Raw genomic sequence first — 144,179 nt, 5'->3', positions numbered from 1 at the left:
CTTGTTAATTAACAGAAAACAGGGTGAAAACTATCACATGAGGCCGGTAAAAACAAGGCACCCTGGGTTCAGCGTCATCGTCACTACAGTTGTGCGCACGCGAGAAATCTACATATCGAGGGGGATACAGAGTGTCGGGGATATACCCCGCGGCGTAAACCGGCCGGAAGTATAACCCGGCCGGACTTGGCGGTTTACTTGAGACCCGGCTGAGAATTGACGATCCACTGGCGACCCGTTTGGAACTGGCGGTTTACGATTCATTGGTAATCCGGCAGGCTGGTCAGAGGAGCGACAAGACCCGGTGGCCCAACGGGCGGTTCATGAAGGCCGGTTCATACTATGGTGGGCCGGTTTAAGAGGAAAGGCATGACGAATATTTACTTTACAAGGAGTTAAGACCAGGACTTGTATCCGGTTTGTATTAGAGATAGACTAGTCCTAATCCTAATAGGACTCCACATGTAACCCGCCCCTTCAACATATATAAGGAGGGGCAGGGCTCCCCAAAGAGGGAGAGGGAAGAAGAAACAATCTCTAGGGATAGACACAAAGAGCCGGTTCACCGGCGACTCTCTCGTGATCATAATGAGACCTAGCCTCAAACAGCATGTAGGGCTATTACCGGATGATGTTTCCCGGGGCCCGAAGCTGTCTAAATCCTTGTCTTGTGTGTTGATCCGCCCAGCGTCTCTCGTCCCACTCAACCCCTCTCAAGCTACCACATAGATGCATTGGCCTCGCGACTAAGTCCTGACACTAAGGACATCTGCCGTGACAAAACCACGACACAGAGAGAAAGACGTATCGAGTGTGTGTGAGCGAGGCACAGAGACACAACTAGTGTGTGTGCGTGTGTTTGTGTGTGTGTGTGTGGCGGTAGGCACAGAGGCACAACTAGCGAGTGTGTGTGTGTGTGTTTAAGAGAGAAGCCAGTAGATAGATTACTATCAAGATCGAGGTGTCACCCTACTCCTTCGGTGTCGGGTAGTGTGTGTGTGTTTGAGAGAGAAGCCGGTAGATAGATTAGTATCAAGATCGAGGTGTCACCCTACTCCTTCGGTGTCGGGAACTGTGTGTATGTGGGTGTGGGGGGCAGTGACACTTAGATATAGGGAGAAGGAGTTTGTGTGATACATATCTATATTAAGGGATAGGTAGATAGAATGTGTGCGAGGCATACTTAAAGCATCACGGAGATAAACAAGAGGTGTGCATGCAAGTGCCGGGAAAAAATGAAGAGAGAAACAATGTCTGCGTGTGTGTGTGTGTGTGTGAGAGAGAGAGAGCGAAATCTCAAAACAAAAGGTGCTCCGCTGGAATCCCATTGTGCGTATTCATATGGTTCTGGGACTTGAGTTAACCTTAGGCATATGTGTGCGAGACATAGTTATACTTTGAGACATTAGTGGTAGTGGGTGGGCAGAATTAAAGGGGTGGGCGTGCTCGACAGAGAGAGCGTGTGTGTTTCTGTGTGAGAGACATGTAGGACGGGGTACAAAGACGAATTCTAACCTTGATGGAGGGAGAGAAATACACGAAGTGCGCGTGTGTGATTCCGATGCCCGAGGAGAAATGAGATATGTATGCGTGTGAGAGAGATTGCCCAATTCATTCACATATCACTATCTAGCGATCGTGGACGTGCATCGCTTGAACGTAAATCAATATCTACTTCGTATCGTGGCCAAAGATACAATATTGATTCAACGCTATAAAGATTGGACACTCACATATCGCATTTTTTCCAAATAATCCTTTCAATTGTGCATGCCAAAGTTATAGTGATGTTTCTTCAAACAACCACTATAGCTATCATGTACATGCACCATTGTTAGTTTTGCATTCAAATTCGTTAGTCTTGGATGATTTAAGTTTCTATTATGAAGTAATATATGTAATATTCACATATAAATTCAACGGGTACGCAATTCATGAAATGGAGGCCATGTAATCATATGAGGTAACACTTTTAAGTAGCGGACTACAATATCCATTTCTTTTGTGGGACTACAATATCCATTTCTTTTTGTGCGCCTCTACAATAACACGTCAATGCATTATGTTTAAATTAAATAACCAATGGCACTAAATTATATATTTACACGAGAAATACATAGGCTGAGCGTTTGAGCCGTTTTTTTGTGAACACACCTCTACACCCGTATGATTGGCCGCGCCCGTGTGAACGTCCAAGTTATCGGTGCATCATCGCTAGTTATTGTCTTTTTGTCTCGGGTGGACTTCATACCAGTCATTAACTGCTAACGTGTGCCTCGTGTACACAGTCTCACATGACCTTCCCGCTAGCACTGTCCAAAATTAGTTGAAACTGGATACGAACGAACCCGCGGGCGGCAAAATCTCCTGCCTACTTATAAAATTCCCGCCACCTAGTCTTTAGCATGCGAAAGTCCCCTTTTGTCCTTGGTGCACGGAGAACAATAGCTACAATACGGCCCTCATTTACATAATAGGTCGGGGCTACTTTGGTAACTTTCGGTTCCCCCCACCACACAGCACCCCCATTTCCTCTCCCCCTCCCACAAAAACGACTACTCCACAGCACCAGAGCATTTACATCACGTCGTCCGTACTTCATTAGCCTTTCTACCCCTCCCCTCTCGAAACCCTAGACTACTCATCCACCGGCGTAACAGAGCCCATTCACTGACAGCAGCGTCCACCTCACTGGATCTGCTTCTGCGGCCGCATCTACCCCTCCCACCTCCCCTAGAAACAAGTAGACTGCTCATCCACCACTGTACCACAGCCCATTCAGTGCCGGCCTTGTCCACAGCGCTGGATCTGCTTCACCGGTACTCTCGTCAACCGCAGCGCATCTGCAACTGCTCCTTCGTGCTCCCCACCAGAGACGCTTCATCCACACCACCGGAGCCGCCCCACTGATGCGCCCGTCGACGGCCTTTGATCCTCTTTGCTGACACCTTCCTCAACCCTACCGGAGCCCCTTCGCTGACACCATCCTCAACCCTACCAGAGTAGCTTCGCCTATACCATCCTCAACCCTAACGCGGCCGCTTTTCCGATGCCCAAGTCCACGACCTCAGATCTGCTTCGTCGCACCCTTGTCCAACCTACCGGAGCAGCTTTTGACACCCCGTCCACGGCCGCAGATCCACATCATCGACACCATCCTAAACCCAACCACCAGAGCAGCTTCACTGACGCCCTCACCCACGGCCTCAGATCCGCTTCGCCCACACCGTAGTCCACCCTACCAGAGCCGCTCCACAAACACCCTACTCCACGATTCTAGATCTCCTTACCGGACACCAACAGCCAGCGCAGGTCATCACCCTTGATGTTTCTAACCTCATTCCCACCATCTGGCAAGATGCCAAGCACCCACCACGGCCTAGGTACTTGTCACCTTTAAACCCGTCCAGCATCACCTGCCCGATGTACTTCAAATAAACTAACAGGTCGCTGTTACATGTTATGCAGATGGCAAAAACTACAAGGACGATGTTTCTTCTGGATCTAATAGCTTGGCCAACCAAGATCCTGGACTGAGGGATTGCTATGATCTTGTAAGTGCGTCTCTCTCTCTTGTATTGTTGTGTGCCTGCCAGCGTGCTTTGCTAGGATTTTCGACCAGTAATCCCTGTGTGCAGACAATGATTTCCACTACTGGGTGCTAAATTAGAGATGTAGTGTCATACATGATATTCCCTCCGTTCCTAAATATAATTATTTCTAGAGATTCCACTATAGACTACATATAGAGCAAAATGAGTGAATCTACACTCGAAAATGCATCTATATACATCTGTATGTGGTCCATACTGGAATCTCTACAAAGACATATATTTAGGAACATAGGTAGTACATTACACAAAATCGTAGGTGGCATGTAGGAATTCCAGTGCACTACATTAGGCTCCCACAGAGTGCCTGCTAGTCCAGTACACAGAGTCATGGCTAGTTTATGCTACGCACACAATTGTTAATTGGTGCTTTAATTATGCGCAAGGGATATGCAATGTATTATCATGTAGAGATATCTGAAATTAGCTGTGTCAACTTGCAGATAGTGTTACGCAATGAAAAAGTACAAGATGTATGTGGCAATTTCATGGAACATCGCAAAAAAGGGGAGGCAGCGGTGAGCCTATACAGTGTGCTATGGTAGGTCACTCTGGCCTAGTTCTTTTGCAGGATTCTCCCAGAATCTGCCCCTCTCTAGCTTCTCCAAGAATCTTTGACCCCCATTTGTTTTACAATCCTACCTAATTAGACTCTAACTAGATAGGATTGTAAAACAAATGGGGCTTAAAGATTCTGGGAGAATCTGGGTAGGGGTCATATTCTGGGAAATCTGGCAAAAGAACTGGGCCTCCATTGCAATCATCGTGACATGTTATTTGTATGTCAGTGCTGTTTGCCAAGTTTCTTATGGACAGTTATTTCGAGTTATCCTAAGAAAATAAGCACCTTTGAATATAAGCTCCAGATAATAAGCCAACCCGTTCTTTTCATTGCCTACCTTTTCAGCTTATATGTGGTATGATCAGTGAAAAGTCTATATTGCATTATATTTTGTCATTTTGCTGCCCATATGAAAATTAATTTGACTTGCAAACATCACAAAGTGAACCCAGTGCAGTAGTTAATATGATAGGAAAACAGACCATCAATATTTTTCAAAATGCAAATACAAAGATACAATCTACTTGGCACAATCTACTTTGGTCAATGTCTTCCATAGAGATCCCATTGCCTAATTTAAATGAAGAACACATGACCTTAATTTAAATAAAGAACCATTATTTATCAAAATTCGATGGTCCAAATGGTTGGTTATTATCATATAGCAGCACCACCTGAAAGCATCATATAGCAGCAGCTCATAGCAACTCATCATACAACAATAGCAGCTAGCAATTCATCATATACCAGCAGCAGCTCATAGCAATTCATCATATAGCAGCAGTAGGAGCAGCTCATAGCAATTCATCATATAGCAGTAGCAGAAGCAGCTTATAGGAACTCATCATATAGCAGTAGCAACTCGTAGGAATTCATCATATAGCAGCAGCAGGAGCAGCTCATAGCAATACATCATATAGCAGCAGCAGTAGCTCATGGCAATTCATTATATAGTGGATCAGAATGAAAATTTGGCAAAAAATTAGAGGAGATCCTCACCTTGTTGGATGAGCTCATCCTTCAACAACACCTCAAGGCCACGTCCTGGGAGGAGGGGAGGGGGAACAAGGTGCCTTCTGCCGGAGTGGAGCATCGGCCGTAGTTGTGCGGCGACCGCCGGAGTAGTGTGTTGGACGGACCACAGCGGAGCAGCTGCTGGAGACCATGAGAATGAGGGGCGGTGCCAGTGGGAGGAGCAGCCGGGGAGATTTGGCCCTACCCGCCGGCCATGAAGCCTAGCTGGACAGAGCATCGCCGAGGACCAGGACAGATGCGACCAGTGCCGACGGCTCGCTGGAGGAACCCTAGCGCTGCAAGTAGGGGATCAAGGTAGAGGAAAAGGGGAGAGGAGATGCAAGCGGGCAAGGCAATTATTGCTTGCGTGTTTGTTTTTACTTGAGGGTCAGGTGTGATGCGGGTGTGAACAGTGGCATTTTGAGTGTAATATAGGCAGACAACAGAGTCATTTCACTACTCGAAGCACCCCCCACCAAAGCAAAATAAGTTAAGCCCAAGCCCATAACTCAAAGATGACTTCTTTACATATTTTATGGCTTATTTTGACAATAAGCTCTGAAAAGGCAGAATAGAACTGGCCCTTAACCTGCAATTCAATTGTGCATGCAATGATGAATCGCTACTGCCTACTATAGTGTACATTTAGGCATCATACATGTGTTGGGAAACGTAGCATGCAATTTCAAATAAATTCCTATGCTCGCGCAAGATCTATCTAGGAGATGCATAGAAATGAGAGGGGGGCAGTATGTCTACATACCCTCATAGATGGAAAGCGGAAGCGTTTGAAAACGCAGCTGATCTAGTCAAACTTCTTCAAGCTCCGACCGATCAAGCACCGAACATACGGCACCTCCGAGTTCTGCATAAGTTCAGCGTGATGACGTCCCTCGCCTTCTTGATCCAGCAAGGTGTCGAGGAAGTAGATGAGTCCCGTCAACACGACGGCGTGGTGACGGTGATGGTGAAGTAATCCGCGCAGGGCTTCGCCTAAGCACCGCGAGAACATGACCGTGGGTGTAAACTGTGGAGGGCGGCGCCGCACATGGCTAGGAATAGATGTTGTGTGTCCTAGGCACCCCCTCCCCACGTATATATAGGTGGGAGGGGAGGAGAGGCAGCCATGGGGCGCCCCAAGTAGGAGGAATCCTACTTGGGGTCCTCCTCAATTAGGCCTCCCCCTTTCCTTATTTCCGGAGGGGGGAAAAGGGAAGAGGAAGGAGAGAAGGAAAGGGGGGCCGAACCCCCTCTTCCCCTTCTCCAATTAGGCCTCCTTCCTTGGGGGGGAGCCACCCCTTGTGGGCTGGTGTGCTCCCCTCCTATGGCCCATATGGCCCATATCTTTCCCCAGGGGGTTCTGATAACCCCCCCCCCCACCCATACTCCAATAAATACCCGATACTATCCGGAACACTTCCGATGTCCGAATACTATCATCCTATATATCAATCTTTACCTCTCGACCATTTCGAGAGTCCTCGTCATGTCCTTGATCTCATCCGGGACTCCTAACAACATTCAGTCACCAAATCACATAACTCATATAATACTAAATCATCATCGAACGTTAAGCGTGCGCACCCTACGGGTTCGTGAATTATGTAGACATGACTGAGATACCTCTCCGGTCAATAACCAATAGCGGAACCTGGATGCTTATATTGGCTCCTACATATTCTACGAAGATCTTTATCGGTCGAACCGTTATGACAACATATATTATTCCCTTTGTCATTGGTATGCTACTTGCCCGAGATTCGATCATCGGTATCCACATACCTAGTTCAATCTCGTTACCGGCAAGTCTCTTTACTCATTCTGTAATACATCATCTTGTAACTAACTCATTAGTCACTTTGCTTCCAAGGCTTCTTATGATGTGCATTACCGAGAGGGCCCAGAGATACCTCTTCGGTACTTGGACTGACAAATCCTAATCTCGATCTATGCCAACCCAACAAACACCTTCGAAGATACCTGTAGAGCATATTTATAATCACCCAGTTATGTTGTGACGTTTGATAGCACACAAGGCATTCCTCCGGTGTCCGGGAGTTGCATAATCACATAATCGAAGGAATATGTATTTGACATGAAGAAAGCAATAGCAATAAAACTGAACGATCAATATGCTAAGCTAACGGATGGGTCTTATCCATCACATCATTCTCCTAATGATGTGATCCCGTTATCAAACGACAACTTATGTCTATGGTTAGGAAACCTTAACCATCTTTGATCAATGAGCTAGTCAAGTAGAGGCTCACTAGGGACAGTGTTTGTCTATGTATTCGCACATGTATTTGGGTTTCCGATCAATACAATTCTAGCATGAATAATAAACATTTATCATGAATAAGGAAATATAAAATAACAAATTTATTATTGCCTCTAGGGCATATTTTCTTCAGTCTCCCACTTGCACTAGAGTCAATATCTAGATTACATTGTAATGATTCTAACACCCATGGAGTCTTGGTGCTGATCATGTTTTTCTCGTGGAAGAGGCTTAGTCAACGGGTCTGCTAAATTCAGATCTGTATGTATTTTGCAAATATCTATGTCTCCCTCCTTGACTTGATCAAGGATGGAGTTGAAGTGTCTCTTGATGTGTTTTGTTCTTTTGTGAAATCAGGATTCCTTCGCTAAGGCAATTGCTCCATTATTGTTACAAAAGATTTTCATTGGACCCGTTGCACTAGGTATTACACCTAGATCGGATATGAACTCCTTCATCCAGACTCCTTCATTTGCTGCTTCTGAAGCAGCTATGTACTCCGCTTCACATGTAGCTCTGTTTGGAACTACACCAACTGACAGCTCCACCATTCAATATAAATACGTATCCGGTTTGTGAGTTAGAGTCATCCAGATCAGTATCAAAGCTAGCATCGACGTAACCATTTATGACGAGCTCTTTGTCACCTCCATAAACGAGAAACATATCCTTGGTCCCTTTTCAGGTACTTCAGGATGTTCTTGACCGCTGTCAAGTGATCCACTCCTAGATTACTTTGGTACCTCCCTGCCAGACTTATAGCAAGGCACACATCAGGTCTGGTACACAACATAGCATACATGATAGAACCTATGGCTGAGGCATAGGGAATGACTTCCATTTTCTCTCTATCTTCCACAGTGGTCAGGCATTGAGTCTGACTCAACTTCACACCTTGTAATACAGGCAAGAACCCTTTCTTTGACTGATCCATTTTGAACATCTTCAAAACTTTATCAAGGTATGTGCTTTGTGAAAGTCCTATTAAGCGTCTTGATCTATCTCTATAGATCCTGATGCCTAATATATAAGCAGCTTCACCGAGGTCTTTCATTGAAAAACTTTTATTCAAGTATCCTTTTATGCTATCCAGAAATTCTATATCATTTCCAATCAGCAATATGTCATCCACATATAATATTAGAAATGCTACAAAGCTCCCACTCACTTTCTTGTGAATACAGGCTTCTCCGAAAGTCTGTATAAAACCATATGCTTTGATCACCTCATCAAAGCATATATTCCACCTCTGAGATGCTTGCACCAGTCCATAAACGGATCACTAGAGCTTGCACACTTTTTTAGCACCTTTAGGATCGACAAAACCTTCTGGTTGCATCATATACAATTCTTCTTTAAGAAATCCATTAAGGAATGCAGTTTTGATGTCCACTTGCCAGATTTCATAATCATAAAATGCGGCAATTGCTAACATGGTTCGGATAGACTTAAGCATTGCTACAGGTGATAAAGTCCCATCGTAGTCAACTCCTTGAACTTGTCGAAAACATTTTGCGACAAGTCGAGCTTTGTAGATAGTAACATTACCATCAGCGTCAGTTTTCTTCTTGAAGATCCATTTATTATCTATGTGTAACGCCCGGGTAGTTAAGCTACAGTAACCACATACGAATGGAGCCATGTCATCGCGATTAATTTTCTAAACCTCACCTTGATCCAAACCGAACTCGAATTCAAATTCAAATGCAAGTCAAATTATTAAATTTTCAAATAATAAAATAAAAATGTAGGCTGGGTTGCAAAAATTCACTAACTAATGGTCATGAATAATCCAACATTATTTGAATTATTAAAATGCCCTTAAACTATTTTTAAACTGGTCCAAACAGCCCCAAAATAAATCCTTTCATTTTAAACCAAATTCAAATGAGTTCAAATAATCTTCAAACTTTTTGAGGCAATGCAGAATATTACATAATAATTATTTTGACAAGTTATACATTCTTCTAAATTAATTTAGTACCCAAAAGGAATGCAAAACATTTGAGAAAATACAAATCAGAAATAAGAAAAGACTCTCTTTCACTTTAGCCCAACCGCTACTATGCATTGGCCCAGCCCAATGGGGGTCATCCCTTTTCCTTGTACGAGACAGAGGTCGTGGCACAAATCCAACCACCATGGCCGCCGCTGGGCGTGCGTGTCGGCCATCCTGCGATTCCCCCGATGGATAAGACGCCATCGACACCCCTGCGAACCCTAGCTACCTCATTCCTCCCCCACGCGCCGCTCTCTTCCTCCCCCGCATTAGACCGCCGCGACCGTCACCATGGCCGTCGTCGTCTACGTGCTCACTGTCAGCCCTGCTGCCTAGGACCGCGCCTGGAGCCTCGCCGTCGTCCGCCTCGTCTTCTTCGACCACCACCTCGAGCTCGGCGGCACCTCACCGACGGGATCGACGCGTCTTCCTTGCCTACGGCTGTCGCTGCCCCGCGCCAGATCTCCCTCACCGGAGCTCCTCCGCCACGGCGACCGCGTCCTCCGCCTCCCCTCGTGAGCACCACTCCCATTCCCCTCGTTCCCCTCCGATCCGTCGCCGTTCCGCCGTAGTTAAAGGTCGCCGTGGCCGTGGGCGCCCGTGGCTGTGCTCCCGCGCGCCCTGCTAGTCGGCCGCCCCCCCCTCCACATGCTGCTCCTGCCCCGCTCCCGTGCGCCCCCTGGCCGCCCCTTTGCCGCACCGCACCCGCCCCAGGCCGCGCCCTCGCGCGTGTATGTCCGCCTAGGCCGTGCCCCTGTTCCTGTAGCTGCTGCTCCTGCTGCCTGCTGCTTGCGGCTGCGCTGCTCCCATTCCTCCTGCTGCTGCTGTTCTTAACTGCTGCTGCCGCTATGTGTTGCCACTGCTGCTCGCCGGCGCCGCTGCCTGCCGATGTTCGCCGCGCGTCGCTGCTACCGCTGGCCATGGCCGAGCGGCCCTGTGTGTGTGAGTTGCGTGTTGTGTGTGTCGTGTGTGTGTGCGGCCATGTGTGTGTGTGGCCGGCTGCGTCTCTAGATGAGACCGGGCCCTGTTTAGTTTAGTAGCTAATTAGTACAGTTAGGCTAATGAGTGGTTAGGTGTAGTCTATATGACATGTGGACCCTACTATTAAAAAGGAATTTAAAATAAATAAATAAATTATTAATTAATTAAATAATTAGTGAATTAATTATGTTAACTAAACTAATGAATCTAATTAACCTAATCTTTTAGTTAAGCTAATTAACTCTGATTAGTTAAACTCTGTCAATGACGGCGGGACCTAGCTATCAGATTGACTGGTCAACGGTGAGTATTACCGCTGACGTCATGATGACGTCATAAATGCTTTTCGATTAAATCAAGTCTGCTCATTCTAAAAATGAATTAAAACTTTGGAAATTAATATAAATCAACCGCAACTCGGATGAAAAAGTTTTATACATGAAAGTTGCTCAGAACGACGAGACAAATCCGAATAAGCGACCCGTTCATCCGCCACCCATCCCTAGCATAGCAAACACACAACTTTCCCCCTCTGGTTCATTTGTCCGAAAACGCGAAACACTGGGGATACTTTCCCGGATGTTTTCCCCCTTCGCCAGTATCACCTACTATCGCATTATGGCACACCTGGCACCGTGACTTGTCATGCCATGCATCAATATGCATCCATTTGCATTGTATTTATTGTTTCTTCCCCCTCTTCTCTCGCTAGACATCGAGACCGACGCCGCTGCTACCCAGTACGACTACTGTGTTGACGACCCATCCTTCTTGCCAGTGCATCCAGGCAAGCCCCCCCCTTGATCACCAGATATCGCCTATTCTTCTCTCTACTACTTGCATTAGAGTAGTGTAGCATGTCACTGCTTTCAGTTAATCCTATTCTACTGCATAGCCTGTCTTTGCCACTACTGTTGTTACCTTTACCTGCAATCCTAAATGCTTAGTATAGGATGCTAGTATTCCATTAGTGGCCCTACATTCTTGTCCATCTGCCATGCTATACTATCAGGCCGTGATCACTCGGGAGGTGATCACGAGTATATACATATATACATACATACTATACAGGTGGTGACTAAAGTCGGGTCGGCTCGTAGAGTACCCGCATGTGATTCCGATGTGGGGGCTGAAAGGACAAGTGACTCCATCCAGGTAGTGGTGGGCCTGAGTTCCCGACAGCCCCCGACTGTTACTTTGTGGCGGAGCGACAGGGCAGGTTGAGACCACCTAGGTGAGAGGTGGGCCTGGCCCTGGTCGGCGTCCGCGGTTACTTCATAATAACACGCTTAACGAGATCTTGGTATTTGATCTGAGTTGGGTCGTTGACCTTATACGCACTAACCGCCACGTGGGACAAGATATGGGCAACCGGCGTCGCGGTATCAGCCGAAGCCTTCGTGACATCAGCGACTGAGCGGTGCGCGCCGGGTTGGACCGCGTAACGCAACTTCCTTTGTAATGGAGGTTGCTAGGTCTGCTCACCGGCCGCGTACGCAACGTGCATGTGTGCAATGGGCGATGGGCCCAGACCCCTGCGCGCATAGGATTTAGACCGGCGTGCTGACCTCTCTGTTGTGCCTAGGTGGAGTTGCAACGTGTTGATCTCCCGAGGCCGGACATGACCTAGGAAAGTGTGCCCGACCAGAGGGATCAAGCGTGTCGTGTAATGTGGTGCACCCCTGCAGGGAAGTTGATCTATTCGAATAGCCGTGTCCATGGTTACAGGCGACCCGGAGTTGTACCTTGACCTTATGACAACTAGAACCGGATACTTAATAAAATACACCATTCCAAGTGCCAGATATAACCCGGTGATTGCTCTCACACAGGGCGACGAGGAGAGGATCGCCGGGTAGGTTTATGCTATAGGATGCTACTTGGTGAACTTACCATCTACTCTCTTCTACATGCTGCAAGATGGAGGCTGCCAGAAACGTAGTCTTCGACAGGACTAGCTACCCCCTCTTATTCTGGCATTCTGCACTTCAGTCCGCCGATATTGCCCCTTTACACAGATACCCATGCATATGTAGTGTAGATCCTTGCCTGCGAGTACTTTGGATGAGTACTCACGGTTGCTTTTCTCCCTCTTTCCCCCCTTTCCTTTTTACCTGGTTGTCGCAACCAGATGTTGGTGCCCCGGAGCAAAACGCCACCGTCGACGATGACCCCTACTACACCGAGGGTGCCTACTACTACGTGCAGGCCGCCGCCGACGACCAAGAGTAGTTTAGGAGGATCCCAGGTAGGAGGCCTGCGCCTCTTTCGATCTGTATCCTAGTTTGTGCTAGCCATCTTATGGCAACTTGATTCACTTATGTCTGTACTCAGATATTGTTGCTTCCGCTGACTCGTCTATGATCGAGCACTTGTATTCGAGTCCTCGAGGCTCCTGGCTTGTATTATGATGCTTGTATGACTTATTTATGTTTTTAGAGTTGTGTTGTGACATTTTCCCGTGAGTCCCTGATCTTGATCGTACACGTTTGCGTGCATGATTAGTGTACGATTGAATGGGGGGCGTCACAGGTTGGTATCAGAGCCGACTGCCTGTAGGAATCCCCCTTCCAAACTCCTTGCCCGAAGTTGAGTCTAGTCGATGAAAACTGTTTTACTAACATGGCTGTGCGGCCCATGGGCCCATGTCTCCATTGGGTGGTATTAGGATCTTTTATTCCTCGTCTATACTCTAGCAATCTGACCTCTCTTCTATTCAGGTTAAATGATTTTGTTAACTCTAACTCTAGGTTCTCGTAAATACTTTCTCCCGGAGAGCCCCTCACTCCAGATGATTGCTTGGTGCACCAGAAGATTCTTAAGATACTCTGATGTTTTCTCGAGACCCTTGTGCCCTTTGCCATTGCGACCCCTACCACTGATAAATCCTTGTGGGTAACATCCTACATTTCTTGTTCATATTTTTGATCCCAGTTGCTCTTGTTATTACAAGATACCCGAAAGTATTCTCTGATTTTCGAGAATCCTGTTTCCGACTGCCTTGCAGCTCTTTTCCGCCTGAATAACCCTACGAATAATTCCTCACACTTACCGGGGATTCGTTCGTCCCCAGTTGATCATATGTCTCACAAAATTCTTCGAATGCAATTCGATCTCCCAAAGATCCTCTGCAGCCTAGTGCTCCCGAAAGTCTTGTTTGCCTGCATTATGGTTAAATCCATATGTCCGGCAATATTCATTAACATCCTTTGTCATTGTCATCCTGGGCCTGTTGATTCAATATGTTGCGTAGCTCGCAATCATGAGTCGAACCCCGAAATTTGACCTTCCTACTCATACGTCATTCTAGACATGAGTTGGATCTTGGCCAATCATGTTGTAATTGATTGTCCACCTAGTTCCCTTCAACTTGAATGCCGAATTATTCAGCTGTTTCTATAATCTGATGCCTCTTTGCATTCTTCCCTTCTTCTGATTGTGTACTGATACTCACATCAGATCCATTGAGGACCGCTGAATCCTTTGTTGGATTATTATCCGGCAATGTCCTTCATATTCAAAATCTCGTGCGCTCTTCCCCTGATACATATTACCTTCGGTAAATTGTATCCTCTGCTTATTGTAAACCATGCTCTTCTATTGAGCTGATGTTATATGCTCTAGAAGTTAGTTGTATATGTGCCTAAGATACCCCTACGGGTTGAACCTATGCCTTCCCCTAATTTGTGCGAACCCGAAAACTTCTACCGGTTACACTCTACTAGTGTTTCTCCATATAATTTTTCAACACTACAACCTCTGGGAACGCGAGAGGTGAATGAAAGGTTATGCATTGCAGAAGTGGGAGTCGACCTTGGACAATGTGTTCATGCCCATGGAAACGATGTAGATCCTATCATGGAACCTCCTTGTAATAATTATAACCCCATTGATATAATATCATCTCGTGTCTGTGGATTGATCCTTTGCAATCGTGGTTTCGACCATATTTTCTCCTTGATTCCATTTCTTAGACAAGTTAAAGCACTTGTCTTCTGCAAATCAATACATCTCTGCAACGTCTATTTTGATCTTCCTTCGAGAATTACCCTCCGGTATCTCGAGAATATCAAACAAATGTGTTGCTTCCTATGAGTCTTCCTCTAGTATTGCTTCTCACCGATTTTAGATTTCCCTCGGGTTCTGAGTTATTAGTCACTCGAGTACCCCGATAACTGAATCGAGTACGCACTACGGTTCAACAACTTTTAGTAATGTTCCTTACTTACGAGTTTGTACCCGATCGCGTCATTCCTAGCCTATTTGGCTATATCATTATCATGATGATTTTAATTGTGCTACCTAGTCCTTATTCTCGGAGCACAACTTTCGACGATGAGCTAAGCTTACGTCAAATTTCCTTGTCATATCATTTCTCCTTGAACAACAAACTTGATTTCGAGTTTGTGTCCTATCTGTGGTTCCAATAACATTTCGCTTCATCATTTGTTTGACTTGATGTCATCGTCGATCGATTACATCTTCTCGAAATCTCTCGACAAATGTGTCATGATAGTCATCACTATTCCGAGCTTTTCCAGGATATCAGTTGAATTCATGATGAGAAATACCATCCTTGCCTCGATGATTTGTGTTATCATCGAACACTTTATTGTCTTCCCTCCAACACAAACTTGCTCGTGTTTTGTGTTGTATCTTATTTCCTTGCTATCTAGCTTATATTATGTTCTACCTTGAAGTATTACTGTCTATTGTGTCAAGGATGTTGTGAGGATTGCTCCGCCTCTTAAGAATTCTTGGTATAGTGATACTTCTCACCATCATCATTCCTTCTTGGTTCCCGTGTTGATTTTAACCGGGGTACCAACAAGTGAACGGTGCTGTTTGGATTCTGTACTTCTAGCAACCCTAATGCTTTGAAGTTAATGGCCGACAGTTCATTCTTAGACTATCGGTTATTGGATCACCATTCTAACAATTGATCAGGCTACCTATGCCCATATTTCGGGCGCACCTGTCAACCAATGTTTAATCGGTATGTTTTCCTCGAGCATACCTCATTATATCATTTGATCTGACAATTGTTATCTCCGTGTTCACATAATTGTGGAGATCCATCTTATGTTAATCTCGATAAATTGTTGTTGAGCCCATCAGCCACATCCTCTTCCTCTCCTTGGTTTAATGATGAACTCTTGTTTCGAAACTTGATTCCATAGATCATTTCCCGAGAATCTTACAATGGCATCTTGTCAATTTGTGTCGCACCCTTTTCTTCTCAGGCAACCTGAGTCTGAGGTATCCTGACACCAATCAGATCTGAACCTCGGTCAGATATGATGGTTGGAACATATTCCCCAAAGTTATAATAAGGTGATGTCATGCCTAGCACACCTGGTCGGAGGATCTATTGTTATAGTTCTTCCGTTTTAGCAAGGCTAACCATTCTTCCCTGAGGAAATTGTAAGACTTATTCTATAAGTTGTTCCTGATGGATCCTTTGTGTATCCATAGCCTAATCTTTACCCGATGACCATGTCAATGCTATCTCGAAGCATGTCTATGGTACTCCGAATTTCAATAAGAACATTTGAAGCACAAAGCTACATTTTCTTTATGAATTATCCAAACACCGTCGTATGGGTAATGGCATGAAATTTCTCTCCCCTTTCCTAAAGGGTTTTCTACTTTATATCATGTCACGGATATCATGCTCTACTTGTCCGTGGGAAGGATATACCCCTGAATTATGTGGTTAAACACATTTTCCTTTTCATTGTTCTGTCTAATCTGATGACCACATTTTCCTTTCCATTGTTTTGTTTAACCTTTCTTGTGATCTATATGATCTAAGCAGTAATATTCTTCTGCTTATGTAAACACCTCGGTGTACCATCCTGTCTAGTGTAACCCTGTTACTATTGTTTATGACATTCGGTAATCACCGATGGACGAGAACCTTGCCTATTGGTCCGCCTTGTTCAACGAGCAGGAAAATGGTTCTCTTCGTCCCTCGCCCTTTGTATCGATGTTGTTGCCGACATAACTGACAGGCTACCCTCTGACATGCCTTGCTATCGTGACCGTGCAAGATGTCAGCCCCCTTTCTACTTTAAACCACATGGTGGTCCCATAACCCACAGCTCCACATGATCGAAACCTGACTCTCTTGTACACCCTGTTGACAAAGTTATTCCTCGCGCCTGACTTCATATGTAATTCACAGGCCACCTGCCTAGTGACCTATTCTGGTATCAGACGCAAGAATTATCCCATTGCTCTGAATCCCTTTCACACTTCGTTTCAGGCAACGAACGATTACCTATGTGCTTGAAACTTCTATTTTGCACCTACTTACTTTGCTCTCGATATTGTCTTAAGTTTCCATTCGAGAGTTACTTTCTGCCACCATCCTCGATGTTATCAACCAGATAGTCAACCTTTCAGAGGTCCGTTCTTCCGAAGTTACCCCTTGTCCTTCATAAGTACAATGAAGACTCCGAAGAAAGGATGACGACTTCGTCATGATGACCTGAAGCCGAGGTATGAAGACATCAACGTTATGGATCGACCTCTTCAAGAAGAGCAACCAAGACCAAGAAGAATCGTTAGAATTCCGTAACCTATTCTTCCCCCTTACTCCCCTCTTAAATCTCGGGACGAGATTTCTTGTAGTGGAGGAGAATTGTAACGCCCGGGTACTTAAGCTACAGTAACCACATACGAATGGAGCCATGTCATCGCGATTAATTTTCTAAATCTCACCTTGATCCAAACCGAACTCGAATTCAAATTCAAATGCAAGTCAAATAATTAAATGTTCAAATAATAAAATAATAATGTAGGCTGGGTTGCAAAAATTCACTAACTAATGGTCATGAATAATACAACATTATTTGAATTACTAAAATGCCCTTAAACTATTTTTAAACTGGTCCAAACAGCCCCAAAATAAATCCTTTTATTTTAAACCAAATTCAAATGAGTTCAAATAATCTTCGAACTTTTTGAGGCAATGCAGAATATTGCATAATAATTATTTTGACAAGTTATACATTCTAGTAAATTCATTTAGTACCCAAAAGGAATGCAAAACATCTGAGAAAATACAAATCAGAAATAAGAAAAGACTCTCTTTCACTTTAGCCCAACCGCTACTATGCATTGGCCCAGCCCAATGGGGGTCATCCCTTTTCCCTGTAGGAGACAGAGGTCGTGGCACACATCCAACCACCATGGCCGCCGCTGGGCGTGCTGTAACATCCCAAATTTTCAATTTGGAATGTTATACATAGGTCATTCATGCATATCATATTCTATTGCATTCCGTTTTGTGATCCTCGAAATTCTAAGCAACTCAAGGACCGTCAGAGAGAGTTGGGGATTTCCTAGTTTTCATATTTGAATTTTTTTCTCAAATATCGAAACAGGGATCATTTTGGTTTTAATAATTTTTCTCTCCAAAAATATTTCATACTAAAAGTATATGAGAGGAGATAATATGACTTCTCCAAATAAAAGAAATATTGGAGGAAAAACATTAAAATCAATTAGTATATTTTATTTGGATTTTATTTCAATTTTATTCGAATTAGGAAAAATTCACATTTTTCAAAATTGCATTAGAGACCCAAATAAATGTTCACCTTGTCCGGCATATATTTAGAGGACGGGGAAAATTTATTTCGGGATTTTTGGAGTCCGTTACCGCTTTACCGGGCCGTGTCCGCCTGGGACACCGAACCGGCCCTTTAAAAGGCTGAAGGCCCGAGCCGCCAGCCCCCACCCCCGAAACCCTAGCCGCCGGAGTACGCCGCCGCCGCCGGACGCCGCCGCCCCGACCCGCCGCCGCCGGAGTACGCCGCCGCCGCCGTCCCACGAGGTAGCCACCGTTTTTTTAAACCGATCGATTTTCCATAAACCTAGATCTCGTTTTTTTAGAATCGGTTTTGTTTCGGTTTTTTTGGTTCGTCTAAACAGCGGACATTCCTCCGTATGTTCGTTTTAATGAATGGTGTTCGCCCGTTAGCCGCAGACAGCGAACGTTCGTTCATTAGCCTATTTGTTAGTTTTTCTTTTTCCAGGGTTTTTCCGCGATTATTTTCGATCGCGATTTCTGCCCTGATTTTTGTTTTAGTTTATCTTTTTGCTCATTTAACGGAATCAGGCGATTCAAGCGCCTAGATCTTCGTCTCGAAACCCTCTTTTTGTTTAACCAACTTGAACAAGATTTTGATATAGTAAAATTTGACATTAGTCCAGATTAGTAATCGTATTTTCTTTCTTTTGTGGTTTGAGTTTCGTTGCTCCGTTTGATTTGATTCTTTTTGCAAACCGGATTCTTCAGTTGAACTTTCTGGTTAGATCTTATTATTTGGGAGTTATCCGTGCATCTTTGCTTGATTGCTTATGTATGCTATTGTTTGTTTGCGATAGAATTCCCGGAGTGCGAAGCGTGCTACTACGAGTCATTAGGTTTTGCGGATCGTCAGCAAGGCAAGTAACACATTGATCATACTCTTTTCATACCCACTTTTTATGCATTAGTTCCAATCCTCAAACATTGCATGATTAGGATGTGTTTAACTTGTGGGTATTGGGAAATAGATGATGAGGTAGAACCTATTGCCCTGTTTATTATCAAACCCTTGGGAGTTACTTCTACGTATGCTTATTTGCTATGCTATGCTCGTAGACGTGGTTTGGGTTGAGAGATCCATGACAAATGTGAGATTGTTAATTAATGGTTCAACTTAAGGTGGCAACTTTAATACACATCTGGGTGGATTGCTTGTGGGCACCTGGAGAATCCAGTGTTGTCCTAGGATATCCCGGAGTACCCGTGTGATCATCCTACGGTCCGCCACCCAGGGTCAAAGGGATCATAAGATTATTCATGCTAGCAACTTCCATGTGCAGCCACAAGCTATTATGGGCTCTAGCATAGTTGAGTATGTTGCATGACCTCTTCTAGTGGTGGGCTAGCTGATCTAGAGGGAAAGTAGGTGTAACTGTCCACCCGGGGTTAGAGTTAATGTTTCTGAAAGACTGTGTCTCGGTCATCCGTTTCTCAAACACCATGTAGTGCGAGAAATCCAACGGAGGAGATCGAGTCTTGTGGGGAAAAGTGCGCAAACCTCTACAGAGTGTACAAACTAATCATGGTTAGCCGTGTCCCCGGTTATGGACATCTTGAGTATCTGGATTTTGGATTATCATATGGATCTCATCACTCTAAATTAACTTGTTGGGTTGATAATTACTTTTAATTGGGATTGAGTTGGAGGAACCTTCTCAATGATGTTTCAACTACCATGATAGTTAAACAAAATATATTCCTTTGTTGTAGGGAAAAATTGGCTTTTCGCAAAAGCATATTAACCATAGAGCATCCACCAGCCATATATGCATATAGTGATAGCATTTATCTGTTCATTACTCTACTGTGTTACATTGCCAGCATATTCCATGTGCTCACCCGTTTTCGGGCTGCAACGTATCATGTTGCAGACTTTTCAGACGACAAGTAAGGTTCGCTAGGTCGTTGTCGTGCACTTAGCTATGCCGTTGGAGTTGATGGACTCACTTTATCTTCCAAGCCTTCCGCTGTTATCTTATTTAGATGGCCTTAAGCCATATTTATTGTAATAAGTTCTCTTTTGGAGACATTCGATGTAATAAGTGTGTGATTGCTCCTCGGTTATAAATCCTTCGAGTACTGTGTGTGTCAGCATTACCGATCCAGGGATGACACTGAAGCACAGTGTAGGATCGAAAGTATGTCTAGAGGGGGGTGATTAGACTACTTGACCAAATAAAAATCTAGCCTTTTCCCAATTTTAGTTCTTGGCAGATTTTAGCAACTTATCACAAGCCAAGCAATCAACCTACACATGCAATTCTAAGAGTATAGCAGCGGAATGTAAAACAATTGCACATGAAGGTAAAGGGATGAGATTGAGGGAGCAAATGCAATGTTGACATGGAGATTTTTTATCCGTGGTTCCGATAGGTGGTGCTATCGTACATCCACATTGATGGAGACTTCAACCCACGAAGGGTAACGGTTGCGCGAGTCCACAGAGGGCTCCACCCACGAAGAAGCAACCTTGTCTATCCCACCATGGTCGTCGCCCATGAAGGACTTGCCTCACTAGGGTAGATCTTCACGAAGTAGGCGATCTCCTTGCCCTCACAAACTCCTTGGTTCAACTCCACAATCTTGTCGGAGGCTCCCAAGTGACACCTAGCCAATCTAGGAGACACCACTCTCCAAGAAGTAACAAATGGTGTGTTGATGATGAACTCCTTGCTCTTGTGCTTCAAATGATAGTCTCCCCAACACTCAACTCTCTCTCATAGGATTGGATTTGGTGGAAAGAAGATTTGAGTGGAAAGCAACTTGGGGAAGGCTAGAGATCAAGATTTATGTGGTTGGAATAGAATATCTTGACCTCAACACAAGTGTAGGTGGTTCTCTCTCAGAAAATATGTATTGGAAGTGTAGGCATGTTCTGATGGCTCTCTCCACGAATGAAGAGTGGGTGGAGGGGTATATATAGCCTCCACACAAAATCTAACCGTTACACGCAAATCACCAAACTCGGTGGGACCGATTCAGAGAACTCGGTCGGACCGATTTAGTTCAAAATGTGAACGTTAGGATTCTCGGTTGGACCAACATGTCAACTCGGTGGGACCGATGTCATTAGGGTTATAACGTAATCTCGGTGAGACCTATTACACAAACTCGGTGAGACCGATTTTGGTAATAGCCAAACACAGTGTTGGTCAGGCAAACTCGGTGGGACCGATTCGCTCATCTCGGTTGGACCGAAATGTTACGAAGGGGAAACAGAGAGTTTGCATTGCAATCTTGGTGGGACCGATCGCCCATCTCGGTTTGACCGAAACATTACGAAGGGAAACAGAGAGTTTGCAATCCCATCTCGGTGAGACCGAGATCCCTATCGGTGAGACCGAATTGATTAGGGTTTCTGGCAGTGGCTATGTCAACTGAACTCGGTGGCTCCGGATGGACAGAATTGGTGGGGCCGAGTTGGACTTCTTGGTTTAGGACATATGTGGATATGAGAAAGTAGTGGAGGGTTTTGGAGCATATCACTCAGCATTTTGAGCAAGATCCTCATTAAGCAACACCTCATCCCTTCTTAATAGTATTGGCTTTTCCTATAGACTCAATGTGATCTTGGATCACTAAAATAGAAAATGTAGAGTCTTGTGCTTTGAGCTTGAGCCAATCTTTTGTCCTTAGCATTTTGAGGGGTCCACTTTCTAATCCATGCCATGCCAAACATTGAGCTTTCCTGAAATATTTATCTTGGAGTAGCATTAGCTCAATGAGCTATATGTTGTTAGGAATTACCAAAACCACCCAGGGATAGTTGCACTTTCAATCTCCCCCTTTTTGGTAATTGATGACAACATATAGATCAAAGCTTTGACAAATGATAAATAAGATTAAAAAAACATTGTCGCTTTGAGAAGTATGTGATAAGCAAGAGCTCCCCCTAAATTTGTGCATTATTTAAGATTTGCTTTTGAATGCAAATGCACAATCGATTAGGATCATGGGTTACTCTTCCATGTCACATACATCTTGGTGGAGCCCTCAAAATGATAGAGATTAAAAGCATGCACTCATCACCAAGCAAAGTGAATGATCATAATATGATATGAAGGATAGCATTAACCAACAAGCATTAAGGGTAGCATATGATCAAACACTTGACCAAATAAGTATCTCACAAGGACATAAAGTAGTATCACACAAGCACGCAAAAAAGTTTCAAACCAACCAAAAAGAGTGCAAAGAGAGATAAAACCAACACTCTCTCTCTCGAAGCCTATGATCTATACATTTTTCTCCCCCTTTGGCAACAAGTTACCAAAAAGTTTGAAAATGCATAGTGCTAAACGACTCTCAGGCTTGTTCTTCGGGAGGTGGTGTTGAGAGAACGCCAAGGACGAAAGCTTCTGATGAAGTGGCTGGAGCTGGTGGAGTAGCTGCTGGAGTTGGGACTGGAGCTGTAGCTGCTGGTGCTGATGCTGTAGCTCTAGTGTCTGTCATTGGCACTGCAGCAGATCTCTGTCCTCTGGGCACTCTAGAAAATGCATCTGTGGTAGACTTGCCCTTCTTCTCCTCTGCTTCCTCCTGAAGTTGCTCAACTGCAGTTTGGATCTCTGTGATCTTGACATCAAGGTCATAGAATTTTGTCTCAACAATCCTTTCCAAGCTCTCCTGGTTCTTGGTCAGGGTGGCCAAGCCCTGCTCAATCCTCAGAGTGGATTGGATCAGATATCCAAGCTGGTCTTGCTTGCTCTTCAAGAAGACCTGAGATGCCTCTTCCATAGTTGGAATCTTTGCAGCCTTCTCAACTTTAGCTTTAGCTTTCTTCTCTTGTGCTTGCACAGATGATGGTTCATTCTCAGTCATGACTATGGTGTTGTCCTCAAATTTAGGATAGATGGGAAGATGCTCTTTGTCCAAGATGTACTTTCCCTTGCCCATCTTTGACTTAATGAGCTCCTGGATGTGTGGGGCATATCCACAACTTCTCTTCTGACAGCTGCAGTCCTCTTGATTGTTTCCACAATCAGGCTCATAACCTTGAACTTCTGTGGGACATCAAATATGTGCAGCAAGTTGATAGCATGTCCTCTGATCATCTTGTGATCACCTGACTTGGGAAGAAGTGTGTGCCTCAGAATCCAATTGATTGTAGGCAGACCAGACAACAATTAGTGTACAGATCCAAACTTATGTGTGTCCAAAGCATCATCAGGGATCTCTTTGTACATATTTGCCATAGAGTTGTGGTCTTTCTTCTTCTTGGCATAGACATCCAAGTCATCCTCATGTTCCTCAGGAGCATTTATGAGTTTTGCCCATTCTTCAACAGTAGACTGGTACCTAGTACCCTCAGACATTTACACAATCCTTCCATCTGGATAGAAGTGTGCAGTGGAGTAGAATTGCATAATGAGCTCATCATTCCACTTGGTGAACTTATGAGCCACAAACTCATCAACTCCACGTGCCTTGAAGCTGTCATATACACCAGGGAAGTGATCCTCATTCTCCTTGATGAATTTCCAATCAACCCATCTCATGTCACACACTATGGGCTTCTTGTCAAGTAAAACAGTCTCATAGAAGTCCTGTTGTTCCTTAGTGTGGAATCTGTATTCCACAGCAGTCCTTCTCCTGGTGGCATATGGATTAGACTCTCTCCATAGCCTCAATCCTGAATCCTTCCTGATTTTCATGTTCTCTGCAACTGGGTGTGCATCATTGTGATCAGGGATCTTTGGCTTCAGCTTCCTCAAAATAACAGAATCATCTTCTTCTTCTTCAGCAGCCTGAGGCACTGGGGCCTTGTTCTTCTCCTCAGCAGGGATGTTCCTGGTGCTCCTCTTGGGTTTTGGCTTTGGAGCTGGAGCAGCAGTCTTAGGACCAGTTTTGGGCTTAGATGGAGCAGCCCCAGATCTGATTGCATCTCCCATGAGCTTTTGAGCTTTGGGTGCTGGTGCTGCATCCTCTTCTTCTTCCTCTTCTTCAGAATCTTTCCTCATTGAGGGCTTGCCAAGAACTCTGGCAGTAGTGGTTCTGGCCCTCTTCTTCTTCTTCTTATCTTCTCCAACTGCCTCTTCTTCAGACTCAATGGTGAACTTCATAGTTTCACCTGTGGCAACTTTCCTTGGCTTAGACATGGGCTGTCTTCTTGCTGGCATTTTAGTTTTCAGACCAGGCTTTGTTGCAGCAGTTGTGCCATATTCTTTCTTCAGCACTTTCTTCTTGGAAGTGGCTTCATCTTCAACAGCCACATAGTCTTCATCCTCTGAATCAGAATTTCTCTTCTTCCTTGTTCTGGTAGCAGCCTTTGGCAAGTTGATTGGAGTGCTCCTGCTGCCATCATCATAGCTGCTAGAGGGACTAGTGCCCTCACTTAACTGAACCTGTTCCTCTGACTTGTTCTGGTTGTCACTTTGGTCAGACATCTTGCAAGCAAACTGTCAGCAGACCCCTGTGAATAGGTTATAGATGAGGTAGAGTAGATGAGCATCACAAAGTACAGGAGTTTTTGCAAAACAAATGACTTAAAAACTTAGTTTTAATTCTTCACAGAAAGCATTTCGGATCTACCGATTTGTAAACTCGGTGATACCGAAGCAGCTTTTGGAACCTGAACTAGTGAACTTGGTAAGACTGAGTCACAGTTCGGTGGTACCGAGACTGCTAGGGTTTCACAGAGAATCGAACTCGGTCACACCGATTTGCAATTTTCGGTAGGACCAAAAATGCGTGTGCTCTGGCCTAAGCCAAAATCGGTGAGACCGATTTCTACAACTCGGTCGGTCCGATATGAATTTGGCGGAGACCTAACCCTAAATTTTCAAATCAAAACTAATCTACGGGACTTTTTCGCTGGACAGGATGATTTCAATTATGGCAAGAAACATGGCAGAGCAATGTGCTAGGAATCAGAGTTAAAGATTAGCACAATGATCAAGTCCGTACCCTAGTGCAAGGACGAACTTGCTATGGCGGCAACGGCGGAGAAGATTTCCATTGACGGCGGCGGAGACCAGCGGCGGGAGGTCGCTGGCGACGAGAGGACGATCCGAAGACCAGAGGAGGCAGAGTAGGTTACGCGCGGGCGAAGGGGTTTGGAGAAATTTCCAAATTTTGACCCTGCGGTATATATAACCTTACCCTGTCGGTGTGACCGAGTGGAACGACTCGGTGGCACCGAGATGCAAAATTGCAAGCAGTTACTGCAACTCGGTGTGACCGAAAAGTTCTAATCGGTTGCGCCGAGATTGAAAACCCTAGATCAACTTAGTGACTCAGTAGGACCGAAAAGGATGAATCGGTCAGACCGAGATGCACAAAGAGGTTTTGGAGGTTTAAGTCTATGACGAATCGGGATCTCCGAGTGCTCCTCGCACAGAGTGGTTCGAATCTGACTTGATCAAACTTTGTGATGTAGCATGAATAGAGTTTGAGACGAGAAAAGCATAGATAGCTAGAGGGTGTTCTTAGGCATTCTTGTCCATGCATTTGGCAAAAGAGAAAGAGCCAAACAATCATAGCAACAAATGGATGTCCTCGAATGAGTAAAATATGCATCCAACATGCTCACACAATAAAATGGCAAATGAAATATGTGTCAAAGCATACACAAACATTCTAGCATCTATCAAGAAATTGGCGATGACTAGGTCATCTATATATGAGTATATTGACTTAGGAGTCAAATGAGAACATTTGATCATAGGTCATACTCATTGTTTAAGCACAAGTGGGGTTACCACTTTTACATAAAGCATTGTTGTGTTCACACCATTAGAGTTGCTTTAGCTCATTGATTTGAGTAAAGCTCCCCCTAGATGTGATATTCCCCCTAAAGGGAATGAACTAACCTTGTGTTTTGTTGATGATGACTTCATGTAGGTGTTGAAGATGTAGATGCTCAATGTTAATGTAGATCATTTGGAGCAATCCTTTGGAGTGAGTTGCACTTTCAATACCTTGTCCCTTGTCTTACCAACAAGAGGGTTTGTGACTCCTTGAACTAGTGCAAGATATGGAAGTTGTTTTCACTTGTCCTTGCCAAAATGATAGGAGTGAAGTAAGTTGGCGGAGTCAGCCTCAAGAACTCTCTAGTTCTTCTTCTTCTGGATCCACACCATCTTGATGGGAATCCTTGGAGTCGTAGTTGTACTTGATGAAGTGGAACTTGATGTAGTCTTGGGAACCCACTTGACCAAGGCCCTAGGCGCTTCTTCAAATGCATCAATTTCCTCTTGAAGCTTATCCTTGCCTTTTTGCTTGTGGTCTTGTGGTGGAAGATCATCTTGAGCTTGTGTCCCTTTGAAAGAAGTAGGATCATACTTCCCTTGTTGAGGAACAAACTTTGTCTTGGGGTATTGATCTTCGTCCCACTCAATTCCATTGGCATTGAACTTTCGTTCAAAACCAACAACTTGATTCTTCTGGTGTCTTCCTTGCTTGCGCACAATTTCCTCAAACTGCTTACTTCCGGCAAGATTCTTGTAAACACCTTTCTCTATGATTCCCTTCAATAAGCTATTTTCTTGCTCAAGTGTAACTTGGCTAAGAGAATCATTAGTGGAATCAAGAGAACTACTAGAAGCATCAACATTGGATTTAGCATGATTGTTGTTACCACTAGATGAAGAGTCTTTCTTGTTCTTGTTGCTAGATTTAACTTGTGGCATGTAAGTAGACAAGAGTAAACGCTTGGCAATGTAAGAAGAACTTTTCTTGCGAAGATCATCATTGATTGCCTTTAAAAACTCATGCTCTTGCTCAAGGTTGAGCTTTTCAAAGCGTAGCTTATCATGAGTCTTTAAAAGTTTTCGATGATTTTCCAAGGTAGTTTCATGAGCTAACTTAAGAGTGTTTAGTTCTTTGGTTAGACGCTCAATCTCCTTCTTATCATCATCATTTGTTTTATCTTGATTAGCATGATTAATTGACGTTTCATCATAGTTTTCATCACTAGAGTTGTCAACAAGTAAATCATCATTACCTAGCAAATCATCTTCATCACTATTGAAATCAACATACTCGGGATGTGTTACCTTTGGACCTTTGACCATGAAGCATCTTCCACTTCCTTCATTTGGTGAGTCAAATATGTCATAGGAGTTGGTTGACACAAGTGCTAGACCGGCAACACCTTCATCTTGAGTATATTCGGAGTCGGAGTGATAACTTCTTTCGGAGTGATTGTCGGAGTCGGAGCCGGATACCCACTCAGCACATGAGCTTGATGTCTTCTCTTTGTGTAGCTCCTTGATGACTTTTCCTTTCTTTCCGAATCCTTGCTTCTCCGAGAGGGTCTTTGTTCATAACGATCATCTCTACTCCTCCTTTCTCTTGGTGGTGATTCTTCTCTTCTACTTCTTCTTTTGGGGAATCTTCTTGTCTTTTGTAGGGGGTCGTACACTCATTCGAGTAGTGTCCGGGTCTTCCACAATTGTAGCAATTTCGCTCACGACTAGAAGATATTTTGTCATTGTAGGACCTTGACTTGGAACTTCTTTCTTTGCTTCTACTCTTGTAAAACTTGTTGAAGTTCTTTACCATTAGGCTCAATTCTTCATTGAAGTTTTGTTTCCCACTTGAAGATGTGGGAATATCACATGAGGCTTTGTAAGCACTACTTGACTTGTTGTGAAGCTCTTCCTTATCCTTGAGAGACATCTCATGAGCAACAATTCTTCCAATGACTTCCGTTGGCTTGAGATCTTTGTAATTGGGCATCATTTGGATCAATGTGCACACGGTATCATATTTTCCATCCAAGGCTCTTAGGATCTTCTTGATGATGAATTTTTCGGTCATCTCTTCACTTCCTAAGCCGGCAATCTCATTTGTGATGAGAGCAAGCCTAGAGTACATTTCAGCGATACCTTCACTGTCCTTCATTTTGAACTTGTCAAGTTGACTTTGAAGCACATCCAATTTGGATTCCTTGACGGAGTCGGTACCTTCATGCATATCACTCAAAGTATCCCAAATTTCCTTTGCATTCTCAAGACGGCTGATTTTGTTGAATTCTTCGGGGCATAATCCGTTGAAGAGAATATCACAAGCTTGAGCATTGTATTGTAGCATCTTCAACTCTTCCGCGGTAGCTTCACGGTTCGGTTCTCTCCCATCAAAGAATTCACCTTGCAAGCCAATACACACAATATCCCAAACGGCGGGGTTATGTCCAAGAATATGCATTTTCATCTTATGCTTCCAACTAGCAAAATTAGTGCCATCAAAGTAAGGACCTCTATGGTGGTAATTTCCCTCGCTAGACGCCATACTCTCCTAGGTTGTGAAACCAAGGCTATGACCACCAAAAGCTATGGAAATCAAAGCAAATGGAGACCAAAGCTCTGATACCACTTCTAGGATCGAAAGTATGTCTAGAGGGGGGGGTGATTAGACTACTTGACCAAATAAAAATCTAGCCTTTTCCCAATTTTAGTTCTTGGCAGATTTTAGCAACTTATCACAAGTCAAGCAATAAACCTACACATGCAATTCTAAGAGTATAGAAGCGGAATGTAAAACAATTGCACATGAAGGTAAAGGGATGAGATTGAGGGAGCAAACGCAATGTTGACACGGAGATTTTTTATCCGTGGTTCCGATAGGTGGTGCTATCGTACATCCACGTTGATGGAGACTTCAACCCACGAAGGGTAACGGTTGCACGAGTCCACGGAGGGCTCCACCCACGAAGGGTCCACGAAGAAGCAACCTTGTCTATCCCACCATGGCCGTCGCCCACGAAGGACTTGCCTCACTAGGGTAGATCTTCACGAAGTAGGCGATCTCCTTGCCCTTACAAACTCCTTGGTTCAACTCCACAATCTTGTCGGAGGCTCCCAAGTGACACCTAGCCAATCTAGGAGACACCACTCTCCAAGAAGTAACGAATGGTGTGTTGATGATGAACTCCTTGCTCTTGTGCTTCAAATGATAGTCTCCCCAACACTCAACTCTCTCTCATAGGATTGGATTTGGTGGAAAGAAGATTTGAGTGGAAAGCAACTTGGGGAAGGCTAGAGATCAAGATTTATGTGGTTGGAATGGAATATCTTGACCTCAGCACAAGTGTAGGTGGTTCTCTCTCAGAAAATATGTATTGGAAGTGTAGGCATGTTCTGATGGCTCTCTCCACGAATGAAGAGTGGGTGGAGGGGTATATATAGCCTCCACGCAAAATCTAACCGTTACACACAAATCACCAAACTCGGTGGGACCGATTCAGAGAACTCGGTCAGACCGATTTAGTTCAAAATGTGAACATTAGGATTCTCGGTGGGACCGACATGTCAACTCGGTGGGACCGATGTCATTAGGGTTAGGGCATAACGTAATCTCGGTGAGACCGATTACACAAACTCGGTGAGACCGATTCGCTCATCTCGGTTGGACCAAAACGTTACGAAGGGGAAACAGAGAGTTTGCATTGCAATCTCGGTGGGACCGATCGCTCATCTCGGTTTGACCGAAACGTTACGAAGGGAAACAGAGAGTTTGCAATCCCATCTCGGTGAGACCGAGATCCCTATCGGTGATACCGAATTGATTAGGGTTTCTGGCAGTGGCTATGTCAACTGAACTCGGTGGCTCCGGATGGACAGAATCGGTGGGGCCGAGTTGGACTTTTTGGTTTAGGACATATGTGGATATGAGAAAGTAGTGAAGGGTTTTGGAGCATATCACTCATCATTTTGAGCAAGATCCTCATTAAGCAACACCTCATCCCTTCTTAATAGTATTGGCTTTTCCTATAGACTCAATGTGATCTTGGATCACTAAAATAGAAAATGTAGAGTCTTGTGCTTTGAGCTTGAGCCAATCCTTTGTCCTTAGCATTTTGAGGGGTCCACTTTCTAATCCATGCCATGCCAAACATTGAGCTTTCCTGAATAATTATCTTGGAGTAGCATTAGCTCAATGAGCTATTTGTTGTTAGGAATTACCAAAACCACCGAGGGATAGTTGCACTTTCACACAGAGACTTGACCATCTGAGGTCGGGTCGCTACAAGTTGGTATCAGAGCACACGCTGAATGTAGGACACGACCACTAAGAAAAACCATAGGTCACTCTTCTCTACTCATTTCTGACTCCTCTCCATTCTCTAATATTTAGGATGGCGGACTCGAGGAACAAGTTTGCACAACCAGATGAAGACACACCTTTTGGACAACACTTGAAGGAAGTCACTAGGTACCTGAACATCGGAATACCAAGCTTCACCGGGACCTACACCGCCACTTTACCAGAAGAGGAGCGCTGGATGATTCGAGTTCAAGTTCTAGGAAGGACGTTTACGCCAGTCACTGAGCCCATAGAGTTTTCCTTTGATGCACCAACCTGGAGTCTAGGCAAAAGTATGGCAGCCCACATTGCTATGGGATGTATTGGAGAAGTCTACAAACAGGAGCAGAAGGACACTATCTACCAGATATGTGGGTGCCGAAATGAGCAATGGGAGATGATCAGCACCAGGAAGGACAGGTCCATTGCAGCATTCATTCAGGAGTTAAATCAGCACATTTGATGCCAGGAGAACCAGATGTGCGCTGGTATGACAGATTTGAAGAAGGCAATGACCAGGAACATGGAGCTAGAAGAGGAACTCAAGTCTACGCGCGACGGATACGAGGAGGAAATCGCAATACTATTGGAGAAGAATGACGACCTGATAAAGAAGATCGGAGTATTCATGGGAGATCCCGCGCCAGGAGGAGATGACGATCAATCCAAAGACATTCATTCTGAAGACTACATCATTATCGACAACACTGACTCCGACCCCGACAGTAGTGATGATGACTATGAAGACGAAGCTAGAGCAGATATCATGGAGTCTTCCACCGATCAAAATTTCTAGTAGACCACCATATGATCAAGTAGAATTTTCCCCCATGTACATAGTTAGATCGATTGTATGCCCTTGCTTGATTGATTGAGTGATATGATATGATTGTGTTTGTCTCATGTGCATATGGGTAGTGTTTTCGCATTAGACCCCATTCTATTCTAATCTCTTCCCTCTAAACCCATCAGATGCCTCCGAGACATGATACCGGATTTGTCTTTGCACCGGAGCTCACTCAGTTGATCCAGCAGCAGAATGCCTTGATGCAGTTGTTAGTTCAGAACCAAGGCAACAACAACAACAACAACAACCCACCGCCACCACCTCCAGTTGACAACTTAGCCCGTTTTCTGAGGTTGCAGCCGCCGGTGTTTTCCAGTAGCACCGAGCCAATAGTTGCTGATGACTGGCTGCGCAGGATTGGAAGGGAGTTGACCACCGCAGGTTGCACAGATGCTGAGAAGGTGCGTTTTGCCGCACACCAATTGGATGGACCAGCAGCCTCATGGTGGGAGAATTACACAACCACTTTCCCTATAGCCAGTGTCACTTGGGAGCAGTTTCGGCAAGCATTCCGCACCGCCCACGTCTCAACTGGAGCTATGAGCATGAAGAAGCGTGAGTTTCGCAACTTACGCCAGGGGAACCGTACTGTGGGGCAGTACGTGGATGAGTTTAGCAAGTTATCCCGCTATGCCCCAGATGATGTGGCCACAGATGCCGCGAAGTAGGAGAAGTTTATGGAAGGACTGAATGATGAGATAAGTATGCAGTTAATGGTGGCAACATTTAACAACTACCAGGAGTTGGTAGATAAAGCTCTCATGATGGAAGGGAAGCAGCAGCAGATAGAGAGCCGCAAGAGGAAGTATGGACAAGGGAAGTATAATTCAGGAGCTCAGCAGAAGCCTCGTTTTACCCCGAACTCGGGAGGACTTACCCATAACCATGGAGGCCACACTCACAATGGAGGAAGTTCTCATAATCATAATGGCCCAAAGAATGGGAATGGAGCAAGTAGCAATCAGAACCGCTCCAATCCAGCCACACCCGCCAAGAGGGACCTAAGTCACATTACTTGTTTCAAGTGCGGGAAGACTGGACACTATGCCACCGAGTGCCCTGAAGCGAAGAACGGAAATGGTAATGGGAGCTCTGGGAAGAAGCCCAATCCATTTAACAAAGGACAAGTGAACCACGTGAACGTGAAGGAGGTTGAAGAGCAGCCAGATGCAGTTATCGCTAAGTTTTTGGTTAAGTCACTTACTGCAATCGTTCTTTTTGATACTGGTGCATCTCATTCATACATATCAAGGGGATTTGTGGATAAGTATAAGTTGCCCACTAAAGTTCTTAGGACACCTATGTTAGTAACCTCACCCGGAGCTGAGTATATGGCAAGCAGTGGATGTTTTCAGATGCCATTAATCATAGGTAGTCATGTTTTCCCATCCGACTTGATAATTCTGGAGTCACAAGGATTGGATGTGATACTAGGCATGGATTGGCTATCGATGTAAGGGGGAAACATCGATTGCGCCAGTAAGTCGATTTTGCTTACCACCCCAGAGGGAAAAAGGATCAAGTATGTATCCAGGCATGCGCCAAGGAGAACCCAAGTAAATTCCCTCTCAGGAGTTGTTCAGGAGGAAGTGCCTGTTGTAAAGGATTACCCAGATGTATTTCCAGAGGAGTTATCAGGCATGCCGCCAGATCGAGACATCGAGTTTTTAATAGAGTTGTTGCCAGCCACCGGGCCTATATCGAAGAGACCATACCGGATGCCTGCGAATAATCTGGAGGAGATCAAGAAACAGATTAAGGAGTGATTGGAGAAAGGTTACATTCGACGAAGTTCATCACCATGGGGAGCCCCAGTACTCTTGGTTGAGAAGAAGGATGGATCATTGAGAATGGTTGTAGATTATCGTGCGCTGAATGAAGTGACGATCAAGAACAAGTACCCGCTGCCAATGATCAATGATCTGTTTGACCAGCTGCAAGGAGCTAAAGTGTTTTTGAAGATTGATCTGTGATCAGGATACCACCAGTTGAAGATTCGAGAGAAAGATATACCTAAAACAGCTTTTACCACGAGGTATGGGTTATATGAGTATACGGTTATGTCATTCGGATTGACTAATGCCCCTGCCTATTTCATGAGTATGATGAACAAGGTGTTCATGGAGTTCTTGGATAAATTTGTTGTGGTGTTCATTGATGATATCTTGGTATACTCAAAGAATGAAGAGGAACACAAGGAGCATTTGTGTTTAGTTCTCGAGAAGCTCAGGGAGCATTAGTTGTATGCCAAGTTCAGCAAATGTGAGTTTTGGTTGAAGGAAGTTGGATTCCTTGGACATGTTATATCAGGAAAAGGTATAGCAGTAGACCCCACCAAAGTTAAGTCTTGGTTATCACCCACCTCAGTTGGAGAGATCCGCGGTTTTCTTGGACTAGCAGGATATTACCGGAGATTTATTGAGAATTTCTCTAAAATCACAAAGCCCATGACGGAGTTGCTGAAGAAGGACACCGGGTTCAAATGGATAGAAGAATGTGAGGCCAGTTTTCAGGAGTTGAAGAAACGTCTGACTACAGCCGCAGTGCTAATTTTGCCGGATATACGCAAGGATTTCCAAGTGTATTGCGACGCATCTCGCTTAGGACTTGGAGGAGTACTTATGCAAGATGGAAGAGTTGTTTCATATGCGTCACGACAGCTTCGACCGCATGAGTTGAATTATGCCACGCATGACTTGGAGTTAGCAGCAGTAGTGCATGCGCTCAAAACCTGTAGACACTTTCTTATTGGAAACCGTTGTGATGTGTACACGGATCATAAGAGTTTGAAGTACATATTCACCCAGAAGGAGATGAACCTCTGGCAAAGGAGATGGTTGGAGCTTCTAAAGGATTATGACATGAAGCTGCATTATCATCCAGGAAAGGCCAATGTCGTATCAGACGCTTTGAGCCAGAAAATTTATTTCAATACTCTCTTAATGGGAGGGATGCCAAAGGAGTTAGCCGAGGATCACAGGGAACTTCGTTTGGAGATTGTTCCTAGAGGTTTTGTTGCATCGAAGGAAGTTCAGTCTACATTATTGGGAAAGATTCGGGAGGCTCAGAAGGATGACAAGGAAATTGCCGAGATAAAGGAGGGAATGAGCAAAGGAAAGGCCAAAGGTTTTCGTGAGGATGAGCACGACACCTTGTGGTTTGAGGACCGCATTTATGTGCTCAATAATGCAGAGATCAGGAAGTTGAAACTACAGGAAGCTCATGACTCACCATACTCGATACACCCCGGAAACACTAAGATGTATTTGGATTTGAAGGAGCGTTTCTGGTGGACCGGTATGAAGAAGGATATTGCCGAGTATGTAGCCATATGTGATGTGTATGTCAGAGAGTGAAGGCAGAACAACAGAAGCCAGCAGGACTACTGCAGCCTATGTCGATACCCGAATGGGAGTGGGATAAGCTTGGCATGGGTTTTATCACCGGATTACCAAGGACCCGATTGGGATATGATTCTATCTGGGTAGTAGTGGATCGGTTGACCAAGGTGGCTCACTTTATCCCAGTGAAAACCACCTATACAAGTGCGAAGTTGGCCAAGATATACATGACCAGGATCGTATGTCTGCACGGAGTTCCGAGGACCATCATATCAGATAGAGGAACATAGTTTACTTCAAAGTTTTGGCATCAGTTGCACCAGACTTTGGGTACCAGGCTAGAGTTCAGTATAGCTTTTCATCCATAGACAAATGGACTGACCGAGAGAGTCAATCAGATTCTGAGGACATATTGAGAGCTTGTGCGCTAGATTATGGATCTAACTGGGATGACAACGTGCCCTACGCAGAGTTCTCATACAACAACAGCTATCATGACAGTTTGAAGATGGGACCGTTCGAAGCCCTGTATGGAAGAAGGTGCAGAACACCGTTGATGTGGGATGAAGTTGGAGACCATTAGTTGTTTGGACCGGATTTGATTAAAGAGTCAGAAGAGAAGGTTAAGCTGATTCGACATAGACTGAAGGTAGCTCAGTCCAGGCAGAAGAGTTATGCAGATTGAAAATGCAAGGAGGTAGTCTATGAAATCGGAGACAGAGCATATCTGCGAGTGTCGCCTCTGCGAGGAGTTAAGCATTTTGGAGTTAAGGGAAAGTTAGCCCCGAGATTTGTAGGACCATACCGAGTTTTGGAATGCATGGGAGAGGTTGCCTACAAGTTGGAGTTACTCGAAGGACTGTCAGGAGTTCATGATGTGTTTCATGTTTCCCAGTTGAAGAAGTGTCAGGCAGAGATGGCCGATATTCGCCTGAGAGATACAGTGCCCCTAGAAGCAATTCAGTTGGACAATGATTTGACATATGAGGAGAAACCTGTCAATATTCTCGAGTTTGCCAGCCGAGTTACTCGCAGCAAGGTTATCAAGTTTTTCAATGTTCAGTGGAGCCACCATACCGAGGATGAAGCCACCTGGGAACGAGAGGATGATCTACGGAAAGACCACCCACACCTGTTTTCTAGCCAACCCGAATCTCAAGGGCGAGATTCATCTTAAGGGGGGTAGGTTTGTAACATCCCAAATTTTCAATTTGGAATGTTATACATAGGTCATTCATGCATATCATATTCTATTGCATTTCGTTTTGCGATCCTCGAAATTCTAAGCAACTCAAGGACCCTCGGAGAGAGTTGGGGATTTCCTAGTTTTCATATTTGAATTTTTCTCAAATATCGAAACAGGGATCATTTTGGTTTTAATAATTTTTCTCTCCGGAAATATTTCATACTAAAAGTATATGAGAGGAGATAATAAGACTTCTCCAAATAAATGAAATATTGGAGGAAAAACATTAAAATCAATTAATAAATTTTATTTGGATTTTATTTAAATTTTATTCGAATTAGGAAAAATTCGCGTTACCCAAATAAATGTTCACCTTGTCCGGCATATTTTTAGGGGACGGGGAAATTTTATTTCAGGATTTTTGGAGTCCGTTTAGTATTACTCTTCTTCGTTTTTCTCCGCGTCAGAATATATTCAAAAAAAGAACCGCCTTACCAGGCTGTGTCCGCCTGGGACACCGACCCGGCCCTTTAAAAGGCCGAAGGCCCGAGCCGCCAGCCCCCACCCCCGAAACCCTAGCCGCCGGAGTACGCCGCCGCCGTCCCGTTCCACGAGGTAGCCGCCAGTTTTTTTTAAAACCGATCGGTTTTTCGTAAACCTAGATCTCGTTTTTTTAGAATCGGTTTTATTTCGGTTTTCTCGGTTCGGTTAAATAGCGGACGTTCGTCCGTACGTTCGTTTTAATGAACGTTGTCCGCCCGTTAGCCACAGACAGCGAACGTTCGTTCGTTAGCCTACTCGTCAGTTTTTCTATTTCCAGGGTTTTTCCGTGATTATTTTCGATCGCGATTTCTGCCCTGATTTTCGTTTTAGTTTATCTTTTCGCTCCTTTATCGGAATCAGGCGATTCAAGCGCCTAGATCTTCGTGTCGAAACCGTCTTTCTGTTTAACCAACTTGAACAAGATTTTGATATAGTAAAATTTGACATTAGTCCAGATTAGTAATCGGATTTTCTTTCTTTCGTGGTTTGAGTTTCGTTGCTCCGTTTGATTTGATTCTTTTTGCAAACCGGAGTTCTTCAGTTGAACTTTCTGGTTAGATCTTCTTATTTGGGAGTTATCCATGCATATTTGCTTGATTGCTTATGTATGCTATTGTTTGTTTGCAATAGAATTCCCGGAGTGCGAAGCGTGCTACTACGAGTCATTAGGTTTTGCGGATCGTCAGCAAGGCAAGTAACACATTGATCATACTCTTTTCGTACCCAGTTTTTATGCATTAGTTCCAATCCTCAAACATTGCATGATTAGGATGTGTTTAACTTGTGGGTATTGGGAAGTAGATGATGAGGTAGAACCTATTTTGCATCCAATGCATAAGTCTTGCATAGTGCTCACCAAGTTTTGCATCCAAAATAGGTGTAGTCATGTGCGTTGTATAATTTTGCTCAAATGCATAGTGCTCGCCAAGTTTTGCATCCAAAATAGGTGTAGTCGTCTGCGTTGTATAATTTTGCGTGGAAAATAAAACCATGCTCGGTCTTCAAGTAAACTTTCTTTACCTCCATAGTACGACTGAAACCTATCTTATCCAAGAAAAAAAACTCTTACATGGCAGGGGATACGCTAGTAGAATAGTAAAAAAATTATAAGTTGAAGCAAATGAAGCAGATGTCATGCTTAATTAAGAAAAAATACTTGTCGTTGTGACTTACTGTATCCACTTCGAAGTTCACGTCTAGCTTGATGCTGAAGCGCCTATCATTATCTAGGAAGATTCCGTCGCACAGGCCGCGCTCGTCTTCGCAGTATTTGCAAATACCGAAATCCTTTTCGTTGTCAGACATTTCCTATGTTCATAGTTGAAACATTAATTCCTACAGGCAGTCGGCTCTGATACCAACTTGTGACGCCCCCGATTTGACCGTACACTAATCATGCACGCAAATGTGTACGATCAAGATCAGGGACTCACGGGAAGATATCACAACACAACTCTAAAACATAAATAAGTCATACAAGCATCATAATACAAGCCAGGGGCCTCGAGGGCTCGAATACAAGTGCTCGATCATAGACGAGTCAGCGGAAGCAACAATATCTGAGTACAGACATAAGTTAAACAAGTTTGCCTCAAGAAGGCTAGCACAAACTGGGATACAGATCGAACAAGGCGCAGGCCTCCTGCCTGGGATCCTCCTAACTACTCCTGGTCGTCGTCAGCGGGCTGCACGTAGTAGTAGGCACCTCCAGTGCCGTAGGTGCCGTCATCGACGGTGGCGTCTGGCTCCTGGACTCCAACATCTGGTTGCGACAACCAGGTAGAAAGAAAAGGGGGAAAAGAGGGAGAGAAGCAACCGTGAGTACTCATCCAAAGTACTCGCAAGCAAGGAGCTACACTACATATGCATGGGTATATGTGTAAAGGGGCATATCAGTGGGCTGAACTCCAGAATGCCAGAATAAGAGGGGGATAGCTAATCCTGTCGAAGACTACGCTTCTGGCCATCTCCATCTTGCAGCATGTAGAAGAGAGTAGATTGAAGTCCTCCAAGTAGCATCGCATAGCATAACCCTACCCGGCGATCCCCTCCTCGTCGCCCTGTTAGAGAGCGATCACCGGGTTGTATCTGGCACTTGGAAGGGTGTGTTTTATTAAGTATCCAGTTCAAGTTGTCATAAGGTCAAGGTATAACTCCGGGTCGTCCTTTTACCGAGGGACACGGCTATTCGAATAGATAAACTTCCCTGCAGGGGTGCACCACATAACCCAACACGTTTGATCCCATTTGGCCGGACACACTTTTCTGGGTCATGCCCGGCCTCGGAAGATCAACACGTCGTAGCCCCACCTAGGCTCAACCGAGAGGTTAGCACGCCGGTCTAAATCCTATGCGCGCACGGGTCTGGGCCCATCGCCCATTGCACACCTGCATGTTGCGAGGGCGGCCGGATGCAGACCTAGCCTAGCAGGCGTTCCAGTCCAATCTAGCGCGCGCCGCTCAGTCGCTGACGTCACGAAGGCTTCGGCTGATACCACGACGTCGAGTGCCCATAACCGTTCCCGCGTAGTTGGTTAGTGCGTATAGACCAAATGGCCAGACTCGGATCAAATACCAAGATCTCGTTAAGTGTGTTAAGTATCCGCGAACACCGACCAGGGCCAGGCCCACCTCTCTCCTAGGTGGTCTCAACCTGCCCTGTCGCTCTGCCATAAAGTAACAGTCGGGGGCCGTCAGGAACCTAGGCCCACCTCTACCGGGATGGAGCCACCTGTCCTTTCAGCGCCCTCATCAGAACCACTTGCGGGTACTCAACGAGCTGACCCAACTTTAGTCACCACATGTGTCATGTATATAAAGTATATAGTATATACCCGTGATCACCTCCCGAAGTGATCACGGCCCAGTAGTATAGCATGGCAGACGGACAAGAGTGTAGGGCCACTGATGGAACACTAGCATCCTATACTAAGCAGTAGGATAGCAGGTAAGGGTAACAACTGTAGGAACAATGACAGGTTATGCAACAGAATAGGATTAACCGAAATCAGTAACATGCTACACTACTCTAATGCACGCAGTATAGAGAAGAATAGGCGATATCTGGTGATCAAGGGGGGCTTGCCTGATTGCTCTGGCAAGAAGGAGGGATCGTCAACAGCGTAGTCGGTCGGGGCACCAGCGGCGGCGTCGGTTTGGTAGTCTAGCGAGAGAAGAGGGGGAAGAAACAATAAATATAATGCAAACATATGCATGACGATGCATGACATGACAACCAGCGTTGCTAGGGGTGCCCAATCGCGGTAGTAGGTGATACCGGCGAAGGGGGAAAACATCCGGGAAAGTATTCCTGGTGTTTCGCGTTTTCGGAGAGAGGAACCGGAGGGGGAAAGTTGCGTGTTCGATATGTTAGGGGTGTGTGGCGGACGAACGGGCTGCGTATCCGGATTCGTCTCATCGTTCTGAGCAACTTTCATGTACAAAGTTTTTCCATCCGAGTTACGGTTTATTTTATAATATTTTATAAAGATTTAATCATTTACTAGGATTAAATTAATTAATTCGAAAAGGAATTACTGCATCATCATGATGACAGCATGATGACAGCAGTCAAAGTTGACCGTTGACCAGTCAACTGACAGGTGGGGTCCATTTGTCATTAACAGCTAACTAATTAACAGTAGTTAGTTTTATTAACATGTTAATTAGGTTTAATTAGATAACTAACAGAATTAATTAATTAATTAATTAATTAACTACTTAATATATTTTTATTTATTAATATTATTTTTATTATTTAAAAAAACATTTTGGGCGGGCCGCCTTTGTCATAGGCCCTGGGGGAGGTTAATGGGCACTAGGCATCGGGCACCCGGGCGCGGTTAGGGCGCCGGGCGTGCAGGCCCGAGGCCACCAGGGGGGCGCCGGCCTCGACGGCGGCCTTAGCAGTACGGTGAAACGGCGGCGAGGACGGACGGTGGGGGCGACGCGCACAGCGCAATGTAGCGGGGGAGGCAGAGCTCGCGCAGGTTCGGGCGCGGGTGTGGCGGGCTGACGCATGGCCGAACCCGGTCGGGGGGGCCACGGTGAGCAGGCTTGGCCGATGCAAGGGAGAGGGGAGGACGCGGGGCACGGCGCAGGGCTCGGGCGGCTCCAAGCGGCGTGGCAACTGGCAAGGGAGTACGACGGGCGGGGCTTGCGGCCCAGGCGCGGGGCAGGGAAGGGTGTCGCGGCCCCGGGGCGCGCGAGCGCTACGGCGCGGGCATGCGCGTCCAGGAGCAGGGGCACGGCGACATGAGCGCGCGAGACGAGGCGGGCGCGTGCTGGGGCGCGCGGAGTTGCCGGAGCACGACGACGACGTTCTTGTGCGCGGGCAAAGTGGTAGCCGGGCGCGGGGACCGCGGGGACAGAGGGGAATAGGGGGCAGCTCACGGTGTGGTGTAGGGGTTCGGGCAGCGGGGGTTGAGGAGGAAGTTGGAGACGACCGGGCGACGGGGAGGCGAGCGGCCATCCGGCGGGGTGGCTCCGGCGAGGTGGCCATCCGGGCGGCGGCGACGGGGTCGAGCGACGTCGGGGAGGTTGTTCCCCCGATCCAGAATGGGGAGGGGGAGAGGGGAGTGGGGCAAGTGGGGGGTGTCGGTTAGGGTTTGGGTGTCCAGGGGGTTAAGGGAGTGGGGTGCAGGGTGGGCCGGCCGGGTGGGCCTTTGCCCAGTTGAGCTGGCCAGCTGGGCCACAGATGGCCCAGTGGGGGGGTTCCTTTTTTTTGTATTTGTTTGTTTTCTGTTTTTATTTCTTTTCTTTTACTATTTTAATTCAACTTAGGGCATATAAGTATTTTATAAATTTGTGTTTTCTTTACGATAATTACCTATGTAATATTTGGCACTAAGCGAACATTTTTGTTTTGATGTTTGAAAACTTTTGATGTTTGACAATATTTAAATTTTGAATTTGAAAGTTTCGAACCGATGCGAGATTAGCAACAGTAATCGAGGTGACGTGGCATCATTAGCAGAGGTTCATTGTAGCTTAAATATCCGGGCGTCACAATTCTCCTCCACTACAAGAAATCTCGTCCCGAGATTTAAGAGGGGGTCTAAGGGGGAAAGGTTTGGTTACGAAATTCTAACGAATCTTCTCGGTCTTGATTGCTCTTCCTGAAGTAGTCGATCCTTTTCGTTGATGTCTTTAGTTCTCTGTTTCAAGTTCTCATGATGAAGTTGGCATCCTTTCTTTGGGAACTCCATCGTACTTACGAAAGAATAAAGGGGCTGGGAGAACAGACCTCTGCAAGGTTGACTAACTTGTTGATAACATCGGGGAAGGTGGGGGAAGTAATTCTCAAATTAAAAACCTTTAGAAAATATCGAGAGTAAGGCAAGAAGGTGTCATGAGAAGTTTCAAGCGGCAGGCAATCGTTTGATGCCTGAAACAGAGTGTGAAAGGGGTTCAAAGCAATCGGAATAAGTATTATGTCTGATGCCAGTATAGATCAGTAGGACGGTGGTCCGTGAATTACATACGAGGCCACGCACGGTGAATGAATTTGGGAACAGGGGGTGCACAGGAGAGTCATGTTTTGATCCTGTGGAATTGTGGGTTATGGGCCCACCATGTGGTTAAACTAGGAAGGGCGGTGACATCTTGCACGATCATGATAGCAAGGCATGTCAGAGGGTAGCCTGTCAGTTATATGTTAGCAACATCGTCGGTACCAAGGGCGAGGGACGAAGAGAACCATTTTCCTGCTCGTTGAAACGAGGCGGACCAATAGGCAAAGTTCTCGTCCATCGGTGGTTACCGGAATGTCACCAACAATAGTAACAGGGTCTTGCTGACAGAGTTATACACCGAGGTGTTTGCACAAGCAGGGAATCAATATTGCTTAGATCATAATGATCACCAGAAACGTTAAACCAACCAATGGAAAGGAAAATATGATTATCAGATTAAACAGAACAATGGAAAGGAAAATGTGTTTAAACACATATTTCAGGGGTATATCCTTCCCAAGGACAATGGTTAGAAGAGAACCATTTAGGTTAGGGAAGAGGAAGTTCATGACATTACCCAAACAACGGTGTTTGAATAATTGATAATGAAAATTTAGCATTGTGCTTCAAATGTTTTTATTGAAGATCGGAGTACCACAGACATGCTTCGAGATAGCATTGACATGGTCATTAGGTAAGATCAGGCTATGGATACACAAAGGATCCATCAGGAACAACTTATAGAGTAAGTCTTACAATTTACTCATGGAAGAATAGCTAACCTTGCTAAAAAGGAAAACTTATAACAATAGGTCCTCCGGCCAGGTGTGTTAGGCATGACATCACATTACCGGGTCATAAATAGACCAATGTTATAACTCTTGGAAATATGTTCCAACCATCATATCTGACCGAGATTCAGATCTGATTGGTGTCAGGATAACTCAGACTCAGGATGCCTGAGAAGAAAGGTGCAACACAAATTGTCTAAACGACATCGATGATTCTCGGGAGATGAACTATGGAAGCGAGTTCCGAACAAGGGTTCATCATTAAATTAAGGAGAGGTGAGGAGGTGACTGATTGACTCAGCGACAATCCATTGAGATTTCCAAAAGATGGATTTCCACAACTATGTGAACAAGGAGATAACATTAGCTAGATCGAATGACTTAATGATGTATGCTCGAGGAAAACATACACAGTTAAACATTGGTTGAAATGTGCACTCGAAATATGGGCTAGGTAGCATGATCAATGTTCGAATGATGATTCATTAAGCCATAGACGTAGAATGAAACTATAGACCAATAACTTCAAAGCAATAGGGTTGCTAGAAGTTTAGAATTTACACATCACAGACCATTTGTCGGTATTTCGTTTAGAAACAACACGGGGACCACGAAAGAATGGTGATGGCGAGAAGTATCACTGTACCAAGAATTCTTAAGAGGTGGAGTAATGCTCACGACATTCTTGACATAAAAGATGGTAATTCTCCAAGGTAGAACATATCATAAGCTAGATAGCAGGGAAATCAAGATACAACACAAAATATGAACAAGTTTGTGTTGGGGGGAGGCAAGAATGTTGTCGATGATAACACAATTTATCGAGGGGCAAGGATGGTATTTCTCATCCTGAATTTCGACACACAACTTGGAAGAAGTCAAATTGTTGACAATGATCACGACAAATTTGTCGAGAGGTTTTCAAGAAGATGTAATTGATCGACGATGACATCAAGTCTAAGGAATGATGAAAGCGAAAGGTTATTGGAACCACGGGTAGGACACAAACTCGAAATCAAGTTTGCTGTTCAAGGAGAAGTGATATGACGAGGAAGATCGACGCAAGGTTAGCTCACTGTCGAAATTTGTGCACTGGGAAGGTCCAGGTAGCACAGTTAAAATTGGCACGATAATGACATTGCCGAGCAGGCTAGGAATGACTTGAAGGCTTATTAAACTCGTAAGCAACAAAAATTACTTAGAGTTATTGAATCGAAGTGCGGAATTGATTCACTTATCGGTGTCCTTGAGGGGTTCTAACAACTCAGAACCCGTTGGAAAAATGGAATCGGCAAGAATATTAGTTGATGAAGAACTCATAAGAAGTTAAGTAGTTCCTTGGCATTCTTGAGATACCACGGGGGTAATACTCAACGACAGACCAAAGTAGATGTTGGACGGGGGTATTGCTCTGCAGAGGACAAGTGCTTAACTTGCACGAGAAATGGTATTTAAAGGAGAACATGGTCAGAACCACGATTGAAAAAGGCCAGATCCCAGATGTAAGATGAACTTATACCCAGGGAATAATTAATTTAAGAGAAGCTTTAATGATAAGATCTACATCATGTCCATGGGCATGAACACAAAGTTCAAGGTCGACTCCCACTTCTCCAATGCATAACCTTTCATTCACTTCTCGCATTCGATGAAGTTGTATGGTAGAAAATCATCTGGTAAAATACCAGAAGGGTATGGCTTGTGAAAACCTTCAGGTTCATACGGTTTTTAGGGAAGGTATAGGTTCAATCCATCGGGGCATCTTAGAAACATATACCTCAAACTTCAAGAGTAAAATCACCAGCTCAAAAGTAGAGTATGGTTATCAAGTAGAGGATACAAATTACCAAAGGCATTATATATCCATGGAAATGATCACAAGGTTATTGAATATGAAGGACACTGTCGGATAATAACCCAACAAGGGGTCTTGTGGTCTACAACGGAGCTGATGCGAGTATCGGTACTCTATTAGAGGAAGAAGGAACGAAAGGGCATCAGACTATAAAAACAACTGAGTAATTCAAAGCTCAAATGCAAAGGAATTATCATTTCCAAATCAAGGGATCAGAAGCCAATGGTCTGATTAAGAATGGATAGGTTGAATAGACTTAGGGGTACAATCGATGGCAATTTGATTGGTCGATAACCAGTTCACGTTTCAAATGACGTCTGAGCCGGAAGGATGGATTCTAGGCTCTGATTGAGGATTGCGAGCATTCGCAACAAATTGAATCAACGGACTCAAAATGATAATGACAAGAGATGCCAATAAGATTACGAGACTTAAGATTAATCATAATGCAAGTAAGCAAGAATTTCAAGAGCAAAAGGCTTCTGAGGATTTTCGGAAGATTGAATGGTATTTTGACTTGAATCAACTGGGGATGAGCGGATACTCGGTAAGTGTGAGGAATTATTCATACATGTATTCATGAGGAAAAGAAGCTGCAAGGCAGCAGACCCAAAGGATTCTCGGAATATCCGAAGTATTTCAGGGTATCTTGTAATAACAAGAACAATTGGGGATGAATGTAAGAATGAAAACTGCATGTAGTTATCCATAAGGGTTGACGGTGGAAGGGGAATTGCAAGCGCGATGAACACAAGTTCTCGGGTTAACAGCGGAGAGTGTCTTCAGGGTCCTCACGTGCAGCAGACGATCATCAGTAATAAGGGGCTCTCCGGGTGAAAGTGATAACGAGATCCTAATGTTAGAATTAGCAAAATTCATTTAACCCGAATAGGAGAGAGATCAGAGTCCCAGAGTAAGGGTCCAGAAGTAAAAGATCCTAGTACCACCCAATGGCGACGTGGGCTCGTAAGCCACACAGCCATGTTAGTAAAAGTTTTGCAATGACTAGACTCAACTTCGGCCAAGGAGTGTGCAAGGGGCATTCCTACAGGCAGTCGGCTCTGATACCAACTTGTGACGCCCCCGATTTGACCGTACACTAATCATGCACGCAAATGTGTATGATCAAGATCAGGGACTCACGGGAAGATATCACAACACAACTCTAAAACATAAATAAGTCATACAAGCATCATAATACAAGCCAGGGGCCTCGAGGGCTCGAATACAAGTGCTCGATCATAGACGAGTCAGCGGAAGCAACAATATCTGAGTACAGACATAAGTTAAACAAGTTTGCCTTAAGAAGGCTAGCACAAACTAGGATACAGATCGAACGAGGCGCAGGCCTCCTGCCTGGGATCCTCCTAACTACTCCTGGTCGTCGTCAGCGGGCTGCACGTAGTAGTGGGCACCTCCAGTGCCGTAGGTGTCGTCGTCGACGGTGGCGTCTGGCTCCTGGACTCCAACATCTGGTTGCGACAACCAGGTAGAAAGAAAAGGGGGAAAAGAGGGAGAGAAGTAACCGTGAGTACTCATCCAAAGTACTCGCAAGCAAGGAGCTACACTACATATGCATGGGTATATGTGTAAAGGGGCATATCAGTGGGCTAAACTCCAGAATGCCAGAATAAGAGGGGGATAGCTAATCCTGTCGAAGACTACGCTTCTGGCCATCTCCATCTTGCAGCATGTAGAAGAGAGTAGATTGAAGTCCTCCAAGTAGCATCGCATAGCATAACCCTACCCGGCGATCCCCTCCTCGTCGCCCTGTTAGAGAGCGATCACCGGGTTGTATCTGGCACTTGGAAGGGTGTGTTTTATTAAGTATCCGGTTCTAGTTGTCATAAGGTCAAGGTACAACTCCGGGTCGTCCTTTTACCGAGGGACACGGCTATTCGAATAGATAAACTTCCCCGCAGGGGTGCACCACATAACCCAACACGCTTGATCCCATTTGGCCGGACACACTTTTCTGGGTCATGCATGGCCTCGGAAGATCAACACGTCGCAGCCCCACCTAGGCTCAACCGAGAGGTCAGCACGCCGGTCTAAATCCTATGCGCGCAGGGGTCTGGGCCCATCGCCCATTGCACACCTGCACGTTGCGAGGGCGGCCGGAAGGAGACCTAGCCTAGCAGGCGTTCTGGTCCAATCCGGCGCGCGCCGCTCAGTCGCTGACGTCACGAAGGCTTCGGCTGATACCACGACGTCGAGTGCCCATAACTGTTCCCGCGTAGTTGGTTAGTGCGTATAGACCAAATGGCCAGACTCGGATCAAATACCAAGATCTCGTTAAGCGTGTTAAGTATCCGCGAACACCGACCAGGGCCAGGCTCACCTCTCTCCTAGGTGGTCTCAACCTGCCCTGTCGCTCCGCCACAAAGTAACAGTCGGGGGCCGTCAGGAACCCAGGCCCACCTCTACCGGGATGGAGCCACCTGTCCTTTCAGCCCCCTCATCAGAACCACTTGCGGGTACTCAACGAGCTGACCCGACTTTAGTCACCACATGTGTCATGTATATAAAGTATATAGTATATACCCGTGATCACCTCCCGATGTGATCACGACCCAGTAGTATAGCATGGCAGACGGACAAGAGTGTAGGGCCACTGATGGAACACTAGCATCCTATACTAAGCAGTAGGATAGCAGGTAAGGGTAACAACTGTAGCAACAATGACAGGTTATGCAACAGAATAGGATTAACCGAAATCAGTAACATGCTACACTACTCTAATGCACGCAGTATAGAGAAGAATAAGCGATATCTGGTGATCAAGGGGGGGCTTGCCTGATTGCTCTGGCAAGAAGGAGGGATCGTCAACAGCGTAGTCGGTCGGGGCACCAGCGGCGGCGTCGGTCTCGTAGTCTAGCGAGAGAAGAGGGGGAAGAAACAATAAATATAATGCAAAACATATGCATGACGATGCATGACATGACAATGAGCGTTGCTAGGGGTGCCCAATCGCGGTAGTAGGTGATACCGGCGAAGGGGGAAAACATCCGGGAAAGTATTCCCGGTGTTTCGCGTTTTCGGAGAGAGGAACCGGAGGGGGAAAGTTGCATGTTCGATATGTTAGGGGTGTGTGGCGGACGAACGAGCTGCGTATCCGGATTCGTCTCATCATTCTGAGCAACTTTCATGTACAAAGTTTTTCCATCTGAGTTACGGTTTATTTTATAATATTTTATAAAGATTTAATCATTTACTGGGATTAAATTAATTAATTCGAAAAGGAATTACTGCATCATCATGACGACAGCATGACGTCAGCGGTCAAAGTTGACCGTTGACCAGTCAACTGACAGGTGGGGTCCATTTGTCATTGACAGCTAACTAATTAACAGTAGTTAGTTTTATTAACAGGTTAATTAGGTTTAATTAGATAACTAACAGAATTAATTAAGTTAATTAATTTATTAATTAACTATTTAATATTTTTATTTATTAATATTATTTTTATTATTAAAAAAAACCTTCTGGGCGGGCCCCCTTTGTCATAGGCCCTGGGGGAGGTTAACGGGCACTGGGCATCGGGCACCCGGGCGCGGTTAGGGCGCCGGGCGTGCAGGCCCGAGGGCACCAGGGGGGCGCCGGCCTCAGCGGCGGCCGGAGCAGTACGGTGAAATGGTGGCGATGACGGACGGTGGGGGCGACGCGCACAGCGCGATGTAGCGGGGGAGGCAGAGCTCGCGCAGCTTCGGGCGCGGTTGTGGCGGGCTGAGGCGTGGCCGAACCCGGTCGGGGGGGGCGACGGTGAGCAAGCTTGGCCGATGCGAGGGAGAGGGGAGGACGCGGGGCATGGCGCAGGGCTCGGGCGGCTCCGAGCGGCGTGGCAACTGGCAAGGGAGTAGGACGGGCGGGGCTTGCGGCCCAGGCGCGGGGCGGGGAAGGGTGTCGCGGCCCCGGGGCGCGCGAGCGCTACGGCGCGGGCATGCGCGTCCAGGAGCAGGGGCGCGGCGATGTGAGCGCGCGAGACGAGGTGGGCGTGTGCTGGGGCGCGCGGAGGTGCCGGAGCACGGCGACGACGTTCTTGGGCGCGGGCGAAGTGGTAGCCGGGCGCGGGGACCGCGGGGACAGAGGGGAATAGGGGGCAGCTCATGGTGTGGTGTAGGGGTTCGGGCAGCGGGGGGTTGAGGAGGAAGTTGGAGACGACCGGGCGACGGGGAGGCGAGCGGCCATCCAGCGGGGTGGCTCCGGCGAGGTGGACATCTGGGCGGCGGCGACGGGGTCGAGCGACGTCGGGGAGGTTGTTCCCCCGATCCAGAATGGGGAGGGGAGAGGGGAGTGGGGCAAGTGGGGGGGTGTCGGTTAGGGTTTGGGTGTCCAGGGGGTTAAGGGAGTGGGGTGCAGGCTGGGCCGGCCGGCTGGGCCTTTGCCCAATTGGGCTGGCCAGCTAGGCCACAGATGGCCCAGTGGGGGGGGTTCCTTTTTTTGTATTTGTTTGTTTTCTGTTTTTATTTCTTTTCTTTTACTGTTTTAATTCAACTTAGGGCATATAAGTATTTTATTAATTTGTGTTTTCTTTACGATAATTACCTATGTAATATTTGGTACTAACCGAACATTTTTGTTTTGATGTTTGAAAACTTTTGATGTTTGACGATATTTAAATTTTGAATTTGAAAGTTTCGAACCGACGCGAGATTAGCAACAGTAATCGAGGTGACGTGGCATCATTAGCAGAGGTTCACTGTAGCTTAAATATCCGGGCGTCACACCGGAGCTCCTCCGCCATGCCGGCCGCGTCCTGCGCCTCCCCTCGTGAGCACCACTCCCATTCCCCTCGTTCCCCCTCCGGTCTGTCGCCGTTCTGCCGTAGTTAAAGGTCGCCGTGGCCACAGGCGCCCGTGGCTGTGCTCCCGCGCGCCCTCCTAGTCGGCCGCGTCCCCCTCCTCCGCATGTTGCTCCTGCCCCGCTCCCGTGCGCCCCCTGGCCGCCCCTTTGCCGCACCGGGACCGCCTCAGGCCGCGCCCTCGCGCGCGTATGTCCGCCTAGGCTGTCCCCTGCTCCCGTAGCTGCTGCTCCTGCTGCCTGCTGCATGCGGCTGCGCTGCTGCCATTCCTCCTCCTCAGCTGCTGTTCTTAACTACTAATGCCGCTATGTGTTGCCACTTCTGCTCACCGGCGCCGCTGCCTGCCGTGCGTCGCTGCTACCGCTGGCCATGGCCAAGCGGCCGTGTGTGTGTGTGAGTTGCGTGTGTCATGTGTGTGTGCGGCCATGTGTGTGTGTGTGTGGCCGGCTGCGTCTCTGGATGAGACCGGGCCCTGTTTAGGTTAGTAGCTAATTAGTACAGTTAGGCTAATGAGTGGTTAGGTGTAGTGTATATGACATGTGGACCCTACTGTTAAAAAATGAATTTAAAATAAATTATTAAATAAATAAATAATTAGTGAATTAATTAAGTTAATTAATTCTGGTATCTAAACTAATTGAATCTAATTAACCTAATCTTTTAGTTAAGCTAATTAACTCCGATTAGTTAAACTCTGTCAATGACGGTGGGACCTAGCTGTCAGTTTGACTGGTCAACGGTCAGAATTGACCGCTGACATCATGATGACGTCATAAGTGCTTTTCGATTAAATCAAGTCTGCTCATTCTAAAAATGAATTAAAACTTTGGAAATTAATATAAAATCAACCGTAACTCGGATGAAAAAGTTTTATACATGAAAGTTGCTCAGAACGACGAGACGAATCCGAATAAGTTGCCCGTTCGTTCGCCACACACCCCGATCATAGCAAACACACAACTTTCCCCCTCCGGTTCATCTGTCCGAAAACGCGAAACACCGGGGATACTTTCCCGGATGTTTCCCCCCTTCACCGGTATCACCTACTGTCGCGTTAGGGCACACCTGGCACCATGACTTGTCATGCCATGCATCGATATGCATCTGTTTGCATTGTATTTATTGTTTCTTCCCCCTCTTCTCTTGCTAGACATCGAGACCGACGCCGCTGCTACCCAGTACGACTACTGTGTTGACGACCCCTCCTTCTTGCCAGTGCAACCAGGCAAGCCCCCCCTTGATCACCAGATATCGCATATTCTTCTCTCTACTGCTTGCATTAGAATAGTGTAGCATGTTACTGCTTTCGGTTAATCCTATACTGCTGCATAGCTTGTCTTTGCCACTAATGTTGTTACCTTTACCTGCAATCCTAAATGCTTAGTATAGGATGCTAGTATTCCATTAGTGGCCCTACATTCTTGTTCGTCTGCCATGCTATACTATCGGGCCGTGATCACTCGGGAGGTGATCACGGGTATATACATACATACATACATACATACATACTATACAGGTGGTGACTAAAGTCGGGTCGGCTCGTAGAGTACCCGCATGTGATTCCGATGTGGGGGCTGAAAGGACAGGTGGCTCCATCCAGGTAGTGGTGGGCCTGAGTTCCCGATGGCCCCCGACTGTTACTTTGTGGCGGAGCAACAGGGCAGGTTGAGACCACCTAGGTGAGAGGTGGGCCTGGCCCTGGTCGGCGTCCGCGGTTACTTCATAATAGCACGCTTAACGAGATCTTGATATTTGATGTGAGTTGGGTCGTTGACCTTATACGCACTAACCGCCACGTGGGACAAGATATGGGCAACCAGCGTCGTGGTATCAGCCGAAGCCTTCGTGACGTCAGCGACTGAGCGGCGCGCGCCGGGTTGGACCGCGTAATGCAACTTCCTTTGTAATGGAGGTTGCTAGGTCTGCTCACCGGCTGCGTACGCAACGTATAGGTGTGCAATGGGCGATGGGCCTAGACCCCTGTGCGCATAGGATTTAGACTGGCGTGCTCACCTCTCTGTTGTGCCTAGGTGGGGCTGCGACGTGTTGATCTCCCGAGGCCGGACAGGACCTAGGAAAGTGTGCCCGGCCAGAGGGATCAAGCATGTCGGGTAATGTGGTGCACCCGTGCAGGGAAGTTGATCTATTCGAATAGCCGTGTCCACGGTAACAGGCGACCAGGAGTTGCACCTTGACCTTACGACAACTAGAACCGGACACTTAATAAAATACACCATTCCAAGTGCCAGATATAACCCAGTGATTGCTCTCACACAGGGCGACGAGGAGAGGATCGCCGGGTAGGTTTATGCTGTATGATGCTACTTGGTGAACTTACCATCTACTCTCTTCTACATGCTGCAAGATGGAGGCTGCCAGAAGCGTAGTCTTCGACAGGACTAGCTACCCCGCTCTTATTCTGGCATTCTGCAGTTCAGTCCACCGATATTGCCCCTTTATACAGATACCCATGCATATGTAGTGTTGATCCTTGCTTGCGAGTACTTTGGATGAGTACTCACGGTTGCTTTTCTCCCACTTTTCCCCCTTTCCTTTTTACCTGGTTGTCGCAACCAGATGTTGGAGCCCCGGAGCAAGACGCCACCGTCGACGACGACCCCTACTACACCGAGGGTGCCTACTACTACGTGCAGGCCGCCGCCGACGACCAGGAGTTGTTTAGGAGGATCCTAAGCAGGAGGCCTGCGCCTCTTTCGATTTGTATCCAGTTTGTGCTAGCCATCTTATGGCAACTTGTTTAACATATGTCTGTACTGAAATATTGTTGCTTTCGTTGACTCGTCTATGATCGAGCACTTGTATTCGAGCCTCGAGGCACCTGGCTTGTATTATGATGCTTGTATGACTTATTTATGTTTTTAGAGTTGTGTTGTGATATCTTCCCGTGAGTCCCTGATCTTGATCGTACATGTTTGCGTGCATGATTAGTGTACGATTGAATCGGGGGCGTCACACTATGGCTCGCCGATCATCAGGAAAGTCAACCAAAGTCCACACTTTGTTCTCATACATGGATCCTATCTCAGATTTCATGGCCTCAAGCCATTTATCGGAATCTGGGCTCATCATAGCTTCTTCATACTTCGTATGTTCGTCATGGTCTAGTAACATGACTTCCAGAATAGGGTTACCATACCACTCTGGTGCAGAACGTACTCTGGTTGACCTACGAGGTTCGGTAGTAACTTGATCTGAAGTTTAATGATCATCATCATTAGCTTCCTCTCTAGTTGGTGTAGGTATCAAGGGAACGGTTTTCTGTGATGGGCTACTTTCCATTTTGAGAGAAGGTACAATTACCTCATCAAGTTCTACTTTCCTCCCACTCACTTCTTTCGAGAGAAACTCCTTCTCTAGAAAGTTTCCATTCTTGGCAACAAAGATCTTGCCTTCGGATTTGTGGTAGAAGGAATGCCCAATTGTTTCCTTAGGGTATCCTATGAAGACGCACTTCTCCGATTTTGGTTCGAGCTTATTAGGCTGAAGCCTTTTGACATAAGTGTCGCAACCCGAAACTTTAAGAAACGACAGCTTAGGTTCCTTGCCAAACCACAGTTCATACGGTGTCATCTCAACGGATTTAGACGGTGCCCTATTTAATGTGAATGCAGTTGTCTCTAATGCATAACCCCAAAACAATAGTGGTAAATCGGTAAGAGACATCATAGATCGCACCATATTTAATAAAGTACGATTACAATATTCGGACACACCATTACGCTGTGGTGTTCCAGGTGGCGTGAGTTGTGAAACTATTCCACATTGTTTTAAATGAAGGCCAAACTCGTAACTCAAATATTCGCCTCCTTGATCAGATCGTAGAAAATTTATTTTCTTGTTATGATGATTCTCTACTTCACTATGAAATTCTTTGAACTTTTCAAATGTTTCAGACTTGTGTTTCATCAAGTATATATACCCATATCTGCTCAAATCATCTGTGATGGTAAAAAAATAATGATACCCGCCGCGAGCTTCAACACTCATTGGACCGCATACATCAGTATGTATTATTTCCAATAATTCATTATCTTGCTCCATTGTTCCGGAGAACGAAGTTTTAGTCATCTTGCGCATGAGGCATGGTTCGCAAGTATCAAATGATTCATAATCATGTGATTTCAAAAGCCCATCTGCATGGAGTTTCTTCATGCACTTTACACCAATATGACCTAAACGGCAGTGCCACAAAAATGTTGCACTATGATTATCAACTTTGCATCTTTTGGCATCAATATTATGAATTTTTGTATCACCACAATCGAGATTCAATAAAAATAGATCACTCTTCAAGGGTGCATGACCATAAAAGATGTTACTCATATAAATAGAACAACCATTATTCTCCGATTTAAATGAATAAACGTCTTGCACTAAACAAGATCCATATATATTGTTCATGCTCAATGCTGGCACCAAATAACAATTATTCAGGTCTAAAACTAATCCCGAAGGTAGATGTAGAGGTAGCGTGCCGACGGCGATCACATCGATCTTGGAACCATTCCCGACGCGCCTCGTCACCTCGTCCTTAGCAAATTGTTGTTTAATCCGTAGCCTCTGTTTCGAGTTACAAATATGAGCAACCGAACCAGTATCAATACCCAGGTGCTAATACGAGCATTAGTAAGGTACACATCAATAACATGTATATCAAATATAACTTTGCTCACTTTGCCATACTTATCCGCCAAATACTTGGGGCAGTTCCGCTTCAAGTGACCAGTCCCTTTGCAATAGAAGCACTCAGTTTCAGGCTTGGGTCCAGCTTTGGGCTTCTTCTCGGGAGTGGCAACTTGCTTGCCATTCTTCTTGAAGTTCCCCTTCTTTCCCTTGCCCTTTTTCTTGAAACTAGTGGTCTTGTTAACCAACAACACTTGATGCTCCTTCTTCATTTCTACCTCCGCAGCTTTGAGCATTGCGGAGAGCTCAGGAATTTTCTTCTCCATCCCTTGCATATTATAGTTCATCACGAAGCCTTTGTAGTTGGTGGCAGTGATTAGAGAACTCTGTCAATAACACTATCATCTAGAAGATTAACTCCCAGCTGATTCAAGTGATTATGATACCCATACATTTTGAGTATGTGTTCACTAACAGAACTGTTCTCCTCCATCTTCCAGCTATAGAACTTGTTGGAGACTCCATATCTCTCAACTCGGGCATTTGCTTGAAATATTAACTTCAACTCCTCGAACATCTCATATGGTCCATGATGTTCAAAACGGCTTTGAATTCCCGATTCTAAGCTGTAAAGCATGGCACACTGAACTATCGAGTAGTCATTAGATCGAGCTTGCCAGATGTTCATAACAACAGCATCTGCTCCTGCAACAGGCATTTCACCTTGTGGTGCATCAGGGACATAATTCGTCTGTGCAGCAATGAGGATAATCCTCAAGTTATGGACCCAGTCCGTGTAGTTGCTACCATCATCTTTCAACTTAGCTTTCTCTAGGAACGCATTAAAATTCAAGGGAACGGTAGCATGGGCCATTGATCTACAACATAGATATGCAAAAACTATCAGGACTAAGTTCATGATAAATTAAGTCCAATTAATCAAATTACTTAAGAACTCCCACTTAGATAGACATCCCTCAAGTCATCGAAATGATGCATGATCCAAATCAAGTAAACCATGTTTCATCATCACGTGAGATGGAGTAGTCATCAATGGTGAACATCTCTATGTTGATCATATCAACTATATGATTCATGTTCGACCTTTCGGTCTCCAGTGTTCCGAGGCCATGTCTGTACATGCCAGGCTCGTGAAGTTTAAAATGAGTATTCCACATGTGCAAAACTGTCTTGCACCCGTTGTATGTGAACGTAGAGTCTATCACACATGATCATCACGTGGTGTCTCAACACGACGAACTATCGCAACGGTGCATACTGAGGGAGAACACTTATACCTTGAAATTTAGTGAAGGGATCATCTTATAATGCTACCGCTGTACTAAGCAAAATAAGATGCATAAAAGATAAACATCACATGCAATCAAAATATGTGACATGATATGGCCATCATGATCTTGTGCTTTTGATCTGCATCTCCAAAGCATCGTCGTGACGTCCATTGTCACCGGCTCGACACCTTGATCTCCATCATTGCGTCATGGTCGTCTCGCCAACTATTTCTTCTACCACTATCGCTAACTCATAGTGATAAAGTAAAGCAATTACATGGTGTTTGCATTTCATACAATAATGAGACAACCATAAGGCTCCTGCCGGTTGCCGATAACTTTTACAAAACATGATCATCTCATACAACAACGTATATCACATCATGTCTTGACCATATCACATCACAACATGCCCTGCAAAAACAAGTTAGACGTCCTCTACTTTGTTGTTGCAAGTTTTATGTGGCTGCTACTGGCTTCTAGTAAGAACCATTCTTACCTACGCATCAAAACCACAACGGTGATTTATCAAGTTTGCTGTTTTGACCTTCAACAAGGACCAGCCGCAGTCAAATTCGATTCAACTAAAGTAGGAGAAACAGACATCCGACAGCCACCTTTATGCAAAACTAGTTGCATGTCTGTCGGTGGAACCGGTCTCATGAACGTGGTCATGTAAGGCTGGTCCGGGCTGCTTCATCCAACAATACCGCCGAATTAGAATAAGACATTGGTGGTAAGTAGTATGACGATCACCACCCACAACTCTTTGTGTTCTACTCATGCATATCATCTACGCATAGACCTGGCTCGGATGCCACTGTTGGGAAACGTAGCATGCAATTTAAAAAAATTCCTACGCTCACGCAAGATCTATCTAGGAGATGCATAGCAATGAGAGGTGGTGAGTATGTCTACATACCCTCGTAGACCGAAAGCAGAAGCGTTCGACAATGCAGTTGATGTAGTCGAACTTCTTATAGCTCCGACCGATCAAGCACCAAACGTACGGCACCTCCGATTTCTGCACACCTTCAGCGCGATGACGTCCCTCGCTTTCTTGATCCAGCAAGGTGTCGAGGAAGTAGATGAGTTTCGTCAACACGATGGCGTGGTGACGGTGATGGTGAAGTGATCCATGCAGGGCTTCGCCTAAGCACCGCGAGAATATGACCGGGGGTGTAAATTGTGGAGGGTGGCGCTGCACACGGCTAGGAATAGATGTTGTGTGTTCTAGGAGCCCCATCCGCACGTATATATAGGTGGGATGGGAGGAGAGGCACCCATGGGGCGCCCCAAGTACGAGGAATCCTACCTCGGGTCCTCCCCAATTCGGCCTCCCCCTTTCCTTATTTCCGGAGGGGGGGAGGGAAGAGGAAGGAGAGAGGAAAAAGGGGGCGAACCCCCACTTTCGCTTCTCCAATTCGGCATCCTTCCTTCGGGGGGGGCCACCCCTTGTGGGCTGGTGTGCTCCCCTCCTATGGCCCATATGGCCCATATCTTTCCCCCGGGGGTTCCGGTAACCCCCGGTACTCCGATAAATACCCGATACTATCCGGAACACTTTCTGTGTCCGAATACTATCATCCTATATATCAGTCTTTATCTATCGACCATTTCGAGACTCCTCGTCATGTCCGTGATCTCATCCGGGACTCCGAACAACATTCGGTCACCAAATCACATAACTCATATAATACTAAATCGTCATCGAAATTTAAGCGTGCGGACCCTACGGGTTCGTGAACTATGTAGACATGACAGAGACACCTCTCCGGTCAATAACCAATAGCGGAACCTGGATGCTCATATTGGCTCCTACATATTCTACGAAGATCTTTATCGGTCGAACCATATGACAACATACGTTATTCCCTTTGTCATCGGTATGTTACTTGCCCGAGATTCGATCGTCGGTATCCACATAACTAGTTCAATCTCGTTACCGACAAGTCTCTTTACTCGTTCCGCAATACATCATCTTGTAACTAACTCATTAGTCACTTTTCTTGCAAGGCTTCTTATGATGTGCATTACCGAGAGGGCCCAGAGATACCTCTCCGATACTCGGAGTGACAAATCCTAATCTCAATCTATGCCAACCCAACAAACACCTTCGGAGATACCTGGAGAGCATCTTTATAATCACCCAGTTACGTTGTGACATTTGATAGTACACAAGGCATTCCTCCAGTATCAGGGAGTTGCATAATCTCATAGTCAAAGGAATATGTATTTGTCGGTGCTCTGGGAACGGGGGTCCCCAGACTTGCCTGCCTGCGGCCCACGGCGTGACTCCACTCACGGCCCAGTATGGCCCGTCTTCACCAACAAACGCTCAAGACCCTCGTGAGGGGCCAAGCCTCGTGAGGCGGACGGCACAAGACCTCCTCGGGAGCGGCCTCACCAGGCTGGCTCGCGAAGGGCGGAGAGATCAAGGCAAGGCGAACCTCGCGAGGTTCCTACGACGTCAGCCATGACGACCAAGACCAGGCGGGCGCCAGCGCACACAGTGTCCTCGTTTCCTCTTTGTTGCTAAGGAGGCAAGCGCAGGCGAGGAGTACCGAGGCATCAGGCAAAGGTTTCCATATCGGTGCAACGAGACCAAGACCAGCAGGACGGTAGGACGGAGGTCACCGTGGAGCCTAAGACGGCGTCACCACCAGAGCCTTTGGCAGGCGAAGACCACCTTTAGTCAAGATAGCTTGTACTAGCTATCCCCCTTCAAATTGGGCGTTGTTGGCTCCCTTCCCGCTCAATAGTTGGGGAGAGGACCAGGGTCTCTATAAATAGGACTAGCCACCACAATAGGAGGCAACTCAGCTGGGCGAGATTCAGATCATCCTCACACTAACCAAGCACAAGAACACCTCATGTTAGGAGGCTATTCTCCCCTTTGTACTGTTCATCCTCAGCCCGAGAGGCAATCCACCACACCACACTGGAGTAGGGTATTACACCACAACGGTGGCCCGAACCAGTATAAATCTTGTGTCTCTTGTGTTGGAGTTCGTCAAGCTAGGCTTTGAGATTGCGGCAAGGTTGAGGGCGTGATTAGGTAGGGGGAAATCTTCATGCGCACCCCAGTGATCGAACCTCAAGGGTTTTGACGGAACCCGAAATCCGACAGTATTTGACATGAAGAAAGCAATAGCAATAAAACTGAACGACCAATATGCTAAGCTAACAGATGGGTCTCGTCCATCACATCATTCTCCTAATGATGTGATCATGTTATCAAATGACAACTTATGTCTATGGTTAGGAAACCTTAACCATCTTTGATCAACGAGCTAGTCAAGTAGAGGCTCACTAGGGACACAGTGTTTGTCTATGTATTCACACATGTATTTGGGTTTCCGACCAATAGAATTCTAGCATGAATAATAAACATTTATCATGAATAAGGAAATATAAAATAACAACTTTATTATTGCCTCTAGGGCATATTTCCTTCAACATGGCATAACCTAATACATTTGCATTTCATTATAGAATCTAAAATATGCAATGTTTATCTTAGTTCATACGTTGCACATGATGCTTAAATGCCCCTTAAATCTAGTCAGTCAAGTGATGGTCTTTAAGCCTCCTTATATGCTTCCTTTCTTGATATGTAATTCAGTGTTGTGCAAGATTTGCTCACACATCTGTTCAATTGCTTGTTTGTATCAGCCAGCCATACGAGGACTGTTTGCTTTGATTACTTGTTGCTCTTGACCTAACAAATCTTGTCAATGATTTAAACACTAAGGGCTGCTGTAGTGGGGGCTTGTATAACTCATAGGTGACATAAAGGTTTGGTTGTACACTAAAGTAGGCTCTCCAAGAGTACCTGGAGATCCAGTTCAAAGGTATGCCTAGTTTTTACACAGTGCACACATAGTAAATGTTCATTTCGTTGTGTGCAAGAGATGTGGCATGTTTCATTATGTAGTGTTGTTTTGTTATAAACTCATCCTTTTGTGTGGTTCACAGACTAGAAAGTATGCATATTTATCTTCAAAGGAGACCAGTAACTAGTTTGTGTCACCCTGAAGAGGGGGTGCAATGAAGATAAGATTGAGGATTTGCAAGTACAAGATGTTAGGAAGGAGCCTTGCAAGAGAAGGTGGAGCAGCACTGAGCCTGTTCAACCAGTTATGGTAAGTCACTATATTACAATTACCAGGACATCCTATTTGTTTGACATTGTGCTTGCGTAGGGTTCTTCACCTGTAACCCAGTCATTGGGCCATTGATTAAAAACCCCTGCGCTCGCTTTAATGTGTCTGTTCACTCATTATGGATGTAGTCTACTTTTAAATATCTAAAACATCTTATAGTGGTGAATAGTGTGAAACTGCTTCCTGTTCACTCATTGCGGGCGATTAAAAAAAGTGTTGGCCCTGTCGTGCACCAAGGGCACCTCCTCACGGTTCACATTGAAAATTCAGAGTTATTCCCTCTGTAAAAAGTTTGAAGTAGTAAAAAATCCAGTGCATGTTCCCGTGCAGACCAAAAAAAATCTACGTGCAGTTCGTTTGCGGGTGCGTGTGCAGCCCAGAAAATTCACCGACGATGATGGCGTGTGTGCTTATCTTCTTTCCCAATAGCAGCTCGCTTTCCCCATAGCCGCGGTTCACGAGTGACGGGCTTCCAATTTCAAGTATGGCTACATTTGTGCAAGTGCAGTTTCGGTGCTAGGTTTGTGGTGTAGTGCAGCTCGGCTAGTCCTCAATTGCGGTTTGGCTAGCGATAGTGTTTGTTTTTGTATGTATGTGTGTGTGTGGCTGTGTAAAAACAATGAATTTAATAAGTATAATTTGAAGCTCACTTGGTTCTCTCGAAAAGTTCGCTATAAAAACTACTCTGTGATTCACTTGGTAAATAAAAACCGAAACGTCTCAAAGAAGTTTGCTTCTTATTAGATGTAGTTCACTTCCTCAGTCCCTATGGTTCAGTCGCCTGTTCTACAAGCGTAAAAAAGTAAGTATGAAAAACGACAACCTCATGCGGTTCACTTACTCCCAATGTTAAGTGCATAAAAATATTATGGGAATGACAAATAGAAAGTAATGCGGTTCACTTCTCGATAGTGTTGCGGTTCACTTCTCGATAGTGTTGCGGTTCCCTTATGCCCGATGTGAAGTGCAAAACAAAAGTTAGGGAACGGTAAAAAACACATGAGGTTCACTTTTGGGTAGTGCCGCGGTTCACTTTTGGAAGTGTTGCGGTTCACTTACGCCAGACCTGAAGCGCGGTCCACTTCCTCGCTTGAGAAAAATTAGAGAAAGCGTTCTACATGAAAAAGTTGTGTCTCGATGATATATTTCCAATGGTGTATCGTTTGGATCATTTCTATCAGCGATTTGTAATAATTTGATGAAAAAACCGCCACTGTGACTCGTCGTTCGCCGCATGATTTCTAAAATTAACTTAAAACCGTAAGGAATCTCAAAAGTATTTGTACATATAAAAGTTGTGCCTCGTCCGTAGCTTTCCAACGGCGTATCACACACCCTGTTTCGACAAACGGTTTCTGGAGTGAAAACAGTGCCGAAATTTAAAAAAAAAAGTTGAAAAACACAATTCCGCGATTTAGTAAATTTGAAACCGCTCTTTAACCGTAACAAATTACAGAAAATAATAGATAAGAAAAAGATGCGCCTCGATGATATATTTCAAACAGTGTATCATTTTCTTCATTCCGACAAACGGTTTAGAAAAAAACACGAAAAAACACTCGCTGCCACTTGTCGTGCGCTGCACAATTTTCGAAATTGCTCTTAAACCGTGAGGAATCTCAAAAAACTTTCTACATGGAGAAGGTGCACCTAATCCATAGCTTCTCAATGATATATTACACGCCTCGTTCCAACAAACTATTTAAAAACTAGAGTTAAACAGTACCGAAAAAACACTGCGTGCAGTTTTTTCGACACGAAGTTCGCTAGTCTCTGTATTGCAGTACCCTTGGTACAGAAACTGTAGTGCCCTTGTGTTCAGCGTGTAGTTCGTAAGTGTTAGCAGAATAACTATTCTGCTAATATTAGCAGAATAGACCGGATGTATATAATGTTCAGTAGTTGCGTGTGGTCTAAATTTGTAACCTATCCGTGTTTTGGATTTGGCCCCAACATCAAGCTCCTCTGGTGAGCTAAGAGAGATTTCTGTATGCGGGCTGCACAGAACACCATTTTTATAATTTTTAAAATATCACCTGTTTATGCTTCATGACGTGTAACATTATTGTTAGTCCTGTTTTGCCATGTGCAAAATAGTCTCCCTTGCTCGCTTCACTGTTGTAACTATAATTTTGCCCTAGTCATGTGTACTTACAGAAACATTTCAGGATGAAGTGACATCAACACAAAAATCTGCGAGTAGTGCGGCATGGCCATTACCAAATGATTATGGATTGGAATTGGAATGTGCTGATGTTCTCGAGCATCAACTAGAGGTGGCAAGACAACGTGTACATGATTCTCAACATGCAATCACAAGTTGAGACTGGAGTTGCAGGTATTAGATGCAGGAGTCAAAAAAATGAAACAAGACACTGAGGTAACCACGAAGGAACTGGAGATTTTGTAGACTAAAATTTGTGCTATCTGAATCTGGCCAATCCTATTTTCTGAAGAGATTATAGTTCAAATGGTAAGTTATGTTGATGCGTGTCCATGATGTATGAGCTTTATTTGCCAAGTGTATGTAATTTGTTGTTTGTGTACGCTTTATTATCACTGGTGCCGAACTATAATGCTCAGTGCTGTAATTTCTTTATTGTATAGTGTAGGATTATTCTTTGTTTCTATACCTTAGTCTCTTTATTGTATAGTGTAGGTTTTTTTGAGGCAATATTATAGACTAGGATAATTCTTTGTATATGCTATATCGTTGAAACAGGGGCCAACACGCCCAAACATTACACGGACGCCATCCAAACGGGGGTCAAAGCGGGCCTTAATTGGGCTGGTCAAATTAATATTTAGTGGATCCCAAACAATGTGGGCCACCGTAACAACGGCTCTTAGCAGGCCGTTAACAGGCCGAAAGCTCGATAGGGTCATATAAATGGAAATGGCCCATGGGCCTCTAGCAGGCCAAAATAAATGTCAATTTTGTCTCGGCCCTTTTACTTTACGGGCTAGTAAGAGGACGAAAGTGTTTTGGGCCAGAAGAGGCCCAATTTGCAAACTAGGCTTTTAACAGGCCGAAAGTCGCGTCAGGCTGAAATTGTGCCCTGCGGAACATGGGCCGCTAATGGACCCAAAATTAGGTTGCACTGTCAAAGGCCCAACTGTTGTGCGGGCCGTTAAAAGGCCGAAAGACAAAATGGGCTAGGAATTGGCCCATTTACCGAATGGGCCGAGGAAAGGCCTAAAGTCACAATGGGCTAGAAGTTGGCCCAACTGCAGAATGGGCCGAGAAAAGGCCGAAAGACGTACCGGGCCATTAATGGGCTGGAACTGACGATGGGACGCTAACAGGCCGAAAGAAGGTCGGGTCGTAATTGGGCCCAAAGACGTAGCGGGCCGTTAACGGGTTGGAACTTACGATGCGCTAGAAATTGTCAAATCTAGAATGGGCCTCTGATGGGCCAATTCTGTATGGGCGGTGCTTGCAAATGGGCCTGACTCAAGTAGGCCGCTAATGGGTCGGCCCACTTATTTAGACAGGCCCGGCCTTTTAACCTAAACGGACCATTGTTGGGCTGAGCCACGTGTCGACGTACCATAGGCTCGTCCTGTCCACTCGCTTGATGACACCTCTCCCAACGCGGAGCTGACACATGATACTAAGGCGAATCAGAATTTTACACGTGGAAAATCCCCATAGGTCCGGGCGGTTAACGGGTTATCGGATCCAAAACAGAACCCGATAGCTTAACGGTGACCCGTTACGGTGGATGCCACATGTCGGTTACCCTTGATGAAAGAACTTCCATGACGCGCCATCTATTGTCATGGAAGTGGACACTTCCGTGATGATAATATTGGTATTGTCATGGAACACTTCTACGACAGCACAGGTATGACTATCTTGATTCTGTCATAAAATCATCATGGATGTACATGCATGACAGAAAACGTGACCTACTGTGACAAACACGTATCATCATGGAAGTGTAATTTTTTGTAGTGCATCATCTCCCAAGACTGTGCAACATGTTCATTATCAAGTTGCTTAAAACTCATAATATCGTTCCTAAGGGAGATGATCTTAGCCGGAGGAAAATACTTGGAAATAAAAGCATCTTTACACTTATTCCATGAATCAATACTATCTTTAGGCAAAGATGAAAACCAAGTTTTAGCGCGATCTCGTAGTGACAACGGAAATAGCTTCAATTTAACAATATCATTATCCACATCTTTCTTCTTTTGCATATCACACAACTCAACAAAACTATTCAGATGGGACGCGACATCTTCACTAGCAAGGTCAGAAAATTGATCTTGGTGAGCGTAGGAAAAAGTTTGTTTCCCATGCAACGTTCCCCAACGGTGGCATCATGAGCTACCTATGCATAGATGACATGATGAGTAGAACACAAAGGAGTTTGTGGGCGTTGATGGTCAGATTGCTTCCTTCCTTGGTCTTATCTTGATTCAGCGGTATTATGGGACGAAGCGGCCTAGACCAACTTTACATATCCACGTACATGAGACCGGTTCCATCGGCTGACATGCAACTTGTTGCATAAAGATGGCTGGCGGGTGTCTGTCTCTCCCACCTTAGTTGAATCGGATTCAACAAAGGCGATCCTTGTTGAAGGTTAAATAGCAACTTGAATATCATCGTTGTGGCTTTGCGTAGGTTAGAACGGTTCTTACTAGTCACCCACAGCAGCCACCTAAAACATGCAACAACAAAGTAGAGGACGTCTAACTTGTTTTTGCAAGGTATGTTGTATTATGATATGGCCAAAGACATGATGAGATATATTTTATGTATGAGATGATCATATTTTGTATAGATTATCATGACTTGCATGTCGATGAATACGGAAACCGGCTGGAGCCATAGGGTTGTATTTAATTATTATATGACCTGTGTGTCAACCATTAAGCGCTATGTAATGCTTTACTTTATCGCTAAGCGGTAGCAATAGTTGTAGAAGCATGATCGGCATGACAACCCCAATGGCGACACGATGATGGAAATCATTGTGTCATGCCAGTGATGATGGAGATCATGTCGGTGCTTTGAAGATGGAGATCAAAAGCACAAGATGATGGCCATATCATGTCACCTATGGTTTGCATCTTATTTTGCTTAGTATGATGGTAGCATTATAAGGTGATCCCTCGCTAAAATTTCAAGATAAAATGTGTTCTTCCCAAGTGTGCACTGTTGTGAAAGTTCGTCGTTTCGAAGCACCACGTGATGATTGGGTGTGATTTACAATACGTTCGCAGACAACGGGAGCAAGCCAGTTTTGCACATGCGGAACACTTGGGTTAAACTTGACGAGCCTAGCATGTTGCTACTTCTTGAGCTTGCGTTTGTTTTTCCCTTAAAGAGGAAAGGGTGATGCAGCAAAATAGAGATAAGTATTTCCCGCAGTTGAGAACTAAGGTATGAATCCAGTAGGAGAAACAAGCAAGTCCCCACTCTATGCACCTACATAAGCAATCAAACACTTGCACCCAACGCGATAAAGGGGTTGTCAATCCCTCCACGGTCACTTGCAAAGGTGAGATCTGATAGAGATAGATATAAAAGATTACTAAAATGTAAAACAAAATAAGAGTAAATAAATTGCAGCAAGGTATTTTGGGATTTTTTGGTTTATAGATCTAAACATATATGATGGAAAATAGATCCGAGGGCCATAGGTTTCACTAGAGGCCTCTCTCTTGAAGGAAAATAATACGATGGGTGAACAAATTACTGTCGAGCAATTGATAGAAAAGCGCAAAGTTATGATGATATCCAAGGCAATGATTATGAATATAGGCATCACGTCCGTGTCAAGTGGACCGACTCCTACCTGCATCTACTACTATTACTCCACACATTGACCGCTATCCAGCATGCATCTAGAGTATTAAGTTCATAAGAACGGAGTAACGCCTTAAGCAAGATGACATGATGTTGACTGATAAACTAAAGCAATATGATGAAAACCCCATCTTTTTACCCTTGATGGCAACAATGCAAATACGTGCCTCGCTACCCCTACTTTGTCACTGGTTGAGGACACCGCAAGATTGAACCCAAAACTAAGCACCTCTCCCATTGCAAGAAAAACCAATCTAGTTGTCCAAACCAAACCGATAATTTGAAGAGAATTACAAAGATATCAAATCATGCATATAAGAATTCGGAGGAGACTCAAATAATATTCATAGATAATCTGATCATAAATCCACAATTCATCGATCTCGACAAACACACCGCAAAAAGAATATTACATCGGATAGATCTCCAAGAACATCGAGGAGAACATTGTATTGAAGATGAAAGAGAGAGAAGTCGCCATCTAGCTACTAGCTATGGACACGTAGGTCTGTGGTAAACTACTCATGCTTCATCGGAAGGGAAATAGAGTTGATGTAGATGCCCTCCGTGATTGAATCCCCCTCCGGCGGGATGCTGAAAAAGGCTCCAAGATGGGATCTCGCGGGAACAGAAGGTTACAGCGGCGGAAAAGTATTTTGGTGGACGCCTCTGTTTATAATTTAATATTTGTGAATTTATCGAGCTGAGAAGGAGGTCGGTGGACTCGGGGGGGGGGGGCAAGCCAGGGGCTCCCCCCTAGGGCGCGCCCTGAGGGCTTGTGGTGCCCTCGGGACTCTTCTGACTTCATCTCCATGTTTCGTGGGTGTCTTCTGGTCTAAGAAAAATCATCGCGAAAGTTTTATTCCGTTTGGACTCCGTTTGGTATTCCTTTCCGTAAAACTCAAAAACAAGGAAACAAACTGAAACTGGCACTAGGCTCTAGGTTAATAAGTTAGTCCCAAAAATAATATAAAATAGCATATTAATGCATAGAAAACATCCAAAACATATAATATAATAGCATGGAGCAATCAAAAATTATAGATACGTTGGAGATGTATCACATGTAAAAACATGGCCTGGAACACAAGAGACTGAAAGTTCGAACATATGTCATATAGTAGATATGATCAACACGGAGATGTTCACCATTGAAACCACATCATCTCACGTGATGATCGGACTTGGGTTGGTGAATTTAGATCATGTTCCACTCGGACAACTGGAGGGATGTTGATTTGAGTGGGAGTTCTTAGATAATATGATTAATTGAACTCATTATCTAGAACAATAGTCTAAGTTATCATTGCAAATTATGTTGTAGATCAATGGCTTGCGCAGTAGCTCCCCTGAATTTCAATGTGTTCCTAGAGAAAGCTAAGCTGAAAGATGATGGAAGCAACTTTGTGGACTCGGCCCGTAATCTAAGGATTATCCACACGGCTGCCCAAAAGTCTTATGTCTTTGATGCACCGCTTGGTGCGCCAAACCCTCCAGCAACTATGGACGTTGTGAACGCCTAGCAGTCACGTGTTGATGACTAGTCAATAGTTCGGTGCCCCATATTGTATGGCTTAGAAGCGGCACTTCAAAGGCATTTTGAACGTCATGGAGCATATGAGATGTTCCAGGAGTTGAAGTTTATTCTTGAGGAAAATGCCCGGATTGAGAGGTATGAGACCTCTGATAAGTTCTATGCCGCAAAATGGAGGAGAACGGCTGTGTCAGTGAGCACATACTCAGAATGTCTGGGTATTACAACCGTCTGGTAGATTTGGGAGTTCAGCTCCGGCCTGAGGCGGTCACCGACAAAGTTCGTCAATCCCTAAAACTTTGCCACAAGAGCTTTGTGTTGAACTACAACATGCAAGGGATGAACAATTCAGTCTCCGAGCTGTTCGTGATGCTGAAAGTCACGGAGTCAGACATCCAGAAGGAGCATCAAGTGTTGATGGTCAATAAAACCAGTAGTTTCAAGAAGAGCAAGGGAAAGAAGGGAAACTTCAAGAAGAGTGGCAAAGCAGTTGCTCCTCCCGTGAAGAAACCCAAGGCTGGACCCAAGCCTGAAATTGAGAGCTTCTATTGCAAGGGAACTGGCCACTGGAAGCGGAATTGCCACAAGTATCTGGCCGATAAGAAGGGGGCCAACGTCAACAACTGTATATTTGATATCCATGTTATTGATGTGTACCTAACCAACTCTCGTTGTAGTGCTTGGGTATTTGATACCGGTGCGGTTGCTCACATTTGCAACTCTAAACAGGAATTACAGAATAGACGAAGGCTGGCGAAGGATGAAGTGACGATGCACGTGGGAAATGGTTCCAAGATTGATGTGATCGCCGTCGGCACGCTCGCTCTTCGATTACCATTGGGATTAGTGATAAACCTAAATAATTGTTATGTAGTGCCTGCGTTGATGTAGCGACCCGACCCGAATGGATCAAGTCTCTGTGCTTAAGTGTCATCCCTGGATCGGTATGCTGACACACACAGTACTCGAGGATTTATAACAGAGGTAAATCACATGCATAAAATAACGTAAATACTATTACCTCAATCCAAATAGCGGAAGTAACAAGGTTGTGGATTCCCATCAACACCAACGGCAAAGTTGAGTGTAGAAATCATAACCCTAACGTATCACTTACTCGTCGTAAGATATCCTGCAACATGAAACATTGCAGCCCGAAAACGGGTCAGCACATGGAATATGCTCGCAAATTCACACCATAGAGAAATGATGAACAAAGGCTATCACTACATGCATATATGGCTGGTGGAAAAGCTCTATGGTTATAATGTTTTTGCGAAAAGCCAATTTTTCCCTACTTCAAAGGAATAAATTTTATTTAACTATCATGGTGGTTGTGAAACATTGAGATGGTTGACAGCATCTCAATCCCAATTAAGTATCATCATTAACCCAACAATATTAATTAAAGTAACATGATGAGATCAACGGGATAATCCAAGAACTAGATACTCAAGATGTCCATAACCGGGGACACGGCTAATCATGATTAGTTTGTACACTCTGCAGAGGTTTGCGCACTTTTCCCCACAAGACTCGATCGCCTCCGCTTGATTCTCGCACTACATGATGTTTGAGAAACGGATGACCGAGACACAGTCTTTCAGGAACAATCACTCTTTACTCTGGATGGACCGGTACACCTACTTTCCCCTACATCTGCTAGCCCACCTCTTCAAGAGATCCTGTAACCTACTCAACTATGCTAGAGCCCATAATAGCTTGTGGCTGCACACGGAAGTTTCTAGCATGAATAATCTTATGATCCCTTTGAGCCTGGGTGGCGGTCCTTATACAAACAGACAACACTGGGTTCTCCAGGTGCCTCAATCCACCCAGATGTGATTTTAGTTGCCACCTTAAGTAAACCATTAATTAACAATCTCACATCTGTCATGAATATCTCTCAAACCCAATCCACGTCTACGAGCATAGCACGGCAATATAATAGCAACGTAGAAGTAACTCCCAAGGGTTTGATTGTAAACAGGGCAATAGGTACTACCTCATCAACTACTTCCCAATACCCACATGTTAATCAGATCCTAATCATGCAATTGTTCGAGGGTTGAATCTAATGCATAAAAAAAACTGGGTATGAAAGGGGTATGATCAAAGTGTGAACTTGCCTGCAATGTTGATGAAGATGATTCGCACTCAAAACTCTTGATAGATCTACTCGTCACACTCCGGTCAATCTATCGTAAGCAAGCAATAGTAACCACACATAAGCAATCACTCAAAATATCGAGAAGAACGAAGAAGATGATTCGGGAAACATCAAAACCAAGCAAATAACTCTTGCAACATAAAACAATTTCTAATAGTGCCAAAATTATATGAATTTGGCCTTATCAGAAAGTTTAGGTCAAGAGCTTCGATTTGCAAAAAGAATCAACTAAATCGGAGCTACGAAACATAAGTTATGAACAAAAGAAGTTCAAATACAAATCTGTTTGAAATCAAATTTTAAAACTTTCAAAAACATGTTTAAGTTGTTTAACTGGATAGAGGGGATCGTAACGAAAAAGTGGGCGTTGGTTTCATCGAAAACGGAGGTACGGATAAAAAGATATGATCAAAAGAAATTTGACCATGAAACAAATTTCGAAATTTGAAAATTAAAAAAAAATTGATGTGACAGGTTCACCGGATAGGTGAAAACAAGACGAAACTATAGACGCTGGTTTCATCTAATTTGGATGAACGAGTAAAAAGTTATGGCTATTTGAAAAATCAGGGCCAAGCTGTTTTATAAAAGAAGAAAAAATAGTTACGGATAAAAGAATTCTAGATCTAACGTATAAATACAGAGAACGAATAAATATACCTTTATAAGGTATAGAAAAGACGACTTCGGAGTATGGAGACAACTTCCAAAAGTCCCGCCGGAGAGGAGAAATATATTTTTAGCTAGTCAAACCAAAATACTGATTTAACCCGTGATGGATAATTTTTGGAGGCTCTATGGGTCTATATTTATAGTTGAAAAAGAGGTTTAGGGGTTAAAGGCTAGGCAATGTGGGACTAAACGTAGACGAACAAATAAAATAAACGGGGAACGCATGGGCTAAAAGCATCACGGGCCGGCTGCGCGCGCACGCGTACACTGCAGTTTTTGTTTTTTAACAAAAATCGCCCTAAGTAAAAAAATAAAAAGGACGGCTGGGCCTGGCCCATTTAGGAGAGGGAAAAACAAATGAGGCGCCCGCTGCCACTATGCTACACGTGTGGGCGGTAAATAACTATGGGCCGCATGTACAATTTTTTTTTAAAAGTGAAACAGAAGGAAAACCGGATAAAGAAAATAAATTAAAATTATATATTGGCATATTATATATCAAAATTTTCAGAAAAAGATTTTCTACAACATGAACATTTTTGTAAAGTCAAATAAAGACCACAAAAATTCATATAAATCAAACAGTGCTACTGCCTTAATAAAATCCAATAAAAATCATTTTAAAAATACCAAAATGATTTCAAATTTATTTCTCTCCAATTTTCTGTTGTAGGGAATCATGTTACCCTAATTTCTTTATATTTTATTTTTGGAGAAAAATAATTTGAATAAAACCCAAATAACTCCAAATTAAAATAATTTCCAAAAGGACTTTAAATTAGATCCTTTTAAACTTCCAACTCATATTTCATATGTTTTGAAGAAGTCATTTTATCTTCTCTCATGAAAATCATTGAGTTGCTTGAAGTTTCTGAATTGGAAATATTTTCAAATGATATTCAAATATTTTCAACACCCCTTTTCATTTAAATAAATGGAAGAAGTCATGTCATCTTCTCTCGAGGGTTTTGTGATGAAAAGAATTTGAATTCATGGAGATCATAAAAGCAAAATGAAAGTTTGGGAAAGTCCTTTTATTCCCTCTCATTTAACTTTCAAAAGATTTCGAATTTCACTCACTTTCAGTCAATCAATCACACAACAATCCAACAAACAATCAAATCTATCTATTTATTATAACATTCCAAAATTTAGAATTTTGGGATGTTACAAACCTACCACCCTTAAAATGAATCTCGTCCTCGAGATTCGGAGAGGCTAGAAAGAAATAGGTTAGGGTTTGGGGTCTTCTCAAAATCCATTGATCATCACAGGGGGTCTGGGGTGCTACCACCCTTAGAAGCATGGTTACGGTTCCATCCAAACTCATATACTCCATCCATTATTCTTGACAGTGTCGGTCTTCTCAGATCTTCACTATAATTCCTTCTCTAGGCTCTTCCGGTGGTGGCATAACCTTTTCCTCAATTCTTTTGTCCTTTCATCTTGGTAAGGTTCTTCCATGACTCAGTCTTCGTAGCTGACGGGTCTGGCGCCAAAACTAAACAACTATCGACATCTCCTGGTGGTCAACAATTTATGGTTTCTCCTGCAGGAAATGGGTCTGGTTGATCCTCACCGTATAACCTACGATTGGCAAGAGCTGCCTTGTACAAGGGGAAAAAATACTTACACCATTCTAAAGTTTAAACAAGGTTTAAATTGTCGTCACTCTACTATAGGCAAGTCACTCAGATTTACCATCCCGTATAGCAAGGCGAACAATAAGAGTAAGTCGGTATGGTAATCAATCCATCCCGCAGCCAAATCATTACCTTGTACATGGTTTAGCGAAACTCGCATTCTAACACTCGGTCATCCTCGCAAGCATTGCAGAATTTCTCTTGTCGACGAACCAAGTTCGGATAAATCCATGGATTCTGCAAGCCAAACAAACATCTATCGTTCCTTCACAACTCTCAGGTTTTGCGTAACTCCTATAAGATCATCTATCGATAAAATCGTAACTTCTTCCAGGGTTTTTCCTTCAGCAAGAATGTGCTTGTTTCTTGGCAGGTCCTGGGGCCTGTGGGTTATGGCCCATCTCATCACTGGTAAACCTTGAACTCATCATTGGGGAAAACTGATCCTTAATCCAACATCCAACTTCCTAGTATTCTTAAATCCATCCAATTGTACTGTCTTCCTTCCTTCTATTGGCACCAAACTTGGACATGATTACTCAGACTCATCATGGAATTCCATTGATCCATATTTCCAACATCATACCTCCTTTATATCCAATAGTAATTCATCTCCTCATCCTCGGGGGATATCCCACATACCGAGATAAAAAAAACTTATACTTATGAAGTCCATACTCCACTTCGTGGAACATCATTATCCTTTCCAGGGTGAAGCGTCCTTACAGGGGAATATTGGCCATCTTTGCATGGCACTTCTTCAACTGGGAAAACGTGAAACACATCATGAACTCCTGACAGTCCTTCGGGTGACTCCAACTTGTGGGCCACTTCTCCCATATGCTTCAAAACTCGGTATGGTCCTACAAATCTCGGGGCTAACTTTCCCTTAACTCCAAATAGTTTAACTCCTCGCAGAGGGAACACACGAAGACATGCTCCATCTCCAATTTCATAGACTACTTCCTTTACATCCAATAATACTCCATACCCTCATATTCTTGGGGTATCCAACATATCGAGATAAAACTCATACTTATTTTTTTCGAAATCCACTTCGTGGAATATCATTACCTTTTTCCAAGGGTCAAGTTTCCTCACAGGGTACTACCACCTTTAAAATGCACAATCTTCCATAGACCATATTTCTCATATCCTCGAAAATGGTCAAAATCTTTCTTCATAGAGTAACAACTCATAGAATCCAAATCAATACCAATGATGCTAACTTTATTGATTCTCAAATTATTACAATCTCCTGCATTCCATTACATGCCTCAATCCGACACCTCACTAATAAAAGAAATGTCCACACTACTACTACTATATTTCTCGTTGCACTCAACTATTTGTCACAAGTCTCCGTCTCCTTGGGGCATTCTCTGGCAAAGTGCCCTGCTTCATCACAACGGAAACATATTACTTCTGACATATCTCGGGGTTTCCTTGTGATTATATAGCCTCCTGGGGTCCTCATCTTCCCTTTTGGGCAATCATTGTGGTAGTGTCCTGAATTTTTGCACCTGAAACATGTGATATGACTCAGGTCTCTCTTTGTAGAAATTGGGTTGTTCCTGGGATCCAATCTACTTCTCTTCCTGGACTTTTCCGTTCCAATCAGGGCTTCTATTTCCTGTGGGTCATACTCTACTTCCTCTGTCGGGAATTCCACTAAATCCCCATTCAGACAATTTTGGGAGATGTGTCCTTCTTCTCCACATGAATAGCATGACTTGGTGCAGGGTTTAATCGGTTCTTCTTTGGGTGTGTCCTCCACCTCTTCCTTCATCACAGATTCCTCTAAAATTTCCATCTGGGCTCTTTTCATTGCTTCTTTCTTCCGCTGGATGGTCCTTTGTACCATGGGGTAGATGTGACACTGAGCAGGGTAGTGGGTAGTCCCTTCACACAAGAAACAAGTGATCTGCCTAGTTGGGCATTCTTCAGCTGGGTGACTTCCTTCACAATTAGGGCATTCATCCTTGTGTTCCTTATGGTTGTGTCCTATTTCTCCAAAGGCTTGTATGCACAAGGTTTCTTCATATCCTTTCCATAAGGCTTCAATTTCTGGGACACAAGACGAGATCTTTGTAGAGTCCACTTAAATTCTTTCCAAGTGGTTACTCCTTGCCATCCATTGATGGTTTGGTACATCCTCCACCAAGTAGCAGCACCTCTTTCAAAACATTGAAGAGCATGCCGGGTCATATCCTTTCCGACTATAGGGTTATTCTTCATGTGATCCTCCATGTTCTGAATCCATCGGTCCGTCTCCAATTGACTCATCGGTCCAGAAAATACAAGCTCATCTCCATTCATCCTCTATTGGGTCCATGGGTTTGGGGTGAGATAAGAGAGATCGAGAGGGATACACACAATACAAACAAATGTTTGAAAAGAAGATTTTTATCGTGGCTGTCGGAAAAACAACAAACAAATGACAGCTCACAAACGTCGCATCTAACGTAGGCATATAACAGGGGTTGGGTCTTCTAGAAGTCAAAAATCTTCAAAGTCGACAAACTCTTGAAATCTTGGTCATGTCTCCGACGGCTTCTTCCAAACATGCTTGTCCTTCTCAAGTTCTTTTGCCAAATCATCTCTGTTGATGCGAAGTCTCTCGTGATGTCCTTTATATTTCTGGAGTTGCGTTCCAAACTTCTGGGTTTCAACATCCTTGACATGAACCATGATCCTACTGTCCTTCAGTTCCTGACGAGTCTCCGTTATCTCGAGGTTTTGCTTTCCCAGCTTGGCTACTTTCAACTTCTGGGTCCTGAGTCCTTCACGAAATGCTTACTTGTCGAATACTGCTTCCTGAAGGTTCATCTTTAAACTTCCTGATGTAATACTCCAGATCCTGGTGATACACCGGTCTAAAGTTAAAACTTCATCTTGCTGATAGGTGATCCATCAGCTTTCTACCATCCATTCCTTCCATGCATCTGCATGCTTAACTCCGCACGGTGACAATAGCATAAGCGGGCGATAACATCATGGATATCCGTGTTTCTGCTCTTGTCATTACCATGAGCTATCATTCCATAGTTGATATCCCCTGCCTTAGGGTTTCCTTGACAAAACTTTGAGTTTCTAACTCTCCATGTTTCGGTCTTTCTCCGATACACCTTGCTCTCGAGTATTGACAGCTTCCATAGTCTGCCAAGTTCCATAAGGGTAACCTTCCTAGGTCATACACATCTGGAAATTCTTCAGAGCCTTCAAATTCTCCCAGTCTTCGGAATCTTCAACCGTTGTAGTTTCCATTATCATAATGCACGGTAAAATCTCTTCATTTCGAATGGTCTTAGTTGTCCGATATCTTGTACTTCTTAAAGTGGTCTCATCCGTCGAATCTTCGAGTGGTCCAAAAGGAAAAAGGGTATGGTCTCACTAAAAGGGAATATTTGAATAAGACTCGGAAAAGAAGAGAGGTAAAAGATCTTTTTGAAAAGGAAAGTTTTTGAGAAAATCCTTCCTATGGGCTTGCCAGTTTCTAGGGTCACGTCCTACAGTCAACATGTGCTCTGATACCATCTTGTAGCGACCCAACCCGAATGGATCAAGTCTCTGTGCTTAAGTGTCATCCCTGGATCGGTATGCTGACACACACAGTACTCGAGGATTTATAACAGAGGTAAATCACATGCATAAAGTAACGTAAATACTATTACCTCAATCCAAATAGCGGAAGTAACAAGGTTGTGGATTCCCATCAACACCAACGGCAAAGTTGAGTGTAGAAATCGTAACCCTAACGTATCACTTACTCGTCGTAAGAATCCTGCAACATGAAACGTTGCAGCCCGAAAACGGGTCAGCACATGGAATATGCTGGCAAATTCACACCATAGAGAAATGATGAACAAAGGCTATCACTACATGCATATATGGCTGGTGGAAAAGCTCTATGGTTATAATGTTTTTGCGAAAAGCCAATTTTTCCCTACTTCAAAGGAATAAATTTTATTTAACTATCATGGTGGTTGTGAAACATTGAGATGGTTGACAGCATCTCAATCCCAATTAAGTATCATCATTAACCCAACAATATTAATTAAAGTAACATGATGAGATCAACGGGATAATCCAAGAACTAGATACTCAAGATGTCCATAACCGGGGACACGGCTAATCATGATTAGTTTGTACACTCTGCAGAGGTTTGCGCACTTTTCCCCACAAGACTCGATCGCCTCCGCTTGATTCTCGCACTGCATGATGTTTGAGAAACGGATGACCGAGACACAGTCTTTCAGGAACAATCACTCTTTACTCTGGATGGACCGGTACACCTACTTTCCCCTACATCTGCTAGCCCACCTCTTCAAGAGATCCTGTAACCTACTCAACTATGCTAGAGCCCATAATAGCTTGCGGCTGCACACGAAAGTTTCTAGCATGAATAATCTTATGATCCCTTTGAGCCTGGGTGGTGGTCCTTATACAAACAGACAACACTGGGTTCTCCAGGTGCCTCAATCCACCCAGATGTGAGTTTTAGTTGCCACCTTAAGTAAACCATTAATTAACAATCTCACATCTGTCATGAATATCTCTCAAACCCAATCCACGTCTACGAGCATAGCATGGCAATATAATAGCAACGTAGAAGTAACTCCCAAGGGTTTGATTGTAAACAGGGCAATAGGTACTACCTCATCAACTACTTCCCAATACCCACATGTTAATCAGATCCTAATCATGCAATTGTTCGAGGGTTGAATCTAATGCATAAAAAACTGGGTATGAAAGGGGTATGATCAAAGTGTGAACTTGCCTGCAATGTTGATGAAGATGATTCGCACTCAAAACTCTTGATAGATCTACTCGTCACACTCCGGTCAATCTATCGTAAGCAAGCAATAGTAACCACACATAAGCAATCACTCAAAAGATCGAGAAGAACGAAGAAGACGATTCGGGAAACATCAAAACCAAGCAAATAACTCTTGCAACATAAAACAATTTCTAACAGTACCAAAATTATATGAATTTGGCCTTATCAGAAAGTTTAGGTCAAGAGCTTCGATTTGCAAAAAGAATCAACTAAATCGGAGCTACGAAACTTAAGTTATGAACAAAAGAAGTTCAAATACAAATCTGTTTGAAATCAAATTTTAAAACTTTCAAAAACATGTTTAAGTTGTTTAACTGGATAGAGGGGATCGTAACGAAAAAGTGGGCGTTGGTTTCATCGAAAACGGAGGTACGGATAAAAAGATATGATCAAAAGAAATTTGACTATGAAACAAATTTCGAAATTTGAAAATTAAAAAAATTGATGTGACAGGTTCACCGGATAGGTGAAAACAAGACGAAACTATAGACGCTGGTTTCATCTAATTTGGATGAACGAGTAAAAAGTTATGGCTATTTGAAAAATCAGGGCCAAGCTGTTTTACAGAAGAAAAAAAATAGCTACGGATAAAAGAATTCTAGATCTAACGTATAAATACAGAGAACGAATAAATATACCTTTATAAGGTATAGAAAAGACGACTTCGGAGTGTGGAGACAACTTCCAAAAGTCCCGCCGGAGAGGAGAAATATATTTTTAGCTAGTCAAACCAAAATATTGATTTAACCCGCAATGGATAATTTTTGGAGGCTCTATGGGTCTATATTTATAGGTGGAAAAGAGGTTTAGGGGTTAAAGGCTAGGCAATGTGGGACTAAACGTAGACGAACAAATAAAATAAACATGGGCTAAAAGCACCACGGGCCGGCTGCGCGCGCACGCGTACACTGCAGTTTTTTTTTTTAACAAAAATCGGCCTAAGTAAAAAAATAAAAAGGATGGCTGGGCCTGGCCCATTTAGGAGAGGGAAAAACAAATGAGGCGCCCGCTGCCACTATGCTACGCGTGTGGGCGGTAAATAACTATGGGCCGCATGTACAGTTTTTTTTAAATTGAAACAGAAGGAAAACCGGATAAAGAAAATAAATTAAAATTTTATATAGGCATATTATATATCAAAATTTTCAGAAAAAGATTTTCTACAACATGAACATTTTTGTAAAGTCAAATAAAATCCACAAAATTTAATAAATCAAACAGTGCTACTGCCTTAATAAAATCCAATAAAAATCATTTTAAAAATACCAAAATGATTTCAAATTTATTTCTCTCCAATTTTCTGATGTAGGGAATCATGTTACCCTATTTCTGTATATTTTATTTTGGAGAAAAATAATTTGAATAAAACCCAAATAACTCCAAATTAAAATAATTTCCAAAAGGACTTTGAATTTGATCCTTTGAAACTCCCAACTCATATTTCATATGTTTTGAAGAAGTCATTTTATCTTCTCTCGTGAAAATCATTGAGTTGCATAAAGTTTCAGAATTGGAAATATTTTCAAATGAAATTCAAATATTTTCAACACCCCTTGTCATTTAAATAAATGGAAGAAGTCATGTCATCTTCTCTCGAGGGTTTTGTGATGAAAAGAATTTGAATTCATGGAGATCATAAAAGCAAAATGAAAGTTTGGGAAAGTCCTTTTATTCCCTCTCATTTAACTTTCAAAAGATTTCGAATTCCACTCACTTTCAGTCAATCAATCAAAACAATCAAAAAATCCAATCTATCTGTTTATTATAACATTCCAAAATTTAGAATTTTGGGATGTTACAGTTGAGCATCAACATTATTTCTAGATCTTGTTTAATGCGAGACGGTTGCTCATTTAAATAAGAAAAAATGGTTGTTCTATTTATATGGATAATATATTTTATGATCATGCACCCATTGTGAGGGGTTTATTCTTATTGAATCTCGATAGTGATGATACACATGTTTATAACATTGATGCCAAACGATGTAGAGTTGATAATGATAGTACCACTTTCTTGTGGCACTACTGCTTAGGTCATATTAATGTAAAGCGCATGAAGAAACTCCATGCTGATGGACTTTTGAAGTCACTTGATTTTGAATCACTGGACACATGCGAACCATGCCTCATGGGCAAGATGACCAAAACCCCGTTTTCCGGAACAATGGAACGGGAAAGTGACTTGTTGGAAATGATACACACTGATGTGTGCGGTCTGATGAGTGTTGACGCGTGCGGTGGATATCGTTACTTTCTCACCTTCACCAATGATTTGAGTAGATTGGGTATATTTACTTAATGAATCATAGGTCTAAAACATTTCAAAAGTTCAAGGAATTTCAAAGTGAAGTTGGGACTCATCGTAACAAGATTAAATTCCTATGATCCGATCGAGGGAGAGAATATCTGAGTTATGAGTTTGGCAATCACTTAAGGCAATGTGGGATTGTTTCACAACTGATGCCACCTGGAACACCTCAGCGTAATGGTGTGTCTGAACATCGTAATCGTACCTTATTGGATATGATGTGTTCTATGATGTCTCTTACCGATCTGCCACTCTCGTTTTGGGGTTATGCATTAGAGACAGCTGCATTCACTTTAAATAGGGCACCATCTAAGTCCGTAGAGATGACACCGTATGAATATGGTTTGGCAAGAAACCTAAGCTGTCGTTTCTTAAGGTTTGGGCTGCGATGCTTATGTCAAAAGGCTTCAGCCAGAAAAAGCTCGAATCCAAAGTGGATAAATGCGTCTTCATAGGATACCCAAAGGAGGCGATTGGCTATACCTTCTATCTCAGATCCGAGGGCAAAGTGTTTGTCGCTAAGAACGGGTCCTTTCTCGAGAAAGAGTTTCTCTTGAAAGAATTGAGTGGGAGGAAGATAGAACTTGATGAGGTTGTTGAACCTTCACTTCAACTAGAGAGTAGCGCAGCATAGAAAGATATTTCTGTGGCACCTACGTCAGTTGAAGAGGAAGCTAATGATAGTGATCACGAAGTTTCAGATCAAGTTACTATTGAACCTCATAGGTTGAAAAGGATACGTACTACTCCTGAGTGGTACGGTAACCCTGTCTTAGAGGTCATGTTGTTCGACAACGATGAACCTACAACCTATGGAGAAGCGATGGTGGGCCCGGATTCCGACAAATGGTTAGAGGACATGAAATCCGAGATGGGATCCATGTATGAAAACAAAGTATGGACTTTGGAAGTATTACCTGAAGGGCGAAAGGCCATTCAGAATAAATGGATCTTCAAGAAGAAGACACATGCGGATGGTAATGTCACCGTCAATAAAGCTCGACTTGTGGCAAAGGGGTTACTTTCTCACCCGTAGCGATGCCTAAGTCCGTCAGAATCATGTTGGCAATAGCTGCATTTTTCGATTATGAACTCTGGCAGATGGATGCCAAAACAGTGTTCCTTAATGGTTTCCTTAAGGAAGAGTTGTATATGATGCAACCGGAAGGTTTTGTCGATCCAGAGAATGTTGACAAAGTGTGCAAGCTCCAGTGATCCATTTATGGACTGGTGCAAGCATCTCGAAGTTTGAATCTTTGCTTTGATGAGGTGATCAAAGCGTTTATACAAGTTTATGGAGAAGCTTGTATTTACAACAAAGTGAGTGGGAGCTCTATAGCGTTTCTAATATTATATGTGGATGACATATTGCTAATTGGAAACAATATAGAACTTTTGGAAAACGTGAAGGCATATTTAAACCAGAGTTTTTCAATGAAGCACCTATGAGAAGCTGTTTCATATTAGGCATCAAGGTCTATAGAGATTGATCGAGACGATTGATGGGACTTTCACAAAGCACATACCTTGACAAGGTTTTGAAGAAGTTCAAAATGGATCAGTCCAAGAAGGAGTTCTTGCATGTTTTGCAAGGTGTGAATTTGAGTAAGACTGAATGCCCAGCGACTACGGAGGATAGAGAAAAGGTGAGTGTCATCCCCTATGCTTCTCCCATAGGAGCTATCATCTATGTGATGTTGTGCACAAGACCAGATGTCAGCCTTGCCATAAGTATGGCCGGAAGGTTTCAAAGTGATCCAGGAGTGAAACACTAGAAGATGGTCAAGAATATCATTAAGTACCTGAAAAGGACTAAGGAGATGTTTCTCATTTATGGAGGTGATCAAGAGCTCGTTGTAAAGGGTTACGTCGATGCAGGCTTTGACATTGATCCGGATGACTCTAAGTCTCAAACCAGATATGTATATATTCTAAAGGGATAATTGGTTTTATACCCCTAGTTGTGTCCCACTTGATACGATTGCCCCTAATTTTCAAAAGCCAGCGGTTCTGTCCAACCCACCTTGGTCGTCTTGTGCTTTTGCCCTTTGACCATTTGACCGACACTTTGAAAACTTCATAACTAATTCATACTAAATTAGAAAAATGCAAATAAGATACCAAAATGTTTGGGAAAACATCACCTAAATGTCAATGCAATTTGCATTCATGACAAAAGTGTTGGAAAATGCCCATCTGAGTTTTAGATCTTATCATACCACCATGAACAGTAAAATCTAAAAAAATCAAAAATAAATTTGGTGGCAAAGAATGACAAATGTTTTAAGTGCTCGCCAAGTTTTATGAGGGAATGACATTCGTGGAAGTTGTGGAAAAAAAACAATCAACACTCCAAAATAGATTATTATTTTTGCCACGACTTCCACGAATATCATTCCCTGATAAAACTTCGCAAGCACTTAGAACATTTTTCATTCTTTGCCACCAAACTTATTTTTGAATTTTTTTTATAGATTTTACTGTTCATGGTGGTATGATAAGAGCTAAAACTCGGATGGGCACTTCCCAACACTTTTGTCATGAGTGCAAATGACCTTGACATGTAGGTGATGTTTTCCCAAACATTTTGGTATCTTATTTGCATTTTTCTGATTTAGTATGAATTAGTTATGAAGTTTTCAAAGTGACGGTCAAACGGTCAAAGGGCAAAAGCACAAGACGACCAAAGTGGGTTGGACAGAACCGCTGGCTTTTGAAAATTAGGGGCAATCCTGTCGAGTGGGACACAACTAGGGGCATAAAACCAATTATCCCTATTCTAAATGGGGGAGCGGTAAGCTGGTGCAGTTCCAAGCAGAGTGTGGTAGCTGATTCTACATGTGAAGCGGACTACATAGTTGCCTTGGATGCAGCAAAGGAAGGTGTCTGGATGAAGCAGTTCACGACAGATCTTGGAGTTGTGCCCAGTGCACTAGACCCAATGACTGTTCTGTGACAACACTGGTGCCATTGCTCTGGCCAAGGAAAAGGTTTCACAAGAGGACCAGACACATAAAGCGATGCTTCAATTCCATCCGCGATGCGATCAAGGAAGAGGACATAAACATTTGCAAAGTACATATGGATCTGAATCTTGCAGAACCGTTGACTAAACCTCTTCCACGAGCAAAACATGATCAACACCAGGACTCTATGGGTGTTAGATACATTACCAAGTAATTCTAGATTATTGACTCCAGTGCAAGTGGGACACTATTGCAAATATGCCCTAGAGGCAATAATAAAGTGTTTATTATTATATTTCCTTGTTAACGATAATCGTTTATTATCCATGTTATAATTGTATTGATTGGAAACTCAAATACATGTGTGGATGCATAGACAACAACATGTCCCTAGTGAGCCTCTACCAGGCTAGCTCATTGCTCAAAGTTGGTATGGTTTCCTAGTCATATACATGAGTTGTCATTTGATAACGGGATCACATCATTAGGAGAACGATGTGATGGACAAGACCCAAACTATAAACGTAGCATATCATCGTATCACGTTTATTGCTATCATTTTCTACATGTCAAGTATATGTTCCTATAACCATGAGATCATGCAACTCACTAACACCGGAGGAGTACCTTGTGTGTATCAAACATTGCAACATAACTGGGTAACTATAAAGATGCTCTACAGGTATCTCCGAGGGTGTCTGTTGAGTTGGCATGGATCAAGATTGGTATTTGTCACTCCGTATGGCGGAGAGGTATATCGGGGTCCTCTCGGTAATACAACATCACAAGAAGCTTGCAAGCAAGTTACTAATGAGTTTGGTCACGAGATCTTGTATTACGGAACAAGTAAAGAGACTTGCTGGTAACTAGATTAAACTAGGTATGGAGATACCATCGATCGAATCTCGGGCAAGTAACATATTGCCGGACAAAGGGAATTGTATATGTGATTAAATGAATCCTTGACATCATGGTTCAACTGATAAATATCTTCGTGGAATATGTAGGAATCAGTATGGGCATCCAGGCCTCACTATTGGTTATTAACCGAAGAGGAGTCTCGATCATGTATACATGATTCTCAAACCGGTAGGGTCGCACTGGGGTAGTATTGAGATATTGATACTGGAAAGTCCGAAGGTTGTTTCGAGTCCTGTATGGGATCCAGGACATCACAAGGAGCTCCGGAATAGTCCAGAGGTAAAGATTCACATATGGAAAGTTGTTGTCGGGGTTCCGGAAAAAGTTCAAGTTTTTTTGGTATTGTACCGGGAAGGTTCTAGAAGGTTCCGAAGTGGGGCCCACCTGCATGGGGGACCAACATGAATGTGGGTGGTGGGTAAAGTCCCCACAACCCTGTTCTAGGTGCACCAAGATCCTCCCTTAAAAGGAATAGTATCATATCCAAAGGGGATAAGATCAGGATCCCTGAAAAGGGGGGACAGCGATCGTTGGGGAAGGAAAGGTGGGATTGCCTTCCTCCCCCTTTGGCCAACGACCCTAGGGCCTTGGAGGGCAAGCCACCTGCCCCCTCCATGCCTATATATAGGCGGGGAGGCATTGGGGGCAGCCACCCTTGGACCCTTGCCTGTTACCTCTCCCAACTCCTCCCACGTTTCACCGGTACACGCTTGGCAATGCCCCTGCCGGAATTCCACTGCCACCACCACCACCATACCGTCATGTTGGTACCGATCTCATCTACCCCCTCTCTCTTGCTTGCTGGACCAAGAAGGAGAGGACTCCATCGAGCCTCACGTGTGCTAAACTCGAGGTGTCATCCGTTCGACACTTGATCGGGAGTTCGTGGACGGATCATGATTGGATCGCGAAGACGTTCGACTACGTCAACCGCATTTCCTAATGCTTCTGCTTAGCGATCTACAAGGGTATGTATATCCAATCTCTCCTCTCATAGATGTGCATCTCCTAGATTTATCTTGGTGAGCATAGGAAATTTTTATTTCCCATGCAATGCTCCCCAACAGCCCTGGCGAGAGCAAACGTCGTCTCGTCAGATGTTGCCGTGGCAAACCTGGAGGTCGCGGTACCCCTGGTGAGCGCTACGCCTGATGCAGTACCGGCGATTCCTGATGTCGAGTCTGCTCCAGTCTCGATCGATCAAGGTGTGTAGGTCATCGACTTGGCGGCCTCCACTCCCACTGAGCCCATGATCGACACGCTCATGGATGATGACTGTTGTGCGTGCTGGGTCAGCGTCAGGTGCACAGTGTAGCTCTTTTGTGCGCGTGCGGTTCATTATATTCTTGTAATTAGCAATATATATATAGTCAATTGATTTCTTCATGCATGTCAAATATGTCAATTGTATGGGCTGGCCTGTCTGTATATTATCTGAATTTGCAATATGGACAATTAATATGCAAATGCCTTCTGGACATCGATGTTGATCGCCACGTCGAAAACATGGACATCCTCTACTCTACCAGGCACACGCTTAAACTGAATGAACTCTATATGATACTCATACTTTCCATGAAAATTTAAGAACTTGGCTAACATCATTTGAGTAACATATATATAATGGTGACATTATTCGACAAAACGAGGATCTTCGTAACACGTTTTGACAACCATATGGTCCATATCTACATACTTAACATAGCAATAACTAGCACATTTTAAGAGGCTGAGGGCCAACAACCATATAGTCCATATCTACATACTTAACATAGTAACAACTAGCGCATTTTAAGAGGCTGAGGGCCAACAATCACAACTATCCGCTGGAAGCAGCTTGATCACGGCGACTCGACATCTCATTAATGAAAAGGAAGAACCCTCATGTGCGTTAATAGAGCATGAGTAGAACAGTGCCTCCAATTTTCCAATGTGGATACATTGCCACGACAAGTGAGAACTTGTTAATTTGAATGGTTCCATTTCTGCGGGAAATGCAGTACCTTGCAATCACTTTGGACTTATTATTAGGCACAAGTATAATTCGATCACGCCGGGAAATCAATTCAGGAATAGCTGCAGCGAGCAATTTCTGTTGAAATGTAGAATAAAAACCAGTTGTAACGTATCGTTGAAGATATATATAGTTTATGAACATCAACATAAAAATAAGACTTTTTACCAGTGTTTTGTGCACACAATTGGTCTTGTTCAATGTGTGCACCATAGGTATAATTAATCCCATCCAAAATTGAGTATAATTAATCCCATCCAAAATCCAGTGTTCATACGATGTGGAATCTTTGTCAGATTATCAACAAATTTTATGACATGCTTCCAGTCTTTCAATGAAATTTGGTACGCTGAGTAACATACAGATCATTAACTATGCATCCAATGTATCCAGCTTAAAAGGTGGAAAGGTATTATTTATTCAAAACATGGCACAAGAATATATAGTGCGCTTAATTAGTAAATAGAATTTGTTACTGCCTAGGAACGGATGTCGGTGTCAAAACCGGCGGATCTCGGGTAGGAGGTCCCAAACTGTGCGTCTAAGGTCGATGGTAACAGGAGACAGGGGACACGATGTTTACCCAGGTTCGGGCCCTCTCTATGGAGGTAATACCCTACTTCCTGCTTGATTGGTCTTGATGAATATGAGTATTACAAGAGTTGATCTACCATGAGATCGTAATGGCTAAACCCTAGAAGTCTAACCTGTATGACTATGGTATTGAATATCCCTCCTCCGGACTAAGTCCTCCGGTTTATATAGACACCGGGAGGATCTAGGGTTACACAGGGTCGGTTACAAAGAAGGAAATCTACGTGTTTAATCGCCAAGCTTGCCTTCCACGCCAAGGTGAGTCCTATCCGGACACGGGTGCAATCTTCGGTCTTCGTATCTTCACAGCCCATCAGTCCGGCCCATGGCTAACAGGCCGGATGCCCGAGGACCCCTTAGTCCAGGACTCCCTAAGTAGCCCCCGAACCAGTCTTCAATGACGAGGTGTTCGGTGTATGGATTGTCTTCGGCATTGCAAGGCGGGTTCCTCCACCGATGAATTCGGAGTAGTATGTTCGGCCTTCCATAATGTTGTACCCCTCGGCTTCTGTGTATCAACAACTTCAGCTTCCATGCGTCGAGCGGATGCGAGAGGTCAGGGCATTTTTGCACATAACACCCCGGCCACGCGAGGGACAATGTCTATTTAACAAGATGGGATCCCAGATCCATTCAATCATCTTGCGGAGAAAATCCTCAAAGGTTGCTAGGAAAGAACACTCCAACATGTCTAGCATTCCCAGCCCCTCCTCCCGTCCCTGTGGCCCAGAGAGAGGCGAGTTGGATAAGTGCTCCGTATCCCACGGTCAGCTAGTGAAGCTGCAAACGCAGGGGTTTCTCCCCCCTGCGGATCTGGTCCCTGTTCGAGCAGGGTTGGCCTCCTTTGATGGTAAGACCCAGGCAGAGGATTTCCCCAATCCATCCGGGGGGAACGAGTGTGTTTTGTCCCCTATCTGCTAAGGGGCGTGGGATTCCCAATTCATCCATTCCTCCGAGGGCTTCTAGAATATTATGGCCTCCAGTTGCACAACTTTACTCCAGCCTCCATTCTGCACATTGCGGGTTATGTTGCTTTATGCGAACTATTCCTGGGTTGTGAGGCCCATTTTGAACTGTGGAGAAAGTTATTCTGCCTTGTCCCGCGTAACCACGAAGGATCAATATTTGAAGTGGGCGGAACCGAAATATGGCGCATTGCCGAGACCGGATACCTATCTGGCACGCCGAAGAAGGCGTCTGAAGGGTGAAGGGTGGACCTCCGAGTGGTTCTACATCGAGGACGTCGTACTTCCAGACCCAGCCCGGAGGGGTCTTCCCGAGTTCACGAGTGTTCCTTTGAAGAAGCGCCACAGCTGGCGCCCTTGGAGCCTCGAGGAGGAAGATTGTGCGGAGTTTTGGCAACTCTTGAGCAAGATAAAGATGCTCGCCCAGTCTGGGTATACGATAGTCAAAGTAATGGCGACCTCCATAGTGCGGGGGGTCCAGCCACTCCAAAACAGAGGACTCCCCATGTGGCATTATAATGGGGAAGATGACGCCTCCCGCTGCGGTAGGAAGGGTCCAGACACCCATGCCGCCCTGGCCAAAATATTGGCCGAGTTGTTCAAAGGGGAGGAAGAGGAGTTCCTGCGCATCAAGCATAGGGAAGGATATTCCATGTATAGTCCTCCTAGCTGGGTAAGCCCCCAACTCTTCTGCTCTACTCATTCCACTCCCTGTTTAATGAATACTAACCCACCCATTGATAACAGCACTAGCGAAAGATTTCCGAAGGGCTTTACAGCCCCACCCCGCAGCCCGACGGCCACAATCAGGACCGTGACCATGGATTCGAAGAGGATCCGGATATATTCATGGTGCTCGAGAATGGCGTGTTTTACCAGGCGAGCTACGACGGCACCGAAGTGGCCATCATCGCCGATTACCCTGGTCTTCTCCCTGCTTCACACGTAAGTAATCAGGAGGCATCTCCCCCGAAAGGGTTCGCCCGTTCCGCCTCACCCACCGCTCTGTCTCGTGCTTCAAAGGGGAGGCGTTCGACGTACCGTGCTACTCCAGGAGCGACTCCGAAGAGAGCGACACCCGCATCGGGCAAGCCTTCGAAGAGGAAGGCAAACGAAGACACGGTCGGGCCCTCGTCAAAGAGGTATGGGTTTGCAAATATGTTTTTAAAAGTCGCATCCAACCGTGACTTTCATGTTCGTCCTGTATCAGGAAAAGAGTCCACCGGACTCTGTTCGGGGGTCCGGTCAGTAATACTCCCAACAGCCGGGATCCAGCCCCAGCCGAGGGGACGGGGGGCCAATATGGGAGTGACGTCGGACTGTCCTTCGGCCGAGGGCTCGGAAAATATGTCCGTCACCAACTCGGAAGTGGAGAGCGCCATGAATCATCGGCGCTAGAGGGCCATTTTACGAGACCCCCGCTTTTCGGAAGAGGCGTTTAATGCCTTCAGCTCGGCTGATGCATACATCCGAGCTGCTCGAGATGGGCTTAGCAGAGCCACAAAGCAGCATTTAAAAGATGTGCAGGTAAGTTTACTGTGTCTCAGTATGATAACTGTATGCCAGTAGCCCCCGAGACTTAAAGTAGTTGGAACAACTGATTTGAGGATCGCTGCATAATCAGGTTCTTTCGGAGAAGAACGACTTGCTAGCCCAAGAGCTAGAAAAGTGCCGGACGTAGTTAAACGCAGTGACCGCCAAACTAGAAAAAGCCAAGGAGGCGTCTTCCGGTAATATTTACCTCCATCAAGAAACAGTTATTCTATAGCAAATGTGCAAACACTGCGGCTTTATCTCATAACAGGATCGTCAGATCAACTGGAGGAAAAAGAGTCGAAAAGACTGCATGCCACAGGCGAGCGGGTGTTGTCCTGAGTCAGACAGGAGAAAAACAAACTCCAAGATGCAAACACCCGGCTGGGCGAAGAGCTGAAAGATGTGCGGGCCCAGTTGGCCCACTCCGTAAAGGAGAACAAAAGGCTGCGAGGCGGCATATTCAGTATGTGGCCGAACTTACCTTGTGATAGTTCGGAGATTAAAGGTACTGATAGAGTTATGTTTGTAGGTATGCTGACGGGCCGTCCCGAAGAGGAGATGTCCAGGTTCGCTGGCGATCTGCTACAAGAACTGCCGCGCATGCATGAACAAGCTCGGCAGGCGATGTGAAGCGCTGCCAAGGCCTTATGGCCATCGGCCTCCCCTCCAGGAAAGATGGAGGAGCTCCTAGAGCTATTCAAGGGAGCGCGGCGGCGCGTTCGATTGTGGAAAATATCGGCCTGCCGGGAAGGTGCGCGAGAGGCCTGGGCCATGGTGAAAACGTGGTACACCAAGCTTGATCCGAATCATATGGCTCGGGTCGGATCTCTAGGGTCAGATGGGAAAGAAGTTCCCGTTAGTTTGGTATATGACCAAGTAAAAGTAGCCGCCAAGTATTCCCAGCAGGATTGTAAGTTAGATAGCCTGTTGGACGGTATAGAGGAGGAAGTTTTTGAGTCCTAAGTGACTATGTACTTTCCTTTGCATATGTAATTCTAGCTGAATTGTAAAACGATTGTCATGGCAGACCTTTTCGCTTCGACCTCTGGACCCGAAGGTGCGGAGTGTTTCTGAATACCAGAGCGACCGAGTAGACCGGGTATGCGTGGAAACCAGGCGTAGGGGTCATAGTTGCTTGAATAGACAAGTATCCGGCTAGTTATGTTATATTACATTAAGATTGTAAGAAACATCTTCCAGAGAGAATAGTTCCATTAAGGGTTCCTTTCCCTGGGTGTGCATGCGGTAATGCGCATGTCCGGACTGTGATTGAAAAATCGCAGTATGTTTTAACTTCTGGGGGTTCACAATGTAGTAAATGCAAAAATCGTATTTAATCCACCGACCGAATATTCTCTTAAGAATGCTAGCTTTTGGCTTCACCCAGTCCGAGGTACACATCCGGATGACCCGGCAGTAACAATCGCAGAGGTGCTCCTTTTATGCCCTAGCCGAACTAACGGGAACGTAGGGCATAAGCACAGGAGCCAGGCAACCCAGCTTGGCCAAAACTGAAGTCATATCGATGCATATAATGGTGAAGAAAAGGTACATATGGAAAGAGCGCATATGTAATGAGCTTGATGCTCGGGGAATAATAATAATAAGCTTCTGATCAAGAAGCCCCAAGGTATAATGGACGTACATTTTTGAAGATGTGTGCGTCAGCCGTGCACGGTCTAACCGTACAGCTACAAGGCGGAAGAGAAAAAACGAAAAGTGAGAGAAAGAGTAAAAAAAGGGTATTATGGAAACAGCAGGGAGAAGGAGACGAACAAAGAGTTCGGCCCTTCGGCATAGAATCTTCGGAGTCTGGCTGCGTTCCAGGGGTTCGGCTCGAGGCGATTATCTGACGCATCACGCAGGCGGTACGCTCCTCCAGTGAGAACTTCGTCAATCATGAAGGGACCCTCCCATTTGGGCTTGAGTTTGTCCTTTTTCTTCTCCGGCAAGCGTAGAACGAGTTCGCCAATGTTATAAGTCTTGGCCCGTACTTCTCTACTTTGATATCTGCGAGCCTGTTGTTGATAAAATGCGGAACGGGCTTTTGCAACATCACGCTCCTCCTCTAGGCCATCTAGGCTGTCCTGCCGATCGAGCTCGGCCTCTCTCTCTTCGTACATGCGCACCCGAGGTGAGTCATGTATAATGTCGCAGGATAACACAGTCTCTGCACCGTACACCATGAAAAAGGGTGTGTATCCGGTAGTACGATTGGGAGTGGTCCACAGCCCCCAGAGTACGGAGTCGAGCTCCTCAACCCAGTGTTTGTCTGATTCCTTCAAAGACCGCACCAGCCTGGGTTTGATGCCGCTCATAATGAGACCGTTGGCCCGTTTGACTTGACCGTTTGTCTGCGGATGATAGACAGAGGCATAATCGAGCTTGATGCCTAGATTAGTGCACCAGGCCTTCACTTCATCGGCTGTGAAGTTGGAGCCGTTATCAGTGATGATGTTGTGGGGAACACCGTAACGGTGTACGACGCCAGATATAAATTCTATCACCGGCCCGGACTCGGCCGTTTTAACTGGTTTGGCCTCTATCCACTTAGTGAATTTATCCACCATGACCAGCAGATATTTTTTCTTATGGCTTCCCCCTTTAAGGGGTCCAACGATATCCAGTCCCTAGACCGCAAAAGGCCAAGTGATGGGGATTGTTTGTAGGGCAGTGGGGGGCATGTGGCTTTGGTTGGCGAAGAGTTGGCATCCGACGCAACGTTGGACAAGGTCCTGTGCATCTTCTCGGGCCGTCGGCCAATAAAACCCTGTACGGAAGGCCTTGCTAACAAGGGCCCAAGCTGCGGCGTGGTGCCCGCCGAGACCGGCATGAATTTCAGCCAGGAGCTGCCGCCCCTCCTCCTCGGAGATACATCTTTGAAGGACTCCGGTAGCGCTTTTCTTATAGAGCTCTCCGTCGTGAACCTTGTAGGCCTTCGAACGCCGGACAATGCGGCGGGCCTCGTTCTGATCCTCCGGAAGTTCCTTCCTAGTAAGGTAGGCCAAGAAAGGTTCGGTCCATGGGGCGATGACGGCCATAATGAGATGGGCCGACGGCATTATTTCGGTGGCTGAGCCTCCGATGATATCGGTGTGCTCAGAATCTGGGGTTATGTTCGGATCCCGACTAGTGTTGCCGCTTTCCCCCTGCCACACCACGGATGGTTTAAAAAGCCTTTCCAGAAAGATGTTAGGTGGGACGGGGTCGCGCTTGGCGCCGATACGAGCAAGAACGTCTGCCGCTTGATTGCTTTCTCGGGCCACGTGATGGAACTCGAGTCCCTCGAACCGAGCCGACATTTTTAGAACAGCATTACGATAGGCGGCCATCTTCGGATCTTTGGCATCAAAGTCTCCATTTATTTGAGATATTGCAAGGTTTGAGTCCCCGCGCACTTCCAGGCACTGTATGCCCATGGAGACGGCCATCCGGAGACCATGCAGTAAGGCCTCCTATTCGGCTGCGTTATTGGAGTCTGTGTACAGTATTTGGAGTACGTACTGAACGACATCTCCAGTGGGGGACGTTAAAACGACGCCCGCTCCAAGTCCTGCCAGCATTTTGGAGCCATCAAAGTACATAACCCAATTGGAATATGTGTCGTACTCTTTAGGGAGTTCGGCCTCTGTCCATTCAGCGACGAAGTCAGCCAGTACTTGGGATTTAATAGCTCGACGTGGTTTGTATGTGATATCAAATGGAAGGAGCTCAATGGCCCATTTGGCAATCCGGCCCATGGCATCGCGGTTTTCTATTATGTCATTGAGTGGTACTTCGGAAGCCACCGTGATCGAACACTCTTGGAAAATAGTGTCGTAGCTTTCGGGATGCCATGAAGACCGCGTACGCTATCTTTTGATAATGGGGGTACCGGGATTTGCATGGTGTAAGGACAGTGGATACGTAGTATACTAGCCTTTGAAGCGGGAATTTGTGTTCGTCATGTTCTCGTTCAACAACGAGCACGGTGCTCACCACTTAATGTGTTGCTGATATGTATAGTAACATGGGTTCGCCGACATTCGGCGCGGCCAGGATTGGGTTGCTCGCTAGAAGGGTTTTTATTTCTTCTAGTCCGGCTGTTGCCGCGTCCGTCCACTCAAAGTGGTCGGTTCGCCGTAGAAGGCGATAAAGTGGCAGTGCCTTTTCTCCCAATCTGGAGATAAAGCGGCTTAAAGCTGCCATGCAACCCGCGAGTTTTTGGACTTGTTTAAGGTCTGTTGGCGTAGCCCATTGTGACAGAGCTTGGATTTTGGCTGGATTTGCTTCAATTCCTCTACTGGAAATGATGAAGCCCAGCAGCTTTCCTGCGGGGACGCCAAAAACACACTTCTCCGGATTGAGCTTCATGTCATATGTGCAGAGGTTGTTAAATGTGAAACGTAGGTCATCTATTAGTGTTTCGACATGCCTTGTCTTAATTACGACGTCGTCCACATAGGCTTCAACTGTCTTTCCGATAGGTTTCTCCAGGCATGTTTGGATAATGCGTTGGTAGGTGGCGCCGGTGTTCTTGAGCCCGAAGGGCATGGTGTTGAAGCAGAATGGCCCATATGGGGTGATGAATGTTGTTGCAGCTTGATCGGACTCCTTCATTTTAATCTGATGGTATCCGGAATACGCGTCGAGGAAACACAGTGAGTCGTGTCCTGCAGTGGCATCGATGATTTGATCAATGCTGGGGGGGAAGGATCCTTGGGGCAAGCCTTATTGAGGTCTTTAAAATTGACGCACAGGCGCCAGGATTTATCCTTCTTTGGTACCATCACCAGGTTTGCCAGCCCGGATGTTTTATTTCTCTAATGAATCCAGCTTCAATTAGCTTGGCTAGCTCCTCTCCCATAGCATGGCGTTTGGGTTCGGAAAAGCGCCGCAGTGTTTGTTTGACCGGTTTATATCCCTTTAATATGTTGAGGTTGTGTTCGGCCAGCTTGCGCGGGATCCCTCGCATGTCAGAAGGGTGCCAAGCGAATATATCCCAGTTTTCGCGAAGGAAGTCCCGTAGCGCCGCCTCGACCGTTGGGTCTAATTGTGCCCTAATAGATGATGTCTTCTTGGGGTCCATTGGATGGACCTGGAATTTGACTATTTGCTCCGCTGGCTTGAAGGAGGTGGATTTGGGGCATTTGTCTAAGATCAGATCGTCCTTGTCCATCGTGGAGCGTAGTGCGGTTAATTCTTCGGCCGCGAGGACTTCAGATAATGCCTCGAGGGCCAGGGATGTGGTTTTATTTTCGGCGCGGAGTGCTATGTCCGGATCACTGGCGAGAGTGATTATGCTGTTGGGCCTGGGCATCTTAAGCTTCATGTACCCGTAATGAGGTACAGCTTGGAAGCATGTAAATGCCTCTTGCCCCAAGAGGGCATGGTATCCGCTGTTGAAAGGGGCCACTTGGAAGGTTATTTCCTCGGACCGATAATTCTCCGCGTGCCGAATACCACGTCGAGTGTTATTTTTCCCGCACACCGCGCCTCCCGACTGTGAATGATTCTTCGGAAGGTAGTGCTGCTTTGCTCGATGTGGCTCCTGTCTATTTCCATTTTGTGGAGTGTATCTTCATAGACGAGGTTTAGTCCGCTTCCGCCGTCTATGAGAACCTTGGTGAGCCGAAAGCCATCCAAGATTGGACTGAGGACCAAGGCGGCTGGTGCTCGGACTGTCCTATATTTTGGTTCGTCACCGGCATTAAAAGTTATAGCCGTGTCGTTCCAAGGGTTTATTGCTGCTATTTGACAGACTTTGGCGAGTCCGCGGAGTGCCCTTTTGCGCCTATTATTTGAGGCGAATGTCTCGAAGACCGTAAATACTTTGGGGTCATCATCTTCTGGGGGGTGTTGTTCTGGGGTATTCTTGGTGAGGATGTCCTCGCCGCTTTTGGCCACTTGCCGGAGTATCCAACATGCTCTAAGGCTATGTGTTGGTATGTTATCCGGTGTTGTGTGTATTTTGCATGGCTCATCAAGTCATCCCTCCAGAATGGTTCCGCGTCCCGTGCCAGACTTATGTTTCTTTACTATTGAACCGGGCGTGTTATAAGGGTGCGCCCTTTTCACCTGAATGAGGGGTTGAGTGGGGACCGATGGTTCCCAACGGGCTGCCTGGGTTTTCCAGGCACTTCCCATTGCGCTGTACTTCTGTACGATAGTTGCCAAGTCAGCAAAGTGTAGTATGCGATGGTGGTTGATGGCGTTGAGGATTCCTTCGTTCATGCAATTGCTGCGGAATGCTGAGATCGCTTCTTTGTCGCGGCAATCTTTAATCTTGTCTTTGACAAGAAGGAATCTGGCCCAGAAGTGGTGGACCGTTTCCTGAGACTGCCGTTGTATGCTCATGAGAGCACTTATATTTGGGTGGGTGGGTGGATTTAAATCTGAACCCTGACCCAATTTTGGATCCGGAGTCTGAAGGTCTTCTGAACTTAACAGATCGGGCTCCGGGATGTCCACTGATTTCTTAGGCATGTCGTCCGATTCTATGTTCGGAGGGCCGGATGCATCTCCTTGCAGGTGGGTATCCGGCTCTTCAAAACCGGAGATCCGGACATAGTCCATCCTTAGTATGGAGGAAGAGTTTTCGTCTCGCTCCTCTACTACCACTATCTGGTGAGTGATCGGTGGAGATTTAATTTCTCTTTGATCGGGTTTAAGACCAATTCGATCATAGTCTGTAGCGACCCCCAGGGCGGCGATGCAATCTAGGAGCTCGTTTAAAGATGAAAGCTCCATTGGATCCATCTTCTTGGAGTGTTCGGAGTCGATACGAAGGGGGTTTGGAGGTCATCGTCGGCTCCACGACCGAACGGGCGGTCATGGAAAAGCCGCCCAGCCGGAGAGTTTGGCTTGGGGCCAGTGCTCCTCCGGCGGTGATATTGTCCTTGAGAACAAGGCGAGCCATTGATCCTGTCATCGACGTCATAGTGGAACTCTCAATGAAAGCACCAATGTCGGTGTCAAAACCGGTGGATCTCGGGTAGGGGGTCCCGAACTGTGCGTCTAAGGTTGATGGTAACAGGAGACAGGGGACACGATGTTTACCCAGGTTCAGGCCCTCTCTATGGAGGTAATACCCTACTTCCTGCTTGATTGATCTTGATGAATATGAGTATTACAAGAGTTGATCTACCACGAGATCATAATGGATAAACCCTAGAAGCCTAGCCTGTATGACCATGGTATTGAATATCCCTCCTCCGGACTAAGTCCTCCGGTTTATATAGACACCGGGAGGATCTAGGGTTACACATGGTCGGTTACAAAGAAGGTGATAGAGGCAAAGGTGTCCCGTCTTTCGATGAGATTGTGGCTATCGTTTTGGAGGAAGTCGACTTTGACGATCCGACAATGAATGTCCGAGGACGTCGCACCTTAGCAATCGCTAAACCAACTTCGAGAGGTTATTGACCACGCCGGCGCATGATCAACCTGACCACGAAGGTTTGTTTCCTACAGGCAAACGAAGAACAAGCAAGAAACTAAGATTGCAATCTGGATATTGCGAATATAAGAGGAAAGCTTTATTGATCAAGGTGGGGTTCTGTGATGCCTTTGTCTGGTCGTTGAACACAAACGAAGTACGCGAAGTTGCAGCTATGGCGAACTTTAATCTAAACAAAACCCAAGGAAAAAAGCTACTAGATGAATCTACTTATATAGGAGCAAGAGGTGGCGGCCAAGGAGGTGGGAGGACGTCCCAAGGCAGCTTAAAACCAACCCTAGGTCGTACAAGGCTCATGGGCCCAAGTGGAGGTGATGCAACACCTTTGGACTTATTGTTTGACTCGGATTCTAATGCAGCATCCGATTGTTTCATCCATATCTCAATGCTCCGGACGAATTTAAAGGTGAATCTAATTGGGTTGGAAAGAGGACGAAATCTACTTTCCAACAAAAAAAGAATCACCCAATTCCGAGTCCGTATGAAAAAGTTGTTGGCGTTTTGAGTCAGGTATGTCTGTGCAATCCGAATCTGAATCCAGAACGTGAGAGACATGGACTCTATCTTCTTTTGGCCCAAAAGTGACGTGAGAGGACTTTTTGAACAGAACCTAAACTTCTCCTTTTGCCTTATCTTCATATGTGGATTGTACAAATGTTCCATACACCTGCAATTAGACAAAACACAAAAGTGTGTGAAGTATTTTTTGTTTTGAATAACGTAAATAGATTATTGAATAGTTTGCACTAGAAATCACCTAACAAATATGCATGTATGCAATATTTTTGGTCATATCCAAGGTAGTCATGTCCTCATCATCCTCCCCTTCTTGAAAACAAAGCCGTCCTCGGCGTTGCTTAATCTGAAATCTGGCTAACAAAAGAGACAAGGTGTACACGTTGTATTTGTATATGTCATCCGTTTTTACTGATCTCATTTGGTGCACATGTGACACAGTTATACAAGAGCACCCTTCAAAAGTCATGAAATGTATAGCCAATATATTATCACAAGAAGTCAAAGGCATGAAAATATTGCAACTCAATTTGCACATATAAGTGAAGCTCTTATTCATATCAAAAGATTGACAATGCTTATCATTAAACCATCCCAACATTGATGAACCATCACCAAGATTAGAGGTCATATCAAAATTATTAAACATTGGCACAATTATTTTCAAACATATTTGATCCAAATCTGATTTATTCCCTAATTCACTTGATTCTTTTGCATCGATAGTTAATTCAATGGGTTCACTCAAAATTGTTTGATCACATGGCAAAGTCAAATCATCAACGTAGTCCTCTAAAGTAGCTGGTGTGATCAAAGTAGTGGGTAGCTCACTGCACGGTGCACTTAAATTGACAAGACATTCATCATACTCATGTGGAGATGGAAGATTAGTACCTTTGTCATTACCTCTTATGATCAACTCAGATGATGTAGGCACTCTCGATGATGATGTGTCACATGGTGGAGGTGATGTAGTCCTCACAACAATGGATGTGGTTGTCATAGTATGCCTAGTAGTTGAAGGGACAACCGTATCAACTCTTGAAATGTGCATCTCGCGCTTGTTCTCCTTGTGGGCAACACGTCGTTTTATTTCCTGTTCAGCTTTGCAAGTAAGATGAAACAAATGGTCCATAGGATAACACTCTTCATGAATTAGTATCTCCTGAATGTCACGATTTAATCCTCCCCAAAATCTATCCATAAAATATTCTTCACTTTCTTCTAAAGAGGAATGCAGCAAGGTAGTTTGTAAAGTATCATAATATTTCGTTACGGTGTCACTACCTTGTTTTAAATGTTGCAACTTTGTAATCATGTCACGAGTATAATAAGCGGGAACGAATGTACGTCGCATGGCAAGTTTCAAATCATCCCAAGTAGTAGGTATATCGTTAGGGTGTAACCGACAATATTCACTCCACCAAACTACAGCATAACCAGTGAAAGAACCAACCGCAACCTTAAATTTTTTACGTACATCAAAATTATTGGAAGCAAATATATTATTTATGTCAAACTCCCATTCAATATATAAAGCAGGTCTAAAACGGCCATTAAATGGTGGTATAGAAACATTAACCTGATCATGTGCATTTGGATGTTTGTGCACCTCTCGTGACGGTTGTGGTATTTGCATATGTGATGGCACGTCTCCCACGATCGACAAACCCCATGAATTGAATCTAGATCCTGTCATGATTAGTAGAAACTAGAAACAAATTCAAGAATAATGTTCCTATGAACTACTAGGATGTGGTGGTAAAGCGCTCACAGTAAAGCAAATATCAATATGTTACAAGTTCTTACCAAGCAGCAGGTGGTGACAGGCAACCAGCGGTGTCAAATAACTCTGAAGATTGTGTAAAGCGATTGCCAGGGGAACATACGTATACACGGTGCAGAAATATGTGGAGCTGGGTTGGCTATATATGGTAGCAAAATATTAGCAATAATCAATTCAGAGATGCAATGGTGAATAAATGCTCAACGACGGTACTGTGCTGGTCCTAGGCTAGACCGAACTAGAGACGCGAGCCTTGAACACTAATGAGGTCACGGCGTAGCACAACTAGCATCAATGAAGGATACTAAATAGCTCTGGACAGCAAGATATAAGTGAAGATCACAACGGCAGTAAAGATAATAATGAAAAACAACTGCCAAGCAGGATATACAACAATTCTCTCTCCAACTTTCCTCTCAAAAAGTTTGAGCCAATTTTCTGATAACCTTTTTCAAATAATGCTACTAACTCAAGCTTTCCAATGCAAAAAGAATCACTCAATTCCGAATTGATATGAGGAGTCAAAGAATTCTAAAACTGGCCTGAAAAACTGGAATAAGCTGTGCCCGCGAACTTCGGAGGGCAAAAAGACCTATTTAGAAGCCTATTTTGAGGTGTCAAATAGTGAACTTACCTATGCAACTATTTAGATGCGGCTCGTCGCTAGCTTTCATTTGAGTACTCGTGGAGCCAAAACGGACTTCGTATGAGGAAGTTATGCCTGTTTTACTGAACAGTGCACAAAACAGATTCCAATCCGAATTCAACTATGAGATTGAGTCTAGATAGATCCGAATTTTGTTTTTTCTCTCTCTTTTTTTTCCTCACACTTTTTTTCTCTCTTTTTTTTCTCTGACTTCTTTTTCTTTTTTTTCTCTTTTTTTTCTCTGCCTTTTTTCTCTCCCTCTTTCCAAGACAAACTAGATAAGATGTAGATTGGATCAAGCGAAGATGTGAACGACCTCAACTATGATTGTGACAATGAACTATGGGTAGCACGTGGTGGAAATTGATGGATGGTGTGGTGGACAGCGGAAGGGATAACGATGCAGCGGCGACGTGACTAATGTGAACAGAACTCGAAACTCTAAACGAACTAGACACTAAGACCAGCAACTCGACACGACCATGCAACCGATAATTCAATAATGCAAACAATGAAAAGAAAAATTGCAAAGGCTCATACCGGCTTGGACAAAAGGATGAATAGATCTAACTTTTTGTGGCTTTTTCTTGGACAATAGGTAAAAAAATAAATCTAATCTAGGCTACGAAAAACTGGAAAATCTCACCGAGCAACCAGAAAATTGATACTCTGATACCACTTGATAAAGGCAAAGGTGTCCCGTCTTTCGATGAGATTGTGGCTATCGTTTTGGAGGAAGTCGACTTTGACGATCCGACTACGAACGTGCGAGGACGTCGCGCCTTAGCGATCGCTAAACCAACTCCGAGAGGTTATTGACCACGCCGGAACACGATCAACCTGACCACGAAGGTCTGTTTCCTGCAGGCAAACGAAGAACAAGCAAGAAACTAAGATTGCAATCTGGATATTGTGAATATAAGAGGAAAACTTTATTCATCAAGGTGGGGTTCTGTGAGGCGTTTGTCTGGTCGTTGAACACAAACGAAGTACGCAAAGTTGCAGCTCTGGCGAACTTTAATCTAAACAAAACCCAAAGAAAAAGCTACTAGATGGATGTACTTATATAGGAGCAAGGGGTGGCGGCCAAGAAGGTGGGAGGACGTCCCAAGGCAGCCTAAAACCAACCCTAGGTCGTACAAGGCTCATGGGCCCAAGTGGAGGTGATGCAACACCTTTGGACTTGTTATTTGACTCGGATTCTGCTGCTGCGTCCGATTGTTTCGTCCATATCTCAACGCTCCAGACGAATTTAAAGGTGAATCCAATTGGGTTGGAAAGAGGACGAAATCTACTTTCCAAAAAAAAGAATCACCCAATTCGGAGTCCGTATGAAAAAGTTGTTGGCATTTTGAGTCAGGTATGTCTGTGCAGTCCGAATCTGAATCCGGAACATGAGAGACTTGGACTCTATCTTCTCTTGGCCCAAAAGTGACGTGAGAGGACTTTTTGAACAGAACCTAAACTTCTCCTTTTGCCTTATCTTCATATGTTTGTTGTGCAAATGTCCCATACACCTGCAATTAGACAAAACACAAAAGTGTGTGAAGTATTTTTGTTTTTTGATAACATAAATAGATTATTGAAAAGTTTGCACTAGAAATCACCTGACAAATATGCATGTATGCAATATTTTTGGTCATATCCAAGGTAGTTATGTCCTCATCAGAAGGAAATCTACATGTTTAATCTCCAAGCTTGCCTTCCATTCCAAGGTGAGTCCTATCCGGACACGGGTGCAGTCTTTGGTCTTCGTATCTTCACAGCCCATCAGTCCGGCCCATGGCTAACAGGCCGGATGCCCGAGGACCCCTTAGTCCAGGACTCCCTCAACGGATCAGAAAATGAAATCACAATTGGTTACTTAAATAGTGATCATTTAGTCAGAACAAATACCCCGGTTTTGCTAAGTAATATGCCAACATGGAGAAAGTTGAAAGAACACTAACCTCGATAAGTGTAACATCCGAAATTTTCAATTTGGAATGTTATACATAGGTCATTCATGCATATCATATTCTATTGCATTTTGTTTTGCGATCCTCGAAATTCTAAGCAACTCAAGGACCCTCGGAGAGAGTTGGGGATTTCCTAGTTTTTCATATTTGAATTTTTCTCAAATAATGTTCACCTTGTCCGGCATATTTTTAGAGGACGGGCAAAATTTATTTCAGGATTTTTGGAGTCCGTTTAGTATTTCTTTTCTTCGTTTTTCTCTGCGTCAGAATATATTTAAAAAAACCGAACCGCCTTACCGGGCCGTGTCCGCCTGGGACACCGACCCGGCCGGCCCTTTAAAAGGCCGAAGGCCCGAGCCGCCAGCTGCCACCCCCGAAACCCTAGCCGCCAGCCCCGCCGCCCGATCCGCCGCCGCAGCCACGACTCGCGCCGCCGCCGCCAGACGCCGCCACCCCGACCCGCCGCCACCGGATCCGCCGCCGTCCGCCGGAGTACACTGCCGCCGTCATCCCGTTCCACGAGGTAGCCGCCGGTTTTTTTAAACCGATCAGTTTTTCGTAAACCTAGATCTCGTTTTTTTCTGAATCGGGTTTGTTTCAGTTTTCTCGGTTCGGTTAAATAGCAGACGTTCGTCCGTACGTTCGTTTTAATGAACGTTGTTCACCCGTTAGCCGCAGACAGCGAACGTTCGTTCGTTAGCCTGTTCGCCAGTTTTTCTTTTTCCAGGGTTTTTCCATGATTATTTTCGATTGCGATTTCTGCCCTGATTTTCGTTTTAGTTTATCTTTTCGCTCGTTCATCGGAATCAGGCGATTCAAGCGCCTAGATCTTCGTCTTGACACCCTCTTTATGTTTAACCAACTTGAACAAGATTTTGATGCAGTAAAATTTGACTTTAGTCCAGATTAGTAATCGGATCTTGTTTCTTTCATAGTTTAAGTTTCGTTGCTCCGTTTGATTTGATTCTTTTTGCAAACCGGAGTTCTTCAGTTGAACTTTCTGGGTAGATCTTCTTATTTGGGAGTTATCCTTGCATCTTTGCTTGATTGCTTATGTATGCTATTGTTTGTTTGCGATAGAATTCCCGGAGTGCGAAGCGTGCTACTATGAGTCATTAGGTTTTGCGGATCGTCAGCAAGGCAAGTAACACATTGATCATACTCTTTTCACACCCAGATTTTATGCATTAGTTCCAATCCTCAAACATTGCATGATTAGGATGTGTTTAACTTGTGGGTATTGGGAAGTAGATGATGAGGTAGAACCTATTGCCCTGTTTATTATCAAACCCTTGGGAGTTACTTCTACGTATGCTTATTTGCTATGCTATGCTCGTAGACGTGGTTTGGGTTGAGAGATCCATGATAGATGTGAGATTGTTAATTAATGGTTCAACTTAAGGTGGCAACTTTAATACATATCTGGGTGGATTGCTTGTGGGCACCTGGAGAATCGAGTGTTGTCCTAGGATATCCCGGAGTACCCGTGTGATCATCCTACGGTCCGCCACCCAGGCTCAAAGGGATCATAAGATTATTCATGCTAGAAACTTCCGTGTGCAGCCACAAGCTATTATGGGCTCTAGCATAGTTGAGTATGTTGCATGACTTCTTCCAGTGGTGGGCTAGCAGATGTAGAGGGAAAGTAAGTGTAACTGTCCACCCGGGGTTAGAGTTAATGTTTATGAAAGACTGTGTCTCGGTCATCCGTTTCTCAAACACCATGTAGTGCGAGAAATCCAATGGAGGAGATCGAGTCTTGTGGGGAAAAGTGCGCAAACCTCTGTAGAGTGTACAAACTAATCATGGTTAGTCGTGTTCCCGGTTATGGACATCTTGAGTATCTGGATTTTGGATTATCATATGGATCTCATCACTCTAAATTAACTTGTTGGGTTGATAATTACTTTTAATTGGGATTGAGTTGGAGGAACCTTCTCAATGATGTTTCAACTACCATGATAGTTAAATAAAATATATTCCTTTGTTGTAGGGAAAAATTGGCTTTTCGCAAAAGCATATTAACCATAGAGCCTCCACCAGCCATATATGCATATAGTGATAGCATTTATCTGTTCATTACTCTACTGTGTTACATTGCCAGCATATTCCATGTGCTGACCCATTTTCGGGCTGCAACATATCATGTTGCAGACTTTTCAGGCGAGGAGTAAGGTTCGCTAGGCCGTTGTCGTGCACTCAGCTATGTCGTTGGAGTTGATGGACTCACTTTATCTTCCAAGCCTTCCCCTGTTATCATATTTAAATGGCCTTAAGCCATATTTATCGTAATAAGTTCTCTTTTGGAGACATTCGATGTAATAAGTGTGTGATTGCTACTCTGTTATAAATCCTTCGAGTACTGTGTGCGTCAGCATTACCGATCCAGGGATGACACTGAAGCACAGAGACTTGACCGTCTGAGGTCGGGTCGCTACAATCAGACATTGATCGGCTGATGAGGTTGGGAAAGTAAACATCCATGTTAATTAGACCAGGTTGTGGTGCACGCACTAGAATTTTATTACCAGCTTTTAGTTCATAAAACTTAGAAATTTTTCTCCAAAGGTCCGCATCAAAATAGGAGTGATCATATTTATGAAGTTTTACGCTAACTGTCATTGTAAATCCATGTTGCGTTGTCAATATGACATCCATGGAGTCATCAACAAAGTAAAGCCCAAGATTTCCTTCTGCCTGTGTTCTTACAAAGCAAGGGATGTACTGCTTGAAATGAAAATTAAGATTATAAATTAGATAGATTGAAATATCAGAGTAAGATGCAAATATGGGAGTAACCGATAGAATAGAACAATATATAGCTGAAAGCAAAGTACAAAAATATATAATTAAAAATAGATAATGTAACAAAGATTTGATGCAAATATGAGAGTATCTGAATGAACAATACATCATTAATTTTCCTAATATAGGGAAAAATAGGCTTCGACGTCTAGGATACATGTGGCACCGCAAAGCAATAGACGGTATATGTTCACAAATTTAGGCCATGCCGACCGTGGTAGGGTGAGATTGAACATACCAAGCACTCCCTGAAGTCATCCGAATGGTGAGATAGAACTTTGTTTCCGACTTGGCCGCGACCACACTTGCCCGATTTGTGCTTGCACTGTGGGCACATGAATGAAAACCCTCGATTCAGCTAGAAGAAAAATGAATCGATGGTGACTTCTGCCGGTTGATTAACAATGACGGATGGACTGCGATAAGAGATGAGTGAATATTGCACTAAATTGATTACCTTCTCCATGAGAAAAATCCCTCGCCCAATCCCGCAGAAAACCCCAATCGACCAGAGTCTAGAATGTCAGTGCAAGTCAGTGCAGATAGGCAACGACAAGTGGTAGGGGAGAAATCCCATGCCGTTTGGAGCTTGACCTCCGCCTGCCGATGACAGCCATCGCGCTTAGGGTGGCCCGCGCGATAGAAGTTGATGAGGTGTAGAGTTGCCGAGGAGTCCGCGGTGAGTGGGTGGGGACGAAGTGGGCAGGGGGGGCGAGGGTTTTCTTTTTCCTTTTGCATGTGTGGGTGAACACACATAGTTTGCAGAGGCGACGGAGATGAATCGTGTGTGATAGTAAATCACCCAGATTGAAGGGGGGTCCAAACTTCCTTCCTAGTTTGTCATTCAGTTTTTTCTATGATCGACATACCCCTCCAATGCAACATGTTCAAATTTGGCCTTTTTGGGCTCATTTACCATATTTAGGTGATCATGTGTCTTTTTCTAGGCATTGATGCACATAATTCAAATTCAAACAATCGGTGCATGAAAAGGTGAACGAGAATGGTCTGGAAAACCATGCCCGTGCTATTTAGTAAATTATCATGCCTTTTACAAGGAATGGGTAGAGATTTCAAGGAAATGTGTGGCAATAGTCAACCACAAACGCGCCATTTATTGGTTTTTCCACTATAGAAAAATGAAATACATGCTTGCAAAACATGACGGCTGGCATGGTGCCATGGTATGGCCTCATGTCATCATGCACGCCCTTCATAAATCGAACCATCGCCAAGGAAGTTTCATGGTTTCGAGGGGGAAATCACCAAGATTGAAGGGGCCCGGAATCCAAATTTCCTTCCTAGTTTTTCATTCAGTTTTTTTCTATGATCAACATACCCCCTCCAATGCAACGTGTTCAAATTTGGCATTTTTCGGGCTCATTTACCATATTTAGGGGATTATGTGCATTTTCTATGCATTAATGCACATAATTTAAAATCGAACAATCGGTGCATGCATGAAAAGGTGCGCAAGAACGGTCTGGAAAACCATGCTCATGTTATTTAGTAAACTCTCATGCCTTTTACAATGAATGGGTAGAGATTTCAAGGGAATGTGTGGCAATAGTCAACCACAAACGCGTCATTTATTAGTTTTTCAATTGTAGAAAAATGAAATACATGCTTGAAAAACATGACGCCTAGCATGGTGCCATGGTATGGCCTCACCGTGCCCTGGTAAAAATTTGAGAAGGTTTGGCTTATGTCGTCATGCACACCCTTCATAAATTGAACCATCATCGAGGAAGTTTCATGGTTTCAAGGGGGAAATCACCAAGATTGAAGGGGAATCCAAATTTCCATCCTAGTTTGTCAATCAGTTTTTTTCTACGATCAACATACCCCCTCCAATGCAACATGCTCAAATTTGGCATTTTTCCGCGCTCATTTACCATATTTAGGGGATCATGTCCATTTTCTAGGCATTAATGCACATAATTTAAATTCGAACAATCGGTGCATGAAAATGTGCACAAGAACAGTTTGGAAAACCATGCTCATGCTATTTAGTAAATTCACATGACTTTTACAAGGAATGGGCAGAGATTTTGATGAAATGTGTGGCAATAGTCAACCATAAATGTTCGTTTATTTTTTTCAAGTATAGAAAAATGAAATACATGCTTGAAAAACATGATGCCTGGCATGGTGCCATGGTATGGCCTCACCATGCCCTAGTAAAAAATTGAGAAGGTTTGGCTTATGTCGTCATGCACGCCCTTCATAAATAGAACCATCACCGGTGAATTTCCATGGTTTCGAGAGGGAAATCACCAAGATTGAAGGGCAATCCAAATTTCCTTCGTTCTTTGTCCATGAGTTTTTTTTCTATGATGAACATACACCCTGCAAATCATTGTGTTTAAATTTGGCGCTTTTTCGGGCTCATTTACCATATTTAGGGGGTTATGTGCAATTTCTAGGCATTTAGCGCATATAAATCCAATCCAACTATAGCTGCACGGGTGTGATGAGAGGGACTAGGATTGATGTTTGATCGCGGCGCATCCTACGGTGCACACGCGCGATCCGTGTGGCTGGGGTTCCGGCCAATCATAACGCAACACACAATAGGCTCAGTACACATTGTTTCCGGAGGCGACGGAGATGAACCGTGTGCGATAATGAATGAGCAAGATTTTAAGGGAAGCCAAAGTTCCTTCGACGTTTGTCGTTGAGCTCTTAAAAAACACCGCACTGTACAGCTGTCCAGCCACTCCGTCCCAAAGCTCTCTCCAAGTGTCATTCATGGCACCACGGTGTACAGTAACAGGTAAGGAAGCGATGGCATCCCGCCACGCCGAGTTCCTCGCTGCCCCGACCGCACACATGGTAAGGAAGCGATGGCATCCCGTCGTGTCGAGTTCCTCGCCGCCCGCTCCCGCACAAGTATGTGGGCGGACTCTGATGCTGCCATGGCCGAATGGGCGGTGGATCTAGAGGCGGCCAAAGCCGCACAGAAGGAGCGAAAAAGACAGAAACAATCAAGAAAAGAGAGTCCCGCCACCGCAAGAAAGAAGAGGCCACACGCCGTGTTGAGGAGAGCTCGGCAGAGATCGAAGCACAGTGGGATGCCGCCGACAAGGACAGGAAGGAGAACGACGATGTCTGGCTAGCATGCCCCGATGCCAGCATGTGAGAAATAGATAGTGCGTGTGTCACCCGTAAGTTTGTATAGTTAATTATGAGCATCTACCAACACTACATATGTACTAGTTTTAGAGCAAATTACCAGTAGTACTTTAAGTTGGCACTATCTATTATTAACGTACAATGTCGGTAAGCGCATCCTTTAAGGGCTTTGAGCGTTGATTAGCATGTGTTCACTGAAGTTTTGTAGCCGCACCCCAGCCCTAAATACTCCCGAAACATCCGCCCGCAGCCACCGGAGACTAGAGCTGGCCGCACCTGGTTTTTAGTCCCACATCACCACACGAGTTGGCCGCACACCGGCCTAAATAGTCATGCCGGCGAATGGCAGCAAGCTTCTCTGTTCTTGCATAGGATCAATTCTGGCTATGCGAGCGAGGCAGGTTGACACATGACTGCATTTCATAGACCGATGATTGTTCATCGGGTGTCACCTTTGCCTCGTTCAAGTACATTGGATAATCCTGCTACAATGAAAAAGATTTTTAAATTAGGTGTGACTGGAGATGCTGATAGATATAAGAATTATTAGAAGATCACGAAACACACGGTTTCTATGGCGTACCCACGTGTGTTTTTTGCGTTAATGATCCATAAGCCAGTTACCTGTGCGATGTTTCCTAATAAAGCAAGCGTACCATTGACCGAAAAAATCAACGACGCGGGATCTGCCAATTTTCTCTTTTCTTGCACACGATTATTTTACGCGCTTCGTCTACATTGTATGTTTCCCCCACCCAAGTTTCAAGTTTCGCAGCAAAATTTTCATTAGGCGCGCGATTTCAGAATTTATTCCTCCCACCACACCCCCACCCATCAAATTTCTGCAGTATCTCCCCCCACGCCCCCCTCCCGGCAACTCAAACCGCCGCCACCACAACCACAGCTTCAACCACATCTACATTCTGCTCGAGCATCATCGATCCAGTCAGGTAAGCCACCATATCTATCACGGCCCCGGCCTGATTCCTTAAATGGCGCTTGCTAAACATCCTCATGCCTCCAAATCCCCACGGCCCCTACCTCCAGAGTATCATCGCGCAAGCCCAACCACATACCCCATGGAGGTCGAGGAGATGATGGCAGTCGATGGCGCAATGGCCGCTGTGCGTGTTGACCCGAAGGAACACCTTGCCTCCATCGCCACCGACTTGGTGCAGGCTCTGGCCCAGATGAAGTTCCCCAGCGACTACCCCCTGGACTTACCAAGTATGACCTGACCAGCTCAATCTTACCAATACCACTTGCAATGGCTATGTTTTGTACGGTTGATGTATTAAGCATATTCAAGCCTTGTTTATTTCAGTACTGCACACTATGTGATGTTCAAGTATTAACTTTTCAGCTCAATTTCACCAATACCATCAACAAACTTACAATACATGACTCAGGATGCTATTAAGCCTTTTGTAATTAACAATGGTATCCATTTTTAATCTGTCCCTTTGCTACCATGCTACTCTTCACGATGAAGATATCACTAGAGATGCTGCCCATTTGCTATTTTTGGTGGATGCTAACCCTGTTGTAGTTAACATGCTTTTCCATGTACTTATGTAGGGCCATAACAAGCGATGCTGTTGTTTGCCGTCGAGGTTAGCTGCATCCCGTGTCTTACAGTATTTTACATCATTTGTGCAATTGCAGTTTAACTTCTAACATTTAATGGTTGCTTGTAGGTACACATGTCGGCGGCACTGATCCATGCTTCGGCATGAAGGAACACCTCGCCTCCGCCGCCACTAACTTTGGGCGGGCTCTGGCCAAGATGAAGTGCCCTAGCAACTACCTCTCAGGACTTACCAAGTATGAACTCACCAGTTCAATCTTACCAATACCAGTTGCAATGGCTATGTTTTGTATGGTTGATGTATTAAGCATGTTGTAGTAAACATGCCTAACACTTCTTAGCTATTTTCCCTACCTTTTTATAGACAATTGGCTCATTCTCTACTCTAGCAGCACCTGCCTTGCGATGTTTAACTCTGCCAATTGCATTTTTATCAGTACCAGTTTCAATGGCTATACTAGGTTGGCTGTAGTTAAACGTGCCTTGTTATTTTCAGTACTGCACACTGTGTGATGTTCAAGTATGAACTGTCCAACTCAATTTCACCAATATCAGCTACAAACTTACAAAACATGACTTAGGATGCTGTTAAGCCTGTTGCAATTAACAGTTGTATCCATTTTTTAATCTACCCCTTTGCTACCGTGCTACTCTCTGCAATGAAGATATACTAGAGATGCTGCCCATTTGCTAAGCTTAGTGGATGCTATCCCTGTTGTAGTTAACACACCTTTCCATGTACTTACACAGGGCCATAATAGGTGACGATGTTGTTTGCCGTCGAGGTTCGCTGCATCCCATGTCTTACAGTGTTTTACATCATTTGTGCAATTGCAGTTTGTCTTCTAACATTTACTTGCTTCTTGTAGGTACACATGTCAGCGGCACTGATCCACGCTTCGACCCGGAGGAACACCTCGCCTCCGCTGCGGCCGACTTGGGGCGGGCTCTTGTCCATATGAAGTGCCCCGGCAACTACCCCTCAGGACTTACCAAGTATGAACTGACCAGTTGAATCTTACCAATACCAGTTGTAATGGCCATGTTTTGTACGGTTCATGTATTAAGAATGTTGTAGTAAACACGCCTAGCCCGTCTTATCTATATTCCCTACCTTTTTATAGACAACAGGGCCATCCTCTGCTCTAGCAGCACCTGCCTTGCGATGTTTAACTCTGTCAATTTCATTTCTATCAGTAGCAGTTTCAATGGCTATACTAGGTTGTCTGTTGTAGTAAACAATTCTATCCATTTTTTAATTCGTCCCTTTGCTACCGTGCTACTCTTTCGCAATGAAGACATCACTATAGATGTTGCCGTTTTATTACCATTTGCTATTTTTGGTGGATGTTAACCCTATTATAGTTAACATTGCCTTTCCATGTACTTACTGTAGGATCGAAAGTATGTCTAGAGGGGGGTGATTAGACTACTTGACCAAATAAAAATCTAGCCTTTTCCCAATTTTAAGTCTTGGCAGATTTTAGCAACTTAGCACCAGTCAAGCAATCAACCTACACATGCAAGTCTAAGAGTATAGCAGCGGAATGTAAAACATTGCACATGAAGGTAAAGGGAGGAGTTTGGAGGGAGCAAACGCAATGTAGACACGGAGATTTTTGGCATGGTTCCGATACGTGGTGCTATCGTACATCCACGTTGATGGAGACTTCAACCCATGAAGGGTAACGGTTGCGCGAGTCCACGGAGGGCTCCACCCACGAAGGGTCCACGAAGAAGCAACCTTGTCTATCCCACCATGGCCATCGCCCACGAAGGACTTGCCTCACTAGGGTAGATCTTCACGAAGTAGGTGATCACCTTGCCCATACAAACTCCTTGGTTCAACTCCACAATCTTGACGGAGGCTCCCAAGTGACACCTAACCAATCTAGGAGACACCACTCTCCAAAAGGTAATAGATGGTGTGTTGATGATGAACTCCTTGCTCTTGTGCTTCAAATGATAGTCTCCCCAACACTCAACTCTCTCTCATAGGATTGGATTTGGTGGAAAGATGATTTGAGTGGAAAGAAACTTGGGGAAGGCTAGAGATCAAGATTTATGTGGTTGGAATGGAATATCTTGACCTCAACACAAGTGTAGATGGTTCTCTCTCAGAAAATGTATGTCGGAAGTGTAGGCATGTTCTGATGGCTCTCTCCATGAATGAAGAGTGGATGGAGGGGTATATATAGCCTCCACACACAAAATCTAACCGTTACACACAAATCAGCAAACTCAGTGGGACCAAATAATGAAACTCGGTCAGACCGATTCAGTTCATAATGTGACCGTTAGGCATTTCGGTGGGACCGACATGTCAACTCAGTGGGACCGATTTCATTAGGTTAGGGCATAACGTAATCTCAGTGAGACCAATTACACAAACTCGTTGGGAATGATTTTGGTAATAAGCTAACTAGAGAGTAGGTCAGGCAAACTCGGTGGGACCGATTCGCTCATCTCGGTGAGACCGAAATGTTACGAAGGGGAAACAGAGAGTTTGCATTGTGAACTCGGTGGGACCGATCGCTCATCTCGGTTGGACCGAAATGTTACAAAGGGAAACAGAGAGTTTGCAATCCCATCTCGGTGAGACCAAGATCCCTATCGGTGAAACCGAAGTGACTAGGGTTTGTGGCAGTGGCTATGTCAACTAAACTCGGTGGCGCCGGATAGAAGGTTTTGGTGGGGCCGAGTTTGACTTTTGGTTTGGGACATGTGTGGATGTGAGAAAGTGGATGAGGGTTTTTGGGGCATATCACTAAGCAGTTTTAGCAAGAAACCCATTAAGCAGCACCTCATCCCCTTTTAATAGTATTGGCTTTTCCTATGGACTGAATGTGATCTTGGATCACTAAAATTAAAATGTAGAGTCTTGAGCTTTAGAGCTTGAGCCAATCTTTTGTCCTTAGCATTTTGAGGGGTCCATATTCCTAATCCATGCCATGCCAATCATTGAACTTTCCTGAAATATTTATCTTGAAATGGCATTAGTTCAATGAGCTATATGTTGTTAGTAATTACCAAAACCATCCAGGGATAGTTGCACTTTCACTTACACAGGACTACAATGGGCGATGATGTTGTTTGCCGTCGAGGTTAGCTGCATCCCATGTCTTATACACCATCTATTCCTAAATATAAATATTTTTAGAGATTCCAATATAGACTACATACAGAGCAAAATGAGTGAATCTAGATTCTAATCTAAACTATGTCTATATACATCCGTATGTAGTTCATATTGAAATCTCTAAAAATACTTGTACTTAGGAACGTAGGTAGTTGTATTTTACATCATTTGTGCAATCCTAGTTTAGCTTCTAACATTTACTGGTTGCTTGTAGGTACATATATGAGCGGTACTGATCCACGGTTCGATCCCTTTTGTGTATGGGGCAATGATATATTCATGAACAAGTATCAAGTGAGGAAAGTAAGAAATATTGTTAGGCAAAAGAAACAGGTGATGGGAATTAAGCTCTTTATTTACACTTTGTCCAAGACAATAGTGAACTTTAGGATGGTAAGTGATGTGTTGCCTTTCCCCCCTGCCCAGAACAAGTTACTCTATTACAACTGAGTATCTGAAAGTTTTCTCTTTTCAGTGGTTTTCGAAGCAATTTACTGATGATTACCTTGCAAACTACATAACAGTAGTGGAGGCAACTAAGGTTAAAGTATATAATTCATGCTACCATGATAATGCTCTAGAAGTCTTCCTGAAGGCGGTGAAGGATGGGCGGGCGATCGTCACAACGGGTTGGACAAAAGTTGTTCGTGCCTACTACTAGGGAAAATCCTAGCAGTAGCACGGGTATTTGGTGTATCAGTAGCGCGGGTGCCCGCGCTACTGATACGGCGCTACAGCTACTGTTTAACAGTAGCGCGTTTTGACACGCGCTACTGCTATACCTACTTAGCCGTAGCGCTTTCCATACCAGCGCTACTGCTAAGTGCTTTAGCAGTAGTGTTTTCCTGTCCAGCGCTACTACTATATTTTCTCATATGTTTTTTGTCGTTGCATATTTGCGATGTTTTTGTACAGGTTTTATACAGTATTCTAATCATATCATAAACATGCAATATGCTCATCATATCATACACATAATAGTCTCATCATATCATCCAACACAAATCATGTCGTCACGATATAGCTATACAAGTTACATGACATGTCTCATCATACATAATGTAGTACTTCTTGAGGCGTCGGTTCATATCCCTCTCTCGCACTAGCGTGAACCTAAGCTAACTACTGGCAGTCGCTCGGAAACCGGAAACCGGTACACCTGGGCCTGTCACATCATAATCCTTGCTTTCACCATTACTTTCCAGGCGGCCAACACATCGCTAAACTTGCTCATGGCGCGTTTCTTTATCTTCTTCATTGTCGGGTCTTTATCTGGATCAGTATATTTCTTTTCATCCCGGCCCGGGAACAAGAATACCTGTACAGCTTCGTTAGGAGGGAGTGCATCATATTTTCTATCTTCTTTTGTTTCTCATCGTTGATGGTGGCGGTTATCCGTACGATGCAGCCTATTTGATTGTTGTAGCACGCTCGCGCTTCCTTAGGATATTTTGGCTCAAAATTGCCGTCGTCCACCTTCGTGACCACTAGTCTAGTAGTGATGAGCTGGTTTGGGTGTCGATGTCTCCTCTTCGGTTTCGGTTCTATACCCGCTTCGCCAGTCTCGGTGCCGGTCTGGGTCTCAACACCAGTCTCGGCGCCGGTCTTGATGTCGATCTCGGATGTGGCAGATGGGCCCTGCAACAACAACCGTTGCTCGTCGAGAAGGTTCAAATAATTGTCTGCCGCCAGGTAGACGTCGCAATCACCAGAACCCTGTCCTTCATCGTTGCTAGCCACGTTTTCTACGATTAAATCTAGTCAATTAATTCTAGACCTTATAAAATGAATAATGACATAAAAAGGCCTATGTTTTGTAGGAACGGTGGTTCCTTCCCGGTGCGGCAAATCCCGGGCACTCGATATGTCCTAGTTTGTAGCACAAGTCATGCCGAAATTTATGCAAAATTTCGGCATGACCTTTGCTAAAAAGTGGACAAATCGAGCACCTGAAATTTGCCGGAACGGAAATGAATCAACATTCCGGCAAAACATAGGCCACTCGGCTTCATTCCCTGGAAACAACAAAAGGCCACTTGGGCACAATCGAACCACTTTATTGTTGCATATAACATGAGCAAACACTATTGAGGAATTTGCATATAACATGACAACTTCAGTGAAAAGATATAATCAACAATAATGGAATATGCAAATGAACATCAATCACATATATCATATAACATCAATATTGTTTTTTGTTTACATAGCAACAATTACTTTAACCAAGTTTTTGAAAAGAAAAACAATTCTATTTTCTGTTTATAGCTAAATGCCATAGCTACTATTTTTATTTATAGCTAAATACTTTTGTTTTTTGTCTAAAGCTAAAAGTCTAGGAAGGGATCATCTTTAAAATTAAACTTGCCTAAATTATTTTCCTTAAAAAAATAGTGGTCTTTTCAAAAACCCAAAACCTTTGCAAAATGACCTCCTCACTAAACACTTCTCTGCCTAGGACAAAACCCAAATTCTGTTCTAACTATTCCTCTCACACACACACACACACTATTTTCTTTTCATCCAAATTGTTTTAGAGCAAATATTCCAACAATACATGACCTTATTAGAAATTGCAAAGGAACTCCATTTTCTCTAACCCTTCTGACCTCACCAAAAATTCCACAGCAAGACCTTAGTACCTACACCCAATTTCTTCAAAAAAAATCAGGTCCATAGTCCAAATAATTCAAATTTCATATGAATGAAATTTGGACCAGGTTCAGGTCCATAGTCCAAATAATTTTTTCTATAGCTAAATGCTACTATTTTTTGTTTATAGCCTCTATTAATTTAAAGCTAAATGCTACTATAATTTATATACCCTCTGTTAATTTAAAGCTAAATGGAATTACTGTTTAGGCATTTTCATCAAAATTTGCCCTAGCTAATTTCCTAAAACATTGCTAATCTTTTTTCCTAAATGCTAAAAAAATTCCTACTGCCCTACACAAATCTAGGGTTCATATGAACATCATCACACTAGCGCTCTATGAAATTTGCCCTAGCTAGCAGAGAGAGAGAGAGAGAGAGAGAGAGGAGGCCAGGGGAGAGGAGAGGGAGAGGCTTACGGTCCGCGGTGAGGGCGGGCTCGGGCGGCGACGGTGCAGGGAGGGCTCGGGCGGCGGCGGCGAAGTCGAGTGCGGCGGCGGTGAGGTCGAGGGAGGCGGCGGTGAGGTTGAGGGCGGCCTCGGGTGGCGGCGGTGAGGCCGAGGGCGGGCTCGGGCTACGGCCGGCGTCTCGGGCATGCTCGGGTGCAGGACGATCGACGGCGGCGATAGATCGAGTGGGGGAGAAGGGGAGAGAGGGGAAATGATATAGCAAAATTTTGAGCCTGCGCGTGGTTAAGTCAAACTAGCAGTAGCGCTGGTAGGAAAAACGCGCAATAGCTAAGTTAGCTATAGCGCTTTCCACCAAAACGCGCTACTGCTATGGGAAGTAGCCATTTATTTTCCTTTTTCTTTTCCTTTTATCTAAGGAACTTAGCTATAGCGCGGGACCCAAAAAGCTATACTGCTAACGTAGCTATAGCGCTTTCTGAAAACAAGCGCTACTGCTATGCCTTTCTCCTCTATTTTTCTTTTTCTTTTGTTTTTCTTTTTTTCATTTCTCCTTTTTCTATTTCTTTCTTTTTCATTTATTTTTCTACTTATTTTCTTTTTCTTAGCAGTAGCGCTCTACAGCAGAAACACGCTGCTACAAGGCACTTAGCAATAGCGTGTTTTCCATAGGCTCGCTACTACTATTCCTAGCCTACCAGCAACTGTGTGGGAATTATAGTAGTAGCGCTTTTTTGTGTAGACGCGCTACTGCTACAACTATAGTTGTACCGAGCTTTTCTGACACGCACTACTACTAAGTAGCAGTAGTGCTTAGTTCTGACCAGCGCTACTGCTATACCTCTGTGTATAAGGTTTTCCCTAGTAGTGATGGCATGCAGGAGGGCACATTATGGGCATTCCGCCTTCAACACCATCGACAGCCAAAATGATTTACACTTGTCTCTTCACCTTTACCGTCTGTAAATATTGTGGTTCATCATAGTTAATTGTTGCGTAATCCTGTAATTACTGAACATATTGTACTGAGAATTTAATTTATGGATTGATTGTTGAACCATTGTGCTGAGAATTTGAATTCCACGTTTCATATTTCAAAATTTCGAATTCGAATAATAAATTACAGGGAAAAAATAAAATTAAATAGGAGCGAATAAAATAATGTACACACGGTTAGAAAGAAAACAGCGTGTGCGATGAAAAATAGAGAACAGATGGTTCTTTGACATGAAATGTTTGCGATGCCCGATGGACGCACACACTGTCGTGGACTTAACACGGCAGATGTCCTTGCGAGAGGACTTAGTCGTGGAGCCATCGCAACTAGGTTAGCTTAAAGGGGTTACTCGGGACAAAGGACACAGAGAGTTTATACTGGTTCAGCCCCTCGCGGTGGAGGTAAAGGCCTACTCCAGTTTGGGATTGTATTGCTTGGGTTTCGATTACCAGCGAGCGAATACGCTTGACCTAGTTCTCAATCTCTTGTTTCTTGAGTTAACCCGCTGCCGGGTCACCCCTTTATATACACAGGTTGATGGCCAGCGGCTTACAGAGTCCCGGCCAGCTCATACACAACGTGTCCGGCTCGGTGACTAACTAGCTTGCCTTACAATACAAGTTACACATGTGGCGGTTCATCCCCTTGGGCCTAAAGTCGCCTCTGGATCTTGGGCCGTCAATAGGCTTTCTATGAGCCGCCATCTTCATTGATAAGTCGCCAGTGGTATGACCCGGACCCTCCTTGGCGGGTCATAGCCAATAATTATATCCCCAACATCAGGCCCCAGGTTGATTTCAACCTGTTCACATCAATCTTCAATACCTGACTTATCAAAAATTGGCATCGCCCGTTTGATAAACTTTGTTGTAACTCGCCATGACATCAGCTCGCAGAATCTTCTTAACCCGCCATGACGTCATTTCGCATTAATTTCGCACAAGGCCCAGAACATCTTAACTGATCCTTATCTTAATGAACATCCCAAAAATTGAGGCGTCCATATAGCCACATGATGATTTCAGCCTCCTCGATTCCCACGCATGCCTTGTATCCATCCTCTTATAAATAGGGAAGGGGGTCCTGGTCTTCATTTTTTCCCCTGACCTCATCGTCTTCGTCTTCCTCCTTGCAACTCCGCCACCGACCCAAGCTCTGCCGCCGTCGTCCTCCGTCCGCTGCGTCAACTCAGGCCGCTGCATCAACCTGATTAGACCAGAGAACGCCGGCGCGCCACTGCTGTTCCACCGCATCCGTAAGTACTCCTTTGCTCATACCTCAGATCCGTACTAGGATTTGAGTACCTCATCGGTGTTCTTGTTGTTTATCACTGTTTCTCCATAACACATTTATTTCAATTTGAAAATAGAGTTAGAGGCGCGCAGAAGCTGTTTGACACCCCCTCTCAAGCATAGGAAATGTTCCTTTTATACAGAGAATCTTTGAACAAATGAACTCTTCCACTGTCACAACCTTTAGGTTTAATATTTACTTTTCTTTTCCCAGCTGTGGTAGATCCAAAATAATAAATCCATCTGCAGAATCTTGTTTATCCAGCACTTAGCCAAATGTTTACTGATAGATCAGAAGTATCATAGCTGTGATGGCGGCTTATATGATCTTGCTTAAACCGCCATCATATGCTTCATAACCTGAATAACCCGGCAATATCCTCCGGCTTAACCATGCTTGTTTATTCATCCTCATAATTCAGTTCTCTAGTTTGACAACTACATACTCTGAACTGTATATCCATAGCCATTAGCCCTTCATAGTGGTTTAAAAGATAATTTGTAACCTGCCAAGAATCTGCCGTTTAATAACATCTTGAATCGTCTTGTATAGGCCGTGCTCCCAATCATGATCAAGACAGTTACATCATGCGACTGGGTCCCATCCTCGTCACCAAAGAAATGCTCTAGGAGTATGTCAAAATTGGCTTCTTACCGGCAAAGACGTCATTCACTAGCGTGCTCCAAAACCAAATGAAGTCAGACCTCAGCCGCAGGATGATGAGGTTATTGTTTTCACTGATCACATGAACCGGGGCTTCTCACCGCCCGGGTCAAAATTCTTTCGTGATGTTCTGCATTTTTTGCAACTTCATCCTCAAGACATTAGACCCAATTCCGTCTCAAATATCGGTAATTTTCAAGTCTTCTATGAAGTATACCTTCAAGAAGAACCCAGTGTTGAAGGGAGTATTTTTATTTGAACCGCCAAAATGAATTCACTGACGGACCCAGCCAGGAGCTTGGAGGGATCTCAATTCAGCGATGAAGAGATGCCATTTTTCCTTATGCTCAGCTTCCAAGTCATCCCAAGGATTGGAATCAAACCTGGTTCTATTGCAGAGATACTTCTCCTGCTGATGAAAACCCCTTGCCAGGCTTCAGTGACCAGCGGCTCAACCCGAAGCACCCTCTCCCCGAACGACTTACCACTGGTGAATGAGCCAAACTTATGCCTACCTTTTCAAAGCTTAGAGCATTATTGGCCAATGGATTAACTGGGGTTGACCTGGTTCGATGCTGGGTAGCTTGGAGGATTATACCTTTAAGCCGCCGATCCGGTTTAATGTGTACATATACTGGCGATGCCAAAGATCCACTGCACTATAGCTCAACACGTTTGACTGATAAAGCAATTAATGATATGACAAAAACCCTTCTCAATGAAAGCTTGGATAGCTGTAGCAAAGTGGGGTTGAATCCCTTCTGCACACTCAACACGGCATCGGATGTAAGTCTGTCCGGTTTATATATTTCACTTCATTGTTCATATAACTTGCAAATCCCCAAACTTTATTGTAATTTTTATTTCAGGCTGGAGCCACATTTTGGAAAAGGAAATATGATGAAAAGGCCGCCAAGAAATCCAGGGCTAAGACTAAAGCCTTGAAGAAGAATAAAAAGAAATCCACTGCCTCTAATATGTTGAACCTGGATGAAGATGATGAGTCGGAGGTAGACCTTGATTCCCTTGGCTCTTTTTTCAACTATCTTATTGACACGGATTGCTATTAGGATGACGTGGAAACCAGGCAGGCGGGTGATGATGAGGTAACTATTATTTACTCCGACTCAGAGCCTTTGCCAAGACAAAAAAAAATTGACAAGTGATCCAGAAAGTAAGGTTTTCTCACCCTTTAGCTCACTTGGATCCCAACTTTATTTTGAAGCAACAACAGCATGAGAACTGGCGCAGAACTTAGACCAGTGGAGGCGGAGAACTTTCCTCCGGTTTACCTAATACACCAGCCCCACGCAAACGCCGGAATGAGGTGCTTCAAAATTCCAACTGTATTTATCCCAAGGCAGGTCTTATTCGTTAACCACTTAATCCTTTCGACTCAAATTATCAGGGGGCCTCTCACTCTTCGTTCGGCGATTCATCTCAGACTCAGCTTCCAGCTTTCAAGACTGCCCCTGGGTACAAACTTTATCTTTGTTTTCTCACATCTTTGTACTTATACTAACCTTTACAATCCTCTTGAAGTGGAATAGCAAAGCCTAGCAAAAAGGCTAAAATAAACAAGCCAACAGAAGACCCCAAGACTCATGAACCGGAGAAGCAAGCACCAATATCTGAAGCCTCCGTGCAACACCCGGAGGAGCTCGCTGATGACCCGCCACCAGAAAATCCTGGGGCCTCTGCTGAACATATAATTGTCGATCCTTTTGGTGCTGAACCGCCAAGCCCACTCAAGCCTTCAGAACCAAACACTGAAGAAGTTCTGATCACCGGCACTGGTTTTCAAAAACCGGGGAATCCTGTTGCTCTAACTAAACATTCTGCCAAGGAGGAATTGATCGAGAAGCGCAAGGTCAAATTTGACATGGCCAATTATTCTCATCTGAACATTAGGGAAATCCTCTCCGGCTATCTCATCCAAGTGCACAACTGCCGCGATCTGGAGATTGACATGGTCAAACACATGCACCAGAAATATGAGGTATCAACTTCTATCTTTCCTGTAAGATACATTCCTTCAGCCCCCAATTCTACTGAATATGATAGAATTGAAAATATTGTAGACTTTTAGATAGTCATAAATATGTGAAGATCAAACTAGTAGCCCCCAAGGGCCGGCTTAAACTATCAAGTTAAGCCGGGACTTCAATTAATAGTGATCAACTTTGCAACTGTAGTCCCCAAGGGTCGGTTTAATCAATATGAATAAACCAGGACTTATCACTGAAATTCTCATCTGGTTACCCTTACAAACCGGGTTAGCTTGAAAAAAATGAATCGGATTTGTCTTCCACTACTTCATAAAAGAAATTTTCTGCACCCATTAGCCCCAAGTGCCATGTGCTATTGCTTGCAAAGGGCTTGGTAATTTTGTTTATATAGACTAACATAACTGTGCATACTTGTTTCAATCTTCTTCTTGTAGGAGGCGTCCAGTCAATTTCGATCTCAGTTGACTGATTTGAAAACCCAGCTTGAAGCACAAGAAACTGAGACCCGGAAGGCCGACTCCAAGTTCAAGTTTAGCTTGCATGAAAAAGAGAAGCTTAAAACTGAGTTTAATGCTGAGAAAACCACCTGGGCTGAAGAGAAGGCTGCCCTGATACAGAGGGCTGAAAAAGTTGAAGCCTCTTTGGAGGAAGTCACCACAGAACTTACTGGCTTGAACCGTCATATCACATAGATGACATATGCTGTTTTTGGTAAGACCTTAACATTGTAATGACTTTCCACACTCCATTTTGTAAGCCGCCTGGTGACTTACTCATAATATGTTATGCAGGCCCCAGAAGTAGCAATATTGGTAAAGAAGTTCTGATAAAGCTCAAGGCGGTTTACACGCTAGTAGAGCAGCTATACACTGGTGCCCAGCGCACAATAGCCACCATCTCCCCAACCAATCAAGCACCAGCTCTTCTCAGTGATGTACTAAGCAAACTTTCTGTCCTACCAGCCAGAATTGAAGAAATCAAGCGATCAGGCGCCAGAGCCAGTGCCATTACGGCTTTAAGCCGGGCGAAGGCACGGCCGGCAGAATTAGAACCGGCCGAGCTAGCCACTGGCTGCCCCAGTTTCAAAGAGGACGGGTCTCCCTTTGACAAGAAAGATTTTGCTACTTGTGTGAAGGAGATTCGTCCATTGGCGAGCCTTATTGCTGAAGAAACAGATATATCCAAGTATCAGGCGGCTTATACAACAGAAAACCAGAAAATGCCCACGTCGGCTTAGAAAATTGTGGACCATATCCCTCCAACCCGTAAGCATACTTTCGCCCCTAAAATCGATCCGTCTGAGCTTATCGATGACGAAGTTTAATTTCAAGCCTTGACTGGCATCAATTGGTCATCGCTTAACTTCCAGATGATGGAGGTAGAAGAAGAACCGGCGCGGGATGACCCGGAAGCCTCAATCCGCCAAGACCAGGAGAATTGATCCACTGGACGGCTCATAATTTGCATCATCATTCATTGCCTGAAAACACTTAATCATTGGGGCTCACGGAGCCATGTAATAGGCTAGTTAAAACACTGATTTGTCGTGCCATCGTGCACATTTTTGTTTGCATAATACTGCCGATCCGTCATTTGAAGATCTGCCACTTATGCTTATAATATCATCAATTATGCAGACCATGCTTATCATCTTTCCTTGCACACAAGCAGATAACAAGTGCCCTGGCGGTTTACCCCAGGGCGGGTCATAATACCCTATATAAAAACCACTGATGACTAAATAGTCCATAACCAGGGCCGGTTTATCAAAACCTTATATAATTATAAGAAAAATCATACTTGTTGTTAAGGCATGTCTCTCTCTAAGTAGTTTTGGTGATTGATGACAACGCCTTTGCGGACTAATCATGTGCGTTGAGCATTTCAGAGATTCATCCTTTGGCACGAGATGATTCCCTCCCCTCGGAGTTTTAAGCGAAGGCGGTGTAGCACTTTCGATTCAGTTTTGGTGGACTTGTGTCGTAGGAGTCACCGTACTATAAGAGGGTGTCCGCATTGGATAGGCTAGGGTGGCATCAAGACGTACACATCCCCTTTGCACCCTCTGAGCCTTCCCGCTTCGATGGAGGCTCCCTCGTTGCCTTCTCTATGAAATCTGGTCCCAACGGTAGTACCACGGACCCCAGCGGTAGTACCGCTCAAGAGCTACAAGCGGCAGTACCGCTCCTCAGCAGTAGTGCCGCCTGGAGCTCTCAACCGTAGTACCGCTGCTGTTTTATGCTCCTACCGCCTCAAATCGAGGGTGTCACCTCTCGTCTCGGGTTTTGCGGCACTGGCAGCGGCAGTAGAGGCGGTAGTACCGCTCGTAAGCGGTAGTACCGCCCTTACCACCGCTGTTAGTACCGCGCTGGGTCCAGATCCTGCTCCGCCACTCGCTTTCCTCTGTCTGTGCGGCAGTACCGCGAGGGGGAGCGGTAGTACCGCTGACCACAGCAGTAGTACCGCTGCCCCCAGCGCTAGTACCGCTCTGTGCGGGGCTGAGCGGGGGTAACGGTTGGATTGTTTCCCCCTTTATAAAAGGAGGTCTTCTTCACCAAGTTGACCTACCTCTTTTCCCGAAGCTCCATTGTTGCTCCAAAGCTCATTGTCGCCCGATCTCTCTCCCTAGCCAATCAAACTTGTTGATTCTTTGGGGATTGGTTGAGAAGGCCCAGATCTACACTTTCACCAAAAGAAATTTGATCCCCCCACTAATCCCTTGCGGATCTTGTTACTCTTGGGTGTTTGAGCACCCTAGACGGTTGAGGTCACCTCGGAGCCATATTCCATTGTGGTGAAGCTCTGTGGTTTCGTTGGGAACTTCCAATTTAGTTGTGGAGAGAGCCCCAACCTTGTTTCTAAAGGTCCGGTCGCCGCCTCCAAGGGCACCAATTGTGGAATCACGACATCTCGCATTGTGTGAGGGCGTGAGGAGAATACGTGGCCCTAGTGGCATCTTGGGGAGCATTGTGCCTCTACACCGCTCCAACGGAGACGTACTTCGCCTCAAAAGGAAGGAACTTCGGTAACACATCCTCGTCTTCACCGGCTCCACTCTTGGTTATCTCGTACCTTTACCTGTGCAAGCTTATTTTGTGTTGCATCTCTTGCTTGCTTGTGTGCTTGTTGTTGTTGCATCATATAGGTTGCTCACCTAGTTGCATATCTAGACAACCTACTTTAATGCAAAGTTTAAATTCATAAAGAAAAGCTAAAAATTGTTAGTTGCCTATTCACCCCCCCCCCTCTAGTCAACTATATCGATCCTTTCACCTGTGATATTTTTTCACACTGCCGGTTTATCATACATCATGCGGTAAGGGTAACAGCCCAAAGACAGAGCACAACGCTTTGGAGTGGATAGTAATGGTCTCAGTAGTGGTATCGGCTTGTTTTGGTCAAGGGATATCACGGTCAGCTTGAAAAACTACAGCCAGAACCATATTGATGTCACCATTCATCAGAAAGATCTCTCTGAACTGGAGTGGCGATTTACAGGTTTTTATGGAGCTTCGCGGGTGGAGGATCGGCACCACAGCTGGCGATTCCTAAGAACACTGCACAATATTAGTCACCATGCATGGATTTGTATGGGGGACTTTAATGAAACGTTGTATGCAACAGAGCATTTTAGCCGCAGGCCTAGGCCTGAAGGGCAGATGAGAGCTTTTCGACAAGTCACGGAGGAATCTGGCTTGCAGGATTTGGGCTGGTCTGGTGTCCCTTTCACTTGGGATAACCGGCAGGAAGGAAACAACAATGTTAAGGCGAAGATTGACCGTGTGTTCGCTAATGCAGAATTTTTGACTCGCTTTGAACAAACTAGAGTTTGGCATGTCAGTGCTATTGAGTCAGACCACTATTTTGTTATTAGATAAGAGACAGATTTATGGTGGCTGATAGCAGGGGGCCAAAGAGGTTTAAGTCTGAAAATATGTGGCAAACACATGTGAAGCATGGTCTCGACACCGTGGTGAACAGGGCCTTGAAGGTCTAGCGCACACATTGGCGAAATTACAAGAGGACCTGAGCGCTTGGGGTGATCGCGAGTTTGGAAATCTGCGCAAGAAGATTCGGAAACTCAAGCAGCGTATTGAGAATCTGCGCACTCGTTCCATTGGTCAAGGCCCATCTGAGGAAGAGAAAGGGCTAGTGAAGAAATTGAGGGAGGTATTGTACCAAGAAGAGTTGTGGATGAAGCAACGTTCACGGGTATTGTGGCTCCGCTCCGGCGATCGCAACACGGGATACTTCCAAGCCCAAGCGGCGCAGCGGAAGCGCACCAATCGCATTGCTAATTTATCTCGTGTTGATGGCTCAGTTTGTAATAGTTTTGATGAAATAAAACAGGAGATTAATTCTTTTTATCATAATCTTTACATTCCCAGGGAGGACATGATCTTCATGAGCTGCTTCAATTTGTGCCAACTAGTGTTACAGAGGCGATGAATGAAGTACTCTCAAAACCGTTCGAACCGTCCGAGGTCAAGGCAGCATTGTTTCAAATGGCGCCATCGAAAGCTCCCGGTGTCGACAGATTTACAGCTGGTTTCTTTCAACAGCATTGGGGCTTGATAGAAGGAGACCTTGTGCCAGCGATACTGGACTTTTTAAATGGTGGGAATTACCAGCCGGCTTTAATGACACTTCTATTACATTGATTCCAAAGGTACATAATCCCCAAGATGTCACTCAGTTCCGACCCATCTATCTCTGCCCGGTGCCCTATAAAATTGCAGCAAAAACAATAGCAAACCGGGTGAGATTGTGTCTGGATGATATATTCAGTGGAGAGCAGAGTGCTTTCGTTCCTGGCCGTCTGATTACAGACAACATCATCGTTGCTTATGAAAGCGTACATGCGATGAGGAGGAGGAAGAAGGTAAAGAATTTTGCATGTGCAGTAAAGCTCGATATGATGAAAGCGTATGATCAAGTCGAGTGGCATTACTTGGAAGCGATCATGCTCAAGATGGGCTTCTGTGCGTCCTTTGTGCATCTGATTCTGAAGTGTGTTTCTTCGGTCAGGTTCGCCGTGAAAGTGAACGGGGAACTACTACCTTTCTTTACTCCCTCTCGGGGTTTTAGACAAGGAGACCCCATTTCACCGTATCTATTCCTTATATGTGCTGAAGGATTTTCGTCGTTGGTTAAGCACTATGGAGGAAACTATATTGATAGAGGAATCAGAGTTAGCTTTAGAGCTCCATGGGTCAATCATCTACTTTTTGCGGATGATAGCCTCATTTTCATTGACGCCAAAATTCAGAGTTGTACAAGGCTGAATGAAATCCTCAGAATTTACTCGGAGTGTTCGGGCCAGAGTGTTCATAAAGGCGAAAGTGCTATTTATTTCAGTCCAAACACACCAGAGCATAGAAGGATTCATGTGAAACAAATGTCGGGCATCACCAATGAGGCATTCAGTGAGCGCTATCTAGGGCTCCCGACGGCGGTGGGCCGGCTCACAAGCGACACGTTTGATCACATTGAAGAGCGGTGTCGGGCAAAGATGGGTGGATGGTCTGAGAGAAATATGGCGTGTGCAGCAAGGGAGACCCTACTCAAGTCCATCATCCAAGCTATCCCGGTGCATAGTATGAGCTGCTTCTTGCACACCAAGAAGACATGCTCGAAACTTACATCTTTGATGGCGAGGTACTGGTGGGGGAGTTCCATTGATAAACGGTTGATGCATTGGCTTTCCTGGGACAAACTCACGGTTCCCAAATGTAAAGGCGGGATGGGTTTCCGCAATTTTAGAAATTTCAATTTGGCAATGCTTGGGAAGCATGGGTGGAGACTGCTAATTGCGCATGCTTCCTTGTGTGCCAGAGTTCTTAAAGGAAGGTACTTTCCAGATTGTGGATTCATGCAGGCTACTACTCCTGCGAGTTCCTCATCTACTTGGCGTTCTATCATCGCTGGGAGAGATGCACTGAATTTGGGTCTGATACATAGAGTCGGTGATGGCCCTAGCATTTCAGTTTGGGAGGACAAGTGGATTCCGGGTACATTGACTATGAAACTTTGCTAAAGCTAGCTATCACATAGGTTAACAGAGTCAATGACCTGATTGATACGGAGAACTGGTCTTGCAAAATAGTCCTGATACGTGATACCTTCATTGCTCCCGACGCTGCAGCAATTTTGAACATACCTTTGCGGACTGGTGGAGGAGAGGATTTCTTGGCCTGGGCTTATGAAAAAACAGGTTTCTACACTGTCAAATCATCGTACCGTGCTCTAATGATTCATAATGAGCGATCTGCTCTAGAAGAAGGGGCGGCTACAAGCACTTCCATCTCGAATGAACAGCTGTGGAAATCTCTGTGGAAACTAAATGTAGTGCCAAAGATCCGTGTTTTCTGGTGGAGAGTCATTCGTGGGATCTTACCAGATGAGAAAACCCTACATCGACGGCACATTCGTGTTACTAGTCGAAGCAAACTCTGTTTGGCAGACGAGGAGGACTTGATGCATGCACTCATACACTGTTCTCATGCCAGGAGCTTTTGGGACGAAGCTGAGAAGTGGTTTGACTTCAAACTACCTCGCCTTCATCCAACCACTTGGGCGCGAGACATTATGAGCGACCCAATCATTCTGAATGGAGACCGGGCGAAGATTGTGTCAGTTATGTGGTCTATTTGGCACTCAAGGAACCGGTGGACACATGATGAAGAACACTTGGATCTGGCAAACTCGCTACAGATTATTCGAGAGACATTGGCGATCCTGGAATTACCTAAGGATCTCGCCCTAGCTCTTCCTGGCTTTGGTTGGCTTCCCCCGGATGATGACAGTGTTAAGATTAATACGGATGCGGGTATTGACAGTATCCGGGAGCAAGGGGGCGGGTGGGGTTGCCCGTTCAGCCACTGGCTTTTTAGGAGCATGGTGTAAGCCTCACGATGGAGTCAAAGATCCTCTGATTGTTGAAGCGCTTTCTTTGCGTGATGGAGTTCTCTATGCAAAGCTTCGAGGTCTGAACAAGGTCGTGATGGAGATGGACTGCAAGGAGGTTGTGGACCTCTGGAACACTCGCCACCACTCCCGCTCGGTTGTGGCACCGATTCTTTTGGAAATTGGGGATTTATCTGCTAGTTTTAGTTCTTTTATTATCAACATACTTCTAGACTGTCTAATTTGCCTGCTCATCTCTATGCTAAGCGAGCATGTTCGCTGCAAGTGACCGAGGCATGGACCAATGATGTACCTCCCTTCCTGGTTAGTAGCCTCATGGTGGACTGTGCCAGGTGTGCTTTTGTTGAATAAAGAACCCCATATTCCAACGCAAAAAGGTTGCTCACCTAGTTGCATATCTAGACAACCTACTTTGATGCAAAGTTTAAATTGGTAAAGAAAAGCTAAAAATTGTTAGTTGCCTATTCACCCCCCACCCCTCTAGTCAACTATATCGATCCTTTCAATTGGTATCAGAGCCTTGTCTCTTTATTAAGGACTTCGCCGTCCGAAGAGTATGGTTGACACCATAGACTATGAGCAGGAGCACCCTGGTGTGATTCCGTCCTCGTCTACGGTCGATGGGGGAACCTCGGTCTCACATGAGGAGTTCAATGTGGCGTTGGACACATTGAAAACCTCCATGACGGCCGAGGTCAAAGGCATGCTTAAGAACTTTCTTGATGGTCTTAAATTATCCACCGCACCGTTGGAAGTGGTCGATCCCACAAACAAGGTGACGGATGCTAACTCCGACAAGGGGGAAGCTACTAGTGGTAAAGTTCCTTTATCTAGTGGTAGAAATGGTAGTGGCATCTTTGCCCATGTGGAACCTCCAATTACTTATGGAGGACCGATTCCCTCTACTCATTTAAATCATGCCGGTTCTCCTCCTAACATTGTGAAAAATGAGGATTTTGATGCTTGGGTCTATCGCTTTAAGCGTCATTTAAATCATGTCAATACTAATCTTTGGAGAATCATTGAAGAAGGTTTCTATCCGGATGACCGAAGCAACTTCACCCCTAGAGAAGCCGCAGATAATCAATTCAACGAGAATGCTCTCTTTATCATCCAAGATGCAATTCCACCCGAAGATATTGCACATCTCCGACCCTTCACCGTGGCCAAGGAAGCATGGCACCATGTGGTCTCCCTTTACAAGGGAAGCGCAAGCATTCAACGCTCCAACTGTGAAGTGGTGCAAGATGAAGCCGATGAGTTTGCAATGAATGAAGATGAAGAACCTCATGAGCTTTACCGGAGATTAACCACTCTCGCGGTCTCACTCCGAGATCATGGGAGCAAGGATACGGATGACAATTGGATCAAGCACAAGTTTCTCAAGGCAATGATGCCTTACCACAAGGCCATGTCCTCCGTCATCCGTCAAAGGCCGGACTTCCACACCTTGTCCTCAAGTGAAGTGTTGGATGAGTTTGTGGCAATGAGGATCTTGGACAAGACCGCCGACAATGCGGTGTTGCATTGTCAAAGAGCAAAGAAGCCCAACCTTGCCTTGAAGGCCAAGGTTAGTGTGGAAGAAGAGGATGAAGAGGAAGAAGAGAGAGCAATCCCGAAGATACAAAATATGCTTATCATGAGCACATGGCTCTCGCTTCAAGGCAATTTTGGAGCAAGAAGAACACGAGGCCCAACTTCAACAAGAACAACAGAAGTGGCGCCAAGGGCAAGCAATGAGTGAGGACTTGCTATAATTGTGGCAATGTGAGCCACTTTGTTGCGGAGTGCCCTTATGAGAAGAGGGGAGACAATGGTGGCAAGCTCATCCGAAAAGACAAGGCCAAGTCCTTCCCCAACAAGAGCAACTTATCCTAGAAGACTCCTCCCAAGGGATTGGTGGCACAAGAAGAGTACAATGAGGATGATGATGATGATGAAGACGGTGAGTCGGTTGCCATGGCCTCCGTTGCCATTGCGACAACACCACGGGTGTCTCTCTTCGACTCACCCAACGAGAACATCATCGCCAAGTGCCTCATGGCTAAAGCCACCAACAAGGTAACCCCCAACATCAAAACCACCATCATTACTAGTCCTTATTTGACGAATTGCATTGATGAAAATGAGGGGTCTAATGAGGAGGAAAATGAATTTGAGTCATTTATGAGTAAGCTTAAGGGTAAATCCAAGAAGCACTTTGTTTCTCTCTTGGAACAACTTGGTGAAGCCAATGACATGATCGAGGCTCACGAAGAAACCATCTCTAAGATGGAGGGGCATAGTAGTGATTGTGCCGATGAGATATTGGATCTCTCTAATGCACTTGAGGAAGAGCGTCGTCATCGTTTGGCTCTTGAGGAGTCACACAACATTGACCATGCTAAATTGAAGAAAGATCTTGATCATGCTCTTGTTGTATCTCAGGTGCTAAACTCCGAGAAGGCCAAACTTGGGGTTGATCTTGCTAGACTCAAGGAGGAGTTTGATATGCTTGATAAGGCTCACAAGGCCTTGAAGAGTACTCATGCTAGTCTTAAAGGGTCTCATGATCAACTCCAAGTGAAGCTAACCAAGGAGAAAGCCACTTTTCCTCGTATGGTTTTAATTGATAATGAAAATGCTACTAACCCTTGTTGTGAGCATATGCATCTTGTTGAGGAGAATGCAATGCTGAAGGAGCAACTTGATAAAGGCCTTGTGTCTTGCATACAAGGTGAGAAGAACCTCAACGACCTTTTGAGCAATCAAAAGGAAGTTGTGGCCAAGGAGGGAATTGGGTTCGCACCCAAGACCAAGAACAAGAAGAAGAATGACAAGGCCAAACGACCTCCTCCTCTCAAGCAAACTTTTGTGAAGGAGGGAGAGGGTGCTTCTAAGGAGAAGAAGAACAATGTGAAGGGTGGCAGTGTCAAGAAGGGCAATGCCACCCCTTCCAACAAAGTTGGCGACTTTAACCCTTCGTATGTGTTATGCCATGCTAGTGATGGACATGTTTATGCTAAATTTGTTGGTTCTCCTTATGAGTACATTGAGTGGTCTATTTGGGTTCCTAAGACCCTTGTTACTAACATCAAAGGACCCATTACAAAATGGGTATCTAAAACCAAGCATTGATCTCTTGTAGGTGTTTTCTTCCGGTGGGGGATCATGGTTGCTCGATAGTGGAGCCACAAATCATATGACTGGAAGCAAGGACTTGGTGGTGGACGTGCACAAGATTCCATCTATGCCCACCAATGTCGAGTGGGGTGATGCCTCGTCCTCTAAGGTATTGGGACTTGGCAAGGTTGTCATTTCTCATGATCTCACAATCGAGAAAGTCATGCTTGTTGAGTCCCTTGCATAAAATTTACTTTCCGTTCGTCAACTTGCACTCATGGGCTTTGCCACTTTCTTTGATATTGATACTGTGGCCCTCTTGTGGAGCAAGACTCTTAAAGTAGCCTTTGTTGGGCATGTCGAGAACGGTCTCTATGTGATTAACTTTTTGAAGCGACCCACTAAGACCGCGACATGCCTAATGGCTAAAGATGATGTGGGAGGGCTTTGGCATCGCCGTTTAGCCCATGTCAATATGAGATCTTTGCAAAGTCTTCTCAAGGGGGACCATGTTCGTGGACTAACAAATGTTAGTTTTGCTAAAGATCGTGCTTGCGGTGCTTGTATCAAAGGAAGGCTACATGAGAAGGCTCACCCTCCCACGACTATCATTTACTCGAAGAGGCCTTTGGAGCTCCTTCACTTGGATCTCTTTGGGCCTCCATCCTTTGATAGTCTTGGAGGTAGAAAGTATTGCTTGGTGATTGTGGATGATTATTTGAGATACACTTGGGTGTACTTCTTCAAGAGGAAGAGTGAGACCCAACAAACCTTCATTGATTTTGCAAATGAAGCTCAACACCAACACAATGCAAAGATCTTGACGATAAGAAGTGACAATGGCACCGAGTTCAAGAACTACACCTTGGATGAGTTTCTTAGTGATGAGGGGATCAAGCATCAATATTCCGCACCTTACACCCCTCAACAAAATGGTGTAGCGGAGAGGAAGAACCGACATTGATGGATGCGGCAAGAACCATGAAGGCGGAGTTCAAGTCTCCATACAAATTTCGGGCCGAAGCCATCAACACCGTGTTTCATGCATCCAATAGGCTCTATCTCCGCATAGGCTTGAACAAGACTCCATATGAGATTCTCTTCGGTAACAAGCCCAACCTCAAGTACTTCCGGGTGTTCGGGTGTAAGTGTTTCATTCTCAAGAAAGGCGTTCGTTTGTCTAAATTCGAGGCTAGAGCTTATGAGGGCATATTTGTTGGTTATGCTACAAACTCTCATGCTTACCGTGTCCTCAATAAGTCCACGGGACTTACTGAGGAGACGTGTAATGTGGAGTTTGATGATAATAACGGCTCCCAAGTGGAGCAAAGTGGTACTTGTGATGTAGGTGATGAAATTCCTCCCCAAGCCATAAGAAGAATGGGTGTCGGTTTTATCCTACCCATTGAGGAACCCCTTGTGGTCGAAGGAGAAGGAAAATGTTCCACTCAAGTGGAACCACCACCAACCCAAGACCCACACGCTTCCGAAGAACAAAGTGAAGGCCCTCAGCCTCCTGAACAAGATCAAGGGCAAGATCAAACTCAAGATGGTGTTGAACCACCAAGTGATGCCCAAGGTCAAGTTCTCTCCTCCGAGCAAGTTCAAGATCAAGAGCAACCTCAAGATCAAGAACAAGCTCAAGACAACGCTCAAGATGATCAAGTTTCCGCTCCTCAACTCACTCCTGAGGAGGAACTGGAGCATCGTGCCGCCAAGATTGCATCCAAGCTCACTACCAAGGGTCATCTCATGACGAATGTGCTTGGAAGCGTCCGAAAGGGGGTAAGCACTCGTAGACAATTAGCAAACTATTGTGAACATCACGCGTTTGTCTCTTGTGTTGAACCCCAAAAGGTCTATGAGGCGCTCGAGGATCCAGATTGGCTTAATGCCATGCATGAAGAACTCAACAACTTTGAGCACAACAAGGTGTGGATATTGGTGCCAAGGCCAACGGGGAATCATAATATCATAGGAACCAAGTGGATATTCAAGAACAAGCAAGATGCTCATGGGATTATCGTTCGCAACAAGGCTCGATTGGTAGCACAAGGCTACTCCCAAGTCGAGGGTATCGACTACGGTGAAACCTTTGCTCCCATTGCTCACCTTGAATCCATTCATTTATTGATTGCTTATGATTCTCATCATAACTTTAAGTTGCAACAAATGGATGTGAAGAGTGATTTTCTTAATGGTCCTATTAATGAGTTGGTGTATGTCAAACAACCCCCCGGGTTCGAGGATCCCTATTTCCCCGATCATGTGTACCAACTCGATAAAGCACTCTATGGCCTTAAACAAGCCCCACGTGCATGGTATGACCACCTTACCGAGTTGTTGCAAGATCATGGGTTTGAAATTGGGAAAATCGACCCCACTCTTTTTACTAAGAAGGTCAAAGGGGAGTTGTTTGTGTGCCAACTATATATTGATGATATTATCTTTGGTTCCCCTAACAAAGCTTTCAATGAGCAATTTGCCGCTCTCATGACCTCAAAGTTCAAGATGTCCTCGATGGGAGAGTTGAAGTTCTTTATCGGGTTCGTAGTCAAGCAAAGAAGAGAAGGAACCTTCATCAACCAAGCCAAATACACTCAAGACATGCTCAAGAGATTCAAGCTAAGTGATGTCAAGCCGGCTTCCACTCCAATGCCCGTCAAATGCCAACTTGACATAGATCCCAATGGTAAAGCGGTGGATCAAAAGGTATATTGTTCCATGATTGGCTCCTTGCTTTACCTTTGTGCATCTAGACCGGATATCATGTTGAGTGTGGGAATTTGTGCACGATTTCAAGCCGCACCTAAGGAAAGCCACTTTGTGGCGGTCAAGCGAATCTTTCGATATTTGGCTCATACCCCAAACTTTGGCTTATGGTACCCAAGAGGAGCAAACTTCGACTTGTAGGCTATTCGGATTCTGATTGGACAGGAGACAAAGTGGATAGTTAGTCCACGTCCGGAGGGTGCCAATTTCTTGGGTGCTCTTTGTTGAGTTGGTCTTCTAAGAAGCAAAGTTGTGTGTCTCTCTCGTCCACCGAAGCGGAGTATGTGGCCGCCGGTAGTTGTTGTGCACAACTTCTTTGGATGAGGCAAACTTTAAAGGATTACGGTGTCATTTGTGACAAAGTGTCTCTTTGGTGTGACAATGGAAGTTCCATCAAGATTTCTCTCAACCCGGTGGAACACTTCAAGACGAAGCATATTGAGATTCGGTATCATTTCATCCGGGATGACATTAGGCGAGGGGAGATCGAGCTCAACTATGTCAACACCCATGATAACCTTGCAGATATCTTCATGAAGCCCTTGGATGAAGCAAGATTTCGCGAGTTAAGGCATGAGCTAAATATCATTGATTCGAGCAATGTGGCTTGAACCTTTGCACACCCCACCATACTCATCATGATGTCTTGTTTAGGTGTAGGCATGGACATAGGGCGAGTGTTGTTCTCTCAATGAGCTCTCCCTCCTGCCATTATGCATAAATTGAAGTCTTTCACATTAGCCATTTTTTATGGTACTTGTGCTTCAAAGACGAGTTTTGGTCATGGACCCAGGGTTAAAATCTTCGCGGTGCCATACCTCTTGACTCAAACATAGGTGGCCTCGGCCACCGCCCTCTCTTGGAGAGGAGTGTGTCTCTTGTCTTCTCATGGTGTTTTTCTGCCTGTGTGTTTGCTCTCTCTTCTAGTCGTTTTCTTTCTCCTTTTGAGCTAAGCCCTTTTGTGTCTAGTCCTTGAGTTCGTGGCTGAGCGGTACTACCGCTGGTGGTGCGCGGTACTACCGCTGATGGTCAGTAAGCGGTACTATCGCCCACCCCAGCGGTACTACCGCCGCGGGGGGGGGGACTTGGGGGTTATGTCGGTGCAGGGGGAGTTTTTTTTCTCCCCCATACCCATTCGCACAACCCACTCGTCCTCTTCATTGCACCAGCGCCGACTCACCGCGGGAGGGCTCCGGCGGGCCTCCGTCTCCGGGCCGTCCCTCTCCATTTCCTTCGGTTGAATTGATCCCCACCCTGTCCTCTTGCCATGGATGTCGGTATTGCCCTCGTTCCCCTTCTCTTTGATCCTAGGTTTTAGATCTAGTCTTTAGGGGCAATAGTTGTTGCATTTCTCGATTTTGGCTAAATCAAGGCTTGAGTAGGATGGACAAGGCATCTAGACTATTTGGATATATATTTGGTAGGATTATTTTTGAATTTGGCATCCCGGTAGTGCCGGATTTGTCCACGGCAGTAGGGAACCGCCGTTCCCCCGCCTGGCACGGTACTACTCCTCGGGCGGTACTGCCGCTTACTGATCGCGGTACTACCGCTGGATGCCCACTTCCATCCTACTCATACCAAATTTCGATCCATGTTATTTTGGTTGGTGGCTTATGCTCTTTCTTTCGTGTTGTTTCTTCTGTCCGTGTGTTTGGTTCCAGGTGATGGCCCCTCTGAGCAGCATGTCCGGCGTGTCAACCCCGGGCGTTCAACTTCAAAGCACTATCGTACCTCTAAGACTACGGTTGCTTCCTCAAGTGTTCCTCCTCCTTCTCAGCACAAGAAGACTACTGCCCACAAGCCAAAACCTAGGAGCAAGACTGTGACAGAGATGAATGCCAAGGAATTCTGGGAAAGGCGTCGGCGCAACCCCTATGCGGAAGATCAAGAACCCACTTTGGTCAACCGCCCTTTCTGGAACCGTTTTTAGTATGCCATCTACTTTGATGTGATCAAATCGAAGAAGAATCTCTATGTTGATGTTCGCACCATCGACATTGACTTTATGGAGAAGGAACCTGCCTACTTTGGCGATGCCCTTCAGATGTGTTCTCAGTTGAACATCCTCAGGATCATGCAGTTCAACAAGGATTTTGATGTAGATTTGGTGGCTCAGTTTTATGCCATGGTCCATCTTGGAACAGATGAGGAAAGGACTCTGACTTGGATGACAAATGGCAGGCTACTTTCTGTCAAGTGGAAGGCCTTCATGGAGTTACTTGGAGTTGAAGATCAAGGACTTGAGAACCCAGTTGGTTTTTGCCCTCACCGCAATGCAACTTCCACTCACAAGCAATCTCTTTGGCCCTACTGTACTTTGAAGATTCACCCCGCGACTCGGAAGGAGACCTATGAGCTGCCTTCCTATCTAGACATTCTTCATCGCATCTTCCAAGAGACTCTTCCCTCGCATTAGGAACTTGGATATGGTTCACTCCTTTCTCGTAGACATGCTTCTTTTCTGCCAGCACGAGAAGGAGGAAAACACTAGAGAATCATTGGATATCTCTCATGTCATGGGGTCTGAACTCGTCTCCGCCATCTCTGAGCGCAAGTGCCCTATCTATGGTCCATTTATCATGTTACTCATTGAGAAGGCTTGGGCGCGCGTGTATCCTAATGTTGTGCTTGAGACTGGTGAGTTAATCTCTCATGAGATCAAGCATCTGCGGAAGAAGGAGAACTGGGGCACCCCAGCTTCTAGGTCTGTGATTCCATATGGAGCTGCTGACATGGAGACCGAGGTTGAGGCTGATGCTGACGATGATGCGGATTATGAGCCCTCTCGAGTGGAGCCCTCATGGGCAAAGAAGATCAAGCGCAAGATGAAGAAACTCTTTTGCATGGAGTCTCATGGACAGTATATGGCTCAGGTTTCTGAGAAGAAGGCCATGAGCCGTCACAAGGAGCTCATGCGTTAGTTGGGTGCAACCGTTGCCAGCGAATCGGAGGGAAAGAACACCGATGAGGAGGAGTGGGTTCAGCAGCACTGCCCGTGGACCGATTCAGACACCGAGCAGTTTCCTACTGATGATGGCAGTGTATACGATCCCGCTGGGATGTGATGATGGAGACCCTCAGTTTTCTATCACCTAGAGCTGTAGCAGCACTCTTTGCCTTTTTGGTGTCTCGATGCCAAAGGGGGAGACAGCTTAGGGATTTGTCATTGTCGAGTTGCGAGCATGTGTTTGTGTGACGTGTTTGCCTTGCCTGTCTTTCTCGCAAACTCTTTTCTCGTCTTTGGCGTTTGTTTGGTTTCTATTTGTGAGACCCGGTAACCTATCATATCGTGTGAGACATATGCTACCTTATCCTTTTATTATCTAGTTAGTCGAGTACCTTGGTAGTATGTGAGTTGCATGCTTATCCTGTTATATTATTTGCTCACTCCTACTCTTATGCATCCGAGCTTTATATGTTCCATTACCTGTTGCTAATGCTGTCAGACTATAAAATATAGGGGGAGTGTTGATCCTAATGTGTGTGCTTTGCTTTCCAAAGGCACCTCTAATTAGGTGCACACATTCAGGGGGAGCTCCGTCTATATTTTGTAGTTTTGGGATTCATTTACTTTCTTGTCTTACCTTTTGTGCAAATCCCATGTTGTCATCAATCCACCAAAAAGGGGGAGATTGTTAAGGCATGTCTCTCTCTAAGTAGTTTTGGTGATTGATGACAATGCCTTTGCGGACTAATCATGTGCGTTGAGTATTTCAGAGATTCATCCTTTGGCACGACACGATTCCCTCCCCTCGGAGTTTTAAGCGAAGACGGTGTAGCTCTTTCGATTCAGTTTTGGTGGACTTGTGTCGTAGGAGTCACCGTACTATCAAGAGGGGGTCCGCATTGGATAGGCTAGGGTGGAATCAACACGTACACATCCCCTTTGCACCCTCTGAGCCTTCCCGCTTTGATGCAGGCTCCCTCATTGCCTTCTCTATGAAATCTGGTCCCACCGGTACTACCGCTCAAGAGCTACAAGCGGTAGTACCGCTCCTCAGCAGTAGTACCGCCTGGAGCTCTCAGCCATAGTAACGCTGCTGTTCCGCGCTCCTACCGCCTCGACTCGAGGGTGTCGCCTCTCGTGTCGGGTTTTGCAGCACTGGCAGCGGTAGTAGAGGCGGTAGTACCGCTCGTAAGCGGTAGTACCGCCCTTACCACCGTTGTTAGTACAGCATTGGGTCCAGATCCTGCTCCGCCTCTGGCTTCCCTCAGTCTGCGCGGCAGTACCGCGAGGGGGGGCGGTAGTACCGCTGACCATAGCAGTAGTTACGCTGCCCCCAGCGGTAGTGCCGCTTTGTGCGGGGCTGAGCGGGGGTAACGGTTGGATTGTTTCCCCCTTTATAAAAGGAGGCCTTCTTTTCCAAGTTGACCTACCTCTTTTCCCGAAGCTCCATTGTTGCTCCAAAGCTCATTTTCGCCCGATCTCTCTCCCTAGCCAATCAAACTTGTTGATTCTTTGGGGATTGGTCGAGAAGGCCCAAATCTACACTTCCACCAAGAGAAATTTGATTCCCCACACTAATCCCTTGCGGATCTTGTTACTCTTGGGTGTTTGAGCACCCTAGACGGTTGAGGTCACCTCGGAGCCATATTCCATTGTGGTGAAGCTCCGTGGTTTCATTGAGAGCCTCCAATTTAGTTGTGGAGAGAGCCCCAACCTTGTTTGTAAAGGTCCGGTCGCCGCCTCCAAGGGCACCAATAGTGGAATCACGGCATCTCGCATTGTGTGAGGGCGTGAGGAGAATATGGTGGCCCTAGTGGCTTCCTCGGGAGCATTGTGCCTCCACACCGCTCCAACGGAGATGTACTTTGCCTCAAAAGGAAGGAACTTCGGTAACACATTCTCGTCTTCACCGGCTCCACTCTTGGTTATCTCATACCTTTACCTATGCAAGCTTATTTTGTGTTGCATCTCTTGCTTGCTTGTGTGCTTGTTGTTGTTGCATCATATAGGTTGCTCACCTAGTTGCATATCTAGACAACCTACTTTGATGCAAAGTTTAAATTGGTAAAGAAAAGCTAAAAATTGTTATCGCCTTTTCACCCCCCCTCTAGTCAACTATATCGATCCTTTCACCTGTGATATTTTTTCACGCTGTCGGTTTATCATACATCGTGCAGTAAGGATAACAGCCCAAAGATAGAGCACAACACCCTATTCAATTTATGTATAATGCCTGCTTACAACGCCATATGCAGCAAGGGTTAACATCCCAAAGCTTAGAGCACAGCACTCAAGCACATAATCATCATACACTGGCGACTTAAAGTCCAAAACTAGGCCGGGTTAATAAAACTCCGGATAGATTCATATATGAACCATAAGGCAACATGACCCTTGTTAGTTTTCAACCATGTATCAACACGGCACAAAAGATCAATCTCAAAAAATGTTCAAATCAAATATAAATCAGAAAAAACAGAAAACAAGGCATTCATAGGCTGCCAAGCCTCCATGTCAAGCGTTATTTAAGGGCCACGCAGCCGCTGAGTTAAACCTTAATTCAAACGCGTAAGCTGGACCTCACATGACCAATCGTTGTTTTTACTTTGACAAATTTATGGTCTTTTACAAGATTGATTGTCAAGACTACGGCAAGTAATTCAAGGATTACCTGGTCGGAGTGGCAGGCAAACAAAGGCAGGATAACCTGGATTTTTTGGTGAATACACCTGGCGTCCAAGCCTATTACAAGGGTCAACAAAGCTCTGTTCATTAACAAGGAGCCCCCGAGTAATATTTCATTCCAGGCTATAAGCCGGATCAGTTGGGTAGTCATAGCTATGCTCAGTGAGCAGGAAGCCCCCCAAGTATTTTGTAATCATGGCGTACAAGCCAGACCAAGAGGGTAGTCATAGCTACGCTCAATAAGCAGGAAGCCCCCAAGTGATCGTCTGAAGGGACAATAAAGACTCATATTCTCATAAATGAAATGACAGAGGCCCTGAATTATCAGGGATGCCAGCTTTATTATAATCATCATAATATATACATGGACAAAGTATGTACATCACAAGAGCTGGTGGCTCAGGTGTAATAAGGCTGAAGATGAGCAATATTCCACGGCCGACGGGTCTCCTCCTCCGACGTGTGTGAGTCCTTGTGGTCTCGAACATCAATAAGGTAGTATGACCCGTTGTTCAGATTTTTACTGATCACAAAGGGCCCTTCCCAAGGTGGGGATAGCTTGTGCATGTCGGTTTGATCCTGGATGAGCCGGAGCACCAAATCTCCTTCTTCAAAGGTCCTGGTTTTAACCCGGCGGCTATGATAACGACCCAGATCTTGCTAGTAAATCGCCAAACGAGACGCCGCACGGTAACACTACTCATCCAACAGGTCAAGAGCATCCGGACGTGCTTTTTCATTATCAGCTTCAACATAAGATGCCACACGGGGCGAGTCGTGACGGATGTCACTAGGGAGAACCGCCTCTGCTCCGTAAACCATGAAGAAAGGCGTGTAACCCGTAGATCTGTTCGGGGTAGTATTGATGCTCCATAACACTGAGGGCAATTCCTCCACCCAACAACCCGGCGTCCTCTGCAAAGGGACCATAAGCCGGGGCTTGATGCCTCTCAAGATTTCTTGATTGGCTCTTTCAGCTTGGCCATTGGACTGGGGGTGAGCCACTAATGATACATCAAGACGAATATGGTATCATTGACAGAACTCTTTCATAGCACCCTTGGACACATTAGTGCCATTATCAGTTATAATGCTGTGGGGATAGCCAAAACGGAAAATCACCTTTTTGATGAATTGAACCGTTGTCGCCGCGTCACACTTATAGACCGGCTCTGCCTCAACCCACTTTGTAAATTTATCAACAACCACCAGCAGGTGGGTCTTTTTATCCTTGGACCTTTTGAAAGGTCCAACCATATCAAGCCCCCAGACTGCAAACGGCCAAGTAATTGGAATCATCCTCAATTCTTGAGCCAGCACATGAGCTCGTCTTGAAAATTTCTGACAACCATCACATTTACTGACCAAATCCTCTGCATCAGCATGAGCCTTCAGCCAATAAAATCCATGACGAAAAGCTTTGGCTACAAGAGACTTAGAGCCGGCATGATGACCACAATCTCCTTCATGAATCTCTCGCAGAATCTCACAGCCTTCCTCAGGAGAAACACAACGTTGAAACACTCTTGTGACACTGCAGCGGTGCAACTCTCCATTGACAATAGTCACTGACATAAACAGCCGGGTTATCTGCCTGGCCAAAGTTTCATCTTCCGGTAACTCGCCCAGGGTCATATAAGCCAAATATGGAACTTTCCAATCAGGAGTAACATGAAGGGCCGCCACCAATTGTGCCTCCGGGTCAGGAATAGCAAGATCCTCCTCCGTAGGAAATTTGACTGAAGGGTTATGCAGGATATCAAGGAAAACATTAGGTGGTACCGGCTTACGCTGGGACCCTAGCCGGCTTAAATCATCAGCCGCCTTGTTTTTCTTGCGATCAACATGTTCCACTTGATAACCTTTGAAATAACTAGCAATAGCATCAACTTCTCGGCGATAAGCCGCCATGAATGGGTCTTTAGAATCCCAAGTGCCTGAGACTTGTAGAGCCACTAAATCTGAGTCGCCAAAGCATCTCATCCGGCTTAGATTCATCTCCTTAGCCATCCGAAGACCATGGAGTAAGGCCTCATACTCAGCTGCATTGTTAGTACAAGGGAACATCAACCTTAAAACATAACAAAATTTATCACCTCGTGGGGAAGTCAAAACAACTCCAGCCCCCGAGCCTTCCAACTGCCTGGATCCATCAAAGTGAATAGTCCAATATGTGCTCTCCGACTTCTCCTCAGGCATCTACAGCTCAATCCAGTCATTGATAAAATCCACTAGTGCTTGAGACTTGATAGTTGTCCGAGGCATATACTTCAAACCATGGGGTCCAAGCGCAATGGCCCATTTGGCTACTCGGCCTGTAGCGTCCCTGTTCTGAATAATATCCCCCAAGGGAGCAGAACTGACCACAGTGATGGGATGACCAAAGAAATACTTCTTTAACTTACGACTGGCCATGAAAACTCCATATGCCAGTTTCTGCCAATGTGGATACCTCTGCTTGGATTCAATGAGGACTTCACTGATAAAATAAACCGGCCACTGAACTGGATATTCCTTGCCTGATTCCTTCCTTTCCACAACAATTGCCACGCTGACAGCTCAGCTATTGGCAGCCACATATAACAACAGGGGTTCTTTATCAATAGGAGCAGCAAGCATCGGCGGCTCAGCTAACTGTTTCTTCAAGGCTTCAAACGCCTGATCAGCAGCATCACTCCAGACAAAATGATCTGTTTTCTGCATCATCTAGTACAGAGGGATAGCTTTTTCTCCCAATCGTCATATGAACCGGCTTAAGGCTGCAATACAACCCGCCAGATGCTGAACATCATTAATACACGCCGGTTTAGCCAAGGAAGTAATAGCCTTGATTTTCTCCGGGTTAGCTTCAATGCCTCGTTCAGAAACCAAAAAACCCAAGAGCTTGCCTGCTGGCACACCAAAAACACACTTGGCTGGGTTAAGCATCATCTTGTAAACCCGGAGATTGTCAAAGGTCTCTTTCAAATCATCTATCAAGGTTTCCTTCTTCCTAGATTTCACAACAATATCGTCCACATAAGCATGAACATTGCATCCAATCTGACCATGAAGGCAATTTTGAACACACCGCTGGTAAGTCGCCTGGGCACTCTTGAGCCCAAAAGGTTAGACACATAATAGAAGGCTCCAAAAGGAGTAATGAAGGCTGTCTTCTCCTGGTCCTTAATTGCCATCTTGACCTGATGATATCCAGAATAAGCATCCAAAAAGCTCAAACCCTCACAACCCGCCATAGCATCAATAATCTGATCAATACGTGGGAGAGCAAAAAGATCAGCCGGGCATGCCTTATTAAGGTCTGTGTACTCCACACACATGCGCCAATTACCATTTTTCTTAAGCACCAACACTGGGTTAGCCAACCATTCAGGATGAAAAACTTCAACATTGAACCCAGCTGCCAAGAGCCAGGCCACTTCTTCACCAATGGCCTTACGCCTCTCTTCGTTAAAGCGACGAAGGAATTGCTTGGCCGGTTTAAACTTTGGAACAATATTAAGAGTGTGCTCAGCGAGTTCCCTCGGTACACCTGGCATGTCTGAAGGCTTCCATGCAAAGATGTCTCGGTTCTCACGGATGAACTCGGTGAGCGCGCTTTCCTATTTTGGAGCCAGATTAGCATTGATACTCAACTGCTTGGATGAATCACCAGGAACAAAATCAAACAACTTAGTGTCATCCGCCGACTTAAACTTCAATAGAGGGTCATGCTCTGTAGTTGGCTTCTTCAAAGGTGTCATATCCTCCGGGTCAACATTATCTTTGTAAAACTTCAACTCTTCTGTTGCACAAACGATTCAGGATAAGCAGCATCACCCTCTTCACATTCCAAAGTTATCTTCCTGTTCCCATGCACTGTGATGGTACCCTTGTAATCCAGCATCTTGAGCTGCAGATAAACTAACAGGGTCTTGCCATGAACTTAGCATAAGCCGGCCGCCCAAACAAAGCGTGATAAGGGCTCTTAATCTTAACCACCTCAAAGGTCAATGTCTCAACTCTGGAATCATGATCATCACCAAAGGCAACTTCAAAAGCTATCTTGCCCACTGGACACGCCAACTTACCAGGCACCACACCATGAAAAGTAGTGTTAGACGGGTTAAGATCCTTGTCAGTCAAACTCATACGAAGAAAAGTTTCATAGTAAAGGATATTGATACAACTGCCTCCAACCTGAGGCGCAACCACCAAAGCCAAATGACCCGGATTGTCAACCCGGGGTGGGTGATCCTCACGGCTCCAAAGGATTGGATGTTCAGACCATCGTAAGTAACGGGGAATCGCCAACTGAACTGCATTCACCGCCCTTTTATGAATCTTTTGGTCTCATTTGCATAAACTCGTGGTGAATACGTGATACTGTCCACTATTCAACTGCTTCGGATTGCTCTGATAACCAGATTGCTGCTGCTGATTCCCTTGACTAGACTACTAATTAAAACCGCCTTGATTGCCTTGGCCTTGGAAACCAGAATTTGAACCGCCACCACCAAAGCCAGGACCGTGAGAGCCGGATCCTGAACCGCCATTCGGCCCATGATTATTCTAGAAAAAATTGGAATTTATGTACTCCCTCATGATGAAGCAATCCATCCATAGATGATTGGTCGGCTTCTCCTGCGTACCATGCTTTGGGAAAGGCTGGTTCATCATCGCCTCAAGGTTGAACTTTGGCCCGCCAAGCCAGGGCGGGTTTCCCTTCTTACGCTGATTATTGTTCTGTGTATTGGTGTTGGCCACAAAGTCTAAACCGCCCTCAGTCTTGCGCTTACCGTTGCCACCGTGACTCGCTGTGTTATGCTGTTGTCCCTTCACACTGCCACTCTTCTTCCGTTTACCCGTCTTCTCCTCATCAGAGTCAGGGTCTTTGGTACTATCAGATTTGGCATATTTGATGAGAGCCGCCATGAGCTCCCCCATGTCATTGCAGTGTCGTTTAAGCCGCCCCAGTTTCTGCTTAAGGGGGAGGAAACGGCAATTCTTCTCCAATACCAGGACTGCTGAACCGGCATTGATACTATCGGATGAGTGTATAACAGCTGAGATTCGGCGCACCCAATTGGTTGTTGACTCGCCCTCACCTTGAACACAAGAACCCAAATCCAGAATCGACATAGGCTGCTTGCACGTGTCTTTAAAATTTTGGATGAAACGAGCTTTCAACTCGGCCCATGACCTAATGGAGTTAGCGGGCAGCCCTTTCAACCAAGTACGAGCCGGTCCATCCAACATCATGGTGAAATACTTAGCACATGCGGCATCACTAACATCCAGCATGTCCATGACCATCTCATAGCTCTCAATCCAAGCTTCAGGTGTCTGATCTGCCGTGTAATTAGGCACCTTACGAGGACCCTTGAAATCCTTAGGCAAATGCTCATTACGCAGAGCCGTCACTAAACATGGCACACCCAAGGTTCTAGAGGTCACTCTGAAGGAAATATGCCCTACAGGCAATAATAAAGTTGTTATTTATATTTCCTTATATCATGATAAATGTTTATTATTCATGCTAGAATTGTATTAACCGAAAACTTAGTACATGTGTGAATACATAGACAAACAGAGTGTCACTAGTATGCCTCTACTTGACTAGGTCGTTGAATCAAAGATGGTTAAGTTTCCTAGCCATAGCACTACAAGAAATATGTCAACTAGTGACCTTCTCGCAGTGACCCTCGAAGAATTGGTCATAGATCTAAGACCATTTGAGACCAATTGGTCAAAAGCTGTTCGGGGGGCTCCAAACGCTAAACTATATCGACCATTTTGGTCAGAAAGGTCGTAATTTCCTTACACGAAATGGTCACAAAGCAGACAGCACTGATCCGCTGCCTTATTTCTAGCTGGTCATGACTAATATAGATGGTCATAACCATGTAAGTTGTGGTGGATTTCTATGACTAGGCGCCACCTCATCAGTTTTGCCTATGTGTCATGTCCATGTGTCAATTTTTGCCCTAGGTTGTGAAGCAACCTATATTTCTGTCATTCCCAAAATTCCCAAAAAAATTGGGCATTCTTTACTATCCAAATCATTGCCTCATGACAATATTCAACTCCATTTGCCTGGAAAATCTACCTCGGCAAATTTCCAAAGTTTTTGTTCAACTCAAACTGTTGTGAAGGAAGTACTAGCTAGGCATATCCTAATGAGCTGAATTTTCGCCACATCTTCTATATTCCCAAATCAATGCTCTCCACAAAATTTGAGCCCCATCTAACAATGCATGTGAGTGTGGCTTCAACATTCATATTTCTGTCTAGTGTGGTACATTGCAAAGCAAGTGACACCTAGGCTCCTCCATTTGAGCTGCAAATTTTCCAAGATAGTGTCCTTAGTAGATGATCATCCTCAGCCAAAACTCGGGCCCATTGGCCATGTGCATTTCCCGTACCACTAATCAAACACTTGGGTGCTAATTCATGTTTGAGCATTGTTCGGTCTCCTCGTGAGATTCTTCTATTGTTATTTTCTTCCAAGCATCTACCTGGGGAGTGCCAAACCTACTAGACATGCCTAGGCTTCCCAGAACACATGGCAACGCCACGGTCACGTGGTGACCATGCGGCGGTCATGCGAGTCTACGCGTTTTGGAGTTGGGGCCCTGGGCCACCGTCCAAACCTCAACGTATCACCACCAAACCATGTATTTATGCTTAAATAGATACTTATGTACCTAGAAATGATTTTTGGAAAAAATAAAGAGCAAACTATAAGGCAACTGCAGTTCAAATTTGACCCGCTTCCTACTGAATCGGCGGAAATTTGTCTTTTTCAGCAGAGATGGATCAAAGCTTTTGACACCCAACCATTTTGTCAATTGTGCATTAAATATGGCCTAGTATTTTAGAAAATTGATTTGGTCCAATTTTGCAACAAATATATGGTAGGTCCTTCACAAAAAAACTCATTTCGGGCACTCGAAAAATGGAAAATGAATTTTCCGTGCAAAGAAAATGAAAACTCCCTTAGGAAACATTGTTTGGAATTCCAAGATGCACCCTTGTGCACAATATGAGATCATTTGAACAAACTATGCCATGAATGTGGCCATAAGATTGATCATTTGGCTTGAAAGCCATGAATCTTCACGCATGATAGCTCATTTCTGAGAACACTTTTTTAAAATAATTGTCGTATTACAAGTTCATTATTTTTCCTGGAAACTTGGTCACATATAATGACACAATGCGAAGGTTTCCCAATTTTTTGATTTTTTTTCAATTTTTTATGCCCGTTTCAAAATGCGGTCAAAACGGCGGGCTTGTCCATTCCTAGCTAGTGGTTGAATCTTGGAATTTTTTTGGTGTTTCTATGATTAAATAGATACTTTTGTACCTATAAATGATTTTTGGAAAAAATAAATAGCAAACTATGAGGCAGCCACAGTTCAAATTTGACCTGCTTCCTACTAATCGGCGGAAATTTGTCTTTTTCACCAGAGGTGGATCAAAACTTTTGACACCAAACCATTTGGTCAATTGTGCATTAAATATGGCCTAGTATTTTATAAAAATGATTTGGTCCAATTTTGCAACAATTATTTGGTAGGTCCTTCACAAAAAAACCTCATTTGGGGCACTCGAAAAATGGAAAATGATTTTTTCGTCCAAAGAAAATGAAAACTCCCTTAGGGAACATTGTTTGGAATTCCAAGATGCACCCTTGTGCACAATATTAGATCATTTGAACAAACTATTCCATGAATGTGGCCATAAGAT

The sequence above is a fragment of the Triticum aestivum genome, chromosome 3D (genome assembly GCF_018294505.1).
Source record: "Triticum aestivum cultivar Chinese Spring chromosome 3D, IWGSC CS RefSeq v2.1, whole genome shotgun sequence".
Lineage (NCBI taxonomy): Eukaryota > Viridiplantae > Streptophyta > Magnoliopsida > Poales > Poaceae > Triticum > Triticum aestivum.
Note: the sequence above shows the minus strand (reverse complement) of the source record.